The sequence below is a fragment of the Melampsora larici-populina genome, assembly GCF_000204055.1.
Source record: "Melampsora larici-populina 98AG31 unplaced genomic scaffold MELLAscaffold_8, whole genome shotgun sequence".
NCBI classification, from domain to species: domain Eukaryota; kingdom Fungi; phylum Basidiomycota; class Pucciniomycetes; order Pucciniales; family Melampsoraceae; genus Melampsora; species Melampsora laricis-populina.
The window spans coordinates 1,488,765-1,629,575 of NW_006768772.1; the positions used below are offsets into that span (position 1 = coordinate 1,488,765).

The 140,811-nt window shown below is 40.2% G+C and overlaps 28 protein-coding genes across 28 annotated transcripts; 13 read left to right on the plus strand and 15 right to left on the minus strand.

Annotated features, from left to right (window-relative positions):
• Positions 1–9,004: 9,004 nt before the first annotated feature.
• On the minus strand, positions 9,005–9,430 carry MELLADRAFT_61162 (uncharacterized protein; the record flags this gene model as incomplete). The annotated part of the gene is made up of 1 exon (XM_007407215.1): positions 9,005–9,430. One exon carries the CDS (start codon positions 9,428–9,430, stop codon positions 9,005–9,007), a length of 426 nt encoding a protein of 141 aa, XP_007407277.1.
• A 2,327-nt stretch (positions 9,431–11,757) lies between these two features.
• Positions 11,758–17,258, minus strand: MELLADRAFT_124197 (putative oligopeptide transporter; the record flags this gene model as incomplete). The annotated part of the gene is made up of 35 exons (XM_007407214.1): positions 11,758–12,074; positions 12,165–12,268; positions 12,340–12,404; positions 12,516–12,571; positions 12,673–12,751; positions 12,838–12,922; positions 12,999–13,019; positions 13,096–13,167; positions 13,241–13,310; positions 13,378–13,395; positions 13,469–13,521; positions 13,595–13,620; positions 13,720–13,760; positions 13,835–13,869; positions 13,938–13,986; positions 14,047–14,074; positions 14,145–14,214; positions 14,279–14,508; positions 14,588–14,640; positions 14,707–14,758; positions 14,834–14,852; positions 14,924–15,023; positions 15,093–15,234; positions 15,296–15,341; positions 15,405–15,420; positions 15,492–15,614; positions 15,673–15,697; positions 15,774–15,910; positions 15,993–16,022; positions 16,096–16,123; positions 16,213–16,291; positions 16,373–16,497; positions 16,573–16,628; positions 16,705–16,849; positions 16,947–17,258. 35 exons carry the CDS (start codon positions 17,120–17,122, stop codon positions 11,979–11,981), a joined length of 2,550 nt encoding a protein of 849 aa, XP_007407276.1.
• Positions 17,259–19,887: 2,629 nt separating this feature from the next.
• Positions 19,888–20,385, plus strand: MELLADRAFT_95943 (uncharacterized protein; the record flags this gene model as incomplete). Its single annotated transcript, XM_007407128.1, has 3 exons — positions 19,888–19,891; positions 19,957–20,030; positions 20,125–20,385. 3 exons carry the CDS (start codon positions 19,888–19,890, stop codon positions 20,383–20,385), a joined length of 339 nt encoding a protein of 112 aa, XP_007407190.1.
• Positions 20,386–33,209: 12,824 nt separating this feature from the next.
• Positions 33,210–34,037, minus strand: MELLADRAFT_95945 (uncharacterized protein; the record flags this gene model as incomplete). Its single annotated transcript, XM_007407213.1, has 1 exon — positions 33,210–34,037. The coding sequence occupies one exon, from the start codon at positions 34,035–34,037 to the stop codon at positions 33,210–33,212; it is 828 nt and encodes a 275-aa protein (XP_007407275.1).
• A 7,684-nt stretch (positions 34,038–41,721) lies between these two features.
• On the plus strand, positions 41,722–43,115 carry MELLADRAFT_95946 (uncharacterized protein; the record flags this gene model as incomplete). The annotated part of the gene is made up of 9 exons (XM_007407129.1): positions 41,722–41,856; positions 41,909–41,977; positions 42,032–42,146; positions 42,212–42,228; positions 42,290–42,438; positions 42,505–42,574; positions 42,638–42,871; positions 42,950–42,973; positions 43,035–43,115. The coding sequence occupies 9 exons, from the start codon at positions 41,722–41,724 to the stop codon at positions 43,113–43,115; spliced, it is 894 nt and encodes a 297-aa protein (XP_007407191.1).
• A 2,430-nt stretch (positions 43,116–45,545) lies between these two features.
• Positions 45,546–46,582, minus strand: MELLADRAFT_95947 (uncharacterized protein; the record flags this gene model as incomplete). The annotated part of the gene is made up of 2 exons (XM_007407212.1): positions 45,546–46,357; positions 46,435–46,582. The coding sequence occupies 2 exons, from the start codon at positions 46,580–46,582 to the stop codon at positions 45,546–45,548; spliced, it is 960 nt and encodes a 319-aa protein (XP_007407274.1).
• Positions 46,583–50,144: 3,562 nt separating this feature from the next.
• MELLADRAFT_61165 (uncharacterized protein) lies at positions 50,145–50,948 on the minus strand (the record flags this gene model as incomplete). The annotated part of the gene is made up of 3 exons (XM_007407211.1): positions 50,145–50,370; positions 50,412–50,602; positions 50,688–50,948. The coding sequence occupies 3 exons, from the start codon at positions 50,946–50,948 to the stop codon at positions 50,145–50,147; spliced, it is 678 nt and encodes a 225-aa protein (XP_007407273.1).
• Positions 50,949–54,055: 3,107 nt separating this feature from the next.
• MELLADRAFT_71242 (uncharacterized protein) lies at positions 54,056–56,848 on the plus strand (the record flags this gene model as incomplete). Its single annotated transcript, XM_007407130.1, has 3 exons — positions 54,056–54,272; positions 55,723–55,863; positions 55,944–56,848. 2 exons carry the CDS (start codon positions 55,814–55,816, stop codon positions 56,557–56,559), a joined length of 666 nt encoding a protein of 221 aa, XP_007407192.1.
• A 935-nt stretch (positions 56,849–57,783) lies between these two features.
• MELLADRAFT_95948 (uncharacterized protein) lies at positions 57,784–59,128 on the minus strand (the record flags this gene model as incomplete). The annotated part of the gene is made up of 7 exons (XM_007407210.1): positions 57,784–57,806; positions 57,907–57,983; positions 58,106–58,181; positions 58,259–58,392; positions 58,505–58,644; positions 58,730–58,828; positions 58,919–59,128. The coding sequence occupies 7 exons, from the start codon at positions 59,126–59,128 to the stop codon at positions 57,784–57,786; spliced, it is 759 nt and encodes a 252-aa protein (XP_007407272.1).
• A 961-nt stretch (positions 59,129–60,089) lies between these two features.
• Positions 60,090–61,275, plus strand: MELLADRAFT_95949 (uncharacterized protein; the record flags this gene model as incomplete). The annotated part of the gene is made up of 7 exons (XM_007407131.1): positions 60,090–60,241; positions 60,356–60,399; positions 60,470–60,623; positions 60,708–60,786; positions 60,898–60,991; positions 61,130–61,178; positions 61,260–61,275. The coding sequence occupies 7 exons, from the start codon at positions 60,090–60,092 to the stop codon at positions 61,273–61,275; spliced, it is 588 nt and encodes a 195-aa protein (XP_007407193.1).
• Positions 61,276–61,912: 637 nt separating this feature from the next.
• On the minus strand, positions 61,913–64,318 carry MELLADRAFT_95950 (uncharacterized protein; the record flags this gene model as incomplete). Its single annotated transcript, XM_007407209.1, has 14 exons — positions 61,913–61,986; positions 62,081–62,160; positions 62,229–62,411; positions 62,465–62,541; positions 62,625–62,648; positions 62,725–62,958; positions 63,030–63,160; positions 63,219–63,236; positions 63,302–63,377; positions 63,423–63,439; positions 63,519–63,535; positions 63,630–63,727; positions 63,820–63,888; positions 63,986–64,318. The coding sequence occupies 14 exons, from the start codon at positions 64,316–64,318 to the stop codon at positions 61,913–61,915; spliced, it is 1,431 nt and encodes a 476-aa protein (XP_007407271.1).
• Positions 64,319–66,029: 1,711 nt separating this feature from the next.
• MELLADRAFT_61169 (uncharacterized protein) lies at positions 66,030–66,552 on the plus strand (the record flags this gene model as incomplete). Its single annotated transcript, XM_007407132.1, has 4 exons — positions 66,030–66,138; positions 66,203–66,315; positions 66,385–66,443; positions 66,510–66,552. The coding sequence occupies 4 exons, from the start codon at positions 66,030–66,032 to the stop codon at positions 66,550–66,552; spliced, it is 324 nt and encodes a 107-aa protein (XP_007407194.1).
• A 1,488-nt stretch (positions 66,553–68,040) lies between these two features.
• Positions 68,041–68,566, plus strand: MELLADRAFT_61170 (uncharacterized protein; the record flags this gene model as incomplete). Its single annotated transcript, XM_007407133.1, has 4 exons — positions 68,041–68,149; positions 68,214–68,326; positions 68,397–68,455; positions 68,524–68,566. 4 exons carry the CDS (start codon positions 68,041–68,043, stop codon positions 68,564–68,566), a joined length of 324 nt encoding a protein of 107 aa, XP_007407195.1.
• Positions 68,567–69,919: 1,353 nt separating this feature from the next.
• MELLADRAFT_77140 (uncharacterized protein) lies at positions 69,920–71,290 on the plus strand (the record flags this gene model as incomplete). The annotated part of the gene is made up of 4 exons (XM_007407134.1): positions 69,920–69,954; positions 70,042–70,056; positions 70,144–70,542; positions 70,617–71,290. The coding sequence occupies 4 exons, from the start codon at positions 69,920–69,922 to the stop codon at positions 71,083–71,085; spliced, it is 918 nt and encodes a 305-aa protein (XP_007407196.1).
• A 1,266-nt stretch (positions 71,291–72,556) lies between these two features.
• MELLADRAFT_104189 (uncharacterized protein) lies at positions 72,557–74,133 on the plus strand (the record flags this gene model as incomplete). The annotated part of the gene is made up of 12 exons (XM_007407135.1): positions 72,557–72,757; positions 72,821–72,851; positions 72,915–73,010; positions 73,080–73,124; positions 73,195–73,230; positions 73,311–73,326; positions 73,386–73,491; positions 73,577–73,588; positions 73,650–73,736; positions 73,814–73,868; positions 73,949–74,042; positions 74,106–74,133. The coding sequence occupies 12 exons, from the start codon at positions 72,557–72,559 to the stop codon at positions 74,131–74,133; spliced, it is 807 nt and encodes a 268-aa protein (XP_007407197.1).
• Positions 74,134–75,627: 1,494 nt separating this feature from the next.
• Positions 75,628–76,640, plus strand: MELLADRAFT_34423 (uncharacterized protein; the record flags this gene model as incomplete). The annotated part of the gene is made up of 3 exons (XM_007407136.1): positions 75,628–75,774; positions 75,850–76,386; positions 76,458–76,640. The coding sequence occupies 3 exons, from the start codon at positions 75,628–75,630 to the stop codon at positions 76,638–76,640; spliced, it is 867 nt and encodes a 288-aa protein (XP_007407198.1).
• A 1,884-nt stretch (positions 76,641–78,524) lies between these two features.
• Positions 78,525–79,495, plus strand: MELLADRAFT_61173 (uncharacterized protein; the record flags this gene model as incomplete). Its single annotated transcript, XM_007407137.1, has 4 exons — positions 78,525–78,893; positions 78,994–79,173; positions 79,267–79,362; positions 79,439–79,495. The coding sequence occupies 4 exons, from the start codon at positions 78,525–78,527 to the stop codon at positions 79,493–79,495; spliced, it is 702 nt and encodes a 233-aa protein (XP_007407199.1).
• A 2,560-nt stretch (positions 79,496–82,055) lies between these two features.
• On the plus strand, positions 82,056–83,468 carry MELLADRAFT_61174 (uncharacterized protein; the record flags this gene model as incomplete). The annotated part of the gene is made up of 1 exon (XM_007407138.1): positions 82,056–83,468. The coding sequence occupies one exon, from the start codon at positions 82,056–82,058 to the stop codon at positions 83,466–83,468; it is 1,413 nt and encodes a 470-aa protein (XP_007407200.1).
• A 5,079-nt stretch (positions 83,469–88,547) lies between these two features.
• Positions 88,548–93,030, plus strand: MELLADRAFT_95956 (uncharacterized protein; the record flags this gene model as incomplete). The annotated part of the gene is made up of 8 exons (XM_007407139.1): positions 88,548–89,563; positions 89,650–89,854; positions 89,936–90,120; positions 90,256–90,697; positions 90,766–91,082; positions 91,146–92,410; positions 92,470–92,835; positions 92,921–93,030. The coding sequence occupies 8 exons, from the start codon at positions 88,548–88,550 to the stop codon at positions 93,028–93,030; spliced, it is 3,906 nt and encodes a 1,301-aa protein (XP_007407201.1).
• Positions 93,031–99,956: 6,926 nt separating this feature from the next.
• MELLADRAFT_115762 (uncharacterized protein) lies at positions 99,957–104,159 on the minus strand (the record flags this gene model as incomplete). Its single annotated transcript, XM_007407208.1, has 7 exons — positions 99,957–100,366; positions 100,483–100,600; positions 100,716–101,018; positions 101,279–101,428; positions 102,144–102,530; positions 102,667–103,548; positions 103,635–104,159. 7 exons carry the CDS (start codon positions 103,980–103,982, stop codon positions 100,278–100,280), a joined length of 2,277 nt encoding a protein of 758 aa, XP_007407270.1.
• Positions 104,160–105,181: 1,022 nt separating this feature from the next.
• MELLADRAFT_34476 (uncharacterized protein) lies at positions 105,182–108,837 on the minus strand (the record flags this gene model as incomplete). The annotated part of the gene is made up of 17 exons (XM_007407207.1): positions 105,182–105,242; positions 105,355–105,584; positions 105,683–105,824; positions 105,915–105,995; positions 106,116–106,205; positions 106,301–106,465; positions 106,549–106,679; positions 106,766–106,937; positions 107,049–107,218; positions 107,320–107,656; positions 107,724–107,784; positions 107,860–107,981; positions 108,085–108,208; positions 108,292–108,312; positions 108,396–108,409; positions 108,495–108,595; positions 108,664–108,837. The coding sequence occupies 17 exons, from the start codon at positions 108,835–108,837 to the stop codon at positions 105,182–105,184; spliced, it is 2,196 nt and encodes a 731-aa protein (XP_007407269.1).
• A 2,105-nt stretch (positions 108,838–110,942) lies between these two features.
• MELLADRAFT_61177 (uncharacterized protein) lies at positions 110,943–111,772 on the plus strand (the record flags this gene model as incomplete). Its single annotated transcript, XM_007407140.1, has 2 exons — positions 110,943–111,540; positions 111,642–111,772. The coding sequence occupies 2 exons, from the start codon at positions 110,943–110,945 to the stop codon at positions 111,770–111,772; spliced, it is 729 nt and encodes a 242-aa protein (XP_007407202.1).
• Positions 111,773–112,410: 638 nt separating this feature from the next.
• MELLADRAFT_115763 (uncharacterized protein) lies at positions 112,411–119,446 on the minus strand (the record flags this gene model as incomplete). The annotated part of the gene is made up of 15 exons (XM_007407206.1): positions 112,411–112,468; positions 113,276–113,445; positions 113,522–113,755; positions 113,838–113,900; positions 113,979–114,283; positions 114,379–114,529; positions 114,644–114,727; positions 114,808–114,876; positions 114,945–115,112; positions 115,239–115,384; positions 115,457–115,516; positions 115,614–118,327; positions 118,416–118,695; positions 119,003–119,086; positions 119,276–119,446. 15 exons carry the CDS (start codon positions 119,310–119,312, stop codon positions 112,411–112,413), a joined length of 4,623 nt encoding a protein of 1,540 aa, XP_007407268.1.
• Positions 119,447–121,904: 2,458 nt separating this feature from the next.
• On the minus strand, positions 121,905–124,010 carry MELLADRAFT_77144 (uncharacterized protein; the record flags this gene model as incomplete). Its single annotated transcript, XM_007407205.1, has 6 exons — positions 121,905–122,332; positions 122,411–122,501; positions 122,573–122,830; positions 122,931–123,056; positions 123,146–123,371; positions 123,480–124,010. The coding sequence occupies 6 exons, from the start codon at positions 123,957–123,959 to the stop codon at positions 122,329–122,331; spliced, it is 1,185 nt and encodes a 394-aa protein (XP_007407267.1).
• Positions 124,011–124,828: 818 nt separating this feature from the next.
• On the minus strand, positions 124,829–126,405 carry MELLADRAFT_124013 (uncharacterized protein; the record flags this gene model as incomplete). The annotated part of the gene is made up of 6 exons (XM_007407204.1): positions 124,829–125,144; positions 125,208–125,376; positions 125,450–125,724; positions 125,795–125,927; positions 126,043–126,117; positions 126,213–126,405. 6 exons carry the CDS (start codon positions 126,403–126,405, stop codon positions 124,829–124,831), a joined length of 1,161 nt encoding a protein of 386 aa, XP_007407266.1.
• A 5,456-nt stretch (positions 126,406–131,861) lies between these two features.
• Positions 131,862–133,070, minus strand: MELLADRAFT_104199 (uncharacterized protein; the record flags this gene model as incomplete). The annotated part of the gene is made up of 5 exons (XM_007407203.1): positions 131,862–132,052; positions 132,178–132,284; positions 132,358–132,439; positions 132,520–132,934; positions 133,041–133,070. The coding sequence occupies 5 exons, from the start codon at positions 133,068–133,070 to the stop codon at positions 131,862–131,864; spliced, it is 825 nt and encodes a 274-aa protein (XP_007407265.1).
• A 1,382-nt stretch (positions 133,071–134,452) lies between these two features.
• On the minus strand, positions 134,453–135,155 carry MELLADRAFT_123581 (uncharacterized protein; the record flags this gene model as incomplete). Its single annotated transcript, XM_007407202.1, has 5 exons — positions 134,453–134,475; positions 134,561–134,623; positions 134,706–134,810; positions 134,892–134,957; positions 135,026–135,155. 5 exons carry the CDS (start codon positions 135,153–135,155, stop codon positions 134,453–134,455), a joined length of 387 nt encoding a protein of 128 aa, XP_007407264.1.
• A 1,138-nt stretch (positions 135,156–136,293) lies between these two features.
• Positions 136,294–137,322, minus strand: MELLADRAFT_115766 (uncharacterized protein; the record flags this gene model as incomplete). Its single annotated transcript, XM_007407201.1, has 2 exons — positions 136,294–136,761; positions 136,843–137,322. 2 exons carry the CDS (start codon positions 137,123–137,125, stop codon positions 136,739–136,741), a joined length of 306 nt encoding a protein of 101 aa, XP_007407263.1.
• Between the last annotated feature and the right edge of the window lie 3,489 nt (positions 137,323–140,811).

Below are 140,811 nucleotides of genomic sequence, written 5' to 3' on the forward strand. Positions count from 1 at the left end.
ACTGAGGGCCATTACATTCTCCCCCCCTATAAAAATGTGTAAACAATAAAAAAATCAAAAAAAGAGAACAGAACTGGTCATGGAATAGCTTTTAGTAGATAATTTTGAGAAAAGAGAAAAAAAAGGAAAGTAACTAAGCACTAAATAATCTTGAGGTAATAATACTTGAAGAGAGAAAACAGAGAAAAAAAGGAAACAGAGAAAAGAAAAGAAAACAAAAAAATCCTGAAACATCGTCGTGTTGTCGTGTCAACCGTCCACTGTAAGGAAAAGGAGTATGTGGAATGTTGTGCGCTCACAGTGTGGCCATGGTTTTGTTTTGAAAGGTTTTTAGAGAACCTTGGCGGTGCATACGAGTGGAGGGAACTTACTTTTACCCCATACACTCTTATTCTTCCGCTCCTCCCTTGGTTCCAACAAATGCCTTGAGCTTCGAAACATTGAAAACCCGGTGACATTTGTCGCCATCTGGTAATTCTAACTCACAGCTTTGTCCACCGTCGAAAATTTGTACCACCTTATACGGACCCTCGAAACGCTCTTTTAGTTTGTCCACCCCTCCAGAGTGCCGTCCTTGCCAGTCACCGGAGTCAAGCAGAACCCATGAGTCCTTTGTAAGTTAAACGTCTTGATGGTGTTTGTTGTGTTGAACTGCTTGGCGGACTCGGCTTGTCCAAAGTTGATTGTGTGCTTGAGCCCACACTTCCTCGCGTTGTTTGATCCAGGCGTCGACGGAGGCAGGGTGTGATTCCAAGGCTGGTTTAGTGGGAAAAAGGCGGCTCTTACTACCAACAACAAGTTCAAAGGGTGGAAGACCGTTAGCAATGTTGACTGCTCCATTGATAGTGAATTCGACCGCTGGTAAGGATTCAAGCCATTTTGACTGACGCTTCGCAGTGAAAGAGTGCAAAACTTGGCCAACAGTCTTATTTGTTCTCTCACTATGTCCATCAGCTTGAGGGTGAAACACTGCTGACATGTGGAATCCAGTATTAGTCCTGAGCATCAGGGCTTTCCAGAATTTCAACATCCGTGCTTTATCTCGGTCGCTAATGATTGATGAAGGGGCTCCAAAGATACTGTGCCAAGATGCAAAAAGTCAAGAAGCTGTTTTCTCTGCCGTATCTTTTTGGTTGGTTGGAATAAGACGTGTGAAACCCGAGAGTCTGCAGGTGACCGTGAGTAGCATATTGTACATCTGGATCCTGGGTAGTGGTCCTACAAAATTTATGGAAATGTCCGTGAAAGGCTGAAAGGGGAACTGTGGAGTCTTTATATGACCATTGGGAAGTTGAGTTCTGGCTTTGATTTTCTGACAAGTTACACAACCTTTCACAAATTCTTCCGTCTCCTTAGCCATTTTCCGCCAGAAGAAGTCTCTTCGTAAATTGCCAATGGATTTCTTGAACCCCAAATGTCCTAGTCAGTGGTGTGATTCAAGAATGAGGTTGGTGCGAAGGGCTTTGTTGTATGGAATGACCAGGCGGCCGTCAATGAATAGAAGACCGTCTTCTTCAGCGCTATCATCCCTCAACAGTAGGACTTTGCGTAGGTCTTGACAGAAAGGATCCGTAGCATAGCCTGACAAGATTGAGGATCGGATGTCCTTAGACAGCTCGGGCTGTGCCATCACAAGCGCTGCAATTGTCTCGACCCCAACATGAAATTTGTCAGGCTCTGAGCCATCCTTTCGTGACAATGCGTCGGCGACTGAGTTGTCTGGACCCTTCACGTATTTGAAGTCGACTTCAAAATCAGCTAGATGTTCTAGCCATTGTGCTTGTCGTCTGCTGAGCGTTTGTTGTTGTTTCAAGAGGTAAGTCAACAAGTGGTGATCACTCATCACATTGATTTTCATGCCAAGGAGGAGCATGCGCCACTTCTGCAACGCGTGTATGACGGCAAGAAGTTCGTGCTCATGTACCGGATAATTTTGTTCTGCACTGGTCATCTGGCAAGACTCATACACAATGGGATTAGCTGTTTCCCAAGCTGCACCTTGAAATAGCGCCACACCAAGACCTAAACTGCTAGTGTCCGTGAATAACCACAAGGGATCCGTTGAGTCATAATCTATGTTTTTCAGGCAGGGTAAAGATGTCATGATGTTTTTTATATTCATGAATGCAGTTTCTTCTTTGTCTCCCCACACAAAATTCTTAGCATTGAGTTTGCTGTTGGTCAACGGTGTCAGGGTGCCTACATACTTCTCCAGTCCTCAGATAAATTTCTTCATCCATTGAACTGTTCCAAGAAACTTCTTCACTCCACGGGGTGACTTTGGAGAGGGCCAGCTGAGGATTTTCTCTACCTTTTTGTCATCTGGGCCTACTCCATTGGCCGAGATGTAATGACCAAGGAACTTGATTTCCTTACAAAACATCTTTGTCTTCTTGCTGCTACAGTATAAGTTGGCTTTCTTGGGGCGTTCCAGGATGAGACGGGTGTGCATACGGTGTTCTTCAACTGAATTTGAAAAAACAATGATGTCATCCAGATAAACCACACAAACCACGCTCAGAAGGTCTCCTAAGGCTTCTTCTAATCGGATTTGGTGTGTTGCTGGTGCGTTCGTGAGCCCCATTGGCATGACCACCCACTCGACAAGTCCCCAAGGTGTCTTGACAGCTGTCAATGGGATATCAGCTTCTCCCATCCTGGTTTGAAAAAAAGCATTTGTTTGATCAAAGATTGAAAAAACATTACCACTTGCAACAAGCCTGACCAACTCATCAACGTTTGGTAAAGGAGACCTGTCCCTTACGGTCAGGTTGTTCAAGGTGCGGTAATCACATACCCACCTTGGAAGTTTGTTAGGGTCCTTCTTGGGAATGTGTTATGAACTGGTTCTATTTCACTTGAGTGACATATTCACATTACATGTCACAAGCTCGAGAACCATCTTATAGTTGTAGATACATTGCCTGTACAGATTTTCCCTCATCCGACAATCCACATAGGAAGACTGGTAATAGATACAAATCCTCACCAGAACTCCCTTGACCCTCGTCGCCGAAAACCCCCAAGTCTGTCCATAACATATTGTCGGATCTATAGACGAGACTCAAGGACTATAGATAGATCACCAAGAAGAAACAAGTAGAATTGACTTAAATCGAAAGAAAACCGAACCTCAAGATTCAGAATACTAGCGAATCTCGACCTCATTAGAAAACCTTATCTAGATCTCAGAAATTCAAAGTTGAAAAGACCCAAGAAACTATTCGAAATCGAAAACCTTATTAACTAATCTGCATACGCTGAAACCGAATCCACCAGAACCTTATCTTACTTACTAAAAACTCTGTCGATCCCGACTGTGATCCCTGGACTAGCAAACGCAACCACGTCTCCATCTTACCGTGCTCCTTTAGAGGAGGAGGACTCTGATAGTGAAACTCCGATCCCTTTTCTCGACGCCGATTCTAGCCTTACCGGTAGCGAGATCGATATGTCTGACACCAACATGACCTCTCTCGAAGACATACAACGCAAGCTTGCGGAGCTTTCCACCTCATTGGCTGAAGAACGCCTGATGCGAGGACAAGCTGAAGCCAGATACCAGCAGTCCGAAGCTCGTTTAGCGGCGTTGGAATCCCGAGGCCCATCTGCACCTGCTGCAGCCACTCAACCACCCACTGCGCCACAGCCACCACCAGCTGAACCGGTCCTGAAGGGCCCCAAAGTCTCGACGCCCGATAAATTCAACGGCGCTCGAGGCGAACCCGCAGAGATCTTTGCGAGTCAAGTCCAGCTCTATATGCTGGCACACCCCTACCTCTTCCCCGACAACCGAAGTAAGGTGGTTTTCTCGCTGTCTTACCTCACGGGAGCAGCCAGCAGTTGGGCGCAACCCTTGACAAAGGAGTTCTTCGACCCCGCTACCGCCCACCTCGTAACCTTTGAACGCTTCGTTACAAATTTTAAAGCTATGTATTTCGATACTGAGAAGAAATCGAAGGCGGAACGCGCGCTGCGAAACTTATCGCAGAAGACCACCGTGGCCGCGTATACCCATGAATTTAACATTCACGCAACTTCTACTGGCTGGGAAACTCCGACGCTCATTAGTCAATACGAGCAAGGTTTGAAAAAGGAGATTAGAGTGGCAATGGTTATGACGCAAGAGGATTTCACGTCAATTGAACAAATCACTAATTTAGCTATCAAGATAGACAGTAAATTACACGGCGCGACCAACCCAACCTTCCATACGCCAAGCACGAGTGCAGGAATCTCAGACCCCAATGCCATGGACTTATCAGCCGCCTACGTTAGATTGTCCGAAGAGGAACGAGCACGACGTATGCGAGCGGGTTTATGCTTCCGCTGCAATGGCCAGGGTCACATCTCCAGCGCATGTCCCGATCGTAGAGCTAGTAGGAAAGGGAAGGGTCGAGGTGGTTATCAATCAAAAATAGCTGGATTGGAAATTAAAGTCGCAGAGTTGAGTAATCAGAGGGTGAATCATACCAGTAGTTTAGAAGGAGTAGGACGAGCTGAAACTTCAAAAAATGGAGAAGCTCAGGATTGAAGGTTGTGCCCATCCTGAGCCACCTGGAGAATTTGTCATCAATTAATGTGGGATCTAGTAGAATGAACTTGTGCAATACAAACGACCCGCGCATTTTTTTTTTTTTTTTTTTTTTTTTTTTTTTTTTTTTTCGGGGGAGGATTTGTATCTATTACCAGTCTTCCTATGTGGATTGTCGGATGAGGGAAAATCTGTACAGGCAATGTATCTACAACTATAAGATGGTTCTCGAGCTTGTGACATGTAATGTGAATATGTCACTCAAGTGAAATAGAACCAGTTCATAACAGAATGATGAGACTTGGTGAAGCATATTGACTGGTTGATCTACGTATCCGGCCCGCCTCAAGGTGTTGATTGACTAGCTTTTGCCAAGCATCCATGTGTTTCTGTGGATATGGGTACTGTTTTTTATTAATGACGGTGTTAGGGTTGGTAAGAACAATTGGGTGTCTGACTTTTGATGCCGGGTCTTGCATTTTTTCAGCAAAGGAGCCGTCTGTGAACTCGCCTCGCTCTTCTGCTTCATCGAAAACTGCAGGAATGTCAATGAGGAAGAGATCCTTGGATTCAGTAAGTAGTTCCTCTTCCCACTTGACCCATTGGTAACTCCTCTCAGGCTCATTCTGCTGTGCTAGACCAGCTACCCAGTTACGCCATACAACATCCTCACTATGAATATGGCATCTCTCAGCATTGTCCTCAGTCTCAGATTTCATTTTCGTAGCTCTGTCACCAGCCTCTAATTTCATTTTCAATACGTGACGATAGTCATAGATTGCCAAAGTATAGATTTTGCTAATTACAGCATTCTTGGAGCAGGACCCAGATAATTGATTCTTTGGGAGGAAAGGTGCTCCCAAAATTATGTCATAAGCTGAACCCAAATCTCCCAACTTCATATACATTCGATCAAAGGATGTTCCCAAAGATGAGTGTCCAAGACATTCAACCACAAAATCTGTCAGTACCGGTCTAGCACCAGATGAGTTGAGTGCAAGATCTACAACCTTTGGTTTCACAAGTTTTTGGCAGCGTAGATTGAGAAGGTCGGCGGTTCGATTTGACATCAGGTTTGTTTTGGAACCAGCATATGCCAACGCACAGAGAGTTTTTCCCTTACACATCAACTCTATGATCACAGTTGGTTGGTGTTCAGGTTGTTCAGATACGTACCCTTTTGACGAGGTTCCTCCTGCATCCATTGTTTCAACTTCAGACTCCTCATCCACAGATTGGTGATCTGATCGGAACAGTTCGTTGACAGCTGCAAAAGCTGCTACACTGGCTGAGTCCAACTCTGGTAATGTGAGTGCCGTGAAGGGGTCATTGTCGGTGTTAACCAAGGATGTTGCTGCCACCGTCGTGCGCGAAGGTCTACCTGCAGGTGGATGAGTGGGTTGACCTGCATGATTCAAAGCTAATTTGGCTCAAGGAGGCTTATAGTTTGTTGGCTTTGGAGGGGCAATGTAGTTGGGTGAGAAAACAATACGGGACCTGTCCGGCGCGCGACGGTGCAGGCACCGTGTTTTGCTGCCGCATTGTCGCTTGCAGTAATGGCACAAGCCTTGCAAGTCTAAGAAGGAGTGAATTTTCCAAATAAAGTTGCTAGTAGATGGTCGAGAAGAAAAGGTTGGTCAAGCTTGTGAGGGTGGTTGGAATGGAGCATTTGATTTGCGAATCAACAAGCCTTTTTCCTTTAAGCCGACGTACATCATCACAGTTGGCTTCAAAGTTGTTATAATCGAAATCCGCCACCTTCAATAGCTTCCACATGTGTACTTCACTTTTCAGCACCGGTATCATGCCAAAGCACAAGAGCTTTGCAAACTCAAGGTCGTCCATGAAGTATTCATCGTAATTTACAAGGGATTGAATAGAACGACCTCGCGTGCTGTAAGTTCTGAAATCTTCGGTTTCCTTCATTTTGAGATGTTGAAGGCGTTCCATGAGGCGGTCTTGCCAATCAGCTGGTAGAGCAGCTCAAAAAAGGTGGTCCTTGAAGTCGTCCCAGGATCCTTGAATGAAGGAGTCGAATCCGTTGGACCAGAAGGCTTGCAGATTTGGTTTGACAAGGAATGTCCCGACCAGTGTGATTCAATTGTGATCAGTGGTAACTCCCTTGACAAAGAAAAAGATCTTCAGGGTTGCTGCCCAGTGCAAAAACAGTTCGATCTCTTGGTAAGGACCAGGCCGGTCCACCCAATGTCTTGAATTTGGTCAGATCAATGCTGGTCAAACGCTGGTTGACACGAGGTTCATATTGGAATGTCAGAAAAGAAAATGTGCACTGCGGGACTCGAACCCACGATCTGATCCCTATATCTAGGAGGGTGCTCTAACCACCACTACATGCAAAGTGCTGACCCGGCGGATGTGGGGTCGCGGTGACGCCGCACAAAACCCAAGGGGGGGTCTTGCAAAAGCAGGGTGTCAATCCGGGGTCAGCGCGACACCGCACCCGCGGCGTCACCACCTTGCATGTAGTGCACTGAGCTAAGTGCGCGTGTCCAAGTGAATGTGGTGTGGAGAAACATGCCTAACACTGAGATGGCAACCCGGAATGGCCAGTGGCACTGACAACCTTAGCCGTAGGAAGTGTACATATAGGACAGAACATATCACATATCCAACAGTTCAGACGGTTGGTGAGATTGGCTAGCTCGTTGTAGCTTGAGCAGGTCTTCTTCATCCAACTTTGCCATTTGTTTAGCGGCTTTGTTGGCTGCTTGTAGTCCATCCCTTTGGTAAAGTAGGATCTTGCGCTGAAGCTCCTCATTGGTGGGAGGGGCCAAGGCTGTTGAGTTGCTGGTCCCATGCATGTTGTCTGGGTCTGAACGTGGTTGACTTGGCAGTTCAGTAGGACCGCTAGGTAAGGTAGGGATAGACCGTGAAGTTTGGTGTACAGGTGTGATAGGGATGTTACACGGTACACAGGGCGTTGTCGGTGGAAGTTCTAATGACAATTGAGGCGTCGAAGTAGGAGAAAGGGAGCCAGAAGGTGTAGGTACGAGGGGGGTAGAAGGATTTATGGAGCGTGATGAAGGAGCAACAAAATATCCTCCTCTGTAAGTGCCGAGACCTACGTTTCTGTTCTGTGGTTGTCTGAGGATTGTCTTGGGGTTAAAGACTTGAACAAAGAGGGTGTTCCCCGCAGCTCTGGTAGTACGTCTAGATTCTTTGTTCTCCTCTTGCATTCAAGGAAGATTGATGTAGAATGGTGTGAAAGGACGAAGGGCGTAGAAGGAAGGATTGTATTGACTATAAGATAAGGTTTGTTTTATAAGGGTGATCAATTGATCAATAAGGTTTCAAAAGGCGATCAATAAAAATACTTTGAAGGTTTGAGAAAAAAAAAGTGTAAGGACTTTGTATGTCCTCACTGAAGGTTAAGGTGAAGGGACAGGATATGGAAGATTTATTATAATCTTCCACGTGTTGAGACTGTATCACCACAGATGTGGTGGAAGGAATTCTAGAACCGAAGTATAAATGTATTACAAACTGACTCCAAAAGGAGATTGTGACAAAGATCAGTCAAGAATCCTTAAGGAGTTAAGATGGGATCAAAACAAGAGGAATAGATATAGAACGTTAAGTCTTAGGTATTAAGGTATGTTAAGTAATAATAACCTTCTTGTAATGTACGTACCGAGGGACATTGCAGTGGTTATCTTGTCTACCAAGATCTTCTTCTTGTCTTCCAATGTCTTAGCTGTCTTCACCACCTTTTTCTCTTTTGCCGCAGCCTTCTTCTCCGCTTTCTCAGCGGCTTTCTTATCCTTCTTTGTAAGAACCTCAATTGGTCTGAAGCAGAAGTGGAGCTTACCACTCCTGCTGCCAGAGATGCAGGAGCCACTGGTGCAGAAGAGACCAATTGTGCCAGAGGTATGGAGTTTGTAGAGTTGACTGACTCCATTGGGTTTGTTGATGCGGTGGCATTTACCGGTTGACCTGGTTGATTACCCGCTAGGTTCAGAGAAGCTGATTGCATTAATGCAGAAGCTTTCTGGGCTGAGGAAGCCGCTGGAGCTGAAGACAACAAGGGAATATTGGATGTTGGACAATTTGACTTGTTTGTGCCTCCTGTATCTAAACAAATTAGACACTTTATATCAGTTAAACCAAATATACTTTTGTCTCTCTAGGTTCCCCCCCAAGACTAGTCTTGTATTGGTAAAGAGGACATTCTCCTCCCACCTAAACAACAAGCAAATACTCAAATCAAAACTTGATAACAAGGTTTCACTTGGAGCCAGTTGACTAAACAACAAGCTCCTAAGAGCCTCTCAAACAACCTCTATAGAAAGGTATAGGACAAATCTGGGTATAGCAAACAAGTTGCTCTTTGAGGATAGAGAATTAACTCTGTAGAAATTGGAAAATTGAAATATATGTGAGGAAAAAGGAGGAATGTCTCTTATTCTTACAATTTTCTTTTTCAGTCAAACCCTCAAGTGACAATTGGGTTTACCCAAAAGACAATCCCCCCATAGGACTAGGACCTGAATTTGATGATAATTGGGATTCAGGAATCCCCAGAGGAGCTGGTTCCAATTCCGTGGGCATCTTCTTGAATCTAGTTGATGTAAGTAAATTTGTCAAATGCCTAGGGGAAGGTGATCTTGAGTTGTTTTGATCAACAGAATTCTGACTTTGAATTTCCTCTCCGTCAATATCTGATGAGGATGTTTGATCCGGGATATCTATTGCTGAAGATGTTGTCACTAATGGAGTTCTCAATGCTGCTCTTCTACTTATCTCCACCACTTGTTGTAAAGACCTCTTTCTTGTGTTCTCTTCTCTTTCTTGAAATTGACTAGCCACCAGTTTTTTCCAATGATCTTTGTACTGAGGTAAAAATGACTTTTTGGATTTTTCCACCCTAAATCCCATTCAGAGATGACACTCAAAAAAATTTAGGAGCTAAGAATTCCTATGAGAGTTGAATGAAGAGAGAAAAAATGTTGCTATGAGAGAAGAGAGGTTGAAGGCGAGTGTGGGACTTCCAATAAAGAGGGAAATTCTTTCCTCTGAGTGTACCAAACTCCAATGGTCACATGACTCTCCAAAGGAGCTGTCATGCTCTGAGTCTGTGTGACACCTCATCTTTCTATGCAATCTACACGTTGTAGAACTGATAACCCAACAAGGGTTATACAGAGCGTGAAGGGGCTAATCTACTAATAAAAATGACTAGTAGAATATGTCTAAAGACTGCCCTCCTAAAACAAGACAATCAGAAAGGGGAACTCTGTTGAATTGAGTACTGATAAGGCACCAGAGAAAAGCATCTTTAAAGGACCAAGAGCACATGGATTTTGTCTCAAAATCACAATTTTAATGAACTGGACATTGTTGAAAATGTCATTTTCTGCTGCCCCAGGTCTTTGGAGGTCTTTGCTCCTTTGGTTCCTGGGTCGGAGTTCTTCATACAAGTTCTTCTACTTGGCTTCAGCTTGTCAAATTTATTCAAAAGATAGGTGGATTTGTTGTTGTGTCACATGTGAGTGTGTGGAATTGGTGAATATAGTGTCAGTGAGGTGATGATAATGTGATTGGTGGTGATGAAGAAGGTGAGGTGGTAACAAATGGTGATTGTCTTGGGCTGACTTACCTTCACTTGGGTTGCAAGTGAGATGGTGTGTATGTGTATGTAGATGTTGTCAATAAGCACAGCCATTGAACCAACTATTGAACACAATATAGAGCAAGCTCTATTGATTCAATGAACTAACCGCAATATTTTGACCAACAAGAAACTAAGATGACAAGCTAAGTGCATGGCTAACACTAACCAAAGAGGTTTTGATCAGAGAGTGAAAGGTAATTGGAGTGGAATGGACCTGGTAATAGCTTGTAAGAAAAGTTAAACTTGTACTTTGATTAATTGGTAGTAAAAATAATGAAGAGAAACAAATACAAGGGAAAACGAAGTGGCTTTTATACCCTTCTTGGCAGCCAATGTGTAAACAAATGTAACTAATGACTGATCTAATTAATACACACTATTCAAGAAACTGATGTGATGACATATTTAGATTATTCAAATTATCAATCCTTCAAGCCGCTCACTTCCTCTTCCAAAGTATTATCCCGTAACCAACTTAGGTGAGCGCCCCTTTGAGTTATACATGTTCCCAGACCACTGGACAACAGTTCCCACATGTTAGAATCCATTATAGGTTTTATACGTAATGATACTCAAATTGGGTCCTCAACCCATTTTGATAATCAATAACTGAATATCCGCCTTGTTCCCAGCTATTGGAGCTTCAATTCCATTATTTTTTTGTATTTTTAGATTCCATATTGATGAATGTACTAACAATGAACAGTGGTACACAAACATGAACAACCAACCTAAAAACCCATGGACAAAACCCATGACCACCCAATGGAATTTGGGTTTTGTCAAACGGGGAAGTGGAAAACCAATGGACAAAACCCCCAAAACAATCAGGTTGTCATGGGTTTTTTCCATGGGTTTTCCGGTTGGGTGTTCAAGTTTGTGTACCACTAACCTTCATTTTCATCAAATTACAAACTGTAACCAATACTAAAATTTGGGCCACAAGATTCCTAAGGACATTTTGATTTCTAAGAAACCACATAACTTTTACAATTTTTGTCTAAAAGCCTTGATTGCTAGCTCATTATGATGCCACATGTGTGATGAACATACTTTGCTAAGGTTTCAAATCCATAGCTCTCAAATGGAACAAGTCATCTAAGTTTGAATACAGCTGTTTCAACAAAGATTGTTTTTTTTGAAAATCTCATCAATAGCCGGTCTCAAAGCAAACCCGGTTGGCAAAAAACCCGGTACACCTGGTTGTCTTTTTGGCTTGGAGGTGTCAAAAATGTCAACTCAATACACAAAGTTGGAACAAGTCATCTAAGTTTGAATACAGCTGTTTCAACAAAGATTGTTTTTTTTGAAAATCTCATCAATGTGCAAAACCTGGTTTTGTCCCTCACTTGATTTTGTCTCTCCGCTAATAGGAAGAATACAGAAAAGAATAAACCTGTAATCAAGTTTTGTCTCTTGTTTTACCCTGTTTTACCTGCTGCGGAGACAACTTTCTCCAAAAAAAGTTGTCAACCTTTCTTGAAATGGCTGTAAACATACACATTCTTTGTCCTGAAATCTTTGGAAGACTATTTGCACATCCAACGTCTCAATGAAAGCTCTGGAGGAAGCGTTCAGCTTTCCAAAGGACTCAAAATCAAAGGGTTTTCAAGAAAGAGTAAATAATGGAATACAGAAAGATCAAAGCATGGTTCGAAAAGTTAACAAGAAAGTAAAAATTGCAGTTGTTAAAAGTCATCTACATGATACTTTCGATCAAACAGAGAAACAACGATTCCAAAATCCAATTAAATTGTAAAAAGTACACCAGTATTTTGTAATTTTTGATGCTTTGCTTTTGATCACATCAATTCATAATTCTGAATGATTATAAAATCCAGAAGCAGGCACTTCTTTTAATCTACACGCGTTACCATCACAACCATTGAAAGAGATATCATTTCCAGCCTGGTATTTAACAAAGCAAACGGTAAGATATGAGAGTGGGTTTAAGAAAATGTTAAAAGATAGAAAAACATGATAAAAAAGAAACCTTACCCATGAATAAGTTTGGCCATTCATTTGAAATGCGAAAAAGTAAATCAAACCAAAGATAGCTACACCGGCTCCAATACCAGCTGGTAAAACTAAGGCATATTTATCTGATGTATTCATATTTATAATTAGTATATTGACCATCAATTTTGATGATATTGTGATGAGTTCTACTTACCATACCAAGCTACGTAGCGAGGTTTGAGGTATCTTTGAAAGAAGAGAGCTAATGGTACAACGGGCCTGTAAGGTAATCAAAAAACAAATCATTCCCGACATCGAAAATAAGTCAAAGGTCATGAGAACTCTTGGGGATCATGCCAATTCGAGTTCATTATCTACTTCTCTGCTTACGTTATATATGCTAGATTATGAGATCCATATGTCAAGAAACCGCCAACGATGACAGGCTATGAAAGAAATTGATCAGAAATTGAAAACCGATATGGTAACAAAATTCAAACATTGTGAAAAAGTTGTCGATTGGATGTTGCAAAAAAGAAAAACTGACTGTATGAATCATCTTCCATCCTGGCTTAGGCCATATCTTGTTCAAAGTCCAAGGTACAAATGGTGCTATCGCTCCGATCCTAAAAAACGTTAAAAAAGGATCCGCGTAAGGCACGTTCCATCCCCTTGAAAGAGGTATTTTTATTGTAAAGAATATGTAACTTACAAGAAGCCGTACATACAGTAATGATATACTGCTCCAGGTTTAGTGAAAAGTTCATGGGGGCCGACTACACCCCAAAGGACAGATGCTGAAAGAAGGTTTGAAAATTCAAAATGGTGGCGGACGACGACGGATATGAATCAGGATGAAAGGGGGTTGAGTACCTGTAAAGAAAGTGTTGTAACCTGCAGAAGATGCAGAACAGAGTATGAGCTTAAATGTATTCAAGACTAAATGAAAAGATTATCCCGTAAGACTTACCCGGGCAAGTGAAATGTAGATGTTGTTTTGGGTCACATAGATCAGGGATTGTCGCCATTTGCCATCGGAGTACTTTGGTTTTCGACACGGAAAGACTCATGAACATTTTTTTTCTTTTTTGGACAGCTTTCTAGTTCCAGCTTACCTCCTAATGAAATGAATGCAGATAACACTGTAGCAACTGTCTGTCCTATAAACAAAGCTCTAGGTGGAACCTTCAAATCGATCTAATTGTCAGTGGTGAATTTGAATGCTTTGAATTAAATTGCACTTGCGACTGACCTTCACGTAGTGAGCAAGCTATAAGATGAGAGGATGAGAGTAAGGGATGATGTTAGTATGTGATAAATTAAAAAGAAATCAATATACCCACCTTCATGTCTGATGCGTATCCAAGGGCTTGTGCCATGGTGATATAACCATACGCTATGTGGTTCGAAGAGCAGAACATTGGTTTCCGATTCGAGAAACTCAAGGTTTGGATGGAAAACTGTCTCACTTTTGAAAAGCATGTTTGCAATCGGTCTTTTAGTTTTAGAAGATTTGAATTTGGTACAAAAAAGTAAAAGTAAGCAAATGCCCAAATTATCAAGTTTTATCTAGAAAAACAACTCGAAAACCAACCTTCCTGCCAGAGCATATCCACCTACCAGTTCCGATAAAACCTTCGATACAATACACTAGTAAGCAAAAACACCAGCAAAAACACCATGGTTGGTTTGTACATCACGACGCTGACATTAAGAGGGGCCGAGACTGAGGCTACGGCGCTCACTGCAGGGATTAAACTCGTCAGAATCGTCTGCCAGAACATCAGAACTTGGTCAAATTGAGACACTTACTGATTCCACTGGGGATGACCAGGACGATGGCGATCGCAAGGGCAAAAACCTATCAAACAGTATTTTTAGGCTGCTTAAAACCCGCAGATATAACATAATAGGTACTTACTAAGCCCCAGACAGGCATCTGTGTTTCGCTGTCAAGTTAAATAACATAAGCCTCGAAATCGTTTCAAATCTCTAGACTGCTAGAAAGTCAAAACTTACTAGTACTCAATCATGAATATTGCAAGACCTATGGAAATAACACCAATAATCATAAACCACCATTCCGGTACTGCAAAAGAAGCGAAGAGACTATCAACGACGGTCGAATTTGTACATAAAACTATGTCTTATACCTTCTGGATAAGCTTGCATGAGCTGATAATGAATATCTCCATCTGGCTCTTGTTGGGTATCATCACTTCCCAAGCCATGGTCAGAATTGTCTGATTTCCATATCTTTTTGAAAATTTCACTTCTTTTACAAGATTTTGCAAGTTGACCAAAACCTCCCGCAATGTGCCTTCGGTAGTAAAGAGCAGAATGGACCACAGTACTGGTGTAGAACGCAAAAAATGCGGTATATCTGTGAAAGGGTGGAAGGAGCAGTATAAGTTTGGAGCTCAAATCTCCCAGAGCTGAAGAGTCTTTTGTACCACACTTACTCGATGATATTAGAGGCGGCAATGAAAGGCGGGGAGTAGGCTTTGTATTTCGCCTTGAAGAAATGGTTCTGATGTGAGTACAAAAACACAGAGCTGCTGAGTGAAGAGTGGAAAACTACCTGATCAAGCACCCCATTTGCATCCAATACTCTGCTTGCGTTATATCGCTTGCTTCAAACACAAAGAAGGAAGGCAATTCGGTGAATATGATAATTAAAATGACATTGCTGTGTTATCTTGACTGACCCCATTTGGTCAAAGACTCCTATTATTTAAGCAAATAGTGTATCAGTACTTACACGTAACGTGTAAAAACAGATTATCTGGTCTGCTTACCGTTACTATTAATAGGCAAGTAGGCTGAGTACAAAGTATTTCTGAAGTACAAAACGGCTATGCCGATGAACGCCCCAATAGCCCCAGTATAGTGGTTCATCTTGAAGTTTTCGGAATTGCGATCAGTTCAGTGCTTTACAATGTCGCTTACGAGGTTACAGCAGCTCACAATGGACCATAGAGGCGTAACAATGGGGTCCAAGTCCATGAAGTTCCAGTCCAAAGTCGGGAAGGGATTGAGGCCTAGACCACTGACCGTGCCTGTGATCATGGCTAGTTTGACATTTTCGGGTGCAATCCATGTGGTCCAGCTGATAAAAAAAGATTGTCAGCAAGGAAACAGGCTTCCTTTTTCAAGGTCATTCCACCTACTTGAAAAATGAAAGACTCTGAAAAAATACATCGGGAAGGATGAAATCTAAAGCAGTTAAGCCATGTTGTCAGCGTGGAATAGACTAGTGAATAGTAATATAGAACCAACATATTCCGTAGGTGACCTGATTAGAATCGAATGTCATAGGCATTAGTGAATGTACTCAATAGACAAGGTATAGAGAAGCAAACTTACTGCACATATGGAAAAAAACCTCATTTGGGACAACTTCCACCCATTGATTGGGCCAACATTTTTGCTGTCTACAGAATGCAAAGCGCGTAGAACAGCGATCTCTAAAAGATTTCCCCACCAAACCTTTCACTTGAAATGTCAGGTCCCGACTTGTGGGATGTTCAGAATAGTCATGACTTACCATCGCTGCAGGATAGACTAGAAATCTACGCTCAAGTGATTTCGAAAGGAGTTTTCGTTAGTAAATGATCATATTTTGGATTTGCGTTTGTTTTGAATGACCTTTTTGTCATCCCAGCCAAAGTGTAGCCGATGAGTTGCGTACTCAGAACCAATGACACTTGAAAGCCCATGTTGTCAGCCAGAGTAGGATTGTTGTAAAATCGTTTGATCTTAAGTACAGCGATGATATCTGTTGCCTGTATCGAGTCGAATGTGAGCTCTACCGCGTTTTCCAACTTCTGATGTTGAGTAAAATGTCGCGCCGAGATGTTGACTCACGTAGGCTCCCCCGAATGATGCATTGGCCATCTAAGAAGAGACGTAAATCGTAGAAGTCAAAAATATTGAAATGTAGGCCCAATCCAAGGGAGAGCAGTCTTACAATACTGATCAACATGTGTTCCTTCATACTGAGTTTATAAAAAAGAGGTTCATGTGAAGATCAGACTCTTTTCCTCTGTTTGGCGTTCTCTACGAAACAGATGGAATGACTTCTCACTTGAAAGGGCCAGGATTGAGAGTGAAAGGATAACCCAAGATACGAAAGACCCGCTTGGGTAAAACCCTCGCCATCAAACCTGATGAGTAAGAATGGTATCAGGTTGTATATTCATTACCAAAGACCTGTTTTCGCCTAGATGCACGTCGAAGACACTCACAGCCTATTGGAAATGACACGAGTTGTGCAAAGGTCACAGACAGCCCAATAGATGGCTGACGAGGGGCAAAGAATTGATTGAGCCCAGTCCCCAAAAAGACAAGTAGTAATCCAATCGTCCACATCCTGGAAAATGATCGGCAGATCATAAACGTTGCAATAAGCAACTGACTACGCGATGCGAGGTAAATGAATACCGACCGAAAGGTCATTACTGGTGTTGTAGGATCGTCAAAAGGCTCGACACAAGCCCGAACCTGCGATTGAAAAGACATTCATCATCTTGTATCGAAATCTTGAATTGGCATCCCTAGCTGGGCCTCTCAGACTTACCTCAGGATACGGTGAATTTTCTTTGGCTAGTTTTAGCTCTGCGCGAACGGCTACCGTGATTTCCACGATTTCCCTTTCCGATACATCGGGGTTGAAGGCTGCAGAAGCTTGTTGAAGTAACTGGGCTGGAAAATTGAGATCATCTCTGATGCGAACAATGATCAGGAATGGGTAGAAGGATATGTGGCAGGAAGCCTGTTTCACTCTTCAGACTGAGTATACGAGGTGAACCTGATACTCACTCATTTTCTTTGATCACACTTTGCAGGTATCGAAGGTGACTCTCCACGTCTTCTGGTTCGAGGCTCTTCTCATCGATTGGTGGTTTGTCACTTAAATCAAGGTCGACACTTGGCTGTGTTTGGGACCCTTCCAGCGGGTCGGCTTGCCGTGTTTCAAAGCGATAGACATCTGCCATGAGTTATTGATTGTTGGAGGAAATAGATATCAGACTTTGCTACTGTCTTGGATAGGAAGTGGAAGGCGGTCGTGAAGGTGTTGCGAACAAAGGATGAAGAATACGAAGAATTAACAGAGTTACTCAAGCATCCTCAGTCGACGGAGACTTCTCACAATTGTCCAGTTAAAGTATATACATCGCGAGAGTCAAACCTGAGAGCCGTCAGGCCAGTTCCGGGTCACAGCCTCACAGGCTCCACAGAAACAATTGCCGAGCCTGCTGAACATCAATTAAGAAAAAATTAATTCACACGGTTGAAGAGATACGTACTTATTACGGATCAAATTATGTGAGTAGTGTCCTGAACTTGGAAAAGAATCATTGACAGGTGACTCGCGGTCCGAATTCGACTGAGATTTCCCCTGGGGTATGTATTCGTTTTTGAGCTGTACTGGCCAGAGTGGAGTAGTGAATTCCAAACTTTGCATGAGCGTGATGAAGTTAGACTACATATAAGTGATCATGGGCTCAGAAATGTTTCTCGAGTGTAACTCATCTCACATTCGTACAACACGTTTCGAAATCAACCCCGCAGAACGAATTCGTCTCAAAAGGCTCACACTTCGCGTTTTTTTGCATTGCTTTGAGTGCTTTTGGAGCCGTTAGACCTATCAAAATTTGCATACGCATCAAGGCAGAGGACTCCTGATGCGAGTGGCAAGTATTCATCGAGAGAATACGAGATGTAACGGGACGGCTTGCACTCGTTTTGGCATCCAAACTAGAAATTACGCCTGTTAAACTCAAAAATACAATCGTACCTTTGGGCTGTGCTTCAATGCCGATCACGAACAAAATTTCACATTTATTGAACTTTGATGACACCATTTGTTTATCTCTGGACCCTGTCTATACATATGCTGCAAACGCAGCGGATACGTAGCAACCCTGCCATACACGTAAGGTGTATCTTACATTTGGAAAGCCCTGTGAAACTTTCTAGCCGCTAGAGTTGATTCTAGCGGCTAGTATAGCGAGCAGTAGAAAAACAAGAAACACATGCCAAAACATAAGAGCAACACGCAAACCCCCCCGCTGTAAACTGGGGCGCCGCGGCGGTAGCGCTGCGGTCGCACCGCAGACTCAGTCCAATGTAACATCACTGGGGTGGGCCCGCTGCGCCGCGCGGTCTTCACTGCGGTCCGACCCCGCCGCCACCCAAAAGAGGTAACCCCAGCGGGAACGCAGGGTCGCAGCTACTGTACAGTAGCCTATAGGTCATCACTTCATCCGTTTCAGGCCAATCTCACTCGATTCTCAGCCTCCATCACCCGTTTCAACCCCAATCCATCTTCATTGGGCAAATGGGGCAACACAGGATGGATGTCAATGTAAGTACATGTTTATCTCACTTTTTATTCACTGAATTGGTTCAACTGACACTTCAATTTTGTTGGATTTCCTAACTCAGTGTGACTCCACTCAGTTTACTACCTTTTATTACGCCCTTCAACTCATATATTTCATTTGAGTTATTGTTTACCTTGATAGTCTGTCAGCCTTCCTTACCAATGTTATCATGAGTTCAAGTCTTCTTCCACCATCTACCCCAGGTTGTGAACTGCAAATACAAACTCCACAACAACCTTCACCCGGTTTTGTGCTATTTGTGAGCCTACTAGCGTCTGTTAGGCTAGTAGAGTCAATAAAAATGTTGTAGAAAGTCTAATAACTTCTACTAAAGTCGTGTAGATCAAGATCTACAAGTGTGAATGGGTAGAGACGTGGGCGTAAGAGCTTTACTTGCAATAAACAAGTAAAGACTGCAGTTAGTTGACCTTTAAACAAAGGCTTTAGCCCAGGGATTTTGGGTTAATTATTGTCTTTACAATAATTAAAAAGAAGAGCAACTGACGCGCAGTTCTCAATCCTAATTTGATCCTCTTCTATTCTAAGAAAGGTCAAAGAAGGTGGTGTTAAGGTCTATTATAACACCGGGAACTTTACACTCTGACTAATAGAGATTTCCCCGTAGATTTAGAGTTTCTTATATCAGATGAATCCCAAATCTGATATGAGCAATACTCAAGGACTACTTCCTTACAAGTAATTCCACCAAATGGATATTACCAGAAATACTGATTATGGAGTCTAATCAGAAACAAAGTTGAATGAGCACACAGAATAAGCAACAAGACACAAGGTTTGAGTTTCAAGGTTCGTAGAATCAGGCCTTTAAAGTTTGGTTATTGAAAAGCAAAGTTTAAAGGTTCTAGGAAGATGAATAAAAGCAAAGTTGTGTAGTTGTTGAATAATAATGTGACAATGTTCTTCTTCTCAATTTGGTTGGATTTCCAGGGTTTATATAGTCTGAACCTTGGAAATCTTTGGACTACAAGTGCGCACAAATTGTGGTTCTATGGTTAGGTTAATTACAGTAAGACAGTTACTATTGTATTATAAGTATATTTCACTTGTTACATATGTGTTACGGCTGTGAAATATATGTAGCTTTGGTTTGCATCAAAGTTATGTATGTTCACACCCTTTGATTTAAGTTCTGCACATGTTACATATGCTAAATCATATGTAACTTGACTCTTGAAACTGAGCCTTGAGTTGTAATTGCTATTTTTTAAGGTTTTTATTATAATACGTCGCCCATTGGTACTCTGGTTTAGTACTCAGGGCTGACACTATTACTGGTTCAGATTCACGACGCCGTATCACCAGAGAGCACGGCTCCCCTTCAACTCGTCCTACTGGTACAACTTCGAATACAAATGAGTCACCCATTTCGAATTTGACTTCCAGTCAAGTTCAACCATTATTGAAGAAGCGAATTTGGGAAGAAGGTACTAGTGACGCCGACAGTAATAGTATTAGTACGACAGTCAGTAAGAAAAAGAAAACACATCCAAAAAATGTAAGTTTACCTTTCTAGATGTCTTGTTCTTCTTTAATAGTTATCACTTCTCATTATCGATTTATCATATTGCTCTTTGAATGGCATATTTCAGGTGACTCAAAGTCAAGATGTACCTACAGTGGTGGATGTAGACCAAGATTCGTCGGGAGAAGATGAAAAAGAGTCTCGCCCAGGTAAGAAGGCTGATGTTATGGAACTTCTTGAATACTTTGGAGTTCCAAAGCACAAAGGGAACAAGGTAGGTGTTCCAATGTTTTTCACGACTTTGTTATCAAATTTTTATTGTAATCATTCTTTGTTTAACTTTTTGATTTCTTCTTTTGGTTATACCTCCATTTTCTTAATTTTATAATACCAGACGGGGCCGTTCAAACAATACTACCCGTGTAACTGGTGCAATGAATGGTATACTCGTGGTGTGAAATCAAATGACAACCTATAACGGCATCACGACGGTGATAAAGCTTGACAACCGTGCCCGGGCCGTAAGAAATCCATCAAGTTGGGCTTGAAACTTCCTCCAACTTATCAACAACTTCAAAAAGCAATCAAAATGAAATCAGCCAGCGGGAAAGTGATGCAAGATTTCCTGGACCGACCTTCTTTCACCGTCGAAATTCTCAACATCATCTTGGTAATTTGGGTAATTTGCCATGCTCTTGCATGGCAAAGGTTTTCCGATGTGATGCTTCAAAGCGCCTTCAAGCTGGCCAATACTTCAGCCGATATGAGATCACCAACCTGGGCAGCGCAGACTGCAAAGAAGTTTTACCAATCACTTTGCTCTGAGGTTTTATGTCAAGTAAAGGTAAGGGTTTCATTCATTTGCATTCCATCCTTACTTCATCATAGTATTCAATCACTTACTAGTTATTGAATACTATTACCAGGCAAACACCAGTTGCATATGGCTGGTCCACGATGTATGGAATACACATGGCAACCAATATGCTTTCATTGCATTGATCGCATGCTACATCAACTTGAACTTCAAGTACTGTAAAGTCTTATTGACCCTCAAGATGGTTGCTTGGAACCATTATGGTATCCTTTTGGCCCGACCAGTGGCCCAATACCTCATTCAACACAATCTTCACGCCAAGATAAGTATTTGATCTGTTCTTATTCTTATTATTAACTAACAATCTAGCTGACGCACATTATATATCTATGTTCTAGGTCAGACCACCGACTTGGGGTCAAACAACTTCACTATGGCCCTCGAGATGGAGGTGATGTTTTCAGCAGCTGAAAAGTCGGTGAATTGGAGCAGTGGCAATATGCACGCCAGGTGCTATTGCCATAAGCTGGCATTGGTCGTTCGAGCTGGCCTGAAGGCCCTTTCCATCCAATCTGGCCATTCGAAGCCAACCACCAATGCAAATGTTGCTATTCCCATTCCTACCTTCCAGATAAATGACAGAGAAGAAGAGGTAGATATTGAATCCGACAACTATGAGGATGAAGAACCTTTGGGCGCGAGCGACGAAGGTCCTCAAGAAACAGAAGAAACCCTTTGCTCATCAGCTACAGATGTAGCTGCTAAGCATTTGGGAAATATCTTTGCATCAGCCATTGAAAAGGTAAGTAGATGATTTAGTTTCCTCAGTCCTTTACATTTCACTTTCAAATATTGACCAATTTGCTGCATTAGGTTGACTTTGTCAGTAGGAAGATCACTGGATCTCACTCGCGTCGTCAGGAATTCAGAGCACTTTGTAAACAAGCGGGATTGGACCACCAGACCCCAATTGCAGGTTATGGCATTTGCTGGAACGTCATATATGATTCACGCACTCGCATGTGCACTGCACAAGATGTGAGTTTAATATTTACATAGTATTGATATTGGCTCACGCTTTTGTTTCACGTCCTCATGTAGTTAACAAGATGCTATCAGCTGATCAAAAGAAGACTCGATTTTTCAAGGGGAAAATTATTCATGCGGATGAATGGTAAGCAATCGAGGCCCTCAACAACATATTGGAGGTTTGTCCTCTGCTTTATTTGAATCAAACTCGCTTTCAAAACTGACTGTATGTCATGATAGATATTCTCCATCGGCACCAAACGTATGGAGGGGGATTTTACATCTGGTGCCATGGTTCTGGTCGCATACAATTAAATCATAACAGCCCTTACCGAAGCTTGTGCCAAATCAAAGATGATACCCCTCAAGGACATGATCAGAGTGATGTTAGATCAGTTACAACTTTACTTGGACAAGGCTCTGGAATGCCAGACGTTGATTCTTGCAACCGTGTTGCACCCTTGATACCGACTTGTCTTTTTCCTCAAGTTTTATCCAGATCAACATGATAAGGCAAAGGCATTACTTACCAAAAAGTTGGATTCTGCATTGGAAAATGCCAAGCAACCACCACAATTAGCTTTGCCAACCAATACTCCAAAGGTAACTGCTGAGGACGACGATGACTTTAATGAATTTACCAATAGTAGTCCTGTACAAACGGCTCAAGAAGGAGAACTCGACTCTTACTTAGCAGGTCAGCGTGAATCTGACAAAACCAAGACTGCGCTAGATTGGTGGGAAGTAAGTTTTTCTTTATCTTTCATTCATCTTTTGCAAGATCGAATCTATTAACACTAACTCATCCTTCTTATGAATTATAACAGGCCAACAAAGCCGTATTCCCAGTCCTTGCCAAGTTGGCAAGGGACTACCTCGCTGTTTCTGGTACGACTTGCGCTGCGGAACAAGTTTTCTTGGGTGCAGCAGATGTGTGCTCACAGGATTGTGCAGGCCTTGTTCCTGCCACCATCACCCAGTCTGTCTGTTCACGCGAGTGGACCAAGGATGGTATAGACCCCGGTGGTGATTACAGTGATGCAATCAAGTATGTCAATACATACACATCTGAGCAGGCTAAAAACAAAAAAAACAGGTGATTGAAATTGTGGATTGAAAATTAAATGCTTATCATTTACATATGTTTTCTATGCTGATAGCTCTATTCTATGAAATAAATGAATAATATTACTTTGTGCCTTTCAAAAATTTGTTTTCAAGGCTGATTTTGCCTACCAAAAAGGCCGCCGTCAGGTGGACAGCGGCGCGCTGAGCCCCGTTTTATTGCTCCGCTATCTCACATTGGATTTGACTTGCTGGGATAGCGCTGCGATGAGGCTGTGTTCCCACTGGGGTAGATCCCAGTGCTGTCCCCGCTGCCTCAAACCGTGGTGCGCCAAGGCGGGGTTTGCGTGTTGATAAGAGCATCCACAGTGACAGCGGACTTTCTATAAATTTGAAAAGTCTGACTAATGGAGTTGAATATCACAAGGAAAGAATTGGAGTAGGATCTTTGTCAAAATTAGGAGGTTGTGAGGCTGTGAAATGACATGTAAAATTTTTAAAGAGGTAAATATATATACCTGTGCACTTTGTTTTGGTGTGGGGTTCTCTTTTTCCTCTTTATATCTGCAGGAATAATACTATTTAAGAGTTGAGGCTAGTAATAGAATTGGGCACTTACAGTCGTTTGCAAAAAGCTTGCTGCAGATTCACCGCCAAATTGCTCGAGTTTTGCGGGCAAATTCGGGCAAGCTTTTTGAAAACGACTGTACTTCTCTTTGTTGGTGCTTGAGTGTTGAGTATTATACATTAATACCTTGACATGTGTACTTGAGTAAATTAAATGGTTATATTTCCTTTAAAAGTTGTGTATCAGTACTCCTCTAATAAGGTTCTTTTATTGTAGGTTTTAGAAGAGCAGTCTATAGAAATTAAGGGGTGTCAAGTTCAATTTTTTTTATGGTAAAAACCGTAAAAAACTTTGCCGTCATATCATAAATTTACGCAAAATTTACAAGAACGGGAAAGTTTTATGTATCCCGTTCTCACATAAACGTAAACAGATAAGTTTACAACATAGCTTTGAAGACTTAAATTTGACCGTTTCACTCTTGGAAAAAGGTGTGCTAGATAGTGGATGCAAGGACAACCTTGCATCCTCTTACCAGCAGTTTTCTCATTACCGTGTGGAAGATCTAGGCAAAAAAGTAAAAAAGCCTTGATTGTGGTTTACAAGCGATGATAAACACTCGGGAAAGTTTTTCTACAGTTAAAACATAAAAACTTTCCCGTCTCATAGTTTTTTTGTTGTAACAATTCAAACTTGACACCCCTTATTACTACATGTTATTTTAGTGGTATATCCTCTTCAAGCTTTAATTTGGTTGTTATGTTATAACTCAAAAAAACTTACCCATGGTCATATAACTACTGGTACACCACAATTGAGATTTTTCAATCTTTGCCTTGATCATCCACCTGGTGATGTGGAAACTTCTGGTAAAAGTATGCAAGGTTGTCCTTGCATCCACTATCAAAGCCACTGTATCCAAAAGCAAAATGGTCAAGGTGAGCTCTTTGATCACATGTTGTAAACATAAATTGTTTACGCTTCATAAAGAGGGGATACATAAAACTTGTCACATTTTTGTGAGATCTAAAATATAAAAACGCACAAGCAACTTGCATGAGTTCAGTCCAACCGTTGTGGTGATCTCCTTATGGGATCAATCAAGAAAATGAATCATTATTACTTTATCAAATTATTAGAAAACTTCAGTGTAGTAGAAAATCCAAAATGGAAGTTTTCAGATCAATTGAAGCTCTTACACAGTGCCCGTTGAATGCGTCCTTGACGTCAAGGTCACAGCTTGTATGTAGTTTTGTTCACATTTCGTTCACACGAAAGCATTATCTGTAACACAGATTCCTGAGACACACGAACAAAGGGGAGATTTTGCTCAGAGGTGAATGATATTCCCTTTGTCCTTAGTCAAAGCCATTCAGCTCCTTCTCCCTGAGCGCTCACCTACCGTCAGGGACTCGAAGCCAAACTCCTCACTGCCAACTCAATTTCAAGTTCGATTCTAACTCAAGTTTGAGTTCAAAGTTGTGGAGAGGTTGGTTCATAAATGCAGAAGCCTTACAATAAATCATGACTGACGGTCAGGACAAGGCAGAAGAGCAGAGCAACATGTCAATATGCAGTGGTATAAGCGAAGGGGCTGCCGACCACTTTGCGTCTTTCAAATATCAAATTGACCTTTGGAACCAAGGTCATGATGTGATTTGAACCTGAAAACCCCGGGTCTTCTTGCCGCGAAAAAACAAACTTCTTCATATCTGAAGGCCCTCGTCGAGTCGTGCCTTGGAAACCAGATAACTCAGTTACGGCCAGGCACGAGTAGTGTCCGCATCAAGGTAAACCTATCAGTTCAAGCGGCGATGGTTGGGTTCTGGATCCAATCTCTGGAGCATCTGCGTAGATTGCGATTAAGCGTACGGCATCTGAGATGGCTTATCTTCATCCCAAGTCAACAAGAAATAATTCCTTCAATGATGCTTCAAATATGGACCGTAGATTACTATCGACTCTCTTCAAAGCAACTGACCCGATAGTCTAGAGTCCCCAGATCTAGATGATGACTAGTACTCCTTGGACTCGAGATATTGATCTCCCTTGACTCAAACGGAAGGGAGTATATGTGTTACCAACTGGTGGAAGTCTGAATGAGTTTGCCTATGTTGTTTACACCTTCATGAGCCTTCATGTCCATCAAGACCCTTAAGCCCCATATTACTCAGTAGGTGTTGAGTTTCAGTCAAAGGCTAAGCATTGACTGTATAAGCCATTATCCTCAGTCGGCTGAACAAATATTGTTTGGAAACGATCCAATTGCGAGTGAATCTGTAGATAGCACTGTGACCTCGACGTCAAGGACACATTCAACAGGCACTGTGTTAGAGGCTTATGTGTAATTATTAACTCAAGATCATGTCATCTTATTTCAATTATATTCTTGAGATCATCATAGTTTACTTACAAAGTTATTACAAAAAGACAGAAAAAGAAAAAGAAAAATTTGAAAATATAGGTGTAAAAGCTGGAAAATGGTTTTTAGGGTATTAATCATTAAGTTATGGGTTTGTTAGGGTTAGAATATGAAAGAACAAAATTTTATTATACAGCAACAATTTTAATCTTGGAGGTTGATAAGGAAAAACAGAAGTTATCAGCAGAAAGATACTTTTTCAAGGATGGTAAACAAGGGTTATACGTGTAGTTTACATATGTAATGGTGGTAATAGTGGAAATTAAGGTTGCCAACAGGATTTTCCGGGATTTTTAAGGTTATAGAAGATGATGTCATATTACATGAGCAAGGAAAAGAGAGTAGTAGCTGTGAAAAGTGAAGAAAATGGGTGAATTTTGTGAAAAATGAAGGTTTTCCGCTAATTACATATGTCAAATGACGTCAGATTAGGTTGGTAGATAGCTCATTCAACGCAGAAGCGTGGATTACATATTTTACAAACTTTCAACCATTAGTAACGGAGGTGTATGTAAAAAGGTATAAGGGAAATACAAAATTGGTGTGAATCTCGAATCTACAGTCACAAGTCAAGATGTAACACCAAAAACCTTAACCTCACAACTCAATATCTTACTCATCACTCATCAGAAATAGGTCATATGTGTGTCATAAATGATCAGTATCACGAGGGCTACAAGATGCACTATAGTAGTTCAAAATTGGACCCCATCTGAAAAAATTCGTAATCTCAAAAATTGGTTTGCAGCTAGTTTACAAGGAAAAAATCACCTGTATTCATCTTAAGAAGTGCTGTGCATTAAATAATTGCATCATTGATCATTTTTGGCTGTGAAAATTACATCCAACAATAGTAATAAGATCATTACATTGCGTCATTACATGGTTTTTAGGGTTCTTTAGGCGGATTTGGCTGGTTTTTGAGGCTGTTGACTATTTTAAAGGATGTTACATGTGGATATAAGTACTCCTTGATGATTTTGGGATTGTTGTTCCCTTTTCTGCATCTTATATCTTTGTTGTAGTGTTATAAATCATCATGTTTTACTATATTTGTACTAAGATCACTTAAATCCGCCCCTTCAAAGCAAGGAGAAATTTATTTATGTGTGTTAAAGACTATAAGTCAATTTGGGAATAATACTTAACACAAGTATTGCTAGTAATAACATAGTGTGTGGACTTTTGCGCTTAAAATCTGGGAATAATACTTCACAACAAGTATTGCTTTATTTCTCTGGTGCCTTTATCTTTTTCTCTGTTATCACAAAGTGGTCAGCAAGTGCCCTTGTGCTGGTTTCTTTGAAAAAGGCAGTCTTTAGGCAACTTCTACTATATTACACATAGTAGATTATCCCTTCTTAGGTGTTGTAAAGCTCTTGTTGAGCTTTAAATACTACACCATCTTCTGTCCCGGTTAAGGCCACATCAGGTCACTTTTGTTCCTTTACAACTTTGGTTTGTCTGTTAAAGTTTGGTTCACAGTTGTGCCTTCTACTTTTCACCTGCTTTGGATTTTCTTTTTGAGTTCAGGTAGTGATTATTTTGTGCTTCTATTGCTGCGTTTGATATCCATGTTTTTGTTTCAATTGTAATCAGAAAGATTCCTTTTGGCTCTGTTGGTCATTAACTGTGCTTCTGAAACAAAACAATGTACATACCTTTTCTTGTTGTGTTGTGGACGTTCTGCTTTCGGTCTTAATTTGTTTTTGTTTCTTTACTCAGTTGTGTGGGTGCTTTCTCTGAGAGTCTCTTTTGTCAAGTTTTTTGGGAGTAAACTTCCTTTGCTTTATTGGGATTCCCTCCTTTGTTTGAGAGACCTTCAATCTTTGATATGTAGTCACCTTTTGAAAGCCTGCTTCAAAAGTTGTGTTTTCCAATCCTCTTACTCCTGCTTTCCATCCCTATAAAAAGGTGATGTATCCCACACAATTTGATCCCCATCATCATGCCCATCAAAATGTTATATATATTCAACAGCTTCTAAATTAACCATCCACCTCACTTAACACCTAATTATACCAAATCTGGCTCTTGTAATACATTCACCGTGTCTGTATCCGTGTAGCACGTCGACGTGCACACACCAAATACTTTCAATACTTACTTGAAAGACCCATTAAAAAGGCCTCCACAATAGGCATGTCTTCCCTTTGTCAACTGGGACGTTGGCACTCAGTTGACCCCAACTGCTGACAAAGGATCCCACAAATTCTTTTGTCAAATTGTCATTCACAAAGGGTGCTCGGCACCGATCTCAGTCTAAAGCCTACCAAACAGCTTTCTGTTTTTTTTCAAAACTCTCCGTGTGTGCACGTCGACGTGCTACAAGGATACCAACATGGTGATTTCTGTGGGAACTCTTTTAGCAACTGCAATCAGTGCTCTGTCTCCTGTCTGGTGTCTTTGTTTCCGTCTTGGTTTACTTTGACCTCTGACTGATGAACACTCTGTATAACTATTTATTGTACCTATCCTCTTTACCTTTGTGTACCTTTCACCACATCTTGATATCAGCAACTCACATGTCATTCAGTTATCAAAATGTGCTTTCAATAATTTTCAACTCCCAACCAATACATCCCTCTCTTATCTGCATATTCCTGCTCAATTCTCCTGTTCTATTTCACCGGGAATCACCTTGTCCACCCACCCACCCATTTTATCCCTAAGTACTGTTTGTTTATGTTGTTTGGAGTGGGGATTTTTTTGTGTTTTTGGCAGTTTTCATTGTGTTTTTGTCTTTGAAGAATTATCCAGTCACATTAATATATTCTTTCTTCAGGTTTACCCTATTTTTATGATTTCATTTGGCTGTGATGAAGGTGGATCCCAAGGGTATTTTTTGGTTTACTTGTTTGGTGCTTGATGTTGGCAATACTCTCACAAGTCTGGCTCACCTATATTAGTTTCATATTTGTCAATTTTTTAGTATCAGATTTCCTGATAATTTGTGACTGCTAGCCACCTCTCAGGCTGCTGGATTATAATCAGGCAATTTTATTGACCCTGGACATCTAGCCTTGGGATTCACCCACGACAACTTGTCTGCTTCAGTTGTTCTCACACTTATTTGTATGTTTAAGAGTTCACGCTTTGGCAAGATAATATTAGTACAGTTTTCAAACTCTGGACCTTCCTCACACAACCAATTATATGTCTCCTCTCACATTACAGTATCAATATCTGCTTTTGTGTGATTACAATCCATGTATATACCTACTGTATAAGCAACATGGCAGTGGTTTCTCCCCACCAATTTTGACTAAGGCTAAGGGTAAAACTTTGAGTGATTCATAGTCAATTTATGTCTATGAGGCTGTCAGGACTTTTACCTTTTTCACTCAGTCCTCTCTGCCTACTTTTACTCAAGATGCCATTGAATTTGAGTGTTCAAGGCAAAAACAAGTTCCATCAACCGGAGTCTCACATTTCTTCTTAGGGTGGATTTTTCTTTCTTCATTTATTTACTTTTATTTTTAATCTCACTTATTCTTGTATTTTATTATGTTTCTCATTTCTATACTTAATTTTACAAGTCTTTCCTATCTGCTAAGCACTACCTAATCAAAAGACCTTAAGTTCTGAGGCTCTGATTTATCAAAGCCTCATCACGTGTTTGGGGGGGGCCTGAGGGCCGCAGGTGTTCTAACGAGGTAGGCTCTCTGCTACCACTTCTCGGGACGTATCGTCTGGAGCCTGCGGAGAGCCTACTTTGGTACGTCTCGAGGCTTGTACCTTCTTTACTCTCCTCCCAATCAGAGGCCGAGTCACCCCCGTATCATCTGATCGCTGACCTTTTTTTTTTTTTTTAAAACCCAAATGTAACTCACATAACTCTAGATCTCATAACGTTTCGCTACTTTTCTCATACCATATTCCCTTTCCTCATCACAAGAAACGGTCGACTTCCACAACAGGCAAAGAGAAGAGGACACAACACTTATATTATCTAGACGTCATAACTCAACTCTACTCAGTCTGACTCCTCTCCGTACCCACCGTCGGTATTTCTATCTTCATCCAGTCCCAGATCACCTTGGCGTCGATAATATCACCTTCTGTATACTTTTGAAGGTACAACTGGTACGCCTTCGACTCCCAACGCCCTGCCTCGACTATCTTTTCCAGAGGCTGCTTATCATTCCACTTGAAAGTCGCCCCTCCTATCCTAAAGGAGTGACCCGAAAGCTGATGATCACGATGATTCTTCGCCCATACCCGTTTGAATATGTTTAGTGTCACGGTCTTTGTTAGTGTCAATCGCTTCCCTTTCCCGTCAGTATATGCCAATAACCGTTCTGTTAAGTCGGTCGTACAATTTTCAAGCAACACGTTCTCCAAAGCTTTCACTGGGCACAACTTTGATGGTATCCGACAAAGGTGTAAGTACTGGATCTCTCCTGGTTTAGCAGTTTTAGCATCGTAAATCGCTATCTTCATGTAAGAGTGATCCGGTGAGTAAATCGCATCCCGTAATCATATCAACGTCTTATCCTTGTCATCTGATACTAATTCACCCAACCTGGCCATTCCCCAAAAGGCCATCAGTGCAATTGCTAACGCCAGGCGCTCCTTCTTACCACTGTTTTCTAGATCTAAGACTAACTCGGCCAGATGTCGCAGTTTGACAGGTTTACGTACTGTATGATTCGCCGCCTTGATTTTGGCGTCAGCTATAGATGAGGCCTTCAACAGCAACTTAGAAACCTTATCATTTTCGGACGGGAATGGTAAGTTATGGAAGAGGTGCCATGACCTTATTCCTGATATATACTTAATCAGAGTATCGGCTGTAACCTTGTGACTATCTTTCATCTGCTCTATTATCTCATCATCTTCCAAGTCGACATCATACTCTTTCCCACCCCATACGATGAACTCCCATAGTAAATCTTGACTCAAAGGTAACAGATCTTCTCGTTTCAATTTTCTCGCTTCTCCGAATCGTTCTAATTTTGCTACCGCTGTGCTATAATTTTGCAGCGTCGATTGTGACCAGCTTCCTTTTAATAATCTAGACTTTACTTGGTCTTCTCTCCAATCTACAACCCTTCTCGAGGATCATCAAAAGAAAAACATATCAACAATTTAGTTACCGAGCGCTCTCATTCAAGTAGCATTACACTTACCCTTCAACATTCTTCAAAAAGTTAATTACCTTTTTTTCATTCGTCATCATTTTCAGTGGTCTCTTCTCAGTAATTTAACTAGATCGCTCGGTAAATCAATTCTAACTTCTTTCTGGTAATCTTTTTCAACTGCTAGGCCTCTCGATAACTTGTCGGCGTCGTTCTCCCCAGAGGCCACACGCTTCGCAAAGATAGAACAGTTTAATCGTGTAAGTATTCTCTGGATCTTCTTCCACTCTTCATTGACCAGTTTATGTTTCGATTTATATTTTTTGATTGTAGACTCCGTAGTCGTGTTATCCGTATAAACCAAGAAACAACGATCGGTGGTCGGTAGCAGTTGTTTGAGCATGAGTAAGCCAATTCTCACTGCCACTGTCTCCAACCAAGCGATGTCACGCTTCTGACAGCCTTGTGTAATTCCTTCAGTTTTCCAGCCGTCTATCTCCTAGCAACACTCCGATCCCGTACCCAGTACTTGCGTTGCCAACCCATCCGATTTCTGTCGGATCGGCAACCTCTTTAAACACCAGCCTGTCGAAACCCTCTAAACTCCTCAACCACTCTTGCAACTCTTCTTTCGCCCCATCCGGAACTTCTCTTAATGCGCTATGGTTGTACCATGACTTATCCCACCAGTAAAGATTCCATAGGTAACATCGCATCATAGGGAATAAATAAATTAAGTGACTAAGTTGTCCTACAATTTTCTCAACTTCTTTCTTAGAGCATCTCCGAGATGGTTTGAGTAGGTCTCTTATTTTCTCTATCCTCTCTGTTTTCTTTTCTTCTGGTAGGCGAACTGATTTATCTTCGCCATTCCACACAAATCCTAAGTACTTTTGTTCTATGTTCCAATCACAGAATTTCTCTCCGTTGGATTGTACGCCTAAACCCTCACTCACTGATATTATGTCGATCATATTAAGTGAGTCACCTTCCAGTTTCACAAACATATTATCATCGACCCATCGAAAGACTCTTCGCACTTTAAATAATGACATGATAATCTCCTTCCATGCGTCCGCCATCCAACCGAACGTACCGCAACCGGCAACACCTCCAAAGGGTATACGCGTATCAATCCAAATATAACCTTTGAAATCTTTGATCGTAAGATATCTCCATTGGTGTATTGCTGTCGACCCTTGACGGTATGCCTTTAGCCAATCAACAATGGCTAATAGAATCTTCTTCTTTAAATTGGCTTTGAAATAGTCGTCGACGACATGGAAGTCATCCCATGTTGTTGCAAAGTCATCCTTGTCTACAAAGGAATTCACAGAAGGTATATTGTCATCTTCCAGTTCATAACGTGTTGATTTTATCCATTTCGCAGCTGCATCCAAATGTAAGTTTGCTTCTTCGTCTTCAGAGCTCTCGTCGTCTTTGACTTCTATCAACGTTTTCCTCTTTTTCTTTGATTCGACTTTCGTCCGGGGGTAAGACAGGTCATTGATCATACGTAATGAACCGTCATTGTTTGTTACACTACCCATTGGGTTAGAACGAAAGAAACCAAGGCGCTTAAAGACTTCTGTGTGAGTAAAAGGACCAAAAATCCTCCCCATCTTCCTTTCTTTGTACAAATTTTTCATTATCTTGTCCTGAACTGCTAAGGCTGACTTGTGATTATCCGGCGTGAACCATTTCAGGTCTTCCCATGTGTGGCTCGGGATGCCTTGGTCAAATCCCTCATTGAGTCCTCGCCTCACCTTTCCCCACTTGTCCATCAACCCACATGAGTTTAGCAGGGACTTCCATTCATTCAGGTTCATCTCGTTCTTCACCAAAGATGGCCAGTTCTTTAATGAATCAGGATCGTCCACTTCGTACGTCTCGTCCACTGTGTGTGTTAATGGGCAAGGCTCTTGGGTTTCGGTAGGTCTTAACACAGGACGATCATGTTGTTCATTACTTTAAATGGAACAACATATAGTTCATATTGGAAACAGAACAACAACACATTTTAATCAGTCACAACCCGTAAGTCACCCAGCCAGACTCAACATAACATTTTTTTTTTTTGGATGATAAAGAGAAATATTTGAAAGAAGTTTTTGGAAAGTAAAGTGTACGTAATGACAAGTCTCCATACATTTTTCATTGAGCATGGGAATATTTTCTCATTACAAAACTTTTTTTTTTTTTTTAATGTTGTTCTTTTACCAGCTTTAACTCACGTTGTATTAGGTCCGGTACCACTACCACTCTTATCAGCCCCTCTGCTACCGCTTGCAGCTGCTGCTTTATCAAAACTACCCGGACCTATCGCAGGACGACTACCACCTCCTTGACTAGTTCCAAAGCCTCTACCTCCCCTTTGACCGCTACCTCGGCCACCTCCACGACCTCCTCTAGGGTTCTGAAAGGATTCATTAAAGTAATTCGATTGGAAAGGTTGGTTAGAGTGAGAATAAGGTGTCGGATGGTAGTAGGAAGGTGTGTTCGTCATATTGGGGTTAAATAGGTGACTCGTGCGATCAAAGAGCGGGTTGTAGTGTCTTCCTTTAAATCCATTACCTGGTACCTTTCCCAATTGTGCAGCTCTGGTTAACGGTTGCGTTACGGGTTGATTATTAATTGACAACAGACTCCTACCCGTCAACATCTCAGCTTGAGTATCGACCAAGGCGTTATTGGAGTCCCAGGACGCGTGTTCAGGGTAAGTTTCACCGTTTATCGGGCTGATATGTTGCATTACGTTCCCAAAGGCATAAGGGTTGTCGATATATTTGTAATCACTGAAATGCTTTGCGTCTTCTTTTGCTTGGTCTGCCAACTCTTCATTTAAAGTCCCAACATCTGCCATCGAACCATCCGGTAGTCTATTCTCCCAACAATTACGACGGTGAGCTATATCATACCTCATTGCTGGCGTCCATTTACCGTAACATTTGGCTTGGATGGCTAAAACATTCTCTTTATGAATCTTCAAACGAGGAGCAATAGGTGAATCTTTTTGAGAATCTAGTATATCGTATTTTTCAGCTTGGTATTTTATCATTAAATCAAAACGAGTCGACCATTGCATAGGTGTCAGTCTGTACTCGTTTATATAGGGCAACCCAACATAAGAGACAATATTTGTTGAGCAGCTGGTCTTTGCTGATCGGGTTTTCATAAAGCGGGAATCTTGGATAATCCAAGTTGGGTCGAAAATCGAAACTGGCATGTGGACATTTTTATTTATCATGATATCGTGGAAGTACTGGGATAGGCCTGTCATGTTATTGGTCGGTAAACTTCCTATAGTCATCTTTGTATTTGTTTCAATCTTCGATTTTGACTTCTCTTTTTCTTTAACCGCATCTACTTGATTTTCTACGGTTTGTGGCTTCTCTTTATACATATAATCCATCATCCCAATATCTCTAGGTTCCGTTTCTTCTTTCTGGCACCAGAACTGATATTCCTCCCTAAAAACTCGATATTGACCGATATCTCTCTCGAAGGATTCTCTGATGTTTTGCAACCACTTGGCATGACCATGTTCAATGTGAACGGGCTCGGCCATATTTTCATCTTCAGGACCTGGTTACACGAACACATAAAACAGTAAAGGAGCCAGTCTCGTAAGTCATCACAATCTCTTTTTTTTTTTTTTTTTTATGTTCACAAAGTTTCATCAGTCTACATTGGAGGTGTTATTTAAAACTATTCCTTCCGTTCAAGAACACTTCTCTTTTTTTTTTTTTTTTTTGGATGTTATTTTTAACTCTTTCCTTTTGTTTTGAAAACGTATAACACAGGTCTTATTCACGACAAGGCCACACTGGAAATTCATACGTCATTTTGTTACTGGCCACACTGGTATTTTATTTTTGGTTTATTTTTGGTCACACTGACTACTAATCACATTCAAGCCACACTAGGATTTGGTCGATCTCAGGTATCGCTGCACCCTGGTTTCTGATCAATCGTGGATATTACGATGTTTCGTAGATACAGAATTTCCAGGATTCCAGGATTGTATCATTTGACCGAATACAGTTGAAAGAGTTGGCGGGAATGAGGAGTAGAAGGATAGTGAAAGAGAGGGGGGGGTAGTATTTAGAATAAGTAGGGGGGGGTGAGAGAAATTCAAGAAGTAGGTGAAGAATTTAAAGCGGCTGATTGTATTTTGTCCTTGGTAATCGTTGATCACAAATATAAAAAGAAATTTATAGGAAACTTATTCAAATGAATACTAACCTAATCCTGTTATGTTTCTATTATCAGCTTCACTTAAATTCATATGATCTCCATCGTTTCTTTCGGTGTCTTCATTTAAGTTTTCCGGAGGTTGATCTTTTGGGTTTCGTTTCAAGGTATCGTTCAACTTTCCTTGATTATCGTCTTGTCCTTTTCCTTGATGTTCAGTCTTCTCTCCCTCTTCTACCGTATTAGTTGATTCGTTCTTCTTCCCTTTTCTAGTTCGACTCTTGACCGACTCTTGATTTGGAGTAGGTGCTCTTGGTGGAAGGCCTTCTTGTCCTGACGGTAAGTTCGAACTAGACATAATTTGGTTGAGTTGACCGACTAGGAAATAATGACTACTGTGTTTTGGATGATTTCTTGTAATATTCTTGTATAATTTTTTCGCTTAGTTTATTCAATTCTCCAATTTGATAATATTATTGTTATACTTCTAATAATGTAAAGTGTGTTGGTATATGTATCTGGTTTCTAATCAAGAAAAATCTTTAAGAAGAAATGATGATTCTCTTACCACGTTCTTCGCGGGTATTGATTAATTCTTGATGTGAGTGAATGGAAAAGGGAATTCTTAGGAAAGAATTAGGTTTTTCTTTCCTTGAATGTTTTTGTTTCCGTTGGGGGGAATCTCATTGTGGTTTGACTCGGTACCATGTGCCGCCGGTACCGAGTTCACCTGAGCTCTGTTTGCCTTATTTCCTTTTTCATGGAATTACGCAGGTGCCGTCGTGCCTTTGGGCACCTGCTGCATACATTTAACAAACTTGATTGGTCACCTAATAAAGCTGTTGCAGGCATGCCCACATCTTCACTAGTTTGATTAAATCTATGCTACAGCGGGACAAGTTTTCTATTGTAAAAAGTGCAAAAAAGTCAAACTTGACACCCCTTAATAGATATTAATTTGATCTGAGGATGATTCAGTCTTGCTTGACAATAATCTATGATCCTGTTGTGATAGAATCAGAGAACCCACTATGGGTGTGGTAACTAGGTGATTTAGTGTAAATTTAATGCTAAAATACAGACGGGTCCACTATGGACCTGTTTTAGACCTGTGGTCTGTACGTCTGTGTCTAGCCTTGCACCCCGCTTGCTCAAATCTATGCAAGCCTACAACTTGCTTTATCATAGGACTTGATGCATCTAATTGTTCATAACTGCATTTTTTGAAACTTCAAAACTTTACACTTCAAGACTTTAAATCTCAAATTTTGGCCCTCAAAACTTTGCTCATATCATCTTTCTAATTTTGAATTAAGAGCATAACAGCTAAATCTAAATGTTAAATCAAAACCTATGTGCACTATAATTAAAATCATTGAACTTTAGTTTTTGGCTTTTAAAATGAAATAAATAAAAGTTGATAATAATAAATTTGATAATCAATGGTTGTACTTTAATGTGGTTTTCAGTGTAAAATTTGAAATGGGGTTGAAACTTTAATAAGAGATCCTGTTTGAATAATTGTTTCATCATAATTTTAAAAATATCTGAGGTCTCTATTGGTACCATAATCTGCTTACCACAGCGTTTAGCAAGTCTGGCAACAAATAGTACGGATTGTTGTGTATGTCATAATCATTGAGGTTTTGATGAATTGACAACAAGGAGTGGTGTTCGGACTTGGGAAGCTTGATAATTTATGTGATACAGCCCTTCCATTTACAAGAGTTGTGGGAATATGATATGTAGCTATTTCCAGGTGTCTTCTTGTAAGTGCTATGTGGCTTGTTTTAAATTAGGATGCTTGTGGTAACATCAAATGTTGAGTGTCTGGTGTACCCTGCCCCTACATGACCATTCTTTTGAAGTGTCTCAAAGGTGTTGGGACTGAGTTTCCTTTCTATCCACTTAGTCTGGTCCCTCCTGAAGAGGTATTCTCCAATACATGGTTCATTTTCAAGCACTGTGCAATTGTTATCCATCATGGCCTGAAAGAAGCTACACCTAAAATAGTACTGGAGTAATGACTTGCCCTCTTATTCTGGTCACAGAAAAAGAAGGTTGGCTTATTGACTTGATAAGGACTTATAAAGTGCTTGTGATGACTTGTTAAGGACTTGGAAATTACTTGTGATGCCTTTCTACTCACTGGACAATGAATGTAAATACCTGTTTGTAGATTGAAATGATCAAGGAACAAATGAACTTACAATGGTTCCTTTTCCCCAAAAACAATGATCTAATACATGTAAGAAAAGTTTGTTGAGGCCAAATCAAATCTGCTTTGCTTCTGCACTTCTGATCACCCAGCCCCCATAGTTCTTGTGTGCTTTGATATTGTATTCAAGAATCCTGAAACTCACTTCAGGTGCCTGTAAAGTTGGTGACAAAAAGTTTACGTACCTGTAGCAGAACTCACCAAATTGGTAACTCTCAAGGAGCTTATCTAGCTCTCAATCTCACTGTTCATGTACCTGGAAGTACATGGTCTAGATGGCCACTAACCAGAGTAAATATGAATGAATTTCAGGATTCACAAATGTAATGTAGACTCTAAAATACAATGAATTTTACCAGCGAGTGTGTCCGCCCTTTGCTTTGAGCACAGCCTTGATTCGGTCAGGCATGGACTCGACTAAAGCTTGAAACTTGCTCTGAGGGATTGCTTTCCACTTGGTATACAGTGCTTCACGCATTTCTTGAACTGTTCTGGGTTGGTGCTTTTCAGAAACATTTTTTTTCATGATGTTCCAGATGTTCTCAATTGGGTTAAGGTCTGGACTATTTGCAGGCCAATCTAACTTTTCAATTGAATGTTCATCCCTCCATTGTTTCGCCAATTTCCTTGTGTGTACCGGGGCTCCATCCTCCATCAAGATGAGGTCTGGTGGACAGTTAAGTGAGGTGATGAGTGGTTCAATAATCCGGCAATACACCAAATCGATAAAGTCGGCTCCAGTTCAACGTCCCACTGGCATTACTATCATTGGTAAGCGAAGCTCAGCTGTGAACGCCCCCCAGATCATTACCAAAGTCCTTCCACTCTTGAAACTTGGGGCTAAACAGTCTTGGTTGTATTTTTCACCCGGTTTGCGCCACACCCAAACCTTCTTTGCAGACTTTCCAATCTCGAATGAGGATTCGTCGGTCCAGATGACCTTCTTCCAATCGTTGTAAGTCCAATCCTTGTGTTTTCTAGCAAACTCAAGACGCTTCAGAACATGTTTGCGCTTGAGATAAGGCTTGACTATGGCAACTCAAGAGTGAAAGCCAAGTTTTCGATTCTCCGATCGAATTGTTGAATTACTGGCTTTTATGGGTAGCTTGCCAGCAATACAGGCAGCCGAAGCACGTCGGTCCTGTTGGATCACCTGCTTCAAGGTTTGCTGATCACGTTCTGAGAAAATTTTTGGTCGTCCGAGCTTTTTTGAGATTGTTGATTGGCGTCTTTTGCGGTCGTTATAGATCACTGTGTAGACAGTTGACTTGGGATGGCCGAGTTTCTTGGCAATTTGAGTGCCAGGAATCCCGAATTCATGCATATAAATGATAGATTTCTTTCGAGTGGGAGAAAGGGTGCAAGTCTTCATTTTCACAGACAATCTGGATGAGGTATGGAGGAGTGATTCAAGATACAAAGTACCCATAGACTGGGCTACACTAATACATATGAAGTCAAGGTATGTAAACTTTTTGTCACCCATTAACGGTACTCAAAGTAAAAAGGTGGTTTCTGCCTACTTCAAGTCCTAGAACCTACTTTGTTTTTTTGGTGGGGACTTTTTTTCCAAGTATGTTTTCCTCAGCTGGGTGGCTTTGAGGACCCTTTCTCTACTTTAAACATATGTACCTTTGGCTTTTGGCAAGAACTGTCTGGATCTGGTTCATGCATCCGGAAAGTTCCTATTGGGCGTGTATTCCACCTCGCAACCTTCATCCTTCTCTATCCTCCTTCATTTTACATTGGCTCACCACTTTCACCTCCAGATCATGACAATTTTTGATTTGAAATCAGTCAATTGGTTTTTGAAACGATTGATTGTTTCAACTCTCACTTTCTCAAAGACAGAATTGTGCTGAGCAGTCTCAACTCAGGCCTTTGTTTTATTGTACTTCAAACATTTCATTTCAGAGATGCCCAAAAAAGAAGAAAGAAACACACAAAAACTTTGACCAATTGATTGTTTTTAAGAACAATCAATTGTCACAACTTGCATGGGGTCACAGAGTAATCATACCAATCAACTTTCAAACCATCTATTGTTTCCAAAATCTATTGTTAGTCACAACTCTCAAGACTTTAGAATTAAGATTGTATCAGTCAAGAATTCAGGGTGTGAAGGATTTTATTGAGATTGACTAATCTGATGATACTTTTCATTAAAAGAATCAGAAACCAATTCCAATTGATCCAAATCAAATCCATCTTCAACTTGATGATCATTTGGTATATCAAATGAAAAGAATGTAATCAGACAAGATACAATACTAGAATGAGGTGGTCAGTCTAGAATTTGTTGATTTGAATGCTTGGAATGAATAGGTGAATTGATTGAAGTAGTTGAAAAGGCAGATGATTTTGTCAATGATAAAGGGTTTGCTCTGAAATTGAGTTGTGGGTGAATTTGGAGAGGGAGACCAAGGGGTTGAACCTTGCAGGATAGGATGGTGGTGATGAGCAGAAATTGAGGCCACCGGCACAGTGTTCTTTTTCCGGATGGTGCCTAGTTTTTACAAGTAGGTTTCCCTAGGTTTCCCAACTAGGCAGAAACCACCTTTTTACTTTGAGTACCGTTACTGTACATTTATGGCGTTCAAACATGCGCGAGAAATTTGCAAGTTGCGAGAAAGTTCTGTGCAAGTTCTTTTAAACATCTTGCATAGAACTTCCACAAAACTTGCAGACTTAAGAAAGTTATGTGTGAACCTAGGCTTCCCCGCTTCGAGGACTCAGTTTGCCCTCGATGAGATACATACAGCAGGGGGTTGTGAAAAAATTAATTAAGCAAGATCCGTGCAAGATTTCTTGCACGGATCTTGCACATCGGTTTTGCAAATTTCTTGCACATGTTTGAACACCATAATTAGAAAATTTATCTTGTGCAGGTCCCAAAAAGCTTGGGGCCACACTCCTAGCTTGAGTGTGAACACAACAGAGCCTCAAAAACAACTGCAGAAGACAATACATTCAATAGAACTGTCAAAAGATCTGATTCTGCCTTTGTGACTACATCTAATGCCCTATGAACTGACATCTCCTCTCCACCACAGCCATTGTGAGAACTAATGGTAACTTTTTTTTATTTTGTGTTGTGTCGAGATTTAATCCAAAACTGGCAAAAACTAAAGAAAACTCCTTTTTGACCATGAGTACCGTGAGATACAAGCCTATTGCAGGAGCCAAAACAAGGTTTAGGCCTGTGACATCGAAAAAAACCGAGTTTTGGACCACAGATTAAACTCTAGTTAAAACTCGGCGACACCCATCACCTCAAAACTTACCAATAGTTCTCACAACGGCTGTAAGCTCTCCATCTAGGTTATACCTTCATAAATCTCAGAGCTAAGCATGTGTATTGATTTTGTTTTGGGAATCTATTTGCCACTTCTCATGACTAAACAACTGCGTGTAGAGCTTTGGGGCGAGGTGAAGTGAACTCAGCAAGACTCAATAGAAGTGAAATTGTAAGGAGCCATCCGAAAACAGGGAGTTCGAGTAAGATACAATTCAAATTGTGATGCCTCAAACGGCTGACATGGAGAGTTTTCTGAAGAGCCCTCAGTACCGCTTTTGGGGTCCACCTGAGGTGTTCTGAAACATATCACATCAAATTGAACCATGCACACAAAGCAGGTTGCAAATTTATCGCGTTCTCTGATGCCCAAATGTGATGAGCTCAGACTTCATATTTGATCGACAAGTGCACAGTGGGTGACATTGCAAAAATCACATGTGAAGAAGTCGGTATTTGTAGGCAGAATGCAGACGATTTTGAGTGGATTTTGATGAGTCGGATCCTTAATGCGAACTCCGTTTACGTTGGAATGGATAGGGCGTCTGGAATCTTTATCTACGCAGAACTGGTGCCGGAAGAGCCGCTGTGTGCGCGCCAGCTTACTCGTGAAACTAAAACAATGTTACGGGAGTTCTACAAAATATGACACCTGCAAAGAAAGATATCGATGCATCTTTCGGCTGGTCGACCCTGATTGAATGATAAGGTCGTATCGACTCCGCTCTGACGTGCCTTCAGTCCAAAGATCTGTACAGTGCATATCTGCTATACCTGATCGTCATTGCCACTCTGTCGATTGGACATATGTAAGAAGGTAAGGTTGCAATATGCTTCAGCGCGGGGCTATCGATAAAATACATAGCAACTTCCTCCTTGTGATAGGAGATAAGCTCCAAAAATGACCAACGTTGGCAAATTTCTTCAATTCCGTTGGTGCTAAAAGTGATGCCTATGCGCGCTGCGACTTCTCTTTGCCACCACCTATTTCTCATACTCAACTTGACCGCACAGGGTACCAGTGTTGTCCTATCTATGAACACCACTCAAGCCTTTGTGAATATCACTGACTCATGTCAATCCAGAAACCTGAGTCCTGAGCTTTGGAAACAGTTAAATATGAATGAATACTTGAAGGGATACCCTTCTGGAGATCGTTTGTCTTTACCAGTGGGTCTCTTCCATCTGAAGTACTCCTCTTAACTGACCTAATAACCTGTAGGCATTCGCGTGTCAGGTGGGAGCTTGTAATTTTCAATGTGGAATTGGTAGTTTTTGTGATCCTTCAGACGTGAGTCTTTCCGAGTCCCTACTCTTTTCATTAACTACTTAAAGACATGTGCAGTTGTGTGCCCCCGTGGAAGGAAAAGCTTGGTACGCCTTGATAGCTGCCAAAAGGTGGAATGTCATCAACAACCAGTTATATTCAGCCATACCCTTGGCATTGAGCGTCGTCTCTGGTAAGGACAGTTCTCCATTTTCAAAATCCCGCGTCCACTCATCTGACTATTCTTCTGGCATGTAGATATCACACCATCTATGGTGAGTCAAAGTCTAAAAAATTGTGTAAGATCATAGCAGTCCTCAATATCCAATCTTTCAGGTTATGGATTTGATTCCCGACGCCTCAGAGTTTTGGACTCAATCTGCCTGTCTCACCGATTTGGTGGTAGCCTCTGTGAGCGCAATCCCAGGCGCTGTGTTTGGTGCAGATTCTATGGAGGTGACTTGGACCATCATCACAAGTGTTCTGTAAGTCTGGGCCTTGAGCGTCACACGAGAAATGGCCTACAAAGATTGAGAGCTTTTGACTTGGAGGACGGTCGACGGTGGTTGGTCCTGGGCAGAATCCAATGTACTGGTGCCCGACCCGCCCAGATACGAGATTGTAAGCCAATATCTCCAGTCTCAGGGAAATTAGTAAGATGACCAATTCTCCCTACACAAAAAGTGGGAAGATATAGTTTTTAGCTTGGATAAATTTCAAAAGCACATGCAAGAGACGCTTTCCAACTTTGCGCAACGTGTCATTCACTCAGGTATCAGTACTCCCCAGGGACTCAGTGGCATCAACATGGACGGTAGTCTATTTCTTGAGACAAATTCAGACTCAGAGGAGGCCATCCGGAAGGGCTTAACTGATGACCTGAAGTTGAGATCACTGGCTCTGATCTTCAAATTTCAAGTAAGTATGGAGTATTTTTTTTGTTTGATTAAGAAGATCGAGTTGATCGAAGTACTGACACAATGTATGAAATTACAGCATGCTTTTATTATGAGGGGAGCGGTAAGAATCATGCCTTCTCATCAAATTTGTAGTGATCTCTAACAAGAATGCTTCTCAACAGGCACCATGCATGGAAGATGGCCCTGGAGGATCCTTGGAGGGCAAAGATGTATTTTCAATGTGTGATCCAGAAAATATGTAAGATGTCTGGCCACCAAGATCAAGCTCTATCTTGCTGAGATGTTTTTGCTATATCAGCATGATGACAATAGTGATACCAAAAGATGATAAAGAAGTGGAAACAAAAATCTACAATGCTCAGCTCATGGAAACTAAGTATGATATTGTGGGTGAGAAGATCATAAGTGCAGCATGGGACTGCCAAAAGAAATATGGAACTTATGAGCCTGATTTCTCCTTTGATATGTGAGTTTTTCTTCTACTATAAATGTGCAGGGGGTATCACAAGGCTGATACAATATGAATTATGGAACCTAAAACATAGCACTGACAAGTTATCAAAGACACACACAGAGTGTGTCTTCAACATGCCTATTTGTGATTTGACCATACCAGGTTTGTCACCTTTCATCCCATCCAAAGATTTCAGAGAGATTTTTTAATTAGAATGCACCACTGCAAACTTTCTTTATAGGAATACATGAAATTTGGATGAAGACAGGAAGTATAGTCAGAGCATGCAAAAATCTTGGCAAGCCAGTAGAAGATTGATGTCATTCCTGTTATTAACTGAAACACAACAGATGGACATTTTTTACTGTATCATACAGTCTTCCATAGGTAGGGATCTCAACATTTGAACTTTGGAATCTTACGTTGTGACTTTCAAACCTTGCAAGGTTTCTTTGGCTCCTGATGTCATCACCACAGGCATATGGCACCTGTAGGTTCAGATGAGATGTCAGGATAAAAGTGCACACAATAGCTATCTGGCACTGAAACAAACTTCCAATGCAGTTTATGGACCCTGTTTTCCTCCCAAGAAGGGTAGTCATCAGGAAAAGTACTTTGTGATCAGCACCCAAGGAGTTACACTTTGTGAGACCATACACGTCTCTCTTGAGTTCTGCCCTGGTATTTCTTCAGTTCAATATGTTTTTGAGGCTTCAGAGTGAGGGAAGGTTTCATTGCAGTATTTGTAGATGAAACATTAAACCTGTCTTGGTCCTATGGGTGAAGATAGGGACAGACTTGGCAGTTCAGCAGGTATGAGATCTCACAGGAGCTCAAAAGGTACTTTTTGTGATGACTACTTTTTACAGAAGCATTTCTTGTTTATACACCACAGTCCACAGGTGCCAAAAATCTTACACCCAGAATTACCTGTGGGGATCTTGAAATTGAATGCAATAGTAATACTCAAAAGAAGGGTCCTATGAAGATATTACAACTGTAGAGAAGAGATGTATCTTTTATTCAGGAACTCCTCATGCTTCTCTTAACTCTCTATGATCATGGTATTCATAAATTATCTAGACACAAAGAACATTACAGTGGTTTCTTTTTTCCCCAAAGCCGTGATCAAGTACATGCAAGAAAAGTATGTTGAGGGCCAGGCCTAATCAAATCTGCTTGCTTCTGCACTTCTGGTCACCCAGCCTCCCTAATTCTTTTGTCACCGTGTCTGTGTAGGCTTTGCTAGTCGACGAGCGCATCCCAACTCCCTTTGAGGCAGAAAGGGTATTAGAATATCAGTGTATATATCAAATCAAAGCAAATTATTATCAAATTAAATTACATTACAAACAATTCAAGTCTGTAGTAGGGGGTCTGGGGAGAGGCTGCGCGTTACAATTGAATCAATCAAGTGGCATAACAATTACAAAATACAATTATAAAATGGTTACTACTACAGCACAATTTTTTCCTTTTCTTTCTTTTCTTTTCTTATATGGGGGTGTTGGAATGTTGAGGGTGGTGGATACTTTGGATTATACAAACAAGACAATTAGGTGATTACTGAAGCGGGAAGTTTTATGTTGCATGTTGAAGAATTTAGTGTTAGAAGCTGAACACGGAGTGCGCATTTGATTAGGCGGACCAACTTTGAAATTTAGTTTTGACTTACATTTATTGAATACTTGGACATGAATATTTCTTGCGAATTAGTTGAGTTACAGTCGGGACAGAATCCGATGTGTGTGAATTTTTTTAGTCAAGGCCTAGATTAGAGGTTACTTGGGATTTTTTAGATATATTAGTGAATTACGGGAATAAGAAATTGCTATCAAAGTATTTTATACGTTGCGGTTACGATTTTATAGAGAAGTTAGAAGTTTTGTCATATGATCAGGATGTGGAGAGTTTTTTTTTACAAAAGTTAGAAATAAGTAAAATAGAAGTTACTGTGGAAGTTTTCATTTAAGTTGGGGGAGGTGGCTCTAGAAAATAAGAAATGCAAAAGGGGCACACTCAAGTTGTTCCAATTAAAACTGGTTCTTTTTTATTATGCACTATTTTTTCTAAAACAAGTTTTTTTCTGCTACAACTGTTATTCATAAGATTTTTTTGGTTTTAATGATTTGACGGGAAAAAGAACAACAAGGGGCTAATAATGTGCTAGAAGTACAGATAAGAATAGAAATTTTTTAGAAAACAACATAAGATGATTTCAATCTTGGTTGAAGGCACGTTTTTTGCCTTTGTCGGAGGAGTTAGAAGGAGTAGTAGTAGAAGAAGGAAGGAAATGTTCGGCTACAAGTCTTTTAAAATTTCTAACAACATTCACACGAGCAGAACTTTCAGCATCAGAGTAAGGGTCATGTTCAGCCCAATGAGCATACAAAGCATCCATCATTGATTTAGTGAGACGGATAGTAGAATCAAAATTAGGAACTTTGGGTTTAGCAGTACCAACTCTTCTTAATTCTTCAACCTCATCCACCTTTTCAACAAACCAACTAGTATCAGAGTCTTTACCAAATCTTTTAACAAAAGCTGCTATAACATCATCTAAAGACATATTAATAACAGGATCATTAACAACAGGGGTCTCTACAGTAGCAGGCTTAGTAGGTTGGTTAGGAACTGGTTGGTCAGGGGGATTGTCCGGAGTCGGGGTGTCTAAGATCTCGATGGCGGGGACAGAGGCTTCGCGGGTGGTGCGTGGCGGGTTGTTAGGGGTTTTAGGAGTCTTAGGTGGAGGGGGTGGAGCTCGAGGTTTGGAAGTTGAGGCTGGTTTGGGTGGCGGAACATTAGGTTGGATGGGAGTGTTACCTCGGTTGTTCCAAATGAACAGGTCCTGGTGCCACTTCTCTTGTAACTTGATGTTACGAGGCTTGTCAGGTTTGGAATCCCAAGACCCAACTCGAATGCGACGAGCCTTATCGGTTTCGTTTGGGCAACCCGGTATGTAAGGGTTACCTTCGACGACATTAACAAGAATGTTGCCGTTGGCGTTGGTTGGTGGCGGAGTAGGCCAGTCTAAGACAAATGAAAAAAAAACAATATAAACGACACATCTAATGATGAAACTAAGAGGATAGATGAATGTTACGTACCACAACAGACCTGGCGACGAGCGCACTGATCACAGGAGTCGTGAAGTGGGCGGATCGAGGATTCAAATACGATCCAAGTGCACTCACGACCAGCTTTGAAGCAAGTAGAGAATTTGGCTGGGTGAGGTGCTGGGTTCAAGTTGATCATCTTGACTAAGAGAAGCAAGAAAGGAAGGAAATGTACAGTAAAAAAAAAGGGAACATCGTTAATATTGGGACTATATCGGTGGGTAAAGATGAGAGACAAACTTGTTGGAGTCTTTATGAAAAGATGGGTAACTCAAAGTTGGATCGAGAGGTTGGTATAGAAGTTGGAGGCTAGAAGAGGAGCGAAAGATAAGTGTAACACGCATTAAATGGCAAACATCAGCATCTAAGAGAAAGAGGCCGATCATCGATAGGATTAAGATGAGGGCTATAACGCACTATTTTAAATGAGTCAAACGAGACTGGAAAGATGAATGTGCTCTGATCACTGAATTTTGATTTGGGACAAATTCGAAGTTGGGGGAGGATGTGGTGATCAGAACACACCATCACCCTCACCTTTATATACACGAAGAAGGGTTCGAGAAGCTCAAAGTCTTACTCACTGAGAGCAGATTTCAAGCTCGAGTCAAGTTGATAGTCAACAAAGGGAGCCAAAACTTAATCATGTGTTTTTCATTTTTAGGAGATATCATATCTAGTAAAGTTAGACAAGATAACAAAGTAACTCATTTAGTTAAACAAAGCATGATAATGAGCTATAACACGGAACAAAGATTTGGGTTGAAGTAATAGATAAGATAGCAAGTTTAGAGAAGAGGAATTGAACAGAATCGAGTCCGAGAAGAGGTAATAGAAAGGTCACTTTCAGGCTCAAAGTTCCAACTAGATTAAAATTGCATCTCGAGATCAAAATTGAGTAGAACAGGTTGAAGGTAGAGGATCGAGTTTTAGGGAACATACGGAATAAACAGTTGAAAGTATCAAAAGAAGTCTCAAAATCGAAAAGGGTTGTGATAGCCTAACACTACACAAAATGTAATCTTCACCGGGCGGTAAAGAAAACTACTGCCATAGAAAAATCCTGAGGCAACAGGAAGAGAGCTAAAAATCTGAAAAAATATGGACCTTTTTCCTAGATGTTGGGGCATCATGATGAGTATTTTTTGTATTTTACAGACAGATAATGTTCGATGTACTAACAATAAAGGCTGAGAATCATCAAAAACCCACGTGTAACAATACCTGAAATTTGGCCCATGATTTTGAAGACAGGATTTTGAAATCTTCAAACATCAATAGCTTTTGCATTTCCAAATCAAATCACTCGATTTTTCGTTCATCAAAAAGGTGGGTCTTTCCTCTACATTTACCATTGAGGCATCACATCTGTAGCCGGTCTGCAAAAGATCCTACAGCGCTATTTATTCAGAACTGTTTGAACATATGTAGAGTGTTTACATGACTAGATAACACCTTACTACCTTTATGAAGTTTAAAGGAGAATGGTTCAGCTTTTGAATGAACCAAAAATGGAGTCATTTGGAGCAGAATTGCAAAAGTTATTGAAGTTTTTAGACCACAAAATATTGTCTTCATAATCATGACCCAAATTTCAGGTATTGTTACAGGTGGGTTGTTGATGATCTTTAGCCTTTATTGTTAGTACATTAACCAATATCTGTGTGTAAAATACAAAAAAATACTCATCATGACGCCCCAAAATCTAGGAACAAGGTGCATATTGTTTCAGATTTTTAGCTCTCTTCCTGTTGCGTCAGGATTTTTCTATGTCAGTAGTTTTCTTTACCACCCGGTAAAGATTACATTTTGTGTAGTGTAAAATGCGAGATACAGTATTGATGAGAGAGTTGAAAGAGGTAGTTAGAAAGAGGCTGAAATCGAATGGGTTGTAGTCACATAGCTGAAGAGACTCAGACAGGACTCACATGTTCATATAGTAATCAAGTATCAAAGTCAAATTGAAAGATAAAGGAATCTCGACTTTTAGATCCAAAGATAAGCTAGATTGAGATTGGAATTTGAGATCAAAAGTGGAATGAGTAGGTGAAGATGGTATTGAAAGGAGGGATCGGGTTTTGGGGTACAGACACTATAACGAAGTAGTTGAAGATGTGAATCTGAGCTGGAGATCGAAGAGAAGATAGACATCAGTCGTAGAAGATGATCGATACAAGGAAGCAAGTAAGAGAAGGAAATGAAAAAAAACACTTACATATTGAGTAAATGATAAATCGGCTTTGAGAACGATCGGTCGGAGGAAACACGTTGGGGTTGAGTCTTAGGGGACACGTCATGAGCTGAAAGGGCGTGAGTGAAAGGTATAAATAGGGGACTGTTCAAAGGGAAAGGAAGGGGGAGCAAAAAAATTTTGTATCCAATTTTTGTGTACGAGTTTGATTGTGTGTGTCTTAATCGAGTTAAATTCGATAAAAGTGTACTGTTCCGTGTTGATCAAAGAGAATTAGATCTATTGTGTGTTCGAGTTAGTAATTCAGCGTAAAAGTAGAAAGAGTGTTGTCAGTTTCTTTAAAAAGTGAATTCGAATATTGTGTTAGTAAAAGGCAAGAGTGACTTACATTATTGCAGCGTAAAATAGCTAAAGATTCGAGTTGTTGAGCTTTTGTTTGTTTTGAAGTTCTGTGGATGCTGAGCTTGGTTATAATCTAGTCGTCAGCTCGTAAAAAGTCGAAGTGTTAAAGATCAATTCAATAACCCGCCTCTTGATCCAAGTCGAGGCCGGGTCGAGTCAGAGTCAGCAATTCATTCCAGACCTGTACCGGGGTGTTACACCCTTGTGGAAATCAACACTCAACTCGAGTTTACATATCTCTGTACTACAAACTTGTGTAGAGTCGTGTGTAATACTGTTAGACTCCGCCAAACGCTGCGCATCCAACTGCGTGGTGTAAATTAGGTTTCGGAAAACCTTAAAAAGACGAGAAGTGAAAAGTAGAGAAGCCTCATCTCAAATTTCAAAATCATTTTTGAAGGACGAGGGCAGCTTCGCAGCACCTGTAGTTTCATCCGCTCTCACGAGTGGTGATTCTTACCCTCTCCGGCTCAGCCTACGCTACACTGCGTAGGAGTTCTACAACGGTGGCCCTAATAATAAGACAGGCATCAGACGGAGCCAGTACTTATAGATACAACTCAACTTACGCCTTTTCATCGGTTGTCAAGAACCAGGCAACTGGAATGCCGCTGCCGGTGACAGGGTGGCGTAATACAATAGTGAGTAGGGTGAAGCTTGGAAGCGGCCAGTCGGGGACACTGGAACAGACGCTGTGGGTTGAATCAAAGCATACACCGTGTCCGGGTAGTGTTCGCTTGTCGACGAGCGCGCACGACTTCCCTTTCTGCCTCAAAGGGAGTTGGTGTGCGCTCGTCGACTAGCAAAGCCTACACAGACACAGTGATAACACATCATCACCGTGGCGGCGGATTTTTTCACGTTGCCAAGGAGATAGGAAGGCAAGGGATACCCGTTCATTAGTTGTGTTGGTGAAATTATTAACAAACCAGCCTCGTTTGCGAAGTCGTTCACACCAAAGATTGACAGACGTTAAGACGTTGGAGCTCAAAAACTTGGTCTTGACTTCGAGGCAGCGGATAGCGTTGTTGACACGGTTGCGATCTATGTTGAGCGCCTCAGGGACGATGCCGAGTGCTTGGTTCTCGTCCTGGAGTAACAATCAGTGTCAATCATGTAAGGTAAGGTACAAATGGCCACCTACTGGGAAAAGGTCCGGACATGATAGCAGTCTGGTGATAGATTGCCATGTGAGGCCGGAGATTACGCGCTCGTTAAGCCAAGTGGATACGACATTGGGAAGTCGCATGTTGCGCATGTCCTCCAAGGAATAGGGGTTGTGACGCTTGTGCTCCCAAAACCACTTGAACCCCAAATCACCGGTGATGGTCTTCCTTAATATTATGTAAAATTTTGCTGGGCATTGAACACGTACAGAGCCTCCAGAACGTCAAGTGGCAAGGGTAAGAGTGGGCTTGACACGGGTGGAAGGTTTGCCATAACAGTTGCAAAGCTAGCTTTTGGTCCACTCGTGGCGGCGGATAGGGCCGCGGCGTTGGTGGGAAAGGTTGGTCTCAAAGGCAAGTTGATCAGTCGACTTCTTAGCCTGCCCGTTAAATCATTTGCCTTGATAAATCGATATTGAGGATGAGGTCATAGCAAAAATAACATCTTTCTTGATTCCAGCCTCGCGGGGCAGGCTAAGTCGTACAACCTCAGTATTGAAATGGGGTGGCTGACGAGAAGCATCACGAACGAAGCGATTAGAGATAGGATTAAAGTCAAATCCGGCTGGTGGAGGAGCCAGATGGACAAGGGGGAACGGTAGCCAATCATGGATATTGGCGGGAAAGTGGAAAGCGTCGGCGCTGGTGATTAAGGGGGAACGTGGCACTTCTGCTTCATCGTCTTCGACAACGGTGTACAGTCCAGGCCAAGACTTTGGCGTCTTGCCAGGCTTGTTTGGCCTCATTGCGGAGAAATCTTCAGTGAAAACCAAGAGCGTAGTGGAACTTGCGAAAAACTACTAAGTCTACAGCGCTGATGGTGCTAACGAGGACATCAAGGTCATCCTCGAAGCTCCCTCACAGGATCAGTGGTCAAAGCTCGACGGTTTGTGCTGTCCTTTGCGTCCAATCACCCCTCTTATACAAAACCCTTGAACTGGAATGTCCAATCTGGAGATCATGCTGCCGGATCAAGCGCAATCTGACCATTCTCCTTAGCACGGTGACGGAAATACGTGCTGAGCCGTCGGCCGCTCTGGACAAACCAAAAGGTCATCTATTGAGTGCACGTTCATGAGCGCTTCCGGTATCCTCAGCATCTCCTTCCTCAACGTGTAGCAAAGCGCCGCAGGGTTCAACCAGAGTCGGCCAAAACCCGTGCGCAATGTCCACGGATCAGCGGATCCCAATCATCCCAATTTTTACGACGCGATCATTCAAATCAAATTCCCATTTTGTCGTCTACGTCACAATTTGAAAGAACAAGATTTGAAACGCCACGATCAAACGAAAACAGGTGTGTTTTGCTGTCCGCTCAGACAGACCAAAAGTGTAAGTTCTCAAAAACCTTCTGGTGGAATAAATTCAGGCTGTTAGCAAGAAGCATGAAACCACAGACTGGTTATTTTGTAATTACAACCACAAAAAACAAATTCATTAGTCTTGTAAAATTTGAAAAAAACAAGACTTATGAAATGTGTACTGCTGAGGATAATTTTAGATAGCCCTCATACAGACAACCTCAAAATTATCTTGTTTTGTTTTGTAAATTAATTTTGCAAGCTGTGGAAGAATTTTTGAAAAATACCTGATTAAGTGGTTCTTGCTGTCACCAACCGGCTTGGGTGAAGATTTTCACATTCTTTTCTTGAAAAACTGGGGAAAATTTTAATGATAAATTAATATATATATATAAAACTATTTTGTAAAACAAGATGGTCATCAGCAAGCGATCATGACAGCAATCAACAGATTCTTGAGAAACCATTGATTCATAACTTTTTTTGTCTTTAGTGGCCATGTTTGATGCTATCTAATTATAATAAATATCAGTCTTGACAACTTTCTTTTATTTTTTACATCATCTTGTTTAAGCGTCTATTTGACAAGAAGTTTAGGCAAAAACTGTTACACAAAGATGGTTTTTTAAGGGGTAATTGAATAAATGGAAATTTGGTTGTACTCTTAATCAAACATTCAAACAAAATGGTCAACAAATATTGTATTGAATACTTGTTGACTGGTTCAACTGTCTATGAAAATTGAATTTCACTCTTGATGTTCTGAACATCACTCGATGTTCATAACATTTTCCATTACTGGGAGGGTGTCATGTGGGGTTAAATTAAAAAGTTGATTTAATTTGATGAAGTTCGGTCGGGGGGGGCAAAAAGAGTTTTCGTCTGATAAACAGTCTCAATGCTGTTTTTCAGATCAGTCGAATATATCGTGATACATATATGATTTATTTTCTTGATGGTGCATTTATCGTTGCTCATGAACAAGACCACCTTTTCAAAATCCATACATGAAAGATTTTAAAGCAAAAATAAGTTTTTGGCTTTGCTGGTCTCGCGATACATATCCGGTTTTTACAAAGTTTACCGAACGGAACAGGCTCTTGAACAGAAAAAAAAAACTCATCAGCATCAAGTTTGTTTAGATCTTCAAGACCGTTTCTTCAAATCTTAATAAGGGTACTCAAAGTAAGTATGTACGTGTACATACTTTTTGCTATATACTTTTTTTGGCGGGGAAGGCGAGGCCAAAAGTATATTTTTTTTCTTTGTCCCCGCCAAAAAAAGTATGTAGCGAAAAGTATGTAGCGCTACATACTTTGCTTTGAGTACCCTTAATATATAACTCAGATTAAAAAAAATCAACTTTAGAATGACGAGACGTCTTTCAGGTTTAGGTAAAGAGTTTTTTTCATTCTTAAGATCACGATTTACAAGGTAACGAGATAGAGAATCCAAGAGAGAGATTCTAAGTTGATGAAGAGAAACCAATCAAGAGAGAGAGATAAGTTTAATGATCATGTAGATGAGTATAAATTACATCATTCTAAGGAATACTTCTTATCTACAATTCTACCATCGTAATCTCAAAGTCAACAAACTACCCTATCCTATCCTATCCTATCCTATCCGTCACTTGTCAGTTTGTGTGTGTGTGTGTGGGTAGGTTCATTTTACATAATTGAATTACGGATAAATAGGGATAAATTCACCGCCACATTTAAAGCACATGATCTGATTTTGAATGATTGGAAAGAGAGATTTGGAAAGAAATGGGTATGTAAATATGTAAAACCGTCAGACTTAAAATGAATTGAATCAATCGAAATCGAAATCAACTTGACTTTTCGGAGAATTATTACAATTCCATAGTACTAAAGCACAGCATACATACTACTGATTCCTGAATCTAGAATCACAAACAGATCAGTTGATTCACATTTCTAGCTCCTCTACATGAAATCTAGTATGGTTGATGATGATGATGTAGCTATTAGGTAAAGAAATGGTCGGGTTTGGTTTGAATCGATTTGAGGAAAATGTCGTCAGAGTTATAGAAAGTGGTGTTATTTATGTACATATTAGTTCTCTTTTAATTTTTTTATTTAGAAGTTCGTTAAACATTTCATCACGATTTGTGATCTTGTGATTGAGTACAACACATGAGATTGATTGATGGATAGATTGATAGATAGATTGTACATATATGGAATTTGGATGGAATTCAAGTTTAGGAGGTGTTTCTTTGTTTAAAGGGTCATGAGAGAACTTGATTTGGTACTAAGTAATTGATGACCAAATTGAAAGTAAATGATGAGAATTGTGATGAATGATTTCGGAGAAGCCTTTGATGAAGAACTGACCTTGTGATTCGAAATAGATTAGTACTTTAAAGTGACGATCCAATCCTGATTACTACATAAACCATTAAAATCACATCATCTCTTGAGTCTTGACTATATAAACATTCGATTTCCATTCGGATTGGTTTCATTACCCTTGATTGATTATATCAAATCTAGATAGATACTACCTGCTTCATTCTCAATCAACTCAAACATCAATAAATCAAGTCGATCAACTTGAATGATTGCTGCTTGAATCTTAAATTTCATTCAACTTCTTTCGATAAAAAAAGAAGGAAATCAAACTCACAACACACTCAGTCTCAACAGAGTTATAACAGCCATCAATCCTCCTGATTTGAGTCTTACTTCCAAGCCAACTGATTGAAAAGCCCTTTAACTCCATTTCGGAATTTCTGACACGTTTGTAAGTTGAATTTGATGGCTACATAAATTATATCATTTTCTCAATTTACATACATACATACATAGATTCATTCATTCATTCATTCATTCATTCATATCACCTTTTTACAATCAAAGCAAAAAAGAGCGCTAGATTGATACTATAGCTTTAAGCGATTTCTTCTATCTATTGCTTAAAGAGCTTTTTTTTGAATGATCAAGTATATAGAGTTTGATTAAGAAGGTGATAAGTAAAAGTGAAATGATAGAATTTCATCATACCCCTTTGATCTTGTTACCTAATGCTCTTGACTCAATTCAAAATCTCTTCATCATCTCGTCAATTCAATTCTCAATTTCACTTTTCACTTTTCTGCTTTCTTTCCCCTCCTCTCTCTCTCTCTCTCTCTGTCTCTGTCTCTCTCTCTCTTCTTTTTTCCGTTATCTTGATGATATTGATTTGATTCACATGGTCAAACAAATTTCATGAAAATTAACTAAAGAAATTGATATATAAGAGAAGTACAAGAGATATGTACAATATCTTTTAAACTACCTAATTTGTATCATCCCCTCCTTCCCCATTAAACTCCTTCCACTCAATTTCCATCACTTCAACTTGCGCATCAACTCGGCCGTATTTCGGTTGAATGAACTTTATGTAAAGTTGTGTAGAGGTAGTCCTTTTTTTTTTCTTTTGAAGTTTCACTACCCACCATTCATGTCGATCTTATCTCAATGATGATTGGGGTTTTTTGAATTGAATTGAATTGAATTGGGATTGGATGACTGTTTTGTTTTGGTATGTAGACTTTTGATGAGATTTTCTTTGCAAAAACCCTGTCGGTTATCAGAAAATCAGAAATCAGAAATCAGAAATCCAAAGTTGAATTGATATGAAATCGAAAGAACGTTTTTGGTTTTTAAATTCTAAAAGTGATTTCCTTTAACTCCTGAATGACCATCTCACTTCATTCAGTCAATCCATCATTCATATCATCTCAATCAATCCTCACTTCTTTTCAATTCATGTTGCGGTGATTTCTGTTTAAACCTTCATTTCTTCATCTCCGCTTTGATTTCACTTCTCAAGTTAGTTCTTCTCTGAACCCCTAAAAAGTTTGATTCATCATTCATATCACCAATTTGCTTTGGGTGATCGGAGAATTACCGAAAATCATTTGATTTGCTATAAAACTACCTCGTCACTTCATCAGCTCCTCTCTATCTCGCTCTTTCTCTATCATCATCTCTGCATCTGTTTTCTTTTTATAAGGCACAAATCCATATCAATCCTATCAGAAGACATTTCATTAACGATCATCTATCATCATCTATCAAAATCAACTGTGCTTTTTTTTGGTTCTCTTGTTCCTTTGTCTCACTTATTCTTCTTATCTATCAATCAATCTCAAAACAAAATCTCAACTTAAAAAGAGAGAAACTAATCATAGATAAATTCTTTTCTTAAGATCATATTTGAACAATCCAATTTCTTCACACCCTTCAAAACAAAACCTCCGAGTTTCTTCAATTCGTTAAAAACATTCTCAATCTTCTATCATGGACGTAGAATGGTGCATCATGTGCGATAACAAAATTTATCCAAACGAGTAAGTCAACTCAACTCTCTTTTGCATTAACGCATAGAATATTTACTAATGATCATTTGACTTTAATTTTTGATCAATAGTCATTCTGAAACTTATTCAGCATATTGTTCAACTCATTGTTTCTTAACTGCTCATTTAGAAGCATCAGAATCACAAAACCAATCAAGATCTCAAACCCAATCCACATCTCAATCACAACCACAATCACAATCATCATCAAGTAAACCAGAATCGAAAAAACAATCCAACCAATATCCAAGTAGTATCAACCATTATACCATCAAACCAAACTATCCAATCAATTCTACAGGATCATCATCATCATCATCATCATCATCATCATCATCATCAAATTTAAATCGAAATGGAAATCTAAGAATCGATTCGATTTATCCAATTCATTCATCTAATTCGATCGGATTAGAAGAATCATTATCAAACCAATTCTTATGTAAACCTAATCCACATCAACCTCAACATCAAAACTCTTCACAATACATTTTATCTTCAGTTTATTCTTCTATTTCGACCACTAATGATGAAGATTTATTAGATCATCATCAGTTTGGTAATGATGATGAGATTAGAGGTAGAACTAGAGGTAGAGGTAGATCTGCGGATAGGAAAGGATTGGGAAATCGCTATCTACTTGATCAAAAGATTTGGTTGGGTGAACCGAACTTTTTGAAATCGTAATCTAGCATAGACTTTGACTGGATTGATTTCTTTTTTTTATGATTTGTTGACCATGAAAAAAAAATCATTTCTCATTTTTTTTTATCCTTGGTTTTTTCTTCTTTTTTTTCTAAAAAAAACTTTTTTTCTATCTTTTTGATTTTGATTTTGATTTTGTTGATGTTTGAAGAAGAACATGAAAGAAAACTCTTTACAACGGGTTTGATTTTTTTCTTTTTGATTTTTCATGTTGTACAACAAAAAACAAAAAACCAAAAAGACATAAGGAAACAAGAACCAGAACCCCCCCAAAAAAAAGAAGAAAGATTTTGTTTTCTATACGATTTAATAAGATATATATATGATACAAAATATACACATCAACAAAGAAAATAAATTTTATTTTGTATAGAATTAATTTCTTTCTTTATCCAAAAAAAAAAATCCATTTGATTTCCATCTTTTGGTTCGGTTCGGTTCGGTTCGGTTCGGTTCTTCCTTTTTTTTTCATGTTTTCTTTTTTTTTTACAACAAAACTTGTACTTTTTTTTTGTTCTTTTGTTTGTGCTTGATTTTGAATTTGGATTTGGATTTGGAAGGGATAGGAATGGAATGGAATGTAAGGGAATGAAAATAAAAATAAAAATAAAAATCATGGATTAAGAAAAATGAGTTTCGTTGAAAGAGTTTGGTGTGATAAGTTTTCAAGTCGGGTATTTGAATAGACTTTTGTTGAAAAAAGTCTCAATATCTGGGCAGTGGGACCAGTCCAAACCTGGCAGTGGTGGTGGTGAGAGGTAGCAGAGGCCTTTACTATTATCCTGAGTTTTATTTTTCGCGGTTTAATGAGTTCTTGTCATGAAACTTTTTGTGGCTAGTTCGCTACATTTCTCTCGATTTCTCAGGGTCTTGATGTGTTCCTTACACTTTGAAAGGGATTCTTTCATTGTGATTCAGCTTGACATGGTTCCCTTCAATGATTTGCATCGAGCTGTGGAAACATGTAGAGGACATTTCTTTTCATTGATGGCAATGTGAGTTCATGCACAACATGATGTTAGGGTACGATTTCATAAGCCGTGGTGGATCACAATGTCTTCAAAAGACTTGTCGAGACAGATTGACTACTAATTTCAGACGTAAAGAATCCTGGGACCATATCTCATTAATTACTTCTCAACAATTTGGTATCAATTACAAAACTTTCATCATCATATTCCATATATATATATATCAATAATCTCTTTAAGAAACTGTGAAATAGACAACTATAAATGATGAAAAAATCAAACCAAGAAGAAAAGGTAAAGTTGGTCAGTTAAAACTTCAGATTAGATTTTCTTTAATGATATGAATTATTGAACTTACCATCATCAAATGTTCCTCGTTGAGCCACTCCACTTAGGATCGGTTGATGGTTAGCTGCACTTAGCATACTAGAAAGCCTAAAGAATTTAAATAAATGAATATAAGAAGTTCAAACAATCAAAAAAAAGATCAGTTTGAATTTATAATGATTACGAATTAATTTTCTTTGGGCATGAACCGATTTTTTTTTTTGGCTTACCTGTAAGATCCGACTGGTAGTCCATTGGTAACCTCAACAAAACTTGTGTTATCTTTTCCTACACTTGTATCAATACCTATTATAGAAACAAAAGAGATTATTCATCATCATGAGACGGTTTTAGAGAGAGTGAGTTAGATGAACACAACGCACCTTTGAAGAAGCTAAACTTGGTAGGATTGACTGTTTTGGTCGAATTTAAGGTTGAGATCTTTTGGATCACTACATGTGCATGACCGATGACTTGTTTTGATTTAGGAGAGATTTGTTGAGGTGCTGAGAAATATCTGTTTGAAATCATTGACAAAAAAAATAAATAAAAGATAAAGAATGAAATTAGTTAAAAGTAAGATTGGGAAGTATATTTTTTTTTGTGGGAAAATGATCTGAGGAACTGACGTGTTGGTTGGGTTAGTAAACTTTCCAGTGACCATATTCTTGATTTTAAGGATTATGTTAAATGTTGTGTTAGCTTTTAAGTTTGAAAAGTTAATTGGGTGTACAAATTTACAACTTGGGAATTGATCTGGGGCAGGGATCTGTGAAAAAGCAAAGGAAAAAAAAACGAACATCAGGATTTTTATGTTAATTGAATGATGAACTGAGTGAAATACACAATCTTACCATTCCCATTGGAATTCCATTACATGAGTAATTGTGAGCCGATTGTGATCCGTTCATAAGTTTGGCACCCAGAGCTTCTTTAGAAACACAAAAGTTGATCTGTTGAAAAAAAAAACGTATAACGGATGAAAAGATTCATGGGTCAGTCTAATGAAGAACATAATCATGATGGATCTCATTCATACTTACAAAGTTGTTCGATGAGGTCAAGGAGCCTGTCATGTTACCCGTTGGACTACCATCTTGAGCTGAAGCCGATTGACGTGCGCTTCTATGCAAAGTCGTTGAATTTTGTGATGACTTTGGCTTACAGACGGTTGAGTTTCGAGATGAGTTTGAGGCAGTAAGTGCTACTTGGATGAATGGAAGAGCAAAGATGATTTGTTTTGAAAACAACATGGCTGTAGATCGTGGTATTGAGGTTTTGTGGATTCAGTGAAATTCAAGTTTATTTTGAAGGACGAGAGGAGTGAAGGGATGGTGAGTTTATATAGCTTTGATTGATGCTTGGCTGATTATCGCGCATATCCACATCACCTGCTGGTAAGCAACCTGATTGATCTCAGTACCCAAGCTTTTCTGGCAAAAGCATAGAATGTAGCAAACTGTTGAGCTTTTTGAATGTACATACAAATCAAATGCCTTAACTTCAAACTTAACTCAACTTTAAACTTCCAAATCCTACGCTGTCGCACGACAGCCTGAGCGAGCGAAGGCCTCAATGGTCTCAATGGTGGCTTTTGAGGAATACTTATTACTTACTAAGCTTTTCCTTAGAGTCATTTCGGTTTATCTTCCGTAGGAGCTCATCGGGGATGCAGCACTCGAAGCCATTCAAGTTTCAACAAAACGGAACCGCCGGCGGCATGCCAGAAAAATCTAAACTCATCCAAGTCTCACGCTGACTCTCGCACGCTTCGAGCGCATTGAAGCGTACGAGAGTCAGCGTGGGACTTAGATAAGTTAAGTCACACTCACGACTCACTCCAGCTTCTATGATTCATGAACTCCCTGCGAATGTGTGTGAAGTCGGCAACTGACGAGCACGGACACCTGTGAGGTGATCCCTGGTTATACCGCTTAGACCGTTGCAGCTTGCTCAATCAACTCAGGTCAATTCATTGGCGAGCCGCAATTCAGCAGTGATGATGAAGTCTTTGAGCTCAAAGGCTGATTCGTTAAAAGCTGACGGGGCGAAGGAGATACATAGGACATATTCCGCTCGGGGCTCATAATCCGAAACGTCTACTGTGAGGCCCCGTGAGCGGCGAGCCATCTGGCAGGGTAACGCAACTACGGAATGATCATCAGTTTTCTTCGTCGCATCCCATTCCGAGCATCTCCTTTCAGACCATTTTTAATGATGTCCTCGAGTAAAGCTAGTAAAAAATTCGAACTTGGAACTGCTCGTATCCTCAACACCGAGGACCTCGAAACTTCTCAATCGAAATGGTTAGGTTTGAAGACCATCAATTGGGTCGATGAGGAGGGCAAAGAGAGAAAGTGGGAATGGTGATTGCTTAATCAACTTATTTAGCGTTCATTGGCATTTCGTCGATTTCAACTTACATTTGCCTAGGCATTCCTGCCTGATTGCATTTATTTATTACATGGACGGGTAATCAGTACCGAGCGCAAGAAATCTCACTCGTCGCCTGATCAGATCGACGGTGAGCATTCTGCCAGATTGCATATCATGGCTCCTCGCACACCCAATTGAGATACACGATGTCCTCCTAGCTGTTGCGGTTTTCACTCTCGTCTCCCGCCCCAATCGGCCTTTGCAAGTCATCCTGGTTTTGCAATACCGTCCTCCTTTGGGTAAAGTGGTGGTTGAGTTACCGGCTGGATTGGTCGATGGAAAAGAAGCTGTAGAAGCAACTGCTTTACGAGAGTAAGTGCTTTGTTTTACTCAACGCATCATAGCAGTTCAGTGTTCTTAATCTGAACACCGATAACTTCATATTTCCCATTTTAGGTTATATGAGGAAACGGGTTATGGAAAAGGGAAAGACGGCGGGATGGCCACCGTAGAGGATGTTAACACTTTGATGGCCGTGAGCACATCATTTGTCTCATTCCCATTCTTTTCTACAGAAATTTTCTCCCGATCATTCGTGACGATAACACTTCAAGTCGTACTGACCACCATTTATATGATTGTGTAGTGTAATCCAGGAATGACAAACGAGACGATGGCTCTTGTGACAGTAAGAGTGAAGCTGGAATCCGACAACATCCCCGAACCGCAACCTGATGAAGGTCAGTTCAAGTTCCTGTTGATTTTGAGAAGAGCTTACTGAAACACCAAGAATGATAATCTAGGTGAGCATATTGTTGTCAAGTTGGTGGATTTGAAAAACTTGAAACAAACTCTTCTTGACTTTAAGTCGCAAAAAGGATATGCTGTGGATGCTCGACTCATGCATCTTGCTTGTGGTCTATCTCTGTGAGTGTTCAAGATTACCTAGTAGATCTTTGCTTCATAGAGTGGTCTGCTCATGATCATAATCGTATCGTCTATATATAGCAATGTTGATGAATAGACGATGCAGTTATCACCACTCTAAAGAATTACTCCTAGAAGTTTGTATCTCTATGTAATTAATCAGGTTGATAATTGATCACAACCATATATCAAGTAATCCTGAGAGTGACTTACTCCAATTCTGTTGTACTATGTACTGCGATTCATGCCGACATTCATCTGCTGATTGAGCGCTTACATTTCAGCATTTTTAGCTCAACGGAACGCAACTTCTCGAGCTCTGAGTTCCGAGTTGCAAGACCTTTCTCTTTTGAAAAGATTTTATTAAGTGAAACATGGTTGAGTGAATTGCGCAATGAGATCGCCAAGTAAAGCTTCGTATTTTAGAGAAGTGGGAAGAGCTCTTGGATAATGAAGGACTTTCTAGGATTGCAGCAAGTGTAAAGTGTATAAAGTAAAGATTGTAAATGTGCATTTATGTGTAGAATAGAAGATACAATGAGAATGAGACAATAGCTTTTGCACCAAGTTTTCTATCTATTGATATGATCTAGGCTGTACATGGGTATGCCAAGTACATCATGTGATTTGGGTATATCCCTCTTGATTCCAGCCTCTTGAAGGGAATCAGGGTTTGAGAATTGTAGACTGATGTAGAATTTGGAGAGTACATAATAAATAATGAGGGAAATTAACTAGATTGGTAGCCCAGCAATATTACGACACGCCTTGGTTAGTGATTGACCTTTCTTGCGAGCTGCAACAACGTCTGTGTTTAAGAATAAATAAATGATAAGTGTACTGTAAAACCCGAAGCATCAAAGAATTTGACAGCCCTTGCTTTGACTAAATTGTGGACTTACCGGGGTTTGTGCAATCGCACACAGGTAGATTGACCAAACAATCATCTGGTCGACGAGGGTTGATATAAGAGCTTTCAGTTCTAAAAGCAAAGTACAAAAGTCAAAGATTGAAGCAAGGTAGAAGAGATGAACATAAAGAGTAGCTAACTGATTTGTGTATGGGTCGTACTCAAACGTATGATGAGTTGTCTGACACTCCCATGAGCTTGTGGTAAGAAATTCAGCCGTGAAGCCGTACTTGTATTCCACTAGATCAGCATGGTAAATTGTAGGATCAAAACCATCTCCTTGCAGTTCAGCTCTGGCAATGTTCATCATCCTATCACCCAGTCTTTTTGTCAACATCGTTTGGTTTTGTATGATATGTCATTGAACTGCACCCACACTCCGTCTTCGCCACAGTAAGAGATTATATCTGGATCATTCATCGCTCCATTTGGTCCGCTGTATGTGCAAGGCTCCTATGTGATGGAAAAACGAAAAAAGAATCACAAGATATAAAATTGGTTGTTTTGTTTACCAAAGAATTTTATGGTTTGCTTACACTACCGCGGACGATAAAGGCATTCTATAGAAGGGATTACGAGTTCGTAAACATGGCAGCCTGAAATCATGACCAGATGATAATCTTCAGAAAAACGTACTTGGATCCTCCAAAGCTTGATCAACGTCTTAAGCTTGAGACTTCTCTCGAACTCTTTCTGGACGGCATTTTGATCGATAACAGGTAAACCAGTCAAGAACAATCCATCTCGGTTGATACTCGAGAGTCCTTCCGGGGTACTGATTCCTGATGTGATGACTTTTTGAGTTATATTAGAGATAGTCTCTTGAACCGCGTGCTGGGCTTCTCCAAGCATCCACGTCACGTCAGAGGACTAGAGTTAGAACATCTGGGAGCATCAGAATAGACGCTGGTGGGTTGCAATCCTCGGGAAGAATCACATACTCTTCCAAATCGGTTCTCGCCATTGCCCACGATGAGCAGAGTGTTAACCCAACTGAAGGCTGAGATTTGATAGAGCGACATGACAATACCCAACCAGGAGAGGGTACCCCATGAAAGCCAGATGGAATCTTCTATAGGACCAAAGGAGCGAAACAGCGATGAAGGGAAAGAACTGATCCAATTGCTCACTAACCCCACCCATGCAGACTGGAAGTAAGAGTATGTCAGATCATCATGGCTCGTGTCCTCTTTTAATTGGATTCTTCACTCACTATGTGCCGAGGTGTACGAGTAGGATCTTTTTCCATGTCTATCAGCTGTTACAAGAGAAATCCATCTATGATCAGACTATAAAATCGAAAGTTTATAGCGAAGAAGAGAGGCATTCAATACCATTGTAGGAAGTACAGCTGTCAATAAAATTTATTTGGAGATTTGTCAGCCTCATGTTCTTGGAGAGCTCAGCCGAGTTGATGATTTCCTACTGACCTGAAACCTCATTGAATCTTTGATGAATGCAAACATATAAAGAAACGCGTGGTGTCACATCAGCTGGGGATCTCTATTATCAAATCTCATTGAAGGAGGAATAAAACTCACGCATCACCAGCTGCCTCGTATACACTATTTACAAAATTATTCCAATTCTCGACTGCTACTAGCGCATACCAGTCTCGTCCCCTGACAGACTCGCAAATCTGAGAGTAAGAATGTTCAGGTAGATAGTCATATGGAGTATGAGTTCAAATAGCACTTTGCGGATCCAAATTTTGCAAAAGGTTGACCTGACCTGACCTGGACTGCATACTTTTCCAATGCCACAAACAAAGTCAGTTGCACCCACCCGAGTTGCATATTTCTAAGGTGCAAAATGAAAAATTTCAAAGCATGCAATGAGTATGTGGAATATTTGCGTTCAAAGGAGTGATATGGAGGGATTGTAGAAAGTTACTGACTTCAACAGTCCAGTTTTTGCCTCCGGGATAATTGTCTAGATAAGCATTCATACTGAGATTAGACCATAATGAAGGAGTGAGGGGTTGATGAAGGCATTCATTCTCCAAATCAGATTTGGTGACTTGAGTGTTGTTCGTGGTGTGATTCGTATGCGGAAAATTGATGGTATGATTGGTGTGGGAAGCATTTGTCAGGAGAGGTTTAGGGGTGTTAAGGGCGAAGAATGTAGGACGTTGGTCGGGAAAGTCGGGTCGAGGTGCCGAAGGACCAATCCCGGCGGCGAGGGAGGCAGCTGGTAGCGCCAAGGTGATTGCTACCAGCAGAATGGCCATTTTTCTAGTCAAAACTTTGTGTGGGGACGAAGTCTAAAGGGAGATGTGGATTTTGGATGAAATGTTGAATCGCAGTTTCCGAGAGGCCTCAAGAATCGTGCAACTAGTATGATTAATAGGCTTATATTCACCACCCAATTACCGTCAGGTGCAGTAGTACGGATGATTATCGACTGGAGCTTTGAATACCGCAGGATTGCGCAGAGTGGATAGGACACATCTCCAAACCGTCAGCGATAAGGCTTTGAACGGGACAAGTAGTCAAATTCTGGAGATGAAGTCTGCCTCATCCAGAAATTATGAGACGCGTCCGAAAGCCTAGATAAATCCTTTGATGTATTGTATAGCGCGCACATCAAAGCTCTCAAATACTCTGTATATCTCAGTGCTTTAAGTTGATCAAGTCTTCGGATAGAATAGGACTTGTGGATTTTATCTTACTCTTGCTGAAACACAATAGGATTTGATCGCTATTCTCTGAGACATGTCGTGATGATTGAGACGCAGTGAGACTCGCTGGAAGGAGAGTCCATAGTCAAAACGTCTTCTAAAGCTTATCGAGTCGTCACCATCTCCCGCGGTCTGGGGACGGTTGATCTCGGGGCGATACGGATTGCGCAAATTGAAACATTGAAACATGAGCTTCCTCAGCAAGATATATGTTCCATACAAAGATGGCTATCAAAACTTCTGCGATCACAGATAACGCCTGTATGGCAGAGATTGCTGAGGCTCCTACTCAACGCAAGATGTTGTGAATGGTGGACACTCTTGCCTTAAAATCCATGTTGGGCAGGAGTCTGAGCCTAACGGCCTTCAGGTTGCAAGTGTCGATTTCGTTTTGTGTAGCCACATGATGATCAAGTCGTCCGAATTGTTTAAAAGAATGTTCTCTTGATTGTGATGTCTGAAACATCTCCAGTGATTGGGAAGGAACGATCGTTCAATGATCAAGTTTCGCTTCTGTGGGCACAATTCGTGGGCTTGCGATCGAGGATGCGACCCAGAAATCGCTAGTCATGGATTCATCGGTGTTATGATTGGCGAACACGCTAGAGAAGCCCAACTGAACTAACAGGTCCCGTCGAGGCACGAATGGACTGGGACTCGAGAATGTTACCTTCGCCGGTCATCATAGTATCCTTCAGCTCGAGTCCAGATATGCCCGCGATCGGTACATAATCCTATCTTTATGACCAGAAGCTGTCTATGTGAGGTCGATCCGTAGATGGCTAGCCTAGATTGCTGGCCATCACTCTACACATTCTGTCCTCTTGATTGGGTCCTGAATGAAACTACAGTGATATCGAGTTGTGTCCCGGCCAAAAGAAGTGTTGGACTGGGTTCAGCGAGTAACTACCGCTCCAACGGCCAGGCCAGGTTGGACCAAAATTGTTTGAGTCGTAGCTGTTATTTGTGATCATCTTCGGATTGCCAGGTGGAGCGCTAGTAAAATGAAGGAGGCTGACCCATTTTTGAAAGCCTCTCCGATTTGGTCTGGGTATATGCGTACCTCGCCACAAAAACTATAAAAAGGAGCCTCCCGCGAACACTGGCAGACATTTCATCAAAGAAACTGACACCACTACTTCATAGAAACAACATCGAACCCACTTGCTCTCCTGCACTGCCACTTTAAACACACTTTCACCTAGCATCACTCGCTCGTCTGCTCATACCCAATCAAATTAAATTACTTCAAACCAACAAGATGTTCTTCCGAAAAGCCGCTTCTGCCAACCCTGCTGCTCAGTCCAACACCGTCTCCACCAACCAGATCAATGGATCGCCCTCCACCCGAGAAGACAGCTTCTCAGTCAGTAAGTACTTCAGCTGCAACTTCGAGAACGCGAAACCCGTGACTAATGCCTATGCTCGCTTCAGCCTACGATCGATGCCTTGGCATTTCGCTCATTGGGGCCGAACAAGTCTTTCGCGCTCAAGGCGCTCTCAACAAAAGCATCAAATCCACCACTCCATCGGTAGCCCCATCCACCGTAAGCTGCTCGTCCATCTTATGCTCTCCAAAATGAAACTGACCAGACCTCAATACATCATTTCGTCAGAATACCGAAAAGAGTGTGGTCATTGACGTTGCCTCTCCTCCTAAGAGAAGCAACACACTGTAAGTTTTTCTTCCCTTCACTCACTATGAGAAACAACAGACTGATTTTATTTTCGTTTTATACAGAAAATGGGGTCGATCAAAGGCTAACCCACCCAGCAATGTATAAACCCGCAGCCTTACCAGTCTTTCGCTTCTCTTTGTCACCAGGTAGCATGTCATAGCACGCTCATCTATCATGTCTACTCATACCTTACCTAATCTATGCGCGTGTACCTTTGTATTGAGTGATACCCTTATCTGTCATGCCTTTGGATTGTCAACATGCGAATAACGTAATCACATGAAGCTTTTGAAGTCATAATTTCATAGTCCCTGAACGATAACAAATCATACTATCAAACTTAGCCATCAGCTGGGGAGATCGAAACCCAACTGCCTACGAAGAAATTGCGAGTGCAGTTCCCATTTTCCCCATGAAGTCTTCTTATGAATAACCGCTATGAATCTACAAGTAAAACTTTCAGACTCCATTTCCCTTATAACACATCATCATAGCTAATTTTTTGAATTCTTGAAGAAATAAAAAAGACTGAAGATTGGCAAAATACCCAAAATGTAACGTACCTGAAGTAATCTTGGAATAAGAAGTATTGTAGGATTCAAATCTCGCCACCAAATAGCAGTTGTTATTTTCCCAAGAAAGCCCAAGCATGTACATATAAACCCGTGTGTACTTGGTCTACCAACTCCAGATGTAGAGTTCAAACAAGGGACTGAGTTCAAGCTGGCATAATCATTAGGTTTATCTACTATGTGCAGGGAGGTGCTCGCCGTAGATTAACTGAAGGTACGAGGTATGCTACGAGGTAGGTGGGTGTGAGGTCTTTGGTGAGTTTGAGGGTTATCTGCTTCTTTTGATGTTCGATAGAGGTTTCGATTTTTTTTTGGTTGTCGGCTTCCCCTCCTCGCGGTTTCGTTTCTCCTTCGAAAAGGGAGTAGCTTCATCCGTGGCCTAAGAGCCGAAGGATTTTCGGCCGCCTTGGCTTGAGGATCTCTTGAGGCTCTGGGAATGTTAGGATGAAAAGTTTTTACGTCTGGATTGCAATTTGCACCCATCGCTGTCGGGTGGCACTCAGGAGCCGTCGCGGTCGTGTCGTTGGTAAGCAAGCCTTCGGCCACCTTGAAGCTTGTCCATAGGTTTTGGATTTCGATTTGGGCTTCTTGGGCAAAGGTGGCACAAACATCAGCAAGGTTTTTTTATCTCGAAAACTCCTACGGCTATCCACGCCTTGAGGTTCGACCAGCCCTCAGTCATGAATCATCCCTGTCAGGATGCGACAAGTACTTGGGCTAGTTTTGTGCAAATCATAGTACCAACCAGCCGCCATCTTCGGATTGCAAAACGAAGTGAAGTGATATGGACGAGGCTGGCGCTACCTCGACCGCTCTCGGTGTATGCACTCGTTCGAAAAACCTATAAAGAGAGCCCTTGTAACTAATTGAAGGACCTCATCATACATCCTTCTTTACTACTTCAAACATTTAATCGCATCCTCCGCATCCACTCGCTCACTGCTCAGCCTAAACTTTTACATACAATCAATTGCTCCGTTTATTCATACCCCATCAATCTAAACTAATTCAAACCAATAAGATGTTCTTCCGAAAAGCTGCCCCCGCCAACTCTGCCGTTGATTCCAACACCCTCTCGACCAACCAGATTAACGGATCACCTTCAACCCGAGCAGACAGCTTTTCAGTTAGTAAGTAGATTAGCTGGAACTTCGAAAATGCAAAACCCGTCACTGATGCCTATTCTCGCCACAGCCTACGACCGATGCCTTGGCATTTCGCTCATTGGAGCCGAGCAAGTCTATCGTGTGCAAAGTACACTCAACTCAAGCACCCAAACCAGTACCCCATCGGTAGTCTCGACTTGCGTAAGTCGCTTTTTTATCCTACTCTATCCACAATCAAACCAAATCAAACTCATTGCAATGTCATCTCCAGAATACCGAAAAGAGTGTGATCATCGACATTGCCCCTACTCCTAAGCGAAGCAACACTCTGTTAGTCCTCCTTTCACTCACTCACTATCAGGAATAAAAGTCTCACTTCAATCCTCTATTTAATACAGAAAATGGGGTCGATCAAAGGCCAACCCGATCAACAATGTATAAGCCCACAGCTTCACTTGTGTTGTGTCTTTTCAGTACAAATCAGCCTGCCATAGCACGCTCATTATCATGTACTCGCACCCTACTTAATCTATGCGCTTGTAACTTTGTATTGAGTGATCCCTTTATCTGTCATGTCTATGCAAGTGGGTCTACCGCCCGAAGCTTTACAAAATTAATAATACCAATCATCTTCTGGACATAATTATACTATGGCTGATGAGTTAAATTCTTGAGCTCGAATTCGAAGCCAAACCTTGCAGAAGGTAAAGCAAACACCCTTTCCATTTTTTCGCGCAGTAAGAAAATGGGCTCTGGGGGGGACATCGTGAGATGTAAAAATTTCTTTTTATCTTTTGATTCAATCAGTGTACCAGCTTATACAAATCTGACTCATGAATCTCACAGGAAGTGACCATCTTTAGTAACCCTACTTGGCATCATATATAAACGACATCTGAACTTTGAATCCCATTTGGGCATCCAGATCAAATAGCCAGTGATGAATAATACTTTTAGTGGTATCACTAAACACTTCCTCCCTAATCCCTGCCAATTTTCAACAACATGTTTCAAGATGATTTTTTTCTAAATATTGTTCATTTTGATTGATAGGCCTTCATACTCATGTATATGAAATATGAGTTTTACTTTAAGTTCTAGGCTTCTTGCACACAGGTGGCATATATACATAGCCAGTTTAGTTTAGAAATCCTTACTGTCTTATATGACCTGAGATCTCAACATGCTGGATCTGGAAGACCTCCCCTAAAGCTGCAAAAAGCACAAAAAGATCATCTGTAGTGAGTTTCACCTGTTCAACTTCTACTACTAGAGCCTTAACACAAGTGATTTTTGGCACAAGATACCCATTGCAACTCCTGTTTTTATTGTGGATGACTACATTGAGTTGAAATTGACCTTTGGTACCAGTACAATCCTCATAGAACTGAACTTGTCTTTTCCAGATGGCCCTCCTAGTATTAAGCGTCAAAAACTGAAGAGACAGGGCAAATATTTCCATTTTTCTAGATAAATCTTGGAAGTTTCAAATGCTGGAGCAAGTCAATTACACATTGTTGTATAGTCATGAGTATTTCAGGAAACAGATTTCAGTAGCTTCATCCACTTGCACTGCGGCAAGGAGAGGTTCATGCAAACTCCCATCATCCATGGAGGCGGGAGTGGATAGTTGAAGTTCTACAAATGTATGTACTTACATAACTCTCAGTATGTAAGGACCCGGCACTATACACGGTGTATCTCGGGGCGGGTTTAAATGCCGGGGTGAAACAAAATTGAAGGTCAACAGCGGGTGGATCGATTGCATATCTATTTGCCACTTTCGAAAACAAGATGCCAGCGCTCCGCTATTCAGAAGACACCGAACTGTGAGCAACTCTGGTCTTGGAATCGTCAACGAGAAGACATCTACTGAAGTTGAATTATCCTCATGAACACGTTCTATTGGATAAAAGTAATGACGCCCTGCGGTACGTTTAACGTGCTCCCTTCGCTTCTACTTCATTCAGCCGGCATGATGACTACACAACTTAATGTTCTTTCTCGGTTTCGTACAGTGCTCGAGGAATAATTCCACCTCTTCCTAAAGTCGAATCTCCACCTGATAGCCCGATCCGTTCAAACAATGATGATGCAAAGGACAGGCTGGGCGCACTTCTCGACCAGGCTTCCACATCTGATGCGGTGGTAAAACTAGAGCTAGATGATTTAGATTTGGAGGATGAATTGCCCACTGATCTGATTGAAGCTTGGAGAGATTCACGACTAGAAGAGCTTGGTGGAGCAGACGCTGTGCGGCGACAAGCAAGTTTTGGTCCAGGAGTTAGACCGATTGGAAGAGAGGATTACGTACGAGAAGTAAATCGAGCAAGCGAAAAGAATCTTCCTGACTATGACTCTAATCGAGAAGGTGGCCGACGAGCTGGAACTGGTGTGGTACTTTGCTTGTGGAATAAGTGAGCTTGATTGCACGCAGCCTTCAAACCCTCTAGACGAGTAATGATTTGATCTGATTCCATGACTTTGATAGTTCACCGCAATCTCAACACCTTTTGGCTCTACTGGAGCGATTATCATCCTCATATCCGACAACTCATTGTTTATCGATTGCTGGTAGATCTTGTATAGACAATTATCCGGACGCTAATCAACCAACACTCTTATGCTACCGTCAGGGACAGTGCGCACGTCAATATGTTGGAATTGGTAGTGCGGGCAACACTCAAGGGACGCGATTCAAGGGATTGGAGACCCGGTTGGAAGATTTAGAAGCAGAACTCAAGTCGATTGGGATGCTGGATGAGGATTTAAAAGATCAAAGATCTTGCGCCTCTACTCAAGTGGTTTCTAACAATGAAAATCCAGATGAGGATGAGAGTGATGATTCAGAAAGTGCTCGAAAGTCAGCAAGAGGGTCTAGGCAGACGAAAAATATTCGAAACGGATTCAGTGCTCGACAGAGTCACACGAATGATGATGATTCGGATCTCGACATCTGATGTTGTATCCAAGTACCAAAAATGCATTCATTGAACATTGTATCCAGTTAATCGATTTATCCAGTTGTCATTCTCATGATTGGATCTTATTATGTCAATCAGGGCTTCCAGTTGTAATATCTTATCAGCAGGTCATTTTGATCACAGTGGGTCAAAGGGAAACAGGTTTCCGAATGAAAAGACTCATGAAAAGTATTTCAACGGGGCTTTCTATCTTAGTACGTGCACATCAGATTCGTTGCCGACTAGGAGTCATGTTGTTGTCCTGAAGACAGCACAATTGATGACAGAGACATGATCTTATCACTCACTCAAGTATTTTGTTGATTCTAACTTCCTGCTTGATTATTTGGGACATTTTAGGACCTTTTCTTTGGGTGCTGATGATCAACTTCATTCCCTGTCATAAGAGCTCAGGTGGAGATGGTCGGCATGTCCAGAACATGGTCGGACCTGAGGAAGTTTGGGAACGTTCCTTGGCTACTTAAAGAATGTAGTTCCCAGTCTGTTCTCGTCAAAATGAAATTTAGATACACACCGCATACGTGTGACATTCTCTCACATACAGACACCCTTCCCAATTGAGCCCAGATGGTCTCTCGGAGTCTCGATGATCTGAGGTCTGGATGATCTATGCCACCTCCGATACGAGGCTGAAGGAAGGGTATGTACCGTACCCATACAGGTGAGGGACTCCGACCTTGCTGATTCTCAATAATGGATGGATCGCGGCGGATTGAAATTTTTTTGGGTGCCCCCGAGTGGGATGTTATCATGCTCGGTTCTGGGATTGAGTTTAGCGAGATACGCTACCGGGCAGATGCTTGGTACGGTCGATTTCAGAAAGCTTGGTATGTACTTTTTGTCCGCCAAACTCGAGCAGATTGGCGTGGATCATTTGGTTGGAACATGTGAAACCAAATTGTTCGGAAAGCCAGACTCACACCCCTGGCCAACTGTGCGACTTCGGTCGCGCGCAGGAGGTTAACTTTTGGCAATTTGTGGCAAACATAAATCTTCCGTGACGTTTCTATCAGAACACGTACGTTCATAGTGACGCAGTGATCATGCTCTGGATCGATGTCGCATTCCGGCGTAACAGGCTTCCATCTTCTTTCTTCCTCATTCTCATCAGCCTCGATCAGCTGCTATTTAAAGAGATGAGCTTGTGATTTTTGAAATCAAAGTGCTTCAAAGATTCTTTTAAAGTCTTTCTTACCTTTAAAAAGTTCAATTGGAACGGTTCCCTGCTATCCACAGTATATATTCTAACGATTTCGAAAATCGAAATCAATCATTGATACGATATCTTCCCTTGGTTACCTTATATTCGAATTTCCTTTACGGATCTGCACCATCTATCTGATTCATATTTATAAGAACTCATCCAGATCTTTCGTATCTGCCCTTCTACCTTACTTCCCATCACCTCTGAAAATCCAGACTGTCGATACAAATGAAAAAGCCATCAATGGCTAGCCACGAAGATTGCAAAGAGCCTCAAACCGCGACTTCCACGGGTCCTGGCATGAGTAGCTCTCAACTCGGCTTGTTACAAATCAAAAAACCATCAATGGCTGGCCACGGAGAGTGCAAAGAGCCTCAAACCGCGACTTCATCGGGTTCTGATATGGGTAGCTCTCAACCGGGCTTTCCTCATTATCATCGAAAGGTAAATTTATTTCTTCTGTATGTCTTTTTTCTCTTACAAGTTCCCTAATTTTTTTTTCTTTAGTTTGCCAATCCGGCGCCTTTGGGTTTATCCGGTTCGTTGGTCTTTCTACCACTTTTTTTTTGGATTTTTCTGATGTGTGCTTTGCTTTGATCAGGTTTTGCGGCCACTACCTTTCTTTTATCACTTTTCAATATGCAATCAAGAGGGATCACCACTCCCAACTTGGTAGTTGGTCTTGCAATGGGATATGGTTCGTTACTCTCTCTGTCTCCTATCTATCCTCTTGTGTTTACTGATTTATTTTCTACCTCTCTCTTAGGTGGATTGGTTCAGTTGTTGGCTGGCATGTGGGAATTTGCTGCTGGTAATTACACTCCTTATCCCACTTTTCTATAAGCACACAATTGACTCACCTCCTGCAATTATCTCTACAGGTAACACTTTTGGGGCTACTGCCTTCTCTTCTTACGGTGAGTTTCTCGTCGTCTCATATGGTATATAAGGAAGCACAGCTCTGATTATCTCTTGAATCGTATTGCCGGCTTCGTAGGTGGCTTCTGGATCAGGTTCGACATTCTTGACACGTTCTGTTTGAATTCTCGTAACTGATGATCAATTCACATAGTTTTGGCCTAATCTTCTGGCCACAATCTGGAATCCTAGCTGCTTATGCTGGCGCAGATGGTGCAGCTCAACTAGATAATGCCTTGGGATTATACCTTTTCACTTGGGTTTGTTCTCTTCCCTCTCCTTTGCCCTCTGAAGTTGACGACGACTGATTTGTTGACGTTTTCGCTTGTCGCTTTTCTTTTTTAGTTTATCTTTACCGTCAGTCTGACCTTTCTTGCTGAACACCTGACACCGTACTCATTTTTTTCAACGGTTGAAGTTCATCATGCTCGTAGCTGCCCTTCGATCTTCACTAGCACTTGTCACACTGTTCTTCATTCTTGACGTCACGTTTCTGGTACTAGCAGTAAGTGTGATCGCTGAAAATCATCTTCCGTTGTTTTGTTGGTATTGATTTTTGCCATCTTGCATCTGTTTTTTTAGCTTGGTAAATTTTATCCCGAAAAAACACAAATCACCTTCACCGGAGGTGTACTTGGTACGTCAAAAGAAGGCACACTTTTCACTTTAGCGTTTACATAATCCTCATCTTTGTTTTGAATCTTTATGAACACGCAGGTATAATAACAGCCTTTATTGCTTGGTATATTGCGGCGGCCAATCTGTTGACAGCTGAAACTAGCTTCTTCACTTTACCTATTTATGATCTTAGGTATGTCCCAATCTAAGTAAGATAAAATGTGATGTTTACTTATTCCTATAATTCTTTGCATAGCCGGGATCGTCATACAAGAAGAGATTAGAGCACCTTTTTCCATTTAACGTCACTCTTGAAAAGACGCTAGATGTCGAACTGATTAACCTAGCAAGTCGATGATTAATTTTTACCTAGTTTTCGGTTGCATTGCATCTCTGGTTTCAATCTTCTTTGTTGTTTGTGGGTAAATAATCTCTTACCACACTTTGTATTTTTTTTTATCTTTTTGCTTGTTTTCCTTTTGTTCAGTTACGAAGCTTGAAGATACAGTGAATGATTAATTGTAATGAAAACTGAAAATGTTAAGCTGACGATTTTTCCGAGAGGATTCGAAGTCACGTGGTGGGCGCGGGTTTGGATTTGGGGCAGGCCCGGGCGCAGATTTCGAACTCAAAAAGGCACGCCTATAGCCGGGGCGCTGAGGCGTGCCTCTCAGCTGTGAAAGTCCCCCAAAAAGCAAAAAGAAATAAAAAACGCTCAACAACATCAAAAATAGCATCTTTGTTATTTTGTATCCATCCAATGTAGCCTCGAAGTGTGGCATTGAGCCTGGCAGCATTTTGTTGATGCCTTCACCTCAGCAGACATTAAGAATCCAGTCCATTGCTTTCCAAATCTGACACCATCCAATGGTGGGTTGGTTGAATGGTTCCGCTTGGCTGAGACTGACTTCAGCAAGGAGGATTTGACTGTTGGCATGATATGGAAGTAGTCCAGAAAGCTTATTGATGCACAACAACAATTTTTAGCCCAATCACACGGCAACTGAGTGGAATACAAGGCTTGCACAATAAAATTCAAAAAAAGTGGTACAGCTATTTATCATGCTTGATGAAATCTTATGATTGAAGTCAGAATTTGATGTACATAGCTTCCCTTTCCTCTTTGCACATCTTGTTGGTCTGATCAGATCCCATGACATTGGACAAAAATGGAGACCAATTCAGCTTTGAAGGGGTTCAAAGTCCTAATTTCACACAAGCTCAGCAAATGCCGTGGGCAAGAGTGACTTAAGGGCTTAAGGGAACCCTATCGACTGGGTTGAAATTGCTCGCCCATACTTTGACAAATGCAAACAGCCAATCGTCCATCGCAAACCAAAGTCATCACCTCGAAGCCGTCGATCAATTCAACATCCTATCATGGGTAACGGTCAGTAGTTCAAGTAAAACAAAAGGGACCGAACCCTCTCATTCTCGCTGCCGTATTCACTTTCGAGCATCATCATGACTTTCAAGCCTTACAAATTCTTTCGGCGATATGTTTTAGGTTCCATCGGTCATTTCTTCCAATACGCCATGTCTTCTGCTTCAAATCATAAGCTCAAATTTTCTCAATTTGTAGAAATCTTTTCCCCCTCAAAGGTACATGAGTCTTTTTACTCTTCTCTTGGGCTTTCCATTTTACATACTGGTTTGAAATTCTGATAGATTTTGGTTTGTTTTTGTATGACAGTCCAGTGGATTTGATGAAGAGCTCAACTGGGTCGAAAATAATTCCGTGTTACGTTCATATCTACTGGGTTAGCGTTAATCGTCGAATGATCCAAAGTGTTCGGTCTTACCTTACCGATACACATTGTAATTTGCTGTTTACCTTCCTCGTGGACTTCTTAGACTGGGTCATAACCTTTTTACTTTGGTCAGCTGCATTCATATGTGATAAGATCGATGGTTTTCGTAGACAGGTTGGCACCAATCTAATCTCAAACTCAACATACGATCAACTTTGAGATTGATTTATCATCAAACTCCAACTCAAGTTTGATATTCATGATTCGAGCATTGCGCATACTTTTACCGAACACGAACGAGTGCCGGTAGGACAACTGGCCCTTCTGTCTGTCTTTTTACCAGCTATCTCGATGGTTATTCTCAATCGTCTTCAACATCATTCTATACGTGATATTCATCATGGTCTTCTAGGTTTACTTTTGGGTCTAAGTCTTACAACTGTTGTGACCCAAGTCACGAAAATTTGTATCGGTCGACCTCGTCCTGACCTCTTAGATCGATGTAAACCTCAACTTCCTCTTCCCATGGGAACGATATGGACCAACAGCTCGATTTGTTCAACTCATACTAAATCATATCGTCTTATAGATGGATTTCGTTCTTTTCCAAGTGGTCACTCTAGTACTGCTTGGGCTGGACTTGGATTTTTATCTTTATATACTTCTGCAAAATTGAAAACTTTTGAAAAACCAGAAAGACGGGTTGTGAATCCCATCTTTTCACTTCTTCCTTTGATTCTTGCATCTTGGATATCGATATCACGAACTATGGATTACCGACATCATGTACGTCTTGTCATCTTATTTTATCCTTGATTAATTGTGAACTAGCTAATGAAGATAAGCCCATTCTTTAGTGGGAAGATGTTGTTATAGGCGGTTTGTTAGGGATGTTGATGGCTTGGTTTAGTTATCGAATGTATTATCCTTCGATCACTTCTCAAGATTCACATGAACCATTCCACTTCAGATATCATCATCCTATGCTTTCAGATTACGAACCAGTAGAAAGTAATATTGAAGATGAAGATATACCTTGATGATCAGGAGCGGTAGTATGTTAAGAGCCTCTAGACGCAAGCTCAAACCTCGATAACCTCATTTCAACTTGGATTTTATTTCATTCGCAGGGCGATCTGGTCATGAATAAATGATTTGAAGGGTAAGAGGCTCCATTAGAATATGACATACAACGTTCAGTTTCATGTCTTTTCAAGCAACTATCTCACCAAAAGATCTTTGTCTCTTTCAAAGTTTTTGTACATTGTTTTACACATCTGGATGATTTTTCAATAAACAACTTTTCTTTCGCATAGAACTTTCTTATTCCTAAATTTCTTTCTCTTTGTACCTATCAGAGAAATTTTGATAAGAATGATTCACTAGTAATTCAAGCTTTGTGTCTTTCAATTTTTATGTATCTTGTTGTAGTATACTTTCTTTTAGTCAAAACCTTACTTCTTTGGAAATTTAAAGATGCTATAGGATTTTGATAGAGACATGTCATGATAAAATGTATGATAAAATTATGATCCTCAAAGTAACTATGCATGTGTGAATAGTCTTCAAAACATGGGCTCCAAATGTCATTTTTAAGGGGAAAATGAATTGTAGCAAAATCTTAGAAGGATACCCCCCGCCAAGACGGACAAAAAAGTATGTTTCGAAAACTAGCTACATTGAGTAGCTTTGAGTACCGTAATTTCAGTGCTTGAGTAGTGGAATTATAAGGTGAAGGGATCAAGTAACATAAATCCCAATTGAGTTGAGATGCAGGGAGATATGAATCAAAGCAGTTATGTATATATATGATTCGGCAATTGGGCAAGAATGATAAAGGACAATGCGGGCGGGTGGGTTCAATATCAAGATTGAAGGGGTAACAGAAAGTGCCTACACAGACGAATAATCTGACGAAGACTTTTGGATTTTTTGTATGTACGGTATAGCTGGGGTCCGCTCTACGTCATAGCTGAAAAGATCAGCCTCCTAGAACAAGCAAAACGTTATCGGCATGAGCTGATATCAAGACTTCTGACTCGCAGGGTTTCCGTTAATGAGCTTCTGCTCAATGACGTCAATCATTTTGTCTCTTCCATGCAGAAGGGGTATCACAGTATCACCAGGCTCGAACGGAGGATAGCAGACAGAACCGCATCGACTTCATTATCGTCTCCAAGGTCAAACTTGAACACAAAGTCATCTCCAATTACATACCTTGACGTTTTTGAAGAAACTGGGTTTCAAGGATCGGCATAGATCTCCAAGAGGATGTCTTGAATGATAAGTTGATTCTTGTAGATGAGCCGCAAAAGGACATGGGTGAAACGCTCACAACAGGCTTTATAGGAAGGTATCTTGAGTTAGAGAACCAACTTCGATCACCTCCATTAAGCACGCTGAATCACATCACCATCTCGACCAATCACTCCAGTAATTCAATCCAGGAGAAAGGTGATTGACTGACCTTCACGATCACGAAGCATTTCTAACTAAAATTGTCCGGCTCGAGTGATCGTATGATGACGAAATGGATGGTATCAGGACTCGGAAGCAGACAGCCGAGGATACCAAGACTCAAGGGTATCGAATACCATAGATATCAAGGTCTGTAGATCAGCTTTTTCAAGGTGATGGAAGAAGGCATGACTGGGATATCATGACGACTATAGCTGACAAAAGTGAGACGATTGGGATTCGCATTGATTTTTGCTGAGCTTTGAAAGCTATAAATTCCACCGGTTTTAGGCAGTTTTCATTGATCCATCAACACCCTCATCAGCTAATCTACTCACAACCACTTCCAAATCTTTTTGAATCCACCTACGCTCTTGAAGAGTTGGCTACGTTGATATTTGTTTTGATTGTTCATAGCGCTCAGAAAATCCTTGCTTTTTGACCTACTACAACATAATCAGTTCAACATGCAGATCTTACACATCTCTACCGTCTCATTGTTATCATTTTCTATGTACACTTTAGCATTGCCTGCTCCTCATCCTGACGCACCAGCTGGACCGGGGGCTGATATCCTTGGTATTCCAACCTCTTTGTCTTCTAATGAAAAAACACTTGCAGCTCTTCCTGAGACCAAAGACTTGGGAACCGATAAGTCAGGAATAGATGGAAAGAAAGACGAAACAAAGGCACCAGCTGGGTTAGGAGACAATGAATTAAAGAAAAAAGATCCGCTTACGAAAGAGGACACAAAGGCACCAGCTGGGTTAGGAGGCAGTGACTCAAAGAAAAAAGATCCGCTCTCGGCAAGTGGTCCACTCGGTGCTGATGTAAAGGTACATTCTGTTCGCAAAATTGAATCATTGCAATTTTCCATCATTGGATTCAGATTTGATATCAATTCTAAACACTTCTTTGAATTTTTACTTCAATTAGACCCCAGGAGCTACTCCAGGTGAAATACCAGAACAATGTCGTCAATATATTAAAGACAGCCCACCAAAGTCTACCCCACCAAAGTCCACCCCATCAACACCGGTGCCACCAAAGGTCACCCCACCAAAGGTCACCCCACCGGTTCATGAGGCTCCCAAGACGTCGCCCCCCACTAAGACCGTAAGTTTTAAGACTCACAGTGGAAGTCGGGTTGTCGTTGTCGAGGATCTGAACTGATTTTTGAATGATCGATCTAGTCTTCTGCCGTGTCAGGAAAACTTCAAGGCACACAGGCTGTATTCACTACTGCATTCTCAAGCTCAGTTCTGGTATATGCTATCGCTGCTGTCTTCCTCTGAAGCGATTAAAGTAAGTCATTCTGACATTGTTTGATCTTGATGAGATAAAAAGAAGTAAATTGATCGAGTTAAATTTCTCATCATAGACTTATCTGGAGCAAGATAGAATTAGAAAGAATTTGTTTCTGAAACTGGAAGCTTGACTCAAGAGTGACTAAGCTCGAGAGTCCCATTGTGAACATGTGGAACTTTTCTGCTCCTTAATTCTAAAGCTTTAATATCCTTTGTATTAAAGTTTACTATAGAATTGAAGTAGTCAAATGTACTTCAATTTTTTTTAAAATCCTGTGGTCTTATCTTTCACTTCTTTGTTGTTGCTATTTGGAACTGGAATCAGAATGTAATCTTTCTTTGATAGGATTTCAATTCCAAACCAGATAACATTCTGATGGTCTCACTTGTAAAAAGTAATAAAATATAATCTGAATAAAAACATGTTCTTCAAACTTGGTGCTTTTATTCACATAGAGGAATGTGATTGGGTGCAATGGCAAAGGTGTGGGATTCACACCAATAGCACAAGGTATTGGTGTGATGTCTTAGTAAGATTATTGCCAAATTATCAGCCTTCTTTCTTCCTTGTATTTTAGGCTGTCCCAATGATGTTTGTTGTTGTAGCCACCTTCAGATCAATCCTGAACCTCTCTGATACTTTTGCCTACTATTTCTTCAACTCAGCAGTAAAGCCATGTGCAAACTACTTGAGAATCTGGAGGATATACTCAGAATTGCCTAATGACCAGTATTCAAGCCGCCTGCTGAACTATTCCTTTTCTTGCGGCCTTCTGGAAGCTCAAAGAGTTTGATCATCCTCTTTTTAAGGGATGTCTCTGATGGGCATGGTTTGGTCTGCTTGCAAAGTTATTCGAAATTGATTTTTGGTATGAAATCATTTTGATTGGATTGATGAATGGAAGGTAAAACCATATTGTGACTATTTTAAAGGTGGACAGTAACAAAAATACAGTGCAAATGTCTATTCTCACTTCATTCCTCGTGCCGTGAAGTTTTCACCCATGGGAGAGAAATCAAGCATTTCAACCATCTTCTTTTTTAATACTTCTGTTTCAATTTGATTGGAAAGACATTTTGAGATGGGTATTTGGGCGTGGAATTATCGCTTGATATGTTGGGACCTACCTTTGAGAATACGTAGCTTGTTCAGTTGCCTGACTCTGCGTATACACTTGCAAAGCAATTCTTGAGACGAATCAAATCCCAATGAAATACCTCCTCACACAAGTTTTTGACTACGAAGCTTTCTAACTTGTTAACCTCCACTGTCAGACTCAGAGTTACCTAGTCAAGTGGTTATTTTTGCAAATGGGAGTCAGTATGTGAGATAATCGTGATCGGCTGATTTGTAGCACCTTCTCACAAGATTGAACACATAACCAGTGTTGAGTATGATCAGACTCACGCGTTATGGTTCAACTTTGATGACTTCATGATCGTTGAGATGTCTTGTCTTTCGAGATGAAGCCCAGCACTTGTAAACTTCTGTTTGAAGATCTAAGTCGGTGATACTTCTAACGTGAAGTGAAGCTGACAATGAGAGCCACTGCCAAAAAAGATCCCACGCAAAACCCAAGGCATCTTTGGAGTCACTACATAATGAATAGCTTCCATCAAGAGCGAATTTGTGGTGGACGTTCTCAACCCATAGGAAATATGGAAATGGCTCAATCTCACCACAGCAATTGGCTGAGGTAATTGACTTGATATTTTGAAAGCAAATGTCTCGATATCGAATACAATGGCTTGATGATTCAGCCTTTGAAATCGTAACCCAGCAAACAAGTGATTTGAGGATCACATACGAGCGAGCTGACCCGTCAGCTTTTGTTGATATTTTAGTATCATGTAGTACGCGAACTGTGACGTAGGATGGTGGGAATGCTGTGTCTGATGTTTGTGATTGGATTCAGAGCTAGCTACACGCTGAAATGGAATCAGGCTCGTTCATAACCAATAGCGCCAAATTTAGGCGGTTCCTGAATCCGAAGACTATCTATCGTCAATTGGTAAGGTACCAAAATATTTCGGCGAATAATACAGATTCCGCTATTTCCCGCCTTCTAGGTGATGCCAAGTTAATGCTTCAGTTATATGGGCATTGGTGTAGGAAAATTGAAAAGTAGAAGTTTAGTCCATTTCTCAATTCACTGCGAAACACTGATGCCTACTGATACGCTGATATGCCGGACTATATCGATATGCCACACAGAGGAACTCACATCTTTCCGCCCTGGTGCTCTTAAGGACTGCTCGACTCAACAGCCCTTGTCTGTTATCACATCATTTCCTTCCTCACCCAATTCCTCCCTCAATTTAGCTCCTTCAAAATCATTTCTTCTTTTGAAAAATCTTGACTCTTGCTTCTCTTCTTTCTTCAACCCTACTCTCGTCAAATTTCTTTTTCGTTTACTTCTTGCATCCACTCTTGTGGTACTTTGAGAGCTATTTTTGAGACACTCTTCACTACCCCTTCCGCATATCTCTGATCTCCAGCTCCGATCGCTCCTCAGACGCGATTATACCCTACAAGTTGCGTTGTTCCCTTTCAATAGCAATTTATCTTCTTATACTGATCGATAAACCACGTGTTTCTCTTCCTCGAACATATAGATATACTACCACGAAACTTCCTCGCTCAATCAATCCGTCGCAGAAATGATGCACAACAGCAGTCACCACGTCAAAATGTACTGGTTCGCAAAGCGTGCCCCGCCCCAGATGCAAGCGGTTTCCACCAATCCGACTACATCTCTAGTCACGTCGGACACTACGCCGGCTTCCAAGTCTGACTCAGCTGATGATACAAGTTCCAACACCCCGACGAACCCTAGCAAAAATGACATCTCAGCAGCCAACAAGTCCCCTGCGTCAGATGCCCCCGATCCCCCGGCAACCTCTCAAGTCCCCAAGACTCAAGCTACACCGGTGGCTCAAAAACAGACACAGAAAGCTGATCACGTGGTTGATCCTCCCGCTTCCGCTACCTCGTCGAGCAACGTTGCGGTTCAAACCAAGGCGCCAGCACCAGCAGCTGTCTCTAACCCGGTTACCTCAAGTTCGTTGGTTCCAACGCCCACTTCCACCTTCATTCCGTTGGCGACACCCGTGGCAGTGGCAGGTACCCGCAACAGAGGTACCAACAACGTGAACTCTGTAAAGCATGGGTCTGTGATGACACAATCCTTCTCAACTCCTTTACCGGACCCGAATTCCAATTCCAACATCGGAAGCTCAGACGATCATACCAATGCTCAAGACGGATCGACTACTCCTCGAGCCAATGATACCGCCCAGATCGCTGCCATTGTAACTTTTGCACTACTTGCATTCTTTGCCCTTCTCTTCGTCATACCTTTCATTCGTCATAAACTCAAAGCAAGAGCTGAGCGCAAGATGTATGGAGATGGAGACAGTCCTGAATTTATCAATGAGTTTCAAGTTGATTTGAAACAATCAGCCTCCTCGTCAGACATCAACCACTCATACCAACATGGTATTTCGGATCAATCAGCGGCTAAAGGCATGGTTGACAGCCAATTCGACTCGCAGAGCCATCTTTATCATAACGAGGTCCTACGTGGCGACATCTCGCATCAATCTGTTTCCTCGGACGTGAATATGACGCAATGGTACCCTGAGAATCACTCAGAAGAAAGTAAAAGTGAGGACACCATCAATCTTCATGTTTCGGTCCGACTGCACCCAATTTGTCTCACTGACAATTTTCTTTTGACGCCAGGTCATCATCGCACGAGTATACTTCCTACCATGCTCTTTCAACATCGCACTCACCAAGCCCACGCCGCTTTGCAAGAAAGAGTTCACGACGATGATACCCCAACTAATTTGATTATCTACAATCCACCTGCCCAAACCAATCCGATTGATTTTGTCGTCACTCAACCTGCAAGAGCTCATCCCGGTCATGGAGTTTCTGTTGATCCAATCTTTGGTTTGATGCCTTCAAATGTTAGGGCTAGTAGTGTTTACTCTCATCAAACAATGGGTGCTATGCTAGCTGACGATGGAAGAGGTGGTCACGCTATGAGCCATGATATCCCACCACTTCCACCACTAACCGATGCTAAGATGAATTGAGTATTGGCACGAGTGATTCATCCACCTCGAAATCTCAGCACTTTTGTTCTCTACATCTTATCAAACTTCATCCTTAGATTAATTTCTATCATTTTTCATGGTCTTATTTTCACTGAACTTTACCTTCGTCATTTCTTCTGTCATATATCTTGCATAGCATGAACCAGACCTTTTTACCTGCAAATCATGTGCCCTGGATCGGTTCCTTGGATTCTTTCTCTGTGATGTCTTCATCTAAGTTGTTGTCTTTCATTTCATTTAAACAAGAGAATTAAATCTTTCATACTTACTTTAGATGTTCAATTTCTTTTGTACTCTATGGCTGAATTGGTTATAATTCTTTTATATCACTTTTAGACAATCTTGATTTTCATTTTCATTTTCTCATCCTCATTTTGTTTGAGTCATTTTATCCTATTTTCTTTTTTCAAGAACTCGTCTTTTTTGTAGTACTCTGGGATTGCTTTTTTTCTTATGACTTATCTTGTTTAGTTGATTTTGCATATATTGGGTCTTTACTCTTTAATTGAATCATTTTTCATCTCTTCTGATCTTTGAAAAATCTTTGCTGATTCCACTTTAAGAGTTCAAACTTTGATGCAAAGGACTAGTGATTTTTTTTAAAAGAAACCAAATCCTTGAGACACCCAAAAAGATGCAAGGAAAGTTTTGAGATTATCAGACTCGACAACATTTCTCTGGTTTCTTCTGAGAAGTCTGTTTTTTCAAGGCACTGATGATTTATCCACAAGGGAATAGAAACCCCATGGTATGTTTAATCAACATAATATGTAAGCCCTTCTACCTGTGCCAGGTCATCTCTAATTAGCACATGTAGCAAAAAGGCCTGCTTCAGGCGCAACATTTACCCTGCTTTAGGTGTGAACAAAGTGGAGTTTGGTACCCAAAAACAACACCAACAAAAGGCCCTGATTTTTCTCACATATCTCCACAAGTGCATTCCAGGTAAAGAGATGGACTTGGAGCTTTTCTAAAAGAAATCTGTCTGAACCTGTGAGGGTTTGGCTAGGAGTGGGGACTTTTTCAATTTGTCATATATGATGATCTTACTTAAACCATTCCCATTGATTCAAGACATTCATAACTCCTTGTCTAATCTCTCAGTCTCAAAGCAGAAGATCATCAAGCTAACAAAGCTCTGTTTTTTATATCTCTTTTGGCAAAGATTTAATCATCTGTAACTTTGAAATTAACTGAGGCTCTTGCTCCTTGCAAGAACCCAAGCAAAGGGTTTACATACCACTAAAAACAGGTTTGCCAATCTGATAAATGAGTTGTATAGGCTCAAAAACTACAACACTGAATTTCACATTTTGTTTTTAAAAAAACTTTTCTTGATTCTAAATAAAAGCAGGACATCAAATTTCCATCCCACATATAACAAGTCAAGGAATAAACCATTCCTTGAGTATAACCCAGAATAATGGAATAAGCTTTATCAAAAAAGACACGCAGTTGATCAAACCCTGATATGTAGTCTAAGAGTTCACCCACCAAAACTTGACAAATGAGCAATTATAACAAAATGCCTCTGTTGACCCCATATCTGTATTGTTTTTGGCCAAGATACAATCAACTCTCTATCTCTCTCTAATTATGTATGTCTAGTTTAGCAGGTATTCTTTTCTTATACATTCAAAGCAATATACAGTCAAACCCACACAAATGCATACCTGCGCAGCTGCATAACCCATGATAATTATGGGATGCAAAGTTAAATCTGGGAGTTTTTTCCCAGTTTCCCAGTTTGTGTTTTTGGCTGTGTTTGGAATGTTCCCATGTTCTCCCAGTTCCCCAAAATACAGCCAAAAAAAAAAACTGGGAAACTGGGAAAAACTCCCAGATTTAACATTTGTGGGATACAAAGTAGAATCCAGGCATGTGCCCGGCTTTGTGCCCGGAATTATTTTGGCAGTAAATTTTGATTTTCTGGGCAAAATTCCGGGCCCAGAATTCAAATTTACTGCCAAAAAAAATCTGGGCACGAAGCTGGGCACGTGCTTGGATTCTGCTTTGTAGCCCGTATTTGTACCCCAAATGCATAGAAAAAATCTTGAATCTTGACACTTTTTACTACCAAAATTGACAACAGAAATCCATAAGTTAACCCATCAAAATGCATGCCAAAGTTCTTTCACCCAAATTATGCAATTGCACAAGCCTGACTGTAATATGTATATGACATTACAAAATCCAAGTTTTGTTTAGAAAAATCTTATACGTACTTGGTACTGGCAGCCAAAGAAAAAAACTCCATAAAGTCTTATTTAAAGGGATTATGTATGTATGGGATTGATAAATTTTTGTCTGTTAGACTCCTGTACATATATTACGAGGTATTGGGTGGCCCGCCACCCATAGGTATCAAGTTGAGGCAATCGGTACCAGTACGGGCAAACACTACTGTGACTCATTAACTCGGATTACAATTCATCAACTCGTATTACAATTCACCCAATGATCTGACAACACTACTACATCTACTTAGCCAGCTACAACCAAATTCAACATTATCTGTTATCATCACTCGTATATTATAGTCAAGTTTAAAAGGCCCTTTATAACCATATACAAATCTACAAGAAAAAGAAATTAACTTTTCCTACTGAAAGCTTTTTTTCTTTTTTTTCTTATTTTCAATTTCTCATCATCTTAATGATTTTGATTCTCTAAATATATCTTTTGTATCTTATGTATAAAATTCAATCTAAAAAACCTCACCAAATTCAAAAACCAATAATCAAATCTTGATATATAATCCACCAAAATAAAACCCAAAATAGAACCCCCAAAAACCAAAAAAAAACCAAACCCCAAACCTTGAATTCATTCACCTAAAAAGGTGTCCCAAATTTTTTATGTTTACAGTAAATTTTACAGTCTCACAAAAGTTGTCATACTGTAAAACTACCATAAAAAACCTGCCACTTGAAACCCCCTATTGTATAGTAGGGATTGGGCAAGGTTAAATTTTGTAAAACTGAATTTAGCTGCAACTCCAACAAAGGGCCTGGCAGATCCACCGCAAATCTAGACTACTTATATCTGCATATGTATAAACAGACAAGGTTTTCAAATGGAGATGACCTGAAAATGTGTCAGATCAAAGGAGATCACGTGTCTTGAGGACGGGTGAGTGGAACACACAATAACAATTTTTGGATCATATCACAAGCAAAAAAAATGTTAATTGCAGGACTTGTGGATAGTTGTCCGTTTGATTGTATTGAAAATTATCTCTCTTGATCAATTTGGAAGTAGTTGTCCAGTTTTATTGAATTGGAGATACATGAAAATACTCTAAAATATGATTTTACAAAAATTCACTTTGCCCAATCCCTAGTAAGAGCATCTCCAATGCTCCCCAATCTGAATGACTAAAGGTTATGTTTCTGTCAGAAACGTAACTTGTATTGAAGTTTTTCAGAAAAACATCATCCAACGCCAAGGTTGAGTTTCCACATGGAACCTCCCGTGTGAACTTGGTTTTTGGGAAATGACACACTCCCATGCTCAGGTCAGCAAATTTGCTGACCTGGCCAAATATTCTGAATCCCAGTATCCCAACGACTATTGGGCCAAAAATGAAAAAATTGATACATCCGTGGACTACCTTTCTCTTTCTTTGCGTGAAGTGAGCGCAATTGATCACATGTATTGTGTGGAACACAATAGGTGTGATCAACCAGTTACGTAGATGAAGACATATGGTGACGGGGGTTCAACCTCAAATGAACCCTATGGGGGGTTGAGAAAGAAGCTCAGTTGTCCGTTGCAGGGCGCTGTCACCTGAAAAAAATTACAGCTGTCCAGCTGAGGGTAGGGCTATGACTCGGCAACGGGGCGGCAGAGCCGGCTCCGGGGCCGAGCCGGGCTCTGCCACGGCCCTGGGGGTCTCCAGAAAACTACCGGGCAGGACAGGGCCAGCTCTGGGCCGAGCCGGCCATTTTGGAGCTGTTTTTGGAGCTTGGAAGGTCCGCTCGATAACATGAATTAATCAAGCTTACAACCACCTATAAGCCTAGAACAAGAAAACAAACTAACAAAAACAAACGAGTGAAAACATAAGAAAAAGAAAAAAACAAATGAGTGTGAGAAATAATGAGTGTATAGAAAGTAGATTAGAATGAAAACAAGATAATAGATCTACTTGGATAAAACAATATCCCAAGACTTGAGACAGATCTGTGCCTCAAAGTTTTGATTAGTCATAGAAGATCGATAATCAGACATAACCCTAGAACCGGCAGAAAAGATTCGTTCGGAAGGGCCACCTGAAGCAGGAATGGCAAGCATATACTTAGCCATCCGAGCAAGGACTGGCCAATTTGATTGGTTTGTTCTCCAAAACACTAAGATATCAGTACGCTCATCCACAAGTGGGGCAAGAAGGTACTCCTTCACTTCGTCTTCAAGTTGAATAAACTTGCGTCGTTTGATGAAGTGATTTGGTCGGTCATCATCGTCATTGAGCACAGGTTCCGGGTCCACAATCTCAATCTCAGGATCTTGAGGGATTTTAAATGGGGTGGGAGATTTTTACACCGTACACTTTACACCGGATTATCCGGTGTAAAAGGAGTCAGTGTAAAAATATAATTTACACACCGTAGTTTATATTTTTACACCTATTCATTTTTTTTCATGTCGGTGCAAAAAAACAGGTGTAAAATATCAGGTGTAAAATTCTGTGAATGGCACGTGATTTGCATTTTTACACTGGGTGTTTTACACCGGGTGTGTCGGTGTAAAATATTCATGTGTAAAAGTACATATTAGGGGGGGTACCGTGGTTTTTACACCGGGTCGGTTTACACCGGTTACTTCGGTGTAAAACCCCCAATGCAATATTACCACTTTACCCCCTCAACCTTCATTTTTACACCGCCTATTTACACCGACATCGCATTGCCCTCTTTCCTCCTATTCATAAGGTTCCACCGATATCAGATGTCCCATACCTGGATAGTGAAGAACATGCCACCTTATCAATGGGTATCTCTGAGCTTGAATCCCCCATATTCGGCGAAATATCCATGCCTTCCTCCTCGATCCTTGATGGATATCCCCCTTTCCAGCTTTAAAGGATTGTACTCGTCAGAAGATCGAGCTCTGATGTTATCAGATTTATCGCATTGGTTCCCAATTTCATCATTATCACCCCAATCGACACTTCTCAACGAGGCCCTAACGTCGAAATTCCATAATAGAATGGGTCAACAGGGTTCACATCCAGCTGGAGTGTACCCTGACGATGAAGACCCATTCGAGATGCATTCCGTCCCTTCAACTATGACTTCCTGTCCATCCGATAGTAAGGACGAACGGTCCTTAATCCCCAATCGACGTACACAAGATTTGGATTATATCGAAAGCAAAGATATCCTCATTACCCGCGTTGCCAACCATCTGCTCCAGCTGTCACCTACAAAGTCATCAGTGTCTGATCTCATCACTATGACCGATACTGAGCGTAGTTCAACGGAGACGCCAGAAAGCCCGAAGCTTAAAAAGTCCAAAAAGAAGAAACATCAACAAAAAACCACTGAATCTCCTTCTCAACATACCAGATCAAAGCACGAGCGGGATCGCACGCGAAAGCACCAGCACCAAGCAAACGCAGATACCGACACCGAGATCCCACCTCGCTCGAAAAAACAAAAAACCAAAAAAAACAAGGCCAAAAAGGCAAAGAAGACACATGTCTCTGAATCAGATCATAGATCCCAATCAGATTGTGGTAGTGCAAATCCCGGACAATCTCAACTTCAACTTCAACTACCCACCAATATATCCAGCTTTACCGATTTCATCGACCACGGTTGTGAACTCGACGAGCAAATGTATCCCGTCTATCCAAACGGAAATACCGTGTTTGTCAAAGCCCCCAATAGACCAGTAACCAACTTTGGTTTTATTGGTTGGACGCATACCATGAAGACGGACAACTCCCATAAAGACTGGAAAATCTTAAGATTTAAGTGTCTGGGTGTAATTCTTTGTTCGGTTTCAACATGCCCCCTAACTGGATCACCTCCAACAGGCCGCCACATGATCTCTGAGCTGATAGAGCGGTTAGTAAGGACTTCTTCTGCGAGATAGTCTCAATGTTTTTACTAATATAATGTTCTATCCACAGCGGCGACGTGTGTCCCATCAGTGGGTGTGACGGCATTCAGGTTCACATTCCATGCAATGGCCGATGTCGAATTGACGAACACAAACCATCCAATTGGCGCCTACTACGACATCAAGGGCAGCATGATCACGTCTGGCCTTCGGCTAAAAAGGCGCCCCCGTTGGCGAAGCAAAAGTTGAAAGAGATCATCATTAACGACCCCACCACTGGGCCTTTATCATTGAAGGTATGCATAATCTTCTGTGATGATTCCTTTCTGATTTCGTATTACAAAGAAGTTAATGACTGGCTTATTATGTGGTACCAGGTTGGGCGAGCCCATGTAGGGACTGCTCCTATACGTACCGTATCTGACATTCATCCGTCGTTTGACCATGTCGACCGCCTGGGTAATTTGCGTCGTGCATTCCTGGTTCAAGAAGGTCTGATGCCGGACTCACAAGATAAGGAGGCCGGTGACAAGTGGCTCATGCAATTTATATATTGGTCCACGTAAGTAATTGGCACTTTGACTTACTTTTCCAGAATGGTTTGCTGACAATTTTGCGTCAAATCTCATTCCAGTCAAGGAATGAGAATTGTGTCGGCGTCTTTCAAAGTCGAAGACATTCATTTGACTTTCCAAAGTAACTGGATGGCACAAATTCTTGTCAATGAAGAGGACGGAATAGCTTACGAGGGAGGCCTTTTATCCGACGTTACCTACCGCTTTTTCGAAAACGGATACCTGTTGACAACTTCTATGTATCTAGAAAAGTTAGAAAGATGGGTTCCCATCCTTCTCTCGTGGATCAACGGACTTAGTCAGCATCATTACAAAGCACACTTCAAGACCCTCTTTGTCCAGATCGAACAAACATCAATGTCTGACGAACAGAAGAGTAGACTCACTGAACAAATCGTCGACTTTTCACTTGCACAGAAGTCTGGATTTATCGAAGCCTACATGGATGTGTTCAATGTCTCTCGAGAAGTTGCCCTTTCGAAGTTACACGGCTGCGAACAGCACTTTGGCCAGGCTATTACTCGACTCAGGAAAAATAGATCCATTGTCCCGTGGCAGGACGAGGTAAGTCACGTTATAATGCATCTCCCTTCACGTGTAACTCCCCACTAACCCTATCTTTGCGCTTTTAGAAAAGCTGGGTGGCAAAATGCAATGCCTTGATGGAGCCGGACAGCCCTGGAAACACCCTGGATGACAAATTCGTCGTATTATCCCGGGCATTTCCTCGTGCCAAGAGGTGGCTAGACTGGTGGCGCACCTCGGACATCCAGGCCATGCTCTTCCCTGCCAGGAAGCGCATGCCTCTGGATGATCCACCTTTGGACAACGAAACGGGCGAAGAAACTGGCGATGTGTCAAGGAAACGCAAAAAGCGAGGCCGGGATGATGGTTTACCTTCGACCACCAACGGCCAAGAATCCATGCACAGGATCTACTACCTACTTTGGTACACATAAGGTTACATAATGACACATTACAAAGCCTTTCTAACATTAACTTCCATCGCCAGCCCTGGGAAATGTAACATTATTGGCGGTATTATTCAACTTTTAGCTTTTGTCCAAAGCTTGGAAAGAGATCACCAAAACCTCAACCGAGGTATCTCTGTCGCGTATGGCTCTTCCCAGAAGAACTGGGAGGGCCTAGTCAAAGGAATGCAAATGTCCAAACCGACGAAACAAAAGTTCATCGCAAACGACGGCCGCCCTCCCGATACCACCGACGAACTTTTGGGAAATGTGTCAAAGAAGTCGAAAAGAGGACCAGGAAGACCCAAAGGCTCTCAGAATGTCATGCGCCAGCCTTTGACTACGTATCAGTCATACAAAAAAGGTACGAAGCAAGGCTCTCGCAATCGTTGTTGGCAGTCTTCGACGCTCGAGTGCCTATACACGCTTTTTGGACCCCTTTGGAGCCGACACGCTACAGTCAACGGGACTCAAGTTATTCATATCATCTATACCCACTTCACCAAACGTTCGACCCTTCAACTACAGGGTAAACCAATCCTTGGGCACCTATCTACTTATCAGAATTTGATACACACCGCCCTGCAAGGCCTTGGCACCTTTCCTGTCGACGGTTTTGCCTCTGCAGATGCGGTCATGGAAATATTACTTCGACCAGGTCGTAACTCAATTGGACCAATGTTTGAATTACCCATACTCAAAACCTCGAGATGCACGGCGAACATCAACCACAGCTCCAGCACGTTGACTTCAAGAGCCATTCTACAGGTTTTCCCCTATACTTTTACCGAAGCTGGACTGTCTTACGCACAGTTGGGTCTATTGTTGGAACGATGGGTGTCTGAAGGACTGTCCTCCAGCGACTGTGTATGCCAACGGTGTCACCCAGACGAAGAAGGTGACAGTGTTGGCGACGACGTTGTCGTATGTGAACCACGGCGCAATAACGTCGAAGGCTGTGCGATGATCAAAGAGACAATCAAAATTCATCTCGTGGACATTAAATCAGCACCAATTCATCTTTACTTCACTTTAGAAGGTGTCATGAATATGCCGGAGGGCGATGAGCGCGACGCGTATCAGGGCGAAACTAACTGGCCAGCACGGATCAAGATTGGCGAAGTTGATTATTACATGATGACCCGTGGCTTTTGGGGTGCTTTTCATTTCTGGTGCAAGGTAGTGCGGTCAGTGGAAGGAGTATTAGGTGTTTGGCATTATGACGAGGCTGAAAACCAAGGAATTGCTCGACTTCTGGACCGGGACATGACCAGCATCGGTGGTTGTCAACCGCACACCAGCTGGTGTGCTATTCGCGCATCCCTTTTGAACAAGAACGCCGTCACATTGCTGAAATCATACGAGGTCTGATGAAAGAATTTCCCCAACACCATCATTCCATCCCATTCTCGATGCTGTTGCCAGACTTTCCGGTAGGAGGTGGGTTGCCATCTGCCGAAGTCATCGCTCAGGACCTCACAGTGGCCACTGTAGTATCCGCGACATCAAATCCAATTGACCTCGCTGAGGATGATCAAGCTTGGGACAAATTGGCCTCCCTTCCGGACAACGAATGCCTGGAGGAATTATTGATACCGAAAAGCCCGATAATACCACCTACCAATCCCTTGAAAATCAAGGTGAGAATGGCGGCGCACTCATCCCAACCTCCGGTACCTATTGAACTTCCTAATCATCTCGCGGTCACCACCGAAGAGAACCTAATTCCTGGTAGGTCCAAACAATTTCTCTAGTTTGTATAATTACTGACACCTTTTTTGCTTCTTCGCCTGGTCTGCTGTCTTACCCTTGACAGTTAAAAGGAACCCTCGACGTTCGAAAAAACCTGTTCAGGATGATATACCTGTGATACCTGAAACTGTAAAACCGGTCAAAGGCGTCCGAAAACGTGTACCTAAACGTTGATGTTGATCTTAATTTCCTTTTTTTTTGGGTTGGTGAAGGAGGGGATTGGTGAACTGGTTTCTTCGTTGGAAACTTGGTTTACACGGTGGCTGTGTTTGTCTTTAAGTTTTTCCTCTCATTGTTATATGTATTTGATTTGATTTGGTAATCATGGTCACTATTTTGATTTTCTCTCATTGTTATAATTGTAATAATAAAACATGGTCACTTTTTCTATTTTGTCTCATTGTTATCATTGTAATAATAACGTATGGTCATTGGTCGCGTATCCAGATCTCATGATCTAGCATGAGAGAACCCGGTGTAAAATGCCTGCAGGATCCAATGTAAAATTGGAATTTACCTGTGGCTTTTTACACTTTTACACTGTGCATTTTACACCGGGATATTCGGTGTAAAAGGGTTTTGTGTAAAAGTCAGTTTGTGAGGTGTGAAATGCAATTTTACACCGGATAATTTACACCGAATGTGTCGGTGTAAATGTACACTGTGTAAAATTGCAATTCAGCCGTTCTTGTCAGGATTTTACACCTTTGTCTTTACACCGTTTTTTTCACACCGGCGTAGAAAAAAATTTTACGGTGTAAAATTATAAATTACGGTGTGTAATTTGTATTTTTACACTGACTCAATTTACACCGAATAATCCGGTGTAAAGGGCACAGTGTAAAAATGCACCTCCCCATTTTAAATTTACGCGCTTCCTCGGTAAAGTAATGTATGAGTTCATCTTGGCCAAATCCGAGTTCTTCTAAAGTAAAAGCAGTGACAGCAGTGAGCTTTCGGCGAGGGTCGATAATTGGTGAACATATGTAAACAGGCTTCTTCAAAGCTAATGTGGCATATCGGACTATTTTCTTGACCATAGGACGAATTGCTGCCTTCAAGTTGATACAATCAGATGAGACCCAAGCCTATGTAAAAGGATGGGTTAGAAATTGTGTAAATATGAACAAGTTAATATGGAAAGAAATACTTACTTTTTCAAGTTTTTCAACCAGCCATTGATAGTCGGGCATTGCTTGTGAGAAGGTGGGATAGCCCTCAGCTTCGATGTCCTTGATCACAACAGCGAGAGGTCGGAGAAACTTGACTAAGGAGCCGACCAAGATCCATTCGTCTTCGGTCAGGAGATAAGGCTCCAACGATTCATTGATGTTACAATAGTACTGAAGAACCTTCTTGAGTTCAAAGAAACGCTCGAGAGAGTAAAACGTTGAGGACCATCGAGTTGAAACCTCGTGGATGAGTCCGACCTTTCTAGTCTGTGATGAAGAGGCAATACATTGATCAAGGGCCTGTTTGAGCTGAGTACTCAATCGGACTCGTTTATGAAAACCGCGAATTCGAGTGAGAATTGAATGGACTTCGAGATGAGGAGTAGGTTCGATGAGAGAGTTAGTACCATCAGGAAGATCATTTCCTGGGTCTTGAGGTAGCTCAGGATCCAAAGCACTAAGGGGATCAGGCGGGGTCTTGCTGTCGAAAATAGAGACTCCAGCTTTGGCGACGAGATTGATAACGTGGGCAACACACCCATGGAGGTTCTTCTCAGGATCGAAATGAGGTATAAGTTTCTTGAGCTCGCGTCCCATGGTGAGATTGTTGGAAGCATTGTCGGCAGTGATGCAGTAAAGTTTGTTGGTGATTCCAAATTGATCCAAGGTGTGCTTCAGGAGAGAAGCCATGTTTTTACCGGTATGAGATCCATCAATTTCCTTCAAAGCTAAAACAACAGATTTCATTTCAAAATTATCGCTCAACCAGTGCGCTGTGATTCCGAGCATTGGTACACTGCTGGGTGAAGTCCAGGCATCGCAAGTGATGCTGATGAATTCTAACTCAGAGAAAAGACTAGTTAACCAATTACGAGCGAGACGGAATTCAGCAATGATGCCATCATTGATGGCGGTTTGTTTTGACAGGATAGGCGCAACAGCTGGGTTAATCCAGGATACAAGGTCGCGGAACTCCGGGGCGTCCACTAGCGATAATGGGAGCTCTCGATTGACGAGAAGACGGATCACGGCGTTGGTGAGGTTTTTCCTGTTGAGCGGTCCAAACTAAAAGAGGTGACCTTGATCAGTCAAAGTCACAAAGAGGAAATGTGAAAAGATGAGAAAAAAGTTGAGAAAAAAGATGAAACTGGGAAAAAAAGTAAAAACTTACGTTGGAATACTTCCCAGTTGCAGAGAAGGATGTGAGAGTCTGTTGGGATGTGTCGATTGGAGGTTTGATGTGGTGAGAACGGGATAGGTGGCGGGCCATCAATCTGGTACTTGAGGTCTTCAAATCGACAGCGATTTCCTCTTCACACACAACCACAGGCGCCTCTAAGTCTGAAGGCTTGTCGATAAAGCCTTTGTTGGCACGGCAGATGTTCTTGACGCTTTTGTCGGGGAAGGTTACTGTTGAAAAATACTGCCAAACCCACGAAGTTCGGTTGGTGGCAGTATTTTCTGATCCAGCTGCACTAGCCGCAGCCGAGACTGAGTCGGATGGTGTGATGGATGTTGTGCTGGAGGTGGTTGACATATTGGAGTTCGGATCGGTGACGTTGCGGCGAAGACTTCGGCGTGACATTGCGATGGAAGGTATTCAAACAGGGTATGGGTGAAAGGGTGCTGGCAAATGGGTTCGGGGCGGTACAAGGGTATGCGGTAAAAGGGCAGAAAGAGCTTCAAGACGCCTTTCACCCTTTGTTTTACAGGATTTTTCTCGGCGGCACCGGCCCCGAGTGGCTCTGACACAGAGCTTTTGTCAGTATCATCAGGTTAGGGTTACGGCCCTGGGTTCGGCAATGGCCTGCCTCTGGAAACCCTCGGGCATACTCGGGCGGGCAGGGCCAGAGCCGAGTCATAGCCCTAGCTGAGGGAAATACTGAGCTGTACATGTATTCAGATTCAGCCACATTGGAGATGCTCTAATACTCAAACCCAATTCACTTACTTCTGTTCATCTTCATTAAACCATACTCCTTACTCCTTAATTAGGACCCTGGAAAGCCCCTATGGAACCATCTGACAAAAAATGTATCAATCGGGGGTCAAGATGTTGGCTGAGGTACCGACAAAATGTGTATCAATTGGCAAATTTTCAAAAAAACGCATAAAAACATACCAACGGAAAATAGCAATTAGGGCTGCAAACCGGCCCTGGTAATGCCTGAAGGCCTTCCAAAATCAATCAGGGCCAGGCAGGGCACTCCCTGAGTCTGAAGCCTCAGGGCCAGGCAGGGCCAGGGGCTGTTTTTAGCCACAAAAACCACTAAAGAGAGTCATTATTTCATTCAAAGAAATTGTAAAAGAGTGACTTACCGTGGGATTTTTCGGAGGAAAATGATATGCGGCCCCAGTGCCCAACCCGCCCAAGGACCCCTCAGGGTGCGCTTGTGATCATCAGCACGTTAGGTTTGGCGGCCCCGGGCGCGTACTGTGAGCGCTCTGAGATGGCTCGGACAGAGTCGGCCAGGCGGGGCCGGGTCCGGGTCACAGCCCTAATAGCAATACAGCAATACAGGTACCAATTCTGTATCAAATGGCAGGTCACGGAGGTGAAACCTTGAAAAACAGCATGTTACCAGTGGAAAAGGGTCAAAACTAGGGCTGTGGCCCGGCCCCGCGAGTTTGTGGCCGCCCTTGGGGTCCAAAACCGGCCTTGAGCAACCCAAGGACCTTGGGAAAACACGCAGGGCCAACCAGGGCACGCCCTGAAAGCATGGTCACGGGGCCAAGCGGGGCTAGGCTCACATCTAGGGGCAAGAAAGACTCAAAAAAACTCAATCTAGTCTCACTTACAAGTTAAAACTTGATCTTGGCTCACTGGTAGGGGCAATAAAAACTCAAACAGGGGATAACTTTTTACTGGTATTTCCAAAACATGTGTATGAGGACTTATCTTGTATAAAAAGAGAAAACATTGTTGAGCGCCTACTTATATAATAAGAAACTCAATAACAAGAGCACACATGATTGAGCGCCTACTTAGATTATAACAAACTCTGCCTGTACTTAGATTTAGCATGTATTTAATCAAGAGCATATTTGATATTGAAAAAGAAACTAAACAAACTTTCTTGTTTGTACTTCCTTAGATAATACTAAGATAATATCTTATTCCAGGTCTTGAGGCAAACTTGGGCCTCAAGATTCATAGGAGTGAAAGAGGCCCGGTGATTGCTCATAACTCTCAATGCATTAGAAAAGGTACTCTCAGAAGGAGCGCTTGTGGCAGGTACTGCAAGCATTGCCTTCGCCATTCAAGCAAGGTTGGGCCAGTGACGTTTGTGAGTTTTCCAGTAGACAAGAGGTTGGCATCTCTCATCTTCTTGAGGTGCGGTGAGGAACTCGTTGACCTCGTCCTCAATAGGAACTGTTCTACGGCGTTTGATGAAATGTTGAGGTCGATCAAAGTCCAGGGTTTCCTCGTTTTTGACAATCTCAATGTTGGGGTCCAAAGCTGGTCTGAATTTGGCAATGTCATCAGTAAAATATTTAATTAAGTCTTCTACTCCCCAACCGAGGGATTCCATAGTCTGAGGTTGGACGGCGTTAAGTTTAAGACGGCAATTGAGGATTGCTGCACATATGTAGACTGCCTTCACTTGAGCTGCCTCTTGGTATTGGATGATCTTCTTGACCATTGGCATGAAAGAGGCTTTGAGTTCCCGGCATTTTGAATCAACCCAGGCCTAGAAACAAACAAAGACTATAATCAGCAAATTTTCATACAAAAGAAAAGAATAGTAAAGAAAACTGAAAGATTGAAATACTTACAGTTTCAAGTCGTGCCACAAGCCACTGGTAGTCTGGCATAACTAGAGAGAAAGTTGGATACAAATGGCCTTCCATCCGGTTGGTCATGGCAGCGAGAGGAGCTAAAAACTGGATAAGTTTTCAACCAAAGTCCACTTGTCATGTTCAAGTTTGAAATCTTCAAGTGCTGGATTACAATTTAACTGATACTCTAAGACGACTCAAAGTTGAATGAATTGAGAAAGTGAAGCATGGGTTGATGACCACCGAGTTGAAACCTTGTGGACTAAACCTACTTCCTGTGCCAAGACAGCACAGCTCGTGATTGCGTTGTCAAGGGAGGTTTTGAGTTAGCTACTATGTTTGATTTTTTTGTGAAAGCCATGTATTCTGGTAAGTATGCTTCTGATCTCGGCAGTGGAAGTAGGTTCAACAAATAAGGGAACTGATGATTGAAGTTGTGGTATAGCAGGATCGAAAGCATTCATTGGTTCAGATTTATCTTTTCAATCAAAAACTGCAAGTCCTGCCTTGGCCACAAGGTTGATGACATGGGCAATACATCCGTGGATACTTTGAGAGGCATTGAACTGAGGAATCATGGTTCCAAGGGCTAGGACCATGGTGGTGTTATTGGATGTGTTGTGGGCAGTGATGCAGTACAGACACTCAGAGAGGTTGAAAGAATCAAGGATATGCTTGAGGAGTGAAGCCAAGTTGGCACCGGTATGAGGTCCATCAATTGCCTTCAAAGCAAGAGTGATACCGCGTAGCTGAAAGTCGTCAGAAATCCAGTGCGCGGTCACACCAAGCATCGCGAGGTTGGTTGGGGAGGTTCACCCATCACATGTGATACTGACATGTTTGATAGAAGAGAGGAGGTTGACAATGGCTGATTGTTTGGCTTGGAAGGTGTCCAGGATTCCATCTGAGATGGCAGTCTGTTTAGATAAGATGGCAAAAGCAGCGGGTTTGATCATGTTGATGATCTCTCGAAACTCCCTACCGTCAACAAATGAGACTGGAACCTCTCAATTGACAACCAAGCGGATCAATGCATCCTTGAGGTAGGCTCGGTTGAGAGGTTGGACCTAAAATGAGATAGAGAAAGGAATAAAGATAGAAATAAAGGTAAGAAGAGATTGATAGATGTGAAAAAATATGAAAGTACTTACTTGAACTGCCTCTCCATCAATATAGAAGTCCGCAATAGAAGGTTGATTAGTTTGAACAAGGGGTTCAATATGATGTGCACGAGAGAGATGTTGTATCATCAATTTTGTGCTGCCGTTCTTGTCGACAGCAAGAGATCACGGGAGGTGTGTCGGCATTGTTGGCAGCGGTGTTGGCGTCAATCAGTCCTTGTTGGGCTTGGCAGATGTTCTTGAGGACACCGTTGACCTCTTCGGTGACAAAGTATTGCCACACCCAAGAAGATTGTGCGGTGGTCATGGTGTTGGAGTCTACTTTGGAGATGGAATCCAAGGGAGCCAGGCTGGAACTCGGAGTCGACATCATAGAACAATGTAGAGTTGAAGCAGATCTAGTGGCAGGGGTTCTAGAGACGGGGGTTGACATATGATAAGGAAATTGATCGAGATATCCCGATAACTGGAAAGTTTGTTAATTGAAGATCTACGTGATCACAACATTCATGAGAAAATTGGTTTCATAAGGGTCGGCTGCCTGGGTGGAGCAGCCAACCTGGGGCGCCCGCGGGGCTTTTGTGAATCTCATCAGGTTAGGTTTACGTGTCCCAAGGCGTGGACCGTGAGCTTCCTGGATACCCTTGGGCATAGTCGGCCGGGCAGGGCTGAGTCCGGGTCACAGCCCTAGTCAAAACTGCCCAAATTGAGGCAAAAACCGTCAGATGTTACCGACAAAATTGGTATCAAAGGGCTCAAAAAGCCACTTTTTCAAGGTATCAATCAATCAATTTTCCCCAATTTCTGGTTAGATGGTTCCATAGGAGCTTTCCGGGATCCTCCTTAATTTATCTAAACAATTCTAAAGCTACAGCCATATTCATAATTGATGAACATTTGAAAAAAAAAAAAACTTTTCAAATGATCAACGCAAATTGTAAACAGGTACAGCCCAAAACATTCACTTGTCATTTGTCGCAAGTTCATCAAAACTGCAAACGGCTGTATATAAGTCTTCTTTTTTTTTCAAAACCAAAAAATAAAATTTCACAAACAAATCACACACAAAGACAAAGACATAACAAATCATAGAATTTGATTTTTTTTTTCTTTTCAACACTCCCACCACCACCCACAACCTTCCATCTTCATCTTCTCTTTTTTGAATCGTTTTCCCACACAACTTCTTCAAAAAAAACCCAAATTTCAGAAAAAAAACCAAAAAAACACTCCCAGAAAAAAAAAAATTCATAGAAAAGAAAAAAGTAATATTCAAATAAACTCAAACTTTCTCTTTTGTTTTTGTTATGCGTTTTTTTTTTCTTCCCTTTCGTCTCGTTTTACTCTTCTAATCTTGATTAAACCTTTGTAAAGTTTTATCTTTAACTTGTTCCATAAATCCTTTTTTACTATCATCATACATTCCAACTGGTGTACCTAAAAAAAACCCACACACACACACACCAAAACCCAATATGATATCAGAAATTAAGCTCCCTTCTACTCTGTTTGTATTCAGAAACTCAGCGGGAAAAAAAAGACCCATCACATACCAGTCGAAGCACCAAGTCCAACTCCTTTTGTATATTGTGAAGCCGAAACCGGTTCGACTCGTCCTCCCGTTCCATTTCCTAATCCTTCACCTTTTGACCATCCCATCTTAGCCAACATCTGTTCAAAAAGACAAACCAGATCCAAGAACCAAAACCAAATTAAATCACATCATCATCGATTAGATTTGGAAAAACCAAAGAGAAAATCGATTCAAAAAATCATTTTTTCTTACCTGACTACCCACATTACTAGCTTGGATTCCATCTTTATCAACCGAAACAGGTGTTTCGATCGGTAAAGGAGCAGGTTCATACCTAGCCTTCTTAGCTTCATGTAGATCTGAACTATTACTAATCGGTACATCAGGTTGACCAAAGGCTTCACGTCGGGCTGCTGCTCGATCGGTATACTTGGTTCCATTACTACCTTCTCCAAGATCACTACCACTTGCTGCTCTTTTGGTCGCTGTGGATTTCATACTGGCTTGTTTACGTAATCGTCCTGCTTTTCTGGCCGTTTCACTTTCTAAATTGGTCTGTTGATTTGTAAATCAGTATCAGTTTCGAGAAGGAGAAAAATGGTGTTCAAGAAAAATCAATTTGATGAATTTTTTCAATTGATGAAGTTCGGTTTTCATAGTCGATTGTTATTCAAAGTGACCAATGTGAATTTTGCAAAAAGAAGATAATAATATTTGATATGAAAAGTACGTCAATAAATTTATTCCTTCTCGTGATGATGATAATGAAAAAAAGTTTTTTGCAAAAAAAAGCCGATATAAGAAATCAAGAGCACCTTATGTAAATTAGATAATTCATTATGTCTTGCTAAATCCTCTGTTGATTTAAATTGACGTTGACAAAGTAAACAGGTAAGTCGAATCATATCGCTGAAATCATCTTCATTGCTGTTGTTGTTGTTGTTGTTGTTGTTGGTCTCATGATTCTGTAAGTTTCAAATCAATTAATTTTTCAATGAGTTTTTTTTCATTTCGGTCATTCAAGAGTTAAGTCAAAATTCAGTTTATCAATTTGAAGTGTGTTTAAATCTAAGCTCAAAGTAAGTAAATGATATTAATCAATGAAGTTTAAATCGAAACTTGATATGAGCTTTCTTTGAGAGATCTTCACATGTTCATATCTTGAAAATGAGAGATAGAGACCTTCGTCTAAAACACATAAGATAAATAAAAAAAACTCATAGAGATGTTTTCTCACAGGGTTCTCAGGGTTAGTGACCGGTTCTGAACTGTCTTCAGTGCTTGAAGGATCTTGAATCTTCTTGGAGTTCCATTTTTCAATATTTGCTGCCATCTAGAATACATAGAGGGGAGGACGATCAGTCTTGTTGATATTAAACTCAAGTAAGATCTGATTCAATAAAATCCACTAACCTTCTTGCTCGCGATTAATTCGGTACCTTTCTTTTTATCAGTCTTGGTTTCTGAAGCTTTTTGATGTTGCATGGTCAAAAATGTGAATATGAATAAACTGAAACTAAAAAAATTGATGATTCATATATTCTAAAACATTGAATAGTAAGACAGACCCTTTGCTTGTGTTTGATCAGTATGATTAACTTGAGAATCTTGCTTTGATGGTTCGGAAGACTTGTTTTCCGGATTTGTTGATTCACGACTTTCAACATTGTTTTGATCGACCGACGAAGAGACTTGCTGTTGGTCCTGAGAGAGAGAATCATTTGTAGGATTTAAATTGTTAGATGAGTTTGTGATTTTGACTGTCTCTGACTTGGAGCCGGACTGATCATTGTCAATTGACGACAAAAGTTCTTTCATATCTGCATCTTCATCTCTTGTAGAAGTCAGCTTGCCATCATGTGATTCTTGAGTTTTCTTAATACCATTGTGATCATCTGTCGCCTCTCCATTGGACCCTGCAGGAACGAAGACGGCTGAATAAGCTTTATCATCCCAGTAAGCTAATTCTTGTCCTCCAGGGCCTTGAAATGACCAATCAGAAGGAGTATAAACTGGATGAAATGAATGTTCATGAGCAAAAGTCACAGTCAAAACTCGAGATCGAATCTGAAAGCCACGAGGGAATAAACTCGTGTTCAAAAGAAGGGAAAGAGCTTTGACGGCGATCTGAAAAGAGATCGGTTGTTAGTTACAGGATCTAATTTGATAGGGATCGATTGTTCTGAGTAGAAGACACGCAAACCTGAACGTCAGAAAATTGAACAAAAGCGTAACCCCAGCTGCCACGAGTAAGTCGGTCTTTGATCAACATCACCTTTCTGATCGAGTCAGGAAGAACGGTTTGAGATGGATCAGGTATGTGCTGTAGGTGAGTAGCAATCTCTTGTTCGGTGGTGATTGGATCAAGTCCTCTCAATAAGAGTATAGAAGTCGGAGTGCCACCAATATCACGAGCCCCATCATTGAGAGCTGAAGGAGTAGGATCGATAGCTCCATTATAAGAATGATTACCTCCTGATTGTTCTTCATTCAAATCAACCACCGGTGGGGATCTTCGAACGCCTTCTCTTTCTCTATGTCTAATTTCATAAGGTATCTTTTCTTTTTGACTATAATCAATCTTGATTTGTAAGCCATCACCAGATCGATCAAAAGGAGAACCTTCGGGCTCTTTCCAAGTGACGAGTGGAAAGCAAGGCTCGACAAAGGAGCGCGCATCGTCTACAGTAGCAAAACGAGCGAATCCATAACGCTTACTGAGACCAGTGTTACGGTCATAAATGATGGTGACAGTATCGACTTCAGCACCATACTGTTCTAAAAAGGTACGCAAGGTGGCTTCATCAGTATGGATCGGTAAACCCATAAAGATGACAGATTGGGTAGGCGCTGATTTCTCTTTAGGTGGACCATGATTGAACTGGGTGTTTAAATCGTAGATCTTGTGGTGGTGATTCTCATGATGCCAACTTTTGTGACGGTCTTCATGAGGAGCGAAGCCTTGAGAATGGTACGAGGGCGAGGTGTTTGAGTTGATTGATGATGGACCACTTCTTGATAGAGGATGAGCATAAGGGTGAGGGTGGGATATATAACGCGGAGGACGCTGATGATGAGGTACAAACTGTTGAAGTTCATGAGTATAAGTGATTGAAAGGATCAAATGAAATGATGATGATGATGATGAACTATGTGAGTTTGATGACATACTTCTTGAGACCTTCGAGGATTATGTGGGTCATCATAAGACCTTCTAGAATCTGCAAAAGGAGCCGTAGGAATAGGTCGATCTGAAGGATCACGTTCATCATAATCCTGTCTTCGATCAAAGCTTCTAGGAGGACCGACATAAGGAGGACGAGATTGACGATCAGATGAAGGAAACCTAGGATCAATTTGAGTTCTACCATCATATTGATGATGATTAGAATGTCTACGAGGATCATGATAAGGTCTTTCTTCCGATCTAGGTTGAGGTCTTTCTTGATAATCTTCTGATCGATCCCATTCAGCAGAACGAGGTGTTCTAATATGATCTGAAGAATGACGATTATACATTTTGAAGGTCACTAGAGGTGAGAATGGATTTTGAAGTGATGATGATTGATGAATAATCAAGGTTCAAGTGATGATGAGTTTGAGTGAATGAATTCAATCGATCGATCGATAGCTTGGATGACTGAATATAGTAAAACTAAAGTAAAGTAGTAATGGTAAAGTGATGGTAAACTAATGATAAAGTCTTGTAATCAAGTTTGAGTACTTCTTTTGATGAGAAAGTGGGAACAATCAAACTCAAAATGGTAATCAGTCAATCAAATTTTAGAAAAATCCAGAAGGAAATCTCAATTCACATAACAACTACTAAATATTAAGACCCTTAAGAAAACACCATTCTCTGAGACTGCGCAGTCACTTTCTTTCCTTGGAACTTGACCTTTCATGACTGAGCGAGAACAAAATCTAAAATTATGACACGAGTAACAGAGAAGCTCAACTGCGAGCATATCGATTGGTCCTCAGACCCACTCGTCTGCTCAAGTATGTCGATCCACACACTACATCATCATCCGCTGCTGCTCACGAGACCAAACTATGATATTGAAAAAAATGTGATCAAAATCAAAGAGATAACCTGAACTAAAAGAGAGCACGAGAGAGAGAGAGAGAGCTCAATGAAAAATGTATCCTAACTTCAATTCACCAGTATAAAATTCCTCAGTTCATCTTCTCAAAATCAATTGATTCTTCATCCCACTTCCTTAATATATTTCTAGCACTAGCATATAATCCAAATGATTTTGAAAAGATTGATGGAAGATGAGCAAAGTAAACGCTCATCATCAATCCTATTCTTGAAAAAATGTACCATGAAACCAAATGTAAAGAATCTAAATAAGATAAATATGATGGGTTTTTAAATAACTCAGACACCTTTACCCAAACCAAAAATTATATTTTTTCAAAGTAAACCTTTTTTTGATCAGTTACCCCAAGTTAAAAAGGGGGTATAAAATTAATCCAACCAAAAGAAAAGAAAAACTCACAATTTATTTAGCTATAACTACCTACATCTCAAAAACTCAATCAAACTGTTTTCCCTTAACCAAAACTGAAGAAAAAATTCATCTTTAATTTTTGTATGTAATTCATTCATTCATTCAAGATTTTCTTCTTGGTTTATTCAAGAAACAAACAAACAAAATATTCAAATTCAAAAACTAATCCACGGTTTTGAGTTTCAACAAAAAAAAAGATTAAGTAGACCAATCAATATCACGACACTCCTTATACGCTTTTCCCAAAGCCCAAATAGTCCTAAACAACCCCACCAAAAAAAACAACAGAATCATCATCAATCAATCCATCCCAAAAAAAAAGAAAAAAAACCGCTCAATTCTTTCCAAGAAAGAAAGAAAAAAAAACTTACCAAGCAAACTTATAATTAGGATACATCACCGAAGTAGTTTTATTAAAAAGACCTTCAATTTCTTCTTGTTCCCATTCACCATTCCTCAATTGTCTTTGCAGTATCAATTTACATGCTTTTTTAATGATTTCTTGATGTGGATATTTAACTGAAATCAATCCTAAAATCACCCATGAAGTTTGAACAACTTGTGATCTTTTTTCATGTATATAAATCCCAAGTTCACATGACTTTTTTTCACACACACACACACATACACACAAATCAAAGTATTAGAATTTCGAGTATTTTTTTGGGGGGGAAGCGAAGGGAAGGGGAAAAGACTGACTTTGAAACTTTCACCCCAACCACCATCTTCCATTTGTCTATCAACAAGAAACTCACATGCTTTTTGAACGGTTTGACTGTTTTCATAAGTTTCTGAATTTAATGAAAGTGATTCAAGTGCAAACATAGTAGCATATGTAAAACTAAAAAAACAAACAAGAAAACCAAACACTGATCAGGAAAAGAAACTGATTTTTGAAAGTTCAGTATTGGATAATGTCGATTAAACTTACCAAACTGCCCAAGATCCATACCAAGATCCATCTTGTCTTTGTTCTTTACGAATAAATTCAATGGCAGATTTTCTAGCAAGACTATGTTTGTGAAAAGAAAATCATCATCATCAATTCAAGTCAAATTTCAACCCCGATCTTCGTCCCGCCCTCCCACCAAAAAAACAAATGATCAATCAAAGAAAATCACCAGCATCTTACCTAATCTCTTCTGATCGATAATCCTTATAATATTTATTAAACACACTTAAAGCCGTCGTACAAGCCGTTGTACATTCAACATAACACATCCTATGAAGATTTTGATTTAAACCCAAAGTTCAATTTTAGTTTTACATCTTCGCATTTCCAAAAGCCTACCCAAAAGAAAAAAAAATGAGATTTACTCTACCATTGTATTTGAAAAGACTTCAGCAGGACTAAGCCATTCTAACCATTTCGGACCACGAATCAATTCATAAGATCCATATCCACCATTAGAGTTTTGTAAACTTAAGATCACATCGACTGCCCAACACAATCTTTCCTTAGAAACCAATTTAGGTGTATACCTAATTGATTGAATCAAATCATCCTTCAGTTCAGCTCAAGAGTCTTTCAAAGTTCTAGAAAAAGAAAACGAAGAAAAACTGACTCTAATTCTTCTTGTAAATAAAGAACAGATTTTAAGGCTTCTGCCGTACAATCACTAACAGTATATCCCTGTGCTTTAGTACTAAAAGGCCAAGCTCCTTTAGTAGTATGACGATAAGCCGATCCATAATACTATATCGAATCATTTCATTCTTCAGAAACTCTATCAACACATGATCATGAAGTATGTCTTCTTTTGGTTCTTCCTATTGACTTACTTTTGGGTTTTCTACAATTTGACATCGGTCTAACCAACCAAGAGCTTTATTGACTGTTTCTTGAGTAGATTGATCATTTGAATTTGCTAGATTAGATTCAACTAATGCTTGGGTAATAAAACTTAAATCCCATAATTGAGATCCATTAGTAGCTAAGAGCATCATTCCTTTTCTAAATACGAACGAAAAAAACAAATCAAGTTAAATTTCGACCGACTTTCTAAATAGCTCTTATAATTTTTCACTCTCATTCTGTATAAATCAAAATCTTCAAAAGACTTACTGTGTCATCCATAGAAATTGATGTAAACTGGCTTGATGTAATTTAAACGTTTCACTATCTGATCCATCACGATCCCAAGAAATTAATAAATTCATCATTTTATTAACTGGTGCAAGAGCCTGATAATTGGTATTCTCATCCTCCATTTTACATAAATCATAAACTCTATCCTGAAAGATCGTCAAGTAATAGGAAACGTGATGAATTGAACAAAAGAAACAAAGTCAGATAATTTTTCTCTTCAATTCAATTTATCATCATCATGACTTACAAGTCCAGAGTTTCGAAGTCTTTTAGGACAAACCGATTCCCAAACCCCAAGAACTTTAAAAAGTCCATCAGCAATCGGATGATGAGGAGTATATAAATCTTCTTTTGAAATTAAATTTCGACAGTTTAACCAATCAATCGATTCATAATCTTTAACATATAATTCTTCTCTTAAAGATTTCAATAATGGATTTAATTCGATCTTTAACCTTTTACCCCAAAGATAACTCATGGCTAAATAAACTTGTCGACTATGTACCCACCATCTCCATGGATGTAAAGGTAAGAATTCAGGTAAAAGCCAAAATTCAGGTGGGATCGGATTGATACCTTCCCAACTGAAAATCAATGAAGAAAAAAAAATCAGTTTAGATTTCATTAGATGATTATATTTAAATTTCTTACTCGTATACATTTAAGAGTGAAAGCCATAGTTTTCCCCATGTAGGTATTCCAGTTGCGCCACCTATCATTCAAATCATATCATGATATCAGCTCAAAGAATAGATTAAACGAATCAAATAAGATGAAGATCATTTACCTAATGCGTGTAATGTTCCACGAGCTCTTACTAGCATTGGAGCTTCTGCATCAACACCAAGTAATCGACATGCAACATAATTGAGAGCAGTTCCAAAGACGGTAGATTGACCAGCAACATGTCTTTATGGGATGTACAAATACCAATGTCAGCAAATGTATATCCCAGTATGCCAATCGGATCTGATTTTGAACACGTGTTGGAAAAAACTGGTTAAAGGCTTACAATCCCCAACCTTGATCACGTGGGCTCTTACCGCAACGTTGCTCGTTTGCAAGATACCGAGCTAGTTCTTTGGTGACTTCTTCTGAAAATGGTGTTTTGGTAATATAACATGCTATCACCAAACCTGATGCAAAACGTGACCAAATAAATGTGATTTGATTAGAAGATTTGAATAGCAACAAAATTATTTGATCACTATAAATTTACCTGGAATTAGAAATAGAGGACCTTTTGAACCATCCAGCGTTTGTGAGACCGAGCAGTGGTCAGTGTGAGATCAAGCTGAACATGAAACCTTCAAAATCGCCCACCTCCATACTCTCCACTACATATTGTATATAAGATGAGTTAATTAGTGATCTTTATAAGTTTGAAATCTTGTTTTTTTGATTTAGAAATTGATGACTGACCTCCAATGTCCATCTGGACTTTGAAGTTTTTTCAAAAATTCCAGTCCATTCTGTGCTGCTTTCAATGGATTACCTTCAGGATCGGGTAAAGCTGGTCCTTTCTGGATTCGAACTTTTCAGTTAATCAACTCAATCAATCGATCGATCGATTCAAAGCAATACCACCTACAGAGTGAATCGATAACCAATATTTGCTTTCGAATGATTGTGGTCCAAGTATTCTATCAATCGAATGATCGTATTGCCAATCAACTTTACCATCGTCACTTGTATCGACATGCCATCGAGTCAAATCAGTTGATCCTAATGGACCAGGGCTAGGGCTTTGAGTAGCAGTGGTCATAATTCGACTTGAGTGAATTGGCAATGCGTTCAATACTGGGACGAAAGGAAGCCTATCGTACCAGCACTACAATCTTTATCTGATTTCTAATAGAATTTAAACGATAGGAGGCATTCGAACTTCAAAGGGGCGTTGGGGTCCGGAGGATCAGCCGTCACTTTACTTCAAAAAGGTGCTTCCAATATCAAACTTCAAACTGAGTTTTGTCCATCTTATACAGGTTGTGTCAAAAACGCTAAAGAGCAGCTTACATAGCAGGCTTGTCTTGAAAAGTTCTTTTCTTCTCAAAAAACCTTCAAGCATTCATCGACAAGTCTTTCTCCTTCTTTCTCTCAAGAAAATCCCACTATATCCCTATTCCCTTGACTTCGTATCGCTTCTTAGGCTCTTCACAACACACTTTTCATAAACTTTTCCAACATATACAACTTACCCAGATTAGTAAGAATGCTGAAATAATTATGTATGTATCATGTGCACCAATCCCATTAAAGATATTTAATCCAATCCAAACATTCGACTTCTCGCACTGCATAATTCTGACCGCGGGGGATTTCGAACGCGTCATATGTACGTACATTTACTACTGATGTCTTGAGAAAATCCAACTGATGAAGTTGTACGAACCGCTTCTGACCCTTTGGATTGCATACATACATATGTACATACATCACTCATAATTATTAACCGTCGTTCGCTGATTGCGGACAAACTCAAGAAATCTAAACCGCTTAAACTCCTAATACGATTGTAAACTTTCTTCAACTTTTACCCCTCCTTTTCCTTATCTTTTCAACTGTACTTATGTATGATGTAGGTAGCCAATCACACAGCGGTAAATCCTCTTATGTATCTATGTGATTCTCAAGTGAAAAAAGAACGTGCTGAGGTTTTTCTTTTAGAAAGCTTGATGGTGATTTTGGAATCAGTTGATATGATCAAGAATATCAAAGAGTGTTTTTTTTTGCTTTGTTTGTTACGCAAAATCATCCGATTGTTGATGTTTTCTTTGAGAACTAACAAAAAAAAAACCCAGAGCTGATCACACAATAAGATTCGAATCTATGATCATTGATTGAGAAAGTGGTCTAAAAATGGAAAACTCTTGAGATCCACATCTCCTCCAAGAGTCAAGAGTCAAGAACGTGTACAAACACACAGCATCAGGATTTTTTGAAAAAGTGTACTGTGTCAAGGCGGAAAGAAATCATTTTTTTTGGTCAGGTTTCTTCAATCAATCACTTTTCTCATCAACTCACAAATTGAAAAAAAAAACTTTCCCACACTTGTTTGCCGACTAAAAATCACAGCAGACCAAGAACAAGCCGGCTGCCGCGCGTCAAAAGAAAACACACACACACACACACCAGCACACACCTTATCATTCATCCATCAGTTTGAAATCAGATCATCAAATAACGTTAAGATACATATTTGATCAACTATATCGTCTCTGTACCCTTCACAGCGGCTTCAATCTTACTGGTTTTCTAAAAGGATGTAAGCCGAGGAATAGGTTGGTTTTCTAGATTTAGAAGAATCCTATGAAGTAGATTTAAAGGAAGAGTGTGTAAGATCAACTTTCAGGTATCTTGTTTAAACAAAGAACACATCCAAGGTTTCTTTCCTCAATTCTACACGATTAAAATTTTCTTAAAATTTCTATTTATTTGAAAATTAACCATTTCTCTTTGATGAGTTAAACTTTCATTTCTTTAGAATTTCAATTTTCTATAATAGAGATTTGTTTCGGTTCAAAGTTTGGTCAATTATTTCGAGAAAAGAAACAAAGAAAGAAAGAAAATAGAACACAAAAATAAACTCAGATTAGAATTTTCTTTGAATTGCTTGATAGTTTTACAACAAGAAAGACGTTCGTCTACCTATTTGAAAGAATTCCCTTATAAACTACAAACAAATTCACTAGTTTGTCTGATTTACATCTCGTTGTAATACCGCAATCTCTTTTCTAGAAGCTCTAAATCTTTCTCTTGTTTTTTTTTATTTTACATTAACCCTTCATCCGATTCTCAATTCATCTTTGCTTGATATCTTTAATCTCTTGTGTGTATTACTATTACTAAACCCAAAGCACTTTAACTTTTATGTCTTCTTTTAATCCTAATCCTGATTATGGATTTGGTTTGGATTATCTAGTAGATGATTTAAATGATTATCAACAATCAAGAGGAACCGGAAGAAGTTATCAATCATATGATCCATTTACTTATCCACTTTATCAAACTCCAACTCAACTTTCTAATAGTCATCATAATCACAATCCTACATCAATTTCTCAAACTCATTCAATCCAATCAACTTCATATCATTCTCAGCTATCAACCCATTCAATTCCATCTACAGCTTATTCTGATGCTTATAATCTAAATTCAAATCATCAAACCGGTTGGAACATTCCAAATTCCAATCCAAATCCTTCAAGACTTCAATCAACTTCCAATTTATATATCGGTAGTCCTAGTCTTTCTCCTCCTAATCATCAAATCTTGGATCAAAGATTTGAAAGAAACCCTAGTAGTCCTACGATCCATTCCAATCATCATCCAAATCAGACTCCTCGTATCACAAATCAAATTAGATCTAATTCTATCAATCGAGGTGGTTCGGGCCGTAGATTTGCACCTGCTAATAAGATTTGTGAAACTTGTGGACTTGGGTTTACAAGGAATGAAAGATTAAGATGTTAGTCAAGCTTTTTTTTCATTTTTTTCCTAAACTTAACCATGAACTTCACTGAGTCTGAATAGATTTCATCTCATTTTGTTTACCTTTTTTGTTTACAGATCATGTTGAACGTGTACATCTTCAAGTCGAACCTGATCATGCTTGTGAATTAGAAGGTTGTAATAGAGCTTTCAGACAGAGATCAGATTTACTAAGACATCAACGTACCGTTCATAGTTCTCAATCTTAGGATTTAATCACTAAAAATATCCATCTCTAAATCCTTAACTTATATCAAACGAGAGATGATGAATTCTTTTACATATCATTTGCTTTTGATGATTACCTCTTACATTTCTTTTAATTGATTTTCTTTCATTTTCATTTTCTATCACTCTTGGATTACTATGTAAACTTTTGCTTATCTCTTTTTCTTGATGTTCTTATTTGCTTGAGTGATGGACAAATGGATCATTGTTTTTTTAAAATATTTTATGAACAAAGTTCACTTATGATTTTTTATTCAAAATCTCTAGATCAAAACATATAATACACATTCAAATCTCATGTAATTATAGTACCTTTATCATTCGAATCAAGTTTTTTAAATTATATATTCATCTCAGTAATCAAATTTGTATATATTTTCTTTTAATAAATTATATATATATGGATCTAAATAATGTGATGATCTTGAAGTCATCATCATCAGAGCATTTATTTCTTTTTAAAGGTGAGGAAAAAAAACGTTTAAACTTGAAGAAAAAGTAAAAATGTTAGTAAAGTCTTTCTTACCAGAAACAAAAAAGATTGCTGTGATAAAAATGTATTACATGAAGTCTTACATAGAAACAAAAAATCCCTCATCGTCCAAACAGATGATCAAAATTATTCTTTCCAGAATATATTGATACTTAAAGGCTCATCCATACTAGTTGTACCACTGCTATCAGATTCCAAAAAGAATCCTAAAACTCAAATCGAACAAATGAATGCACGACAGCTTGTGAAATTCTGTGAAGAGGGCTCAAGTTCTTTTAATGCATGCAAGGAGAGCCCATGTGGTTTCTATGAGGCTTCTCTACCTTTTCCATTCAATGTCCTTCATCTGGACCAATCAACCAGAAACTCTTCCCAAACCATGTGTCACAGTCCACTAAGCTCATATTCAATCCAACCATACATCCCAAAACAAAAACATTTTTCAAACAAACCACACAAATCCACATCCGATGACTCCTTCCCTTCCCTTCCCTTCCCTTCCCTCCTGCCCTCTCAAAGTCAAAAACCTTAAGCCTTTTCAAGTTCTCTCTCTGTTGCTACAAAAAAATGAAGAATTATATTTAATAATCATTCAAAAAAGAAACCCTGTATGACAAACAAAAAGAAAAAAAGAAAAAAAAAAGGATGCATATATCAAACAAACCAAAAAGATTCTTGCATTTAAAAAGTCCTCTTCTTTCTCATTCCTCTTTCAATCAAAAAAACCCGTCTCATGTTAAAATTAAATTCAACAAAAAAAAACAATATAAAAAAATCAAACAGTATGTAGAGAGAGAGAGAGAGAGAGAGAGAGAGAGAGAGAAAGATAGTATAAATAAATAAACGAATGATGATAAAGAAAAAAATTAATGAAGATATGTAATATAACAAACACAAAGAATTTGAGAATTGCAAAAAAGAAAAACAAACAAGAAGTCTTTGAGATCTTCTTCATTAAATCTATAAACACCTATCTACTCCCCCTTCTTACTTTTCTTCTTCTTCTTCTACAACTTCTTCCAAACTGTTTCCAGGATCAGCCGGTCCTGGTGCCGCTGCCGCTCCTGCTGCGGGTGACGTAACCTCAACTTCAACCCCACCAGAAGCTTTCAGTAACCTAGCAGTAGTAGCACCAATACTTGAATCATCAGGTACTTTAAACTATTCGAAAACCAAAAAGCAAACTCATCAGTTCAAAAGTAAAAATCAGAAATTTCAATCAAATCCATAAACAAACCCCTTCAGCAGCCATATCTTTAAAGATCTCAGAATCCGCTCCACTCTTCATCATAGCCAACATCTTAGCCGCCGCATTTCCCACATCAGATTGACCATTGATGATGGTAACTCTTTCTCTTCTAGCTCGAACAGGTGGTCGACTTGGTGTACCTCCTCTGATCTTGGCTAAGATATCTTCCAAGACTGGATCTGCATCATCTGCTTCTTTGGTGGCTTTTCGATTGGCTTCAGCCTAGTTATTCATAACAAAACAAGGTTAGGTTTTTTTGGATTATCAAAATTAGATTGAGAAATGAAAAAAACAAAACAATTACCTCTAGTCGTTTCTGACGAGCAGTACGTGCTTCATTCCATTTCCGATTCTCATCCCTCGCTTTCTATATCCCAAAAAATCAAAACACAATCAACTTGATGAACAAAAAAGGACGAAAAAGACAAAAGAAAACCACACGAACCCGATAAGAAGTAACAAAAGTTTTAAAGATTCCAAAGAAAGACATTGAATTCATTTGTTTACGTTCATCAATCTCTTCACCAAAGAAAGTTAAAACTTCAGTATAAGAAGTTTTAGCCAAGGTAATCTTATCTTTCAAAACAGCTAATTTGTTAACTGCTTCTCTCACAAACTTTGGCATTCTTTGTCTATAGCCATCATTGGTTGAAATATTATCTAAATCAAATTTATTATATAGAGCTGTTCTTGTTTTTTCGATTTCTGATTTAAGTTCTGTAAAATCTTTAACTAATGCTTGTAAATCAACTAAATTTTATCCCAATCAATGTAAATCATCATCAGTTTCTTTCATCTTTTTTTTTTGTTCAAAGGTTTGGTGAGAAAAAGGGACTTGCTTCTACATGCATTAGCAGGTTCAGCCAACTCATCAAGAAAACCAGCAAGTTCAGGAAAAGATTGTGAAACGGTCTTTTCAACAAAATGTAATAAAGTGAAATCTCCAGATTGAGCCATTGCACCATCTTCATCTGGTGTAGCTTTTGTATCAACCAACTAAAAAAAATCAAAAGAAAATCAAAAAAAAAGAAAATCAAAAAAATGAAAACAAAAAACTTGTCAAAAAATGATCAACGATCAAATCAATTTAAACAAGAAGAAAACACATACCCGATTAATACTGCTCACTCGGAACCCAAACGCACCACCTTGGAAATTATTTCCATTCAAGAAATTACCCAACATCAAAACCAACTATTGATGAAAATCGTTCAAACCCATCACACATCAATTAAGTAAATCCAAATCATCATGATCATGTGAAAAAAACTCACATTGAGAAGTCCAGAGAAATGTTGAGCTTCTTGTAAAGCACCAGTAGCAACATTAAACTTGGTAGCATTCTAATCAAACCGAAATTACATTTGAGTGTTTCGATTTCGATTTTTTGAAAAATCAAGATTCCACTTACTTGATCTAAGATTCCAAATGCTTCATCAAATCTTGATCTACATAACATCCCATCTATCCTTAGCGTTAAATTATCAAATTTAATTAATTCCACCAAGAACCGATCAGCTGCATGTAATAATGATAAATCTTCTTCTGATGAAGTTTGATGTCTGTTCAATAATCCAACCTAAACAAAAAAAAGGATACCAAAGCTCATCAATGACTGTTTTAATGGCAAAAGGACTTCTTTTTTTTGGTTGCTTTTTTTGGTTGCTTTGTTTCGTTGCTTTTTTTTGAGGGGTGGTTTACTTACTTGAGTAGGATCCGGTACAACTCCACTCAACTCCGTCAAAAAAGTTTGAGTACAAAAATCTTCATCAAACCTTCTAATCTTATCAATCACAGATGCCACTCTTGCTCCCATATCCGGTTCGGCTCCCGGTTTCAATAAGATCATTTCTAATCCACCAAAAAAAAAACCACACCAATCAGTTTAACCTTTCTTCTGATGATGATGATAGAGATCCTTACCTATTCTTTGTCTTACTCTTGGATCCAAAACACTCTTTAAAGCTTCTTTCTTCTTCATACCTAAACTCTCGCACAAAAAAAAACCAAACCAAACCAAATCAATCTTTCTCTGTTTGATACCTTTTTTGAATCCAAAGAAAAAGAGAATTCAACTGACCACCTAAAGCTTTAACCTGTTTAGCCCTAAAATCCTTTTCAATCTCAACAAACACTCCATCCTGTTTCAACATCTCAGTCAATTTAACTTCATCAATAAAGTTATGTGCCCAAACTGTGTTTTGAATCGAATCTTTCGAAATCTTTTCCCATTGAAGTTGTTTTAATTTTTGACTTGCAAACACCTGTAATTCTTTTCGGTTCTTAACACTCATCATCCCATTCGGTGCTAATGGTACCCGCATCCCTGGTGCTGGTGGTGCTCCTGGCGCTCTTGGTGCTGGTGGCGCTCCTGGTGCTTTAGGTGGGGGTGGTGCTCCTGGTGCCGGTGGTGGTGGTGGTGCTGCTGGGGCTTTTGGTATCTGTTGAAGTTGAAGATCTAATGGTGGACCTGAAGGAGGAGGGGGAGGAGGAGGAGGAGGAGGTGGTGGTGGTGGAGGAGGAGGTGGAGGAGGAGGAGGAGGCGGCGGAGGAGGTGGAGGAGCAGCAGACGCAGGAACGGGAAGGGTACCCTTGAGAAGAGGAGCATTAAGTTTAATAGTAGCCACCGAACCACGTTCAGAAGCATCAATCAAAAGGTCTAGTGTACTAGATCGATCGTCGTGAGGAAGTAACGGGGTAGGATTCGAAAGTCGTCGAGTCGATTTCTGAAGTCTAAGGATCTCTAAATCAGGTGGTAAGTTTTGAATCGAATTCGTACTACTGCTAGGCACCATCATCGTTTGTTCTGAATAAGCCGAAGCTGTATCTGGTTCATCATCTGTGGTCACATATTTCATCGTCGAACCAGAAGCAGAACGTAATTGATGCATCTTTAATTCACCAAGATACAAGGCTGGTTTACGTCCGACTTGAGAGGGTATCATCGCTCGTGGATTCTGATGATCTTTAGGAAGTGGGTATCCTTTTGGTTTGGTGGGTTTGTTCTTCTTTGCTACAGGTGAATCAGGTGGTGTTAAACCAAATTCACTTCCACTATCATCACCATCCGAAGGAAGTTGACGTGAGCCTCGATGCGCTTTCCTCGTACTTCGAGAACGGTCAATGGTGATCGTTGGTGTGATGGGTTCATTGGCCTGATGTCGTTCAACCGCATCATCATCTGGATCAGCAAATCTTCCTTTATCAATCGACTCTTTAGTAGAATGAAGACCACGTTGGGTTGATAAAGTTGTGTCACTTTCGATCCTCATTTTACTCTTATCACTTTCAACATTCACCAGATCGGTAGTTCTACCTTCTAAAGTTAAAATCGCTTTTTCTCTTTGAAGTTTTTTATTCATGATATCCATTAATTCTCTTCTATCAAGTATCCCTTTATCATCTTGAACGACTTCTAAATTCTTAGATTCTTTTAACATTGTAAACAATTCTCGAATTTGTAATTCTTGTTGTGACACTTCTGATCTATGTTGTTTTTCCATCTCTTTGATTCTTGATTGTAATGCTTCAGTAGCCGTACGTGAGATATTTAATGCATGTTCCATTTCATCATTTGATTGTTTTAATTCAGTCACCTTGCCATCTTGATTTGCTAATAATTCTTCTTCCAACATATCCTTATCACGCTTTAACCTTTCGATTTGCCTTCGTGCTTCTTGTAAATCAGTCACACTACTCTGTAATTGATCTTGATCCGCAAACCGTGATAGGACAGCGGCCACGCTCACACCAAGCATCGAAGTGAAATCTCCACCTCCACCATCATCCAAAGCCTTACTATCTAATACCACAGAAGTGACTAATTGATCTATTAACTGATAAAACCGAATCTGATTCTCTCCTTCTTCTTTAATCAACAATAAATGTTGAAGAATCGAAACAAAGAATTCCTTTGCACGTGAGTTACCTAAATTATCCAGAATAGTATTAAATAATTCCAACGGATTGGTCATATCATTCAACAATCGATGATTATAAGTTTCAAGTAATTCTTCCTCATCTTGTACTGTCTCAAGTTCGATTTGATTCAGTTGTCTTTCGATCGAGTTATGTTGAAACTTTCTTAATTTATCAATGATTCGCTTGAGACCTGAGCTATTCATTTGACTTCGTAAGTGAACACGGACCGTCACATCTTCAGGAATGCTAATGATCGAGGTGATCAAGAATAAGTTTGCGAGTGCGTATTCATTCAAAGCACCTTCAATACCTATCGGACTCGTTGGCGTGAGCGTAGAACCGCTATGTGGCGTATCAGGAGATATTGAACTGTTAGAGAGAAGGCTGTTATGTGGATTATGACCTCGTAAACTACGAATCTCTTCACTTGCACCCACCAAACTTCCCATCTTGCCTCGTCCATCAATCACTTGCTCAAACGATGAAAACCACGCATCAAACCGGGCAGAGGTTTCTCCAATTAACTTGCCACTCAAATTCCGCATATTAGCCAATTGATCAAGTCCTTTGAGGACATGAGAATGCCCTTTGGGACGATCCCAATGACATAAGAACGTCAAGATATCTGCTACTGTTTTTCGTGTCGGAAGATGAGGTGAGATTAAAGAGAACAGAATCTGATAAATCGAGTCTGGATGGAGGATAGCATCGTTGGCGCCTTGCTTTGAGTTCAATAAGATCTTCAAACATTTCAATGTCTCGTATTCCGTAATCAAGTCTGATTCTTTTCGGATTTGACCAGGTGCATTGATCTTATCCAGTGAGTTAGTCAACACAATCTGACCCTTGAGGTGAATGAATTCTTGTAGCCACCTATATCATGAATGATAAAGCGCAACAGGATTAATCATTGAAAGTATTAGAATAGTAAGATTAGATCTGCAAATAAAACTGAACTAACCCGATCTCGTAAGTCCTTAAAGCGACTGCTAATGCAGCCACAACTCGGTGATCCGCCGACCTTTCCATAAATTTCTTAATATACCATTCAGGTTCTTCTCTCTTCCCACTCCGGTTACCGCCAGGATGTCGCCACATACCATGACCGGAAGATCTAGCTAATTTGTTTGTAGCATGGTGATGAGAATTAGGACCACCAGGTGAAGGCATCAAGTCTTGAGTTGATCGCTTGGAAGGTGATGTTTCGGGATTATGTCGTCTTTGTCTTGCAGAATGCCATTCTAGATTGATAGAGATATGAAAATGATTGTCAGGATCGGTATAAGTAAATTCAGCCATGATGTTTTGCTATGATGAAATGCATATATTGTTGAAATCGTTGAAAGATAGTCTGATATTGACTAGCACGATTAAAAGTTCTCAAGGTAAAATAAGTCAAGAATGAAAGTCATCCTTCGAACATGGTCATTCTTTAGTTAACACAATCAGCGCCTTTCAGAGACGTTGAAAACAATGCACACAAAGGCATGCGATGATGCCAGAATATAACCACGCCGAAGAAAAGGGTGATTGAATCAATTCACGAACCAGTATACCGATCATTATAGATCAACGTCCATTTCTTTTCTAATGAAAAATTCAGCATGTCTTGTTTCGCACTAGGTGGTAAAGCTTGATGTCATGAATGGTGAAGTTTTGAAGGGAATTTTTGAAATCATTGAATTTCAAAGACAAAGGCGAGCAAATGAGAAGAATTGAGATAACACGGGTATAAAGGGACAAACCCAAACAAACAATCAGGTGAGATTAGATGAGTCTGAAATCGCTTGAATGGCATGACAAAGCTTTTCAAATACGTACAAGCCAATTCACGACGTTTCATCATATCTGCAAACATTTCTTCTACTACCAATTCAGCTGTACCATCTCTTGGTCTCAGCAGTTCGAACTTATCACTATTGATATCAGGTTGTGGCCAACGAGATCGATCTATAGGTGAATGTTCTGAATCGTATTGTTCAGATGAACGCCGTCGACGCATACGAACACCCGGTACGGGAGGTGGAGGCATATCGGAAGAATATTGATCGGATGGATTAGAAGAAGTTGAGGAAATTTGTCGAGGTCGGCTCCGGAGCCAAGGATGGTTACTGCTATTACTGGCGGTAGAATCTTGCTAGAGATGAATTTGAGAAATGAGAAATGAGGATTAGTAAACAGATTCCAATCGCCAAGGGAGTTTCAAATGCCTAGGCCAAAGATGAGAAGCGGATGGAAATTGATTGATTGAGAGGGTAAAGTGACAACGGTATCGAAGTTGATGATGGGAAGCAGCTTTTCTCACTGCAGATCACCAAGATGGGTTTTCGGCTGGGATAGGCCCAGAAGGAAACTTTCAAACTCACTCTAGTCGGCCTACTTGAAGTTGAAGCTGTAGAAACGGTTCTGATTGAAGAACTGTACCGGTCATCTTCAGTGGAATCATTGGTCCTTCGTAAATCAGTTTGAGTGATATATCTTGAATTTTGAATTGCATCACGTCTAAAACCATCAGTTTGAATTTGATGATCTGAATCAGTCATGTTGTTGTTGTTGTTGTTGTGATTGATAGGATTAGATGATTTTTGTTTTGAACGAGGTTTTGGAGTGATTTGAGCGATTGTTTTATAGTTGAGATTGATTTCAGGTGTAAGAGGTGAAGCAGGACGAGAGATTGGAGTGCGAGAAGGAAGAAGACTTGATTGAATGTCGAGTGGATCATAAGGGATAGCTGAGAAATCGAGACTAGATGAATGACGATTTGATTTCTTATGTCGACTGAACATGTTGAGACTGAGTGCATGTGGATTGGATTGGATTGGCTTGAAGAATCGAAAGAAAGTGAAGGAAATGAAGGCTTGAAGTAGTAAATCAATAAATGGTAATCAACTCAATTATCAAAATCAATTTCACTAATCAGTAAAACCTCGATTTCTTAAGATTTCCATTCCATTTACCCCACTCTCACTCTCACTCTCACTCTCACTCTCACTCTCACTCTCACTCTCAATCAATCCTCAACTTCATCATCAGCATTCATCTTGTACCCTCAAATTCATTCTAATTCAACAAAATCAATCTCTTTCAAAAATCAATCAACCATCCACATCTGAGCCTGGTGTGATGACATAACTCAACTAGAACTAAAATTCAAACCTACAATTCAACTGAACTTTTGATCCAGAATGCCTTGGGTTTACAACAATCAAAGATCTCAGTATAACATTTGACCTTCAAGTGATCAAGCTATGCAGACGGGTCTTGATACCTCAGTCAGATCATAAGATCTTGGCTAAACCACAATCCAATCCAATCAGCTGTGGTTTTCTGGTGCATGTTTACAAGAAAAAAACACTCAAGGGTAGAATATCTGCAAATTAAACTACACTAAAGGTCTATATTACAAATCAGATATCTAGGAAGACTCATAACCTTGAAAATATCAATACCTGTCACAGGATTTAGACAAATCTTAACACAAGAAAATTCAAAGAGAAAGAAAAATATTGGGATGATCATAGGCCTTTATATATATTTACAAAAAAGGCAAAGGAAAAGTACTCAAAAAAATATATTAGTCAATAAGAGGTCAATCAGACACAAAATGAAAAAAAAATGAAACAACAAAGAAATGGATTAAGTTTTAGAAGTTGTGACAGATTGGATTGAAGAGGATCATTTGAGGTTTTCTGCGGAAGAAGATGACTTTCAATACAAGTAAATAACTTGAAAAGAGAATAGATGTCATAAAAAGAAATCATAAATAAGAAACAAAACAGAAGGATTATTTGGGGAGATTCTATTATGATGAATGATGATTGAAGTGGATCTAAAACTTATTTAATTTGTAGAATTGCATACTTGATAATAAGATCCTATACTATGATTTTGTAATTCTCATCAATTGGGTTTTTCAAAACCATAAAATATTTTTTGGAATATGTTTAACTTTTTAACCACACACACTATACAAGAAAGGTATATGAAACTCACACATATGGCAAAACCAAAAAACCAAAAACAGTGGACATTTTTTTTCTTTGATCCCTGCCAATTCTAAAAGATATTTCTTGTTACATAATACTAGATGCAAAGAAGGTAAAGTGTGAAACCATGTAGTAGAATCGACTGTTCCATAAGCACATTCTTTGGATTTCTTTCTCTATAACATCACAGACGGCTAATGTTAATGTTATACATCAAGTGTCAATGACAAGTAGTTATTTCTTACATACATTCGATCCCTTCAACTTGGTCTATAATGATGAATGAGCCTAAAGTGTGTTGGATGAAACTCAGATGCTTCTGTGCCATAATATGATTACAATGCATAACATCAATGCTGATGTTGGAAAATCCTTATTTTTAATTTGAACAGTTTTAGTTTCTCAGAAGTATCTCAAATTGATCTGCTTATCTACAATAATTAGACATTGATGACTTTTGGTCTGGTGAAGAATTGTTTCTTTCATCATTGAAATTTGGTTGGAAGTTACTGAAGAGAAATTTGAGCTTCTGTTGTGGACTGAATCAAAAAACCCATCTTAGAAGACCCCCAGCTTATCATATGCTATATCTTTTCACAACACATACGTTTGATCATGTAGTGTGAAACATACCCAAAAACATTCACAAGGGGTGCTTTTTCACCTGATATGTATGACAGTGTTAAGTATGCATTCAAGGTGATTTTACATCAAAGGTCATCACACCTTATATATCTATCAAAAATCTCCTGTCAACTATTACGCATATGAAGTGAGTCTTCTGATAAAACTAAGGTTGTGTCAAATTCCAAATTACTTGCTTCCTTTTAATTATACTTTGTAAGAAACTTTTTCCAGAATATCTAGTATTTGCTTAACGATTAATTTTCAACTATGAGGACAAAAAAGAAGGTCAATGTTTACATAAAGCCAAGCTTGGATAAATTAATGGAAAGGAGATTTGATTTACTTTGGTTTGGTTGAGTCTTCACTATCTGAATCAGTACAACCACGTGCTAATAACTGGTTCCATTTTTCACTCAGATTTGAGATTTGTTGACCTAGAAAACCCAAAGAGATTGTTAGTTTCAAGAATCGGTTGGATCAATGAAAAATTCAAGAATTTACAAACCTTGTGAACAGTCTAAGATATCAAGAGGTAAATGAGAGCTTGCAAATCGACTAGGCTGAAGTCTTGCCTCATTCACTAGCCTGAGTTCAGGTTTGTGCTTTAAGGTTTCGGATGGGTTAAGTAATTCTTCGTATGAGAAAAGGTATGGTTCACTATAAGAGCTGAGTGGGTTGAAATCGACAAGTTTGAGTTTAGGAGTGAGGGTTCCGTTAAGTGGAAGGGTTCGGGTGGGATTGGTCATATACACATCGAAGCTGACTATCAAGTAAAAAAAGATGATGAGAAAGAAATGGTAAGTGATGGGAACTTGGTTAAGAAGCAGTCTGGAGAGGTCAGCTCAAAAGTCTGGATCACTCACAATCAGAGAGCTTGAATTTAGGCATGATGATGGATTGGTAAAAGGATAAGATTCGTGAGACGATGGCTTCTTGAGCCTCAACAGGTTGAAGGAAATCGAAATGAGTGGAAGAGCGTGAAGAGATTGCTATCGAAGAAAGTTTGATGAACTGATTGATAAGCTTATGCACTGTCTAGGATCTTGTGTTTGTTTCGATATTAACAAATGATACTCACCGATCAGTGTGCGGTCCTTGACGAAGCATCTGAATTCGTGGGCTGGGTTCAGGTTGAACCATTCACGTAACACAAGCACGAAAGGGAATGTGTCGTTACAATACTTCTCTTTAACAAGATTCAGATCGTGAGCTATACAATCACTAGTCTTGAGGAGTGTGTATATGTCATTGGGACAGCGGCAACGCAAGAGACCATCGCCCGAAGGTAACATGAATGCAGAATCCTGGCGAGTAGATTTCCAAGTAAGAAGACGGTCTATCAGTATTTGTGTATACTACAGCAATCCGGAGTTTGGAACTGTTGGCTTCAAGCTTTGTAAATGAAAGCGGACTTGGGGTGCGGACCAATTTAGTTTTGGGAATACCGAGCCATCGTGCAGTTGAATAGCATGTCGAATAGTTTGATTGAGTTCAGGAAAATCGTATTTTTTCCTACTATTCGAAGACTTCGTTTGCTTATGTTGATCCGATGTTGAAGGAGAACCGATAAGAGGATCAGGCTTGGAAATAACCTCCTCTTCACCACTGCTGACACTTTCTTCAGATTCACTCAGTTGGCTCCGATATTGTTGCTCTTCATCGTCCAAGGGCAAAAAGAACCCGTCAAGGTCATCACTGAGGTATTCAAGCACCTTGGGAGATAGTGGAATGATTGTAGATTTGAACGTATATGATTCAAAGGCTGGGTACCAGTTTTGGAGCGAACAGGATTCTAGAACATCCTTGGTGAGTTCGGGAAATGTGACTTCCGATGTCTCGTCAGGTATGCCAGTATCATCGGTAACATTTTTCAAAACCTCGATGTGAACCATTCGAGTAGCGTGTGCAAAGTAAAAGGAGAGATTCGAGCTGAATACGAAGATAAAAAAATGCGAAAGGCTGATCAAAAATTTGGCCGGTCTCTTGGGCTTGAACTGGCCGGAGTTTTCTTGGGTCAGACCTGTTTTGCCCCATAAAGCATACCTCTGTATGCGCATACATTCTTTATGACACTCGAGAAAAAAGTGTTGTGAGCTGTTGTGAGCTTCACCGTATCGCGACAATCCATGTCGTGAGTCGTGACGTCGTCTCTTTTTGTGTGCCACCAAAATAGACCAAAATTCCCTTGTTTGTTCATGTTGAACCCCCTTCATACCTTCTCACCTTCAATATAAATTTTACCTCCATTTCCCTTGGCTGCTGTACTTGATTTAACATAATCAATGATTGACCTCGCCAATTCAACCTCACCTTTGATCAGTGATAGATCTGGCAAGCTGAAGCCCGTATCATCAGTACGGGTGCAAGATAAATCTGTCTGACTATCTTTGGCTTTTTGAGGGCAAAAATAAGACTTGAGATATGCTCCGAACAAAAGCTTAAATATTGAACACAAGCAAGTCTTCATAAATCTCTATCCTGATATTTGACTACGATGACTACCGAAAAAGAACGCAAGAGGTGAAAGATGAATTTTTTTCAATTATGTATCATTTTCAAAACCCGTTGTTCATAAGTCGGAGGATATAAATATACGAAATGAGATAAACAAAATACAATAAGAATAGAAAAGGTAGGTTTTCCATCGCAATCAAGAAATCAAAATCATGACCAAGAAGAATCTTTTATCGAGAAGAATTTTTTTAGGAAGTGAAAAGAATCAAAAACTATTGCAATAAGAAATCATACAACCACTCGTAAATCAAAGAATGAGTGAGAAACCAATTCCAATAAAACTGGCGCAAAAGGAACTCAGGATGATCGTACGTGAAAGAACTAAAGTTACACCATCTGATTTTGCACGTGAGATTTCTCTCCCTGTGTTATTTGTGATTGAAACGGTTTGATCACTGCTTATCCCTGTGTTATTTGTGATTGAAACGGTTTGATCACTGCTTATAGTTGTTTGTTTTGGCGATGTAGGAGCACTTGGTAGTTCGTTGAACAATGTGGCTGGATCATAAGATTGACAATCTGTCACAGTAGGGATCCAAGGTTTATATGGAATATCACTAAGTCTAAGAAATAAATCAGTTGATTTATCATTCAATCCATTCAGTTTCTTTAAGAAATTTACTTACTTGATTTGTCCAGCAGATTCAGGTGGTTGAGACCAAGTTTTTTGTACTCCATTTTCTATATAAACACCTACTGGTAATTGATTGACACCTTTACATGATTGAAAGGTTCCTTTGATTGCAGCATAATTTGCTGGCATATTATATTCACAACCGATTCGATCATAGATATCTAAATTTCAAGTCAATCGAGTTCATCTTCAATCACTCATCATATCATTTGAAAACTCAAGAGAATTCCTTACGTTCACATAATTTAGCTGCATCAGGTCCGGCTGGATCACATGCTTTGAAACAAAACGTATTTGATCCGACAAAACTTGTCCATTCAATCACTTGGATTGGATCACTACCAGTAGCATTCTTTCCAAAAGCGGTTGAATACACTAAACCTCCCAACGGATTCCCTCTGAGATCTGCACCATGTGGATCTAATTCTCCTCCTGGATCAGTTGACTTGAGATTCAGCACGGTTTGATCGATCTGTCCTACTATTTGAATATATCCGGGGGTTCTGGTCCTACACGAAGAAAAGTGCAAGATATCGATATTTTGAAACCCTCCATTCTTGTTGTTGATAGAGGACTTACAATTGAATCCCTTGGATCGCACCTGCTGGAATCATACGTGCTCCGTATTTCTTCTTGGTACAATATGCAACTGCTTCACCTTCAATATCTCCTACAATTGAATTTGGAGCTTGAGCTCCCCATAAACAAAACCGTAAAATTCGAAAAATGCGAGCGAAGAAAACCAATAGGTTACGAAGAAAGTAGGGCTTCTGACGTTAGGATTGAGCCATTTGAATAAAGTTGAGGAGATGAGTAAGAAGACTTATCATCAATCGAGTCTAACCAAGCTGTTTGACATTTAGAGTCTTGAGTCTGAGTAGTAGCATTACAAATATTGTACCCTTAAAAATCCAGTTAAGAAGAAGAAAAAAGTAAATTCGGTTGAATCATTGCATGCGAGTCATAACATTACCACCAAAGCACGATAACGACGTACCAGATTGAGTTCCTCTCTCGCCATTTCCAGTATCAGCTTGATACGGAATTTTAGGCCAAGGAAATCGTTTAGCAGCCAGAGGAACATCGCCACCAGTGTTTTGACTTTGGATCGAGTACAGAAATAAAACGAAAATCAGGCTGAAAATTGTAAAGGTTTGAGGCCCTTTGATGATAGCAGGTTGAGAGATCATCCTGTGATACCGCAAGTGCTTCAATCAAATGGAAGTTCGAAAAACTTTAATCTTCTACTGTTTTATATCTATTATAAGTACCTCAATCTCAAAACTTCCTGGAGAAGGTATTTGAAGAGTAGTAAGGAAGAAAAAAAGCTTGGATTTATCGAAATTCTGCGTTCCGAGGGAAGAACCAATCAATCTCATCTTTATATCATACTTTTTTTGTCTTTAAACTCATCGTTGTCAATTTCTCAGTTCCTGTACTTGCGCGGTCGCCCAGGGCGCAATCCAAGTCGAGTCAAGGGAAAATGATTATATACACCTCGGTGAAGATCGTGTAGGAGATGGTTGTTACATAAAAATTCGGATTTTCATGCTTTCTAATCCTAATCAACCGAGCGGCACGCAGATTTTCTTTGATCGATGTCTGTTGTACACACGCACAGCAGGTTTCATGAATCACATCTACAGCTATCCCCAGTTCCACGCTCAATGACTTGAGGATTGTGGGCTCGATTGCGCAGTATTTGTCTGAAAGATTGTCCTTGCAAGTTGCATACTCTGAAGCTTACTAAATTCGAATCCAAGCTATAATTTAGAGGTCATTGTTGGGGAAAAGATCTCTCCACATGTGCAGTCCCTCGCCAAAGGCCTTGAGCGACCTCGGGTCTTTGGCGATGGACGTAGTTACGTTTGCATGTGCTTGTGGCTTCAGAAGGTTACGTAACACGTGGTCGGAACTCACTTGTGGTCGTTGGTACATATATTACCTAGCTGAACATGAGCCCCACCAACCGCAGAGACGTCCCCCGGAGCCTGCGGAGGGGGGGCTTGCAACTTATCATCAAATTTGAACTGATACCAATTTCAATCTGGGCGGGACTATCTCCAGCTAGCATTTGCCCCATGTTGCATCAAATTTCAAAGAAACCATTCAAAGTGCTTCAATGAAGGTGTAGCATAGCAATAATTCATCTGCATCTTTTGCTCTCTTCGGATTTTCCATATAAGGGAGGCTCAGGTCAACTTGTTTTGCTGCTTTGACCTTTTTTTTCCCAAATTCATAAAGTTGACGCAAAAGTTTATGAATTTGGGAAAAGTTTTAGGACATCCCAATTTTTTTTACACAAATTTACAGCGATAAAAAACCCAAATGAGTATAAATCCAGAACCACTAAACAACAAATGTGAGGTTAAAAAGTGAAGAAAGGTATTGAGACTGCATAAGTATCAAGCACCCACAAAAGAAAAAGAATTATGGATCAACGGCTTCAAGAATTTGTTGACCGCTGTTGACCGCTGTTGACCATCTTGTTTCACAAAACGGGAAATCTTTTGACAACACAGTGCCATAAAAAGATTTCCCCATTTTTTTAAGAAAACAGTGTAAAGGTCTTGACCTGAGCCCCCATATTGCTCATAACTGCCTAAAGTTGAATGTCTGAATTTATTTATTATCAAAATTTTACATGTGACTTGCTGCAATCACTGTCGTGTCCCCATTTGACTGTACTTTACATATTTATCTGATAAACCATCCACAATTGTATGATTGATATCCTCAAAAAGTTACACATTTTTAGTTAAGCTTGGAGACAAAGTATTGTTTTGGAGTCCTCTCAAGTTTGAGGCAGTATGTGTACAAGATGCCTTGGAAAATCTTGGCCTCTTCAGATTTCTAAGATTGATGATTGTGGCATGGTCACATTGATTTCTGCTAAAAATCTCAAATTTGGGATTGGCATCATGCAAAGTGTTCCAATAAGCTGTAAGCCCCTCTTCTGCAAGCTCCAAAGGATGTGCAGACTTTGAGGAGAGACTTATTTAAGCTAAATATATTGCTTTTTCTAAAAAGCAACATAGCAACAGTTACCTTACTGTACCAGTGCCTCCCTACCATATCTGGGCTGTGCAGTACCATAGCCAGTAGTACTGGTACCTGCAACCACATTCAATACTGAGAAGACCATGAAGGCAATTTTCACCCTATATACTTAGGGGATACAAAGTTAAAACTGGGAGTTTTTTCCCAGTTTCCCAGTTTCCCAAATACCACCAAAAACGCAAACTGGGAAACTGGGAGAACGTGGGAAAGTTCCAAACACAGCCAAAAACGAAAACTGGGAAACTGGGAAAAAAATCCCAGTTTTAACTTTGTATCCCACAACTGTACTCAGTGTTGTACCTGTGCTCTGGGTATGTTATCAGATACTGCTTGGGAGAAAAACACGGCATTTGGTACTATACCATACCGTACTTAATTTGTGGGAAAGGTACTTGACCAGCTCAGCAAGGGTTGAACCCTTGATCAAGCTTCTCTTTTTTCAAGTACGCCACCTTGGACCTTCCAGCAATGAATCTATCCAAAGACAGCATACAAGCCTGGGCAGAATTGTGAGTATTTCCACCTCTTTTTGTCAGATTAATTAAAAATGATAAGGTACCAGATATAGTACAGGTAGTGTCCAAGAAGGACTTAGTAAAGTATATATTTTTAGAGTCTATATTGTTGACTGTACTAACAAACAAACCCATGATCATTGGAGGTACACCTGGCAACACCACTTATGCTCAGCTCAAGAAAGCATAAGTGGTGCAGGAGCGGAGTGAGTTCTCACTCTGCTAGGACCACCACTATGATGAGCAGTGCCCGTGCACCACACTTCCAGGGTAGAATTCCCAAGAGCGGAGTAAACCACTGCACAATGGGTCTGGGCTCGGGTTGCTCCGCTATATAGCGGAGCAATAACCTGTACCCTAGTGAACACTGCCTTCTAACTTGGCCATCCTTCTCAGCATTTGCCATATCAACATATCATCCAATCTAGCTTAAAATGGCCGCCAGGACATGTTTTCTAACAAGTAAATCTACCCCTCAGACAGTTTTTCAGTGCTGGCCAGCTTTTGGTTTATTAATCAGATGTATTCAAGATATTGTTTCAAGGTATGTCCCATATTAATTTCTCATTGATTGCATCACCACCAACATATTTACCTCGGATTACAAAATCCAAGGTATCCTTGGATGCAAAACCTCGGACAGAAGCTTCCTGAGGTTTTGATCCGAGGTAATTCTCAGGGAGAAAAAAGACCTTGGGCAAATACCTCGGACAAGGTTTGTCCAAGGATTTGCCTCCGACAATACCTCGGATTTCTCAACCCAAGGCATCTATGCTGGCAGTGCATCTCAATTGCAATATATGTATCATTCTAATCATTGATATCAGCCTTCTCTACTTGTCTGACTTGCTAAGTTTTCTTTTCTTTTGTCTTATGCTTTATTTTTTCTAAAGACAACTAATCTGCTCTCCTATGATCCAGCCTTATAAGCTTGGATCAGAGTAGACATAGATTTATAACAAATCCAATCTTGGTCAAGTTAAATTCAATCTTTGTTATTATTTCGGCTACATATTACATAGAGCCATGTGTGGCACTATATAGCAACTTAGAGTCCAGCACCGCTTTAGAGCAATTTTGTGGTGATTTCTCCATTACAAACCTTCAAGTGGGCAAAAAGTAAAAATGAGTGATTGCAGAGCGCTGTGAGTTAGAGTGGAGCCTCTGCTCAGCAACCAAAACAGACATAAATCCTGTGTGGTGCATAGCGGTTGTGGTGTTGCACCTGTAACAGATGCTGAAATTTAGCCCTCAGATTCAAGAGAACAGTTTGAGTTCTACAAATGCCCATGAATTTTGCAATTGGCAAGCAAAACACTTAATTCCTAGTTCATTAGACAGCTGAACATTGGCCCCAGAGATAATATATGTGGATTTCTAGAAGAATATTTGGACAATAGCTGCCTTGTGAGATAAACTGAAGCTTTGACTCATCAAAAAGACATTTAGAGACAGTGGCTCTAGTATTCTAATGGCCCCAAAATGAGTTCTTTGACCAAGAATTGCAAAAGTTCTGAGCATTTCTAGAATGCCAATTTGTCAGCCGTGAGTACATATGTATGTACCCAAAAGACTAACTTGTAATATACAAACAACCCTTATAGAATCTAATTACATGTACATACCACCTAGAAAACACATGTAACATGTCACAAAACATATCCACACCCTAATTACATATACATGTACATTGAAAACAACATGTAATATGTAATAAAATATCATTTACACCTCATACCTCAGTGTCAAGAGTTAAAATGCTTACACTACATAACATACCTATCATGTGTATATGTAATCTAGTACCACTAATAATAATCATAACAATCATTAGTAGTAGACCCTGAACCAATGTAGTGATATGAACAAATATCACTACAGTTAGTTTTAGAGAGGAGAGTATATAAACTCTCAGCCCAAAGAAGGATTTCCCCCAAGCAATTTATTACACACCTCTTTTAAAGAACCCTTTAACGTTCAATTGAAGTACATAATCAAAAGTCTTATACCAATAAGACTAGTGATTCACCTCTTATCTTTAAAGCAGCTTCCTGACTAGAAGATCAAGTAATCTCTTTCTTCATCCTCTGGATCCTCTACTTCCCCTAAGTAGATTGTTTCTAGGTTAGTGACCTTGCAATTAACTTCAGGTTAGTTACCTCTTGAACAGCTGCAGGTTAGTGACCTATATCAACTCACAGGTTAGTGTACCTATTGAACAGCTGCAAGTTGGTAACTTTGGAACAACCAGACTAGTGACTCAGACCTATACCTCACTCTTTAATCTGCTACCATACAGATTAAAGTAGAGCCTTGGATCCAGCTCTTTTATTCCATTATAATCAATAATTATATTTCTTATCTCCTTTTAAGGAGTCACCGAACTGTAGTCTGTCTGCATTTATCCAAACAGACTATTTATCCTATTCTTCTCTTTGATTTCTCTTATTTCATATTGTGATACTACATATTGAAATAGATAATAATTTAATAGATTATTAAATAAAACCCAATTTCCATAGTACTCTCTCAGAGAGCCACCTACCCTCACACAAATGTTGTCATGAAACTTAAGAGCCAACTTTCAGCATTTGTTAGAGGTGTACATCTGATGATCATGGAGTTTTTTGTCAGTACATTCAACAATATAGACTCTGAAAATACAAAAAACACTCATATTGAAGTTCTCAACACCAGGAACAATACACATATCTTTTTGTATTCTCTGCCCTCTGCCTGGCCACTCATTATTTTTGTAAATCAATATTTATGTCCTCTTCTCAGAATATTTTATTTTTCTTGTAGTGATATATAGTCAATGTGCCAAATCAATTCAGGGCACATTCAAGAAAGAAATACATCTAAAATTGGATGTATCAAAATAAGATGCATGTATGCATCTCTAGAAATTCAAGGATTCATCTGAGAACCATCAAGATGCCGTAAATAAATTCCTTTTCATGTGTATCTTTTACAGTTGTCCATAAAGAGAATGTGATGAGGAAGAGAGCCCTAAAGTGAAAAATCAAAATACATGAGGAACCAAAACACATCTGTCTTTTTTAAATATCTTATGCAAGATTTGTATTTATTGAAGTCACTGGATTATGCCTAGACCTTCTAAGGCCCCAACTGGGCATTCGAGTTGTGTGTACATTCAATTCATCCATTGAATCTGAATTTTCATAAGGATTCAAGAACCTGTATAATATCCCATGTAGAATCACTGCACAGAATCCTGGAATCCAAAATACCCAATGTACTAGCAAAAAATATATCAGATTCAGTCAGCCTTGTGAATTAATTACTTTGATACTTTTCCTTTGCTTTTTTTGAAACCATTTTTTTCTCTAGACTTCTAAACACAAAAATGATAGTCAAACTCACTGGATTGGAATTTCAAAATTCCAAATGAAAGTCCAAAACATATATTAGGGAATCCATAAGCTCCGATATATCCAGCATGAGGGGCAAACCCAGATGTACAAAAACATCTAGGAAGTTTTGAAGGAGAATATTCTTTCAATTGCTAATTCCATTTTGACTTGCAGGGTTAAAAACACTTACATCAATCCAACTGATAAACCGTATAGGACTGGAGATAGGTAAACACTTTGAGTTCCATTTGGTCTAAGAGAATGCACAGTTCCTGTTGGCGACGGCAATTCATTGGAAAAATCAGTGCTCATAAAACATTACAAAACGCTAGGAACCTCTTCCATGACTCACCCTGAGCAAAAGTCAATAAGACTAAGGCAGCCATAAACTCCAATGCAAAGGCCTGACCAGTTGTAAAACCACTCTTCTCATCGATCGCACATCCACCATTTGCCAGATCTGAAGCATGTTTACCTAGAGCTGCAGCAACTAACCCACCTCCTGTGATAGCACCAAGCATTTGGGCTAGAATGTACGATAGTGATCTGAAAAGGGATGTATTGCCAATGGCGAGCTGGGATAAGGTGATGATCGGGTTGATGTGTGCACCTGTGATTGGTTTCAGAGAGTACATGATGATTGTCACTGCGGTTCCATAAAGGAAAGCAAGTCCAGAAGCTACCCCTATAGGTCCTTCTAGTGTGAAAACCAAAGAAGCTACCCCGATGATCCAAATGAGTATCATACTTCCCAAAGCTTCAAAAATCTATATCCAAAAAAACATCCTCCGAGTTACTTTCAGTCCTAACTCGAAAACCAGGAAGAAAGGAGATCTCCAAATGGATATGGACCAAGGATTATCAATTACTAACCGATGCTTTCCATATGACCAGAATACCCATTTTTTATTTGTTTGTTGAGAAGGACTTGAGAAACTTCGCGATGGAAGAGTCGTAACTTGGATTTTTCAATAAATTTCTCCAACGGCTATCTACGTTTTCTTTTTGATTGACTTGAGGGATTCGTCTTCTTTTTTTTGTGACTCGAATACGTAAAAAAAAAATATGAAAGACTTGGCTTCAATACTGATAGATATGTATATATACAATAAACTCGTGAAGTCTTCAGAAATCGAGTATGGTATGAGAGGTGTTAAAGAGTAGAATTTCCAAGGACGCAAAAGTTTTCAGGGAAGCAAGCGATTTTTATGGGTCTCGAAGGTCTAAAGGTCTGATCGAAGCATAGAAAACATAAACGCTCACACCTTCACAACCAAAGGAGTTGCCAATACTTTGATAAAATTATCTCTATTCTTCTTCGATCAGGTTTGTCTCAATTTTTTGTGCCGCTTTTCCTCTAATACCAACATATCTCAGCACTCGCATCCCTCGGTTGTGAGTTTGAGAGAGAGAGAGACAGAGAGGTGAAAAGAAATGATCGAGTTGAAGATAACCTGTGAACCTCATTCTTCGCCGAAAATGAATGCCGATCAAACAATTCAACTCCTTTGGATCGAGGAGGAGTCATCTGGCTTCTCAAACGGGAGGCCGAGCGAGGCCGGAACTGGTAATTATAAGAAAGGCATCAGCTCCACACCAGTTGTGAAGAAGGATTCCTCAAGGTCTCGGTGGAGACAATTGCGTTCTGGAGTGGCACATTGTATTTAATTTTTCCAGTGAATCTGGAACCCTCGCATAACTTACGAGCTTGGAGAAGGAAGTGAAAATTGAAGGACGTCTGAGAAGAGATAGTGAAGAAAAACTTCAAGGTAAGAAGGAGTAGAGTAGCCATTCAACTCCCATAGACCTCCAAAGCACACGGAATCATGATGTGCTAGCCTCAAGTAATTTCATCAACTCGTTGCTACGATGATTTCTAACGACAACTCGCGCTTCACTTGCGGCGAGAAAATGGGGCAGCGTGCAACAATTATATGACCTGTGAAGACTCAACATTGGAGCTTTCATTATCCGAGTTTTGACTATTGCAGTGAGCTTCAGAGCGGGCTTTGATTTCCATAACTTCGAACCGAAACCGGATCTCAAGAGATTTAAAAGGTGGGTAAAAAGTATCGAAATCCTATTTTACAACTTCAATATACAATTCCTTCAACTTTCGACACGTATAGTAAGGTTATCTTTTTGTTTCTTTCAGTATGAAGAATCCAACTCTATACGTATGGTATCAAAAGATCAAAGTCCCGTATTTAATCCTAGATTGTATTCTCCAAACGCTGAATTACGGTAAGTGAAAAGGTCAACATCAAAACTATATTTTGTGAAGTTCAATTGTGGCAATCTGAGCAGGCTGTTAGGGTTGAAAAAAAACAAAGACACATGTGATCAAGAACCGTTAAGTGAACTTCTTCATGATCACAAAAGATACGACATACAAATCACGGGTCCATCGCCAATCTTCCAGGGGCATTTAAAGTTGCCGCGGGGACTCTCACAGTCTGAATGTATAGGATAAATGATGAGATTATTGTAAACGGTGGACATGAAGGATGTGTATCAAATGAGGAAATGTTTACTCACAGAAATGTTTGTCATCAGCGTAATTGTATTGATGGCAGTGTTCTGTACTTGCCTCTTTCCCATCAGGATCAACCACACAACCGGCCCTTTGAACGTACAATGCTCCTGCCAATCGTCACATTGAAAAACCATCGGGTATAAATCATCATGGGTATCTTAAAATAGAGAAAACTTGAAGGAACTCACCATTGGATTTGCAGCTTGCAGGATTGCAATCATGCTGATGGGCGCCATCAGAAGTCTCACCACAAACTATGCGAGAAGGGGAAAGATTAGGACGACAGATGTGTATGAAACTGGACAGGAAAGAAGGAGATCACCTGCAACATTGTGGTTGATATTGTAATCAGTTTTACACGCAATCGTCTTAGACTTGGCTGAGCACATTTCCATGAATACGGTCAGTGTGATACACATCAGTGCAAGCTTAAGAAGAGTTTGCAAGGTCATCTTGGTATATGGATAATGGCGAGTGAGGAAATGATATTCGTGCGAGCTGGCAAGTCGTCAGTCGGGGGGGAATAGATGTAGACTCTTCATCATATCTCGCAAGAGGTCGGAGAGATATAAAAAACCTCACAGAAGTTTTAAGAAACATTGGGTGGGGGGCTGTGGGGGGATAAATCCAAACAGCGAAATCGATGACCCTAATACATAGCCCTACTGTGGAAGGCGGCCTTCTCAAGAAGGAGCGGAGAACACTTCACCACATTGGCACAAAGGCCAAGCCTTTCAGCTCTTTCCAGTACATGAAACAAACAAGTCACGAACAGTCAAGAACACTTTTACACTTGTTCCCAACCGGCAAAATTATTGTTGTTCTAAATAACCTTTTGTCATTGAACGAAATAGGATGGCACAGGACCCTACGTACCCGACGTTCGGATGACCTGATTTTCCTTGCCCTTTCTTACCCAAACCGAAAGCCTCTCAAGTCAAGTTAATCCAAAGAGTGATTTTCAGGTCAGAAGCATCATCTTAGTAATGGAAATTGAATAGAATGATGGACAAGAGACTGCATCGTCTGTTTAAGTGAAACTGAGTATGGATTTGCCATCAAGACTTTTAACAGAAAGATGAACTCCTTTCAAGGTTCGTTATCGTATCTTGACCTAATAAGACATATATGGATTCGAGTGTAATTGATCTGGGATCACAGAGAAGGCAGTAAACACGCGCTGTTAACGCGTCACGCGGTGATCTCCTTATTTCCTATCCACTTTTATACACCGCTTTCCTAATTCTTTCTTCCGCTCAAACAGTTTGCGGTGAGACTTCCGATGCCAATTACAATGGTGAATTCCTCCAGGGCACTGAGGGAACTTAGTGAAGTTGGTCAAGACCGAGTGAATCAAGTCAAAGATATCAAAAGTGAAGATAACCAACACTTTGTGAGGCGTTTACCAAGACCCACTTAACAAACAGCATACCGCATTCATTGAGCCACATATCAGAGTCATGAAATCACATCTTACAGCATCTTACTTTGAAAGTCAGACTCACTGCACCAAGACATCGGTTGTTTGTCTTCAAGAACATAGCAATAACATTTCTTCAGATATTAGTCATCTTTCAGGTAAAGTCTTTTATAGAACGTGTCTGTGTTTGCAAAAAAAGGAAAGGTTGAATCGTAAAAAGATGATGTAAAAACCATGTAGTGGCTACTGATATATTGTATCCTACAAGTACAAAGTCAATTTACTCATCAAATATCCCTAACCTAAAAAAACAGAAACGATGAAAGTCTAAGAAAACAATTGAAGAAAGTTGCTAAAAAGGTTTAAAAAGTCATTCAATCTCATCATGTAATTTACCAAGTTCGTTTACCTAAATCTTAAAACCAAAAAAAACCGCGAAAGAAAAAAGTAAATTTCGTAACAGTAGAGAGACAACGAGTTTATACATTCAGATAGGGTGATTTGAAGTGAGATAATAAGATGTTTGAAGAATGAAAAGAGTAAAGGGTAATGACATCAATTGAAGGTCTTCGTGTATGTTGACCTATTCCAATTTTTTCATGATATCTTCCCAGATCAACAGCACATATCACAAATAGCTATAAAAAGGTTAAACAAAGGTCAATAAGTGAGTTTCGAATCAAGGTAAAGTAAAAGATTAGAGAGGTCTTGAGATTTACCTTCAAAGATGCAACAACATAACAAACAACGAATCAAGTCATATAGACAATCACAACAGCAACCACCACGTAAACGCATCAATCGATCTTGCTTCGGTTCATCTGATTGATCTTGTCGTTCGAGATCTAAATCATGATTTGTAGAGCTAGGTTTGATATAATTGGTTTGATTGAGAACATAGGCTGTTGGTGGAAACTTAGGTTCTTGGTCCTCTAGTTGATGTTCAGAATTGATCATTGGTGGTGGTGGAATTGAGATCGTGGTCGAATCAGCTTGGTTCATCTTGTCTTGTGGTTTTGGTTTCTTAACTTTGACTTTAGGTTGATTCGTAGAATGAAAGAGGTACGAAGAAGATGTGAATGAAAAGGATACGATATCGTAGATGGAGAGCAAGAGATATGTATAGTTCAAAGGGATGGTAAATATGTTTGAACGATGATGAGAATGAAGTCAAGACAACTTATTGAGTCGAAGTTGATACTAAACACTTGGTCAGGGAAACTCTTCGGAAGGAGAGGGTCTTTTTAAATTTCATTAAAGTTTGTTTAATCTCTACTTTATTTGTAAGCTCCAATGAGGCTGTGCAAACCAAATCGTAACTCAACACAGCTCCACATACTTGTACAGTTGATTCAATTTCAAATTTCAGGAAGCACCATGCACAACTTTTTCAGGCGCTCGTATGAGGCACGCAAGGAGAGCAGCCGCTGTCCATGAACACGCACCTCGGGAACCTAATGATGAATGTCGGGACACCTAGGTTAGTAATAATATATACCAATGCGGAGCCTTGTCGTATTTGTTACGTACAATTAGATGTTCTCTTACTCTAATGTCCCAGGTGACTTAGACATTCCAAATAGCTAACTATATAAGCTAAGAGCATTCATCCTATAGGAGATTGCTCCCTCCCTTGCGCTATTTCTTCACTAACAGTTCCCTGTCCTGACCACTTATAATATCTAATAAGTAGTCGGAATAGACTCTGTTACCCTTTTTCTGTCCATCCCACCCTCCCTTACTAATGTGGACTACCCGGTAAACAGGAATACCTTGGTACGGGGTGTATCACTAACACCACCCTTCCGCTCTTCCCGTTGACCGTGTTGTCTCGTCTAGGTGTCGGGACTTCCCTTTCCTAATATCGTAACTCTGGAAACCCAAACAGTATTCTCAAGACTGGTTAGATATCCGGATTACGCTATAAGGATCAAGGAAGACCCCCCACCCATACACTTGTATAGATTATATAAGTGTACACTTAGATACCACGCTAGTAATAAGTGACAATTAATGAAATAAGGAACCAGACACATCATGTGTTTGATTCCAAGTGGCTTAACCGTCACACCTAAGTTAACCACTCAGAGAAAACACAAATACTAAGTCACTAGGAAAGAATTGTCCTAGTGACGATAATCCCTGTAAAAGTCTATTCCTCCAAGTAAGTGTAAGGAATGGACCCATGCTTGGCCACCCTCGCAAGGCGTCCAGCGAGCAAGCTTAACCAAGTCTCTCGTCAAACCGCGGGCGTCCTCGACTCCTTTGGAACCTGCGCAGGAGGGACTCACAACTTATCGCATCTCCTTGCGTGTGGCGTGATACCAAAGGTACTTTTTGGATTTTTCACACTTTTCACACTAAATTTACACTACAGCATGTCCCATCAACAACTCAGAAATTCTGAATACACTGTCCTTTTCTGACACATCTTGCACATAACACACTTCAATATCTACACGCCTTGATAAGAAAACATTTGCTTGAGGTGACAGTCTTCAATTGATAATATAGCAGCTTCTGGGACAGTTATAGAAATCTTGAGGAGAGCAAAAGGTCATAGAAATATGGCTCTATGAATTGCATACAGGGATGATGATGATTCATTTTGTCTGAGAAGGCCAAAAATGGAGGCTGGAGATAGCTCTGGCCAAAGTGATTTTGGTATCAAGCTAAAGTCTTGGACAAGTCACAAGGCCAGACCCCTCCACAGGCTCCAGCGGATGTCTCTGTGGTTGATGGGACCTGTGTTAAGCTAGTCAATCAAGGGACTTACATCAAATGTGTACGCTCCACAAGCACCAGGTACAATATTTCCAGAATTTTGCGCATTGGAGCACCTCCTACGCAGGTCTGCAAATGCACCACAATTGTGAAAAATTGGACACACATGTAGATGTATCTTATGTTTGCAGACCTGGGGGGAGCAATGGGATTCTGGATTATCTCTGGGAGTTTTCAGGTACAGACCTGGTGATTGACATACATATGGGTATCTTTCATATCCTTGTAGCCGGACAGACCCATTCACATCTGCTGCACATGGGCCAGGTGGCCACAAGCTTGAGACCTCCAGTAACCCATAGGTTTCTGATTCAGGGCTTTGCCTTATCAGGATGATCTCACATTGATCAGAGGGTTTTCCTCAAATGTATTTTTCTGAGAAGCGATTTCTTTGGTTGGTTTGTTCACAAGAGGCTTTTCAGTGGCTGTGTTGGTCATGGGGTGGTGTTCTTCAATTGGAGTATCTTTCTTGGGAGGGTTGTCCTCATCTGGATCAGAATGGCTGGGGTTGATAGGAAAGGAACCAGATTGGTATGCTATGCAGGAGCACTTGCATGGGGGCATTGGCACTTCATCTTCCTTAAGCTTCAGTTTGTGTTTAGTGTTGCTTGATTTGGAGTGAGGGCTTAATCACATTTGAAATTTGTAATTGTTTTCTTCAAAGGACATAAAGATGGTGAGTTGATGTTTGAAGAAATTCAAGGTGAATGGATTTCTCTTCCACTTTGAAAAGGTTCCACCATGTGTCAGAAAAATGTTCCCTCTCTATCAGGATATTTCCCTAAACTCACTCATTACCCAATCACAGCCTGTATCATGGAAATAGACAGTGCAATTGTGCCTTTGGGAGCTGTAGTGTCACTCATGAATTATGAAATAATAACTTATGTCACTACATGGGTATGTTTCAGACTTTGATTATTGCTCATTTTATAAATTTGTCTACTTGATCATTTTCTTTCATTCCTAAAAGACTTGGAGTGCAAATTAAATTAAATTAACTAATTTCTTTGAGTTTTCTCAATGAGTTGAGTTGTTTGTTATGCGTTGTCATGATTTTGTTATAGGTGGTTTGGCTATTGTTCTTAATGACACTGGATTATTTGAAATGAAAGCTATTTTTATCAGGCCATTGTTCTGAATGTGCTCCTCTGGTATACTATTAGTCAATTCCAACCCCATGCTTTTTGCTTCAACTGTTGAGTAATCCTCTTTGTTTCTGATTTGTATTCTTGTGACTTGTCCCAAAGTAGCTGTAGCTCCTCCTCCTTGGTCCAGTTTTGAGGATCCATCTGTAAATATAATTCCACTTCCATTTGTTTTGTGGTATGTTACCTGTTGTTTGATTTTTTCTTTTGCTTCTTTTTTTGTAATCCTAAATTATGTACTTTGGCAACTTCTTCCCAAGGTGCTATTATAAAATGATAAAGATTTTCTGTTTATTGTAACTGATTGGAACAACACCTGAAGCGCTCCGCTGCACCACACTTGTTTGAGAAAAACATGCAGCACAACAATGTCCCACTACAGGTCAAAGGCGCTCTTGCTCAGCTTTCATGTCAGAACCACTGCATAGAGGATGCAGCACAGTGCAGTGCCTACCCTCTCTTGCCCCGCTCCAGTCAAAAGTTTGTGACAACAGCAGAACAAGGCACCACAATATTAGTTTTCTGATTGGTTCTGGCTCTTGGATTCAAATTCCAGAAAGCTTTCCAAATTTGATGTTACCGGAACTTGCAAGCAAGTTGCAAGTACACATTCATCATTGGCACAGTTCAAAGCTACTTTAATTAGAAGATGATTAACCTGCTCTTGCTTGACGTTCCATACAACAAATTTTCTTGTGCTCTGGGGCACATACCTATGAGGATATACCAAGATCAATGAGCTTTGCAAGCTCTTCT